This window comes from Cololabis saira, chromosome 19 (assembly GCF_033807715.1).
Source record: "Cololabis saira isolate AMF1-May2022 chromosome 19, fColSai1.1, whole genome shotgun sequence".
Lineage (NCBI taxonomy): Eukaryota > Metazoa > Chordata > Actinopteri > Beloniformes > Belonidae > Cololabis > Cololabis saira.
The window spans coordinates 4,121,567-4,265,745 of NC_084605.1; the positions used below are offsets into that span (position 1 = coordinate 4,121,567).

General features: G+C 42.0%; 3 protein-coding genes across 3 annotated transcripts; 1 reads left to right on the forward strand and 2 right to left on the reverse strand.

Annotated features, from left to right (window-relative positions):
* The first annotated feature begins 7,153 nt into the window (after window positions 1-7,153).
* LOC133419733 (NACHT, LRR and PYD domains-containing protein 3-like) lies at window positions 7,154-66,430 on the forward strand. The gene is made up of 17 exons (XM_061709137.1): window positions 7,154-7,262; window positions 7,931-8,063; window positions 8,146-8,289; window positions 8,398-8,514; window positions 8,984-9,062; window positions 9,343-9,547; window positions 11,629-13,411; window positions 13,719-13,892; window positions 14,501-14,674; window positions 16,999-17,172; window positions 31,630-31,803; window positions 34,216-34,389; window positions 40,044-40,217; window positions 42,439-42,612; window positions 61,300-61,473; window positions 64,204-64,250; window positions 64,381-66,430. The coding sequence occupies exons 2-17, from the start codon at window positions 7,975-7,977 to the stop codon at window positions 64,905-64,907; spliced, it is 4,383 nt and encodes a 1,460-aa protein (XP_061565121.1). The 5' UTR covers window positions 7,154-7,262; window positions 7,931-7,974; the 3' UTR covers window positions 64,908-66,430.
* Window positions 66,431-77,601: 11,171 nt separating this feature from the next.
* Window positions 77,602-92,216, reverse strand: LOC133419745 (NACHT, LRR and PYD domains-containing protein 3-like). Its single transcript, XM_061709149.1, has 14 exons — window positions 91,449-92,216; window positions 91,217-91,366; window positions 90,971-91,087; window positions 90,725-90,841; window positions 90,437-90,512; window positions 90,172-90,273; window positions 89,739-89,949; window positions 86,185-87,940; window positions 85,787-85,960; window positions 84,589-84,762; window positions 81,176-81,349; window positions 79,988-80,161; window positions 79,551-79,597; window positions 77,602-79,419 (listed from the first exon to the last, which is right to left on the reverse strand). Exons 1-14 carry the CDS (start codon window positions 91,535-91,537, stop codon window positions 78,884-78,886), a joined length of 3,897 nt encoding a protein of 1,298 aa, XP_061565133.1. The 5' UTR covers window positions 91,538-92,216; the 3' UTR covers window positions 77,602-78,883.
* A 25,413-nt stretch (window positions 92,217-117,629) lies between these two features.
* On the reverse strand, window positions 117,630-127,452 carry LOC133419730 (NLR family CARD domain-containing protein 3-like). Its single transcript, XM_061709133.1, has 11 exons — window positions 127,262-127,452; window positions 126,452-126,584; window positions 126,202-126,369; window positions 125,935-126,072; window positions 124,755-124,833; window positions 124,008-124,218; window positions 121,550-123,332; window positions 121,072-121,245; window positions 119,822-119,995; window positions 119,298-119,344; window positions 117,630-119,170 (listed from the first exon to the last, which is right to left on the reverse strand). The coding sequence occupies exons 2-11, from the start codon at window positions 126,538-126,540 to the stop codon at window positions 118,638-118,640; spliced, it is 3,396 nt and encodes a 1,131-aa protein (XP_061565117.1). The 5' UTR covers window positions 126,541-126,584; window positions 127,262-127,452; the 3' UTR covers window positions 117,630-118,637.
* Window positions 127,453-144,179: the final 16,727 nt, after the last annotated feature.

Consider the following 144,179-nt stretch of genomic DNA (forward strand, 5'->3'; position numbering starts at 1 on the left):
GGAGAAAACCCAGATATCCAAACAGAAATCCTGTAATGGAGACGGCACTAATTCAAAAACCTCCAGAATATCCAATAAATCTTTTTACACTTCCTGGAGGTGGTTTTTCAGCTAATAATTCAGTTTAGTATCAAAGTGGAAAACAGATATGGGTAGAAACACCGATCCTATGGAAGTAAATCTGTTCCAATCAGATTTTGAACTTTACAAGTCTTTGAATTTCCCCCAGCAAGATGTTAACGCAGCAAATTAATTGATATACATTTTTCTGTATCTGAATTAAACTCCTCAATTTTTCACACTTTATTGTTACCACTATTTTTCCAGTGTTTTAAAATTCAATAGTTGAAGATGAGAAATTGAAAGTAAAATAATTCAGATTCTCCAAGTTAAACAGGCCAATATTCAGAGGTTTAAAGTTCACTGTCAGAAAATCCCTTTTAACATCCGGGCCACTAGGATAACTAGTCAACCATGATGACACCAAACCGGCATCCAGCCAATCAAATCATGGTCCGTCGGTCACATGACACTGACCGGCGTTGCTTCGGTCTCAGGCAGCCAAGGACGGCGGCACATCTGGAACATCCTCCTTCTGTGAGTGTTTAACGTTTTATATCTCCAGATTATCTTCTTCATTGACACCGTTTAATAGATCAAACCAACTTGTAACTTGTCTTGTGATTTTATTTTTTTTCTTTTCATGTGGTGTTCATCAATTAAAAAGTTAGTTTTTCAAGCAACACTCAGACTTCTTTATTGTCATTCTACCCATTTACAGGATAAACAAAAAGCAGATTCATGTTTTGGTACAGATTATAATTGGACTAAGTAATAACAGAAATAAAATAACATAATAAAATACTAAAGTAACCATAACACAAACTAATCTTTACAGCAGACTGTTATCCAGTTATATATTCTGCAACCTTGTTAAAACTGAGGCAGCAGGAATAATAACATGACAAAAAAGATTAAATGAAACAAAACAGAAACCATTTTGTAGCGTTTGTTTATTTTTCTACAGACAGTTTGATGACTGGTGTGATGATGAGAACAGACTGCCCTCTTGTGGTGCCACTAGAAACTACACGTTTGTTCCATTTAACTACATTATCGTGTGTAATTCATCTTAATTACAGAAGTATTCATCAATTACAGACTGCAATTACATTCATTCATGTCCGAGAACAGATGAAGATTGTTTTTGCACTAGTTCCTCTAGAAAAAGACTCGTTAACGTGGTGATCTTTTTTTTGGTTTTATTTTGAAAGAAATAACAGGAAGTAATTTTTTGATGTAATTCTTCTAACTTTACACTTTGTGCAGTTACTACATATCACCACCAGATGGCAGAATGGACACTCACCTCCATAGACGTAAACGGAGGTAGTTTACAAGCGGCCATAAAACGAAAATGATAAAACACAGCCATTATATATATATATATATATATATATATATATATATATATATATATATATATATATATATATATATATATATATATTATAGTTATTTATATTGCAACTTATTGATGTAATTCTTCTAACTTTACACTTTGTGCAGTTATCTTTTATTAGAAATGTCTCAAACCTCTTTTGTGTCTTCACCTCTTTTTGAGCACTGCTGACCACAACTGCAGGATGCCAGTCAGGCGCGTTTCCATTACCTTGAGATTCAGGGAAAAACCCAGATATCCAAACAGAAATCCTGTAATGGAGACGGCACTAATTCAAAAACCTCCAGAATATCCAATAAATCTTTTTACACTTCCTGGAGGTGGTTTTTCAGCTAATAATTCAGTTTAGTATCAAAGTGGAAAACAGATATGGGTAGAAACACCGATCCTATGGAAGTAAATCTGTTCCAATCAGATTTTGAACTTTACAAGTCTTTGAATTTCCCCCAGCAAGATGTTAACGCAGCAAATTAATTGATATACATTTTTCTGTATCTGAATTAAACTCCTCAATTTTTCACACTTTATTGTTACCACTATTTTTCCAGTGTTTTAAAATTCAATAGTTGAAGATGAGAAATTGAAAGTAAAATAATAGACGTAAACGGAGGTAGTTTACAAGCGGCCATAAAACGAAAATGATAAAACACAGCCATTATATATATATATATATATATATATATATATACATATATATATATATATATATATATATATATATATATATATATATATATATTGCAACTTATTGATGTAATTCTTCTAACTTTACACTTTGTGCAGTTACTACATATCACCACCAGATGGCAGAATGGACACTCACCTCCATAGACGTAAACGGAGACGGCTCATTGAGCGAGAGGGACCTGCAGGCAAGATGGCCGACAAGGAAGTATAACGGAGGTAGTTTACAAGCGGCCATAAAACGAAAATGATAAAACACAGCCATTATATATATATATATATATATATATATATATATATATATATATATATATATATATATATATATATATATATATATATATATATATATATATATATATATATATATATATATATTATAGTTATTTATATTGCAACTTATTTATATGCAAATATAACAAAATAAAAAACATGTACACACACGTACATATATATATATATATATATATATATATATATATATATATATATATATATATATATATATATATATATATATATATATATAAATTATTATAGTTATTTATATTGCAACTTATTAAAATGCAAATATAACAAAATAAAAAACATACACACACGTAGCTACTAAAGATGCAAAAAAATAAAAAAATAATTTATATATATATATATATATATATATATATATATATATATATATATATATATATATGGATCTTCAGGGTTGAGGGGCATCATAAGCAACACAGTGGCCCCAGACATGTGTTACTGCAACAGCACATACAGTTTCCTGGTGTGGAGATGTGTTCATTATCAGGTTTAACTATTAAATTCATGCAATGATTATATTTTTCTACTGTCAGTTTTCTATTAATTCTATCTTTGTGGCAGGGTGCAGGATTGGGGCGTGGTCTGCAGGGGAGAGAGGGAGTGCGGGAGAGTGGCGCACAGGTGGCGCGGCTGGAACAGCTGATGGTACACAGGTGTGTCTAATCACTCTCTGTGTATTTTAGTAGTGTGCGGGCTCTGGAGACGGGAGAGGACGGAAGCAGAGCGGAGCGGAGGTGCAGCTCTGCTGGCAATGCGGATGCACAGAGATCCTCTGGAAAGAAAACGTTGTAGAAATAAATATAAATTTCTACAAAGATCCCGGTGTCTGCTGTCTGTGTGACCCCGTAGCAACGAACCGTGCTACAATCTTATTTCTGGAATCCAGTTAAACACAACATTAGGGGCGGCAGTAGCTCAGGTGGTAGAGCGGGTCGTCCAATGATCCAAAGGTCGGCGGTTCGAATCCCGCTCCATCCCAGTTACTGTCGTAGTGTCCTTGGGCAAGACACCTTACCCAGCTTGCCCCGTGTGAATGTGTATGAATGTGTATGAATGTTTGGTGGTGGTCGGAGGGGCCGTTTGGCGCGGAATGGCAGCCACGCTTCTGTCAGTCTGCCCCAGGGCAGCTGTGGCTACAAACGTAGCTTACCACCACCAGTGAGAATGTGTATGAATGAATAATGATCTAAGTGTAGCACTTTGAGATTCATTGAATGGAAATTGCGTTACAAGTTAAATGCATTATTATTATTAACATTACACTATCATGCTGGCAACAGTAACAACTTTACTTGTAGTTCTTTCTTTGAAATCAACTTTTTATTCTCCATATAGAAAATAGAAAAACAAACATACAAAGAAAAAAGATCAAAAACAAGGGAAAGGCATGAACAACAATGAGGAGGAATAAATGAAACTGAACATAAAACAATAAACATAAAACAATGACTGTGAGGTCAGCGTCAGACTCCCACTGGCCATAATGATCTCAGCCTTCAGTCTGGTCATGCATGCTTCCAGGATTTTGATCAATATTTAAAAAACAGTTAAATGATCCAATTATACTCTAAAGTGTGCACTGTTTTGGTTTTATTTTTTCCAAAGGAATAAAATATTGACCACCTAATAATTTCCTTCCATTTCTCAAGGAAGCTTTATTGACCATCTTACCTCTGGGAGCATCACATCAAAGACAATCCAGGAGGTAAATATGTAGCCTAGTGGTTCCAGAGGGGGGATGGGGGCTGGAGTCTGGAGGACCCAGGTTCAAGCCCCTGGATCCCAACCGAGCTCAACCACCTTGGGCCCCTGAGCAAGGCCCTTAACCCTTACTTCTCCCGGGAGCCTGCAAATACCTGGTTTCATTGTTGACATTAAGTTATTATTTTCAATACATTCTATTGTGTCATTCAAAAAAATGACGTGTGATTTATCAACGATATTGTTGCACTGTCATCATAAGTATTATAAGTTAAAGTTCTGAACACTGTTCTTCATCAGCAGTGTTTGGACGTTGAAGGATTTCACACTGTGTTATGTGAAGCAGAGGACACTAAACGATTGTCCTATTACAAAGTTGTCTGATGATCCAAATGACCTCGAGCCATTAACACCAAGTCACCTTGTCTTGATGAGAGGAAAACCTGTTTCACCACCTGGACTCCTTGAAAAAAAGGATCTGTACATAAAAAGGGGATGGAGACAGACTCAGTATTTAGCTGTATATTTACCATTGCTACAGGAGAGACAAAAGTGGAATAAAGAAAAAAGAAGTTTCTCACCTGGAGATAGGAAAGGACTGGTTCGTTCTGTTCTTCTTCAGACCAAAAGTAGCATAATTGAAAGACCAGTAACGAAGATTTGTCTTCTTTGTGAAGCAACTGACTAATAAGGGATAATGGAAACCATATTCATGGTCATAAAGCAAAAAAAAGGTTTAAGCATTATAAGAGTTCTTAAGTTAAGCGTATCAATTGGTAGAATTTTCTATCAAAATAATGACTTTTTTTGTAAAACTAAAAAAAAAAAATGTTTTGTCTTTTGTCAGAAACTATTAGGGGCCATCTGTTTTGGGTTTGAATGATTTATGTTTGGATATGTTTTGTTTTGGTTTAGCCTCCTACCACTTGGTTGAGTGGTGTCAACGCAGAACTGGACAATGTGGACACAACAAAGTTTGAGTAGAATAATGTTACTCAATGGAAACAGCATTGCACACTTTTTTTGCACGCATCATAACAAGTAAAACCGGCAACCGGGGGTGACTTTTTTTTGGTCTGCAAAAGGGACACTACATATATTTTTTTCTCTTTGCAGGTATGAAAGGAGAGTTATAATTGTGTAATTGATGGGTGAATGTTTAATGTGTGAGTTTATGGTAAGATTTTATGTCGTATTGTTAATAAACGTAAACCTGACGGTCCAAAAATAGGCTAGTGGCTGGTAACATCCATTGCCTAACAACGTGAGCAAGCGTAAGGCTTGAGAGAGAGCTATGAACTCGTTTAAAGAGCCTGGACCACTGGCGTAAATTTAATAGATAAATAAATAAGTTAAGATAGATACATATTTGATTTTGTTAATGTGATTATTTCGGTAGAGTTTGGATTTTATGTTGAATTCCTAAACGTTACTGGTTCATAAAACCTAACGGTTCGGAAACAGCTGGTAGAACTCGTTACCTAGCAACGGTGGCTGAGAAAGCTATTAGATGTAGCAAAAGAAATAAACACAAATGGGCTGAACTAAGGGCGTCCGAGATTTAATTCAGTACAAATACTTTGTTACTGTACTGAATTACATTTTCTTTTTGTATTATCCATTCATCTATGGTTTTCGAAAATGTTGTCTGAGGGCAGGTGAATCTCTCCAGGTTTCAGGATAGAAGTTTTGTTTTGTTTTTTTATTACATTTATGTCATTGATTGGATTGGACAATATGACAAAATTACGATTACACAACAACTTAAAATGTCTAGGTACCTGATGCTCGAGCTGCCCATTTCAGGCTAGTGTGAAGTCACTAACTCACAGATGAGCATTTCAGACAGAGCTGTAGGGAAGTTAAGACTCTGTATTTGGATGTTTCTCATCAAAAAACCCACATATTAAGAACTTACTAGTCAATAAATGTTAATTTTTGTTGCAGAGATTATGAAAATTTGGGGGGGGGGGGGTAAATCACTGAATAGCCAGCTCTACTTTAAAGTCATTTTGTATGCTACATGTACTAGTTGACTGGATTAAATATGTGCCATTAGTCTAAATAAGGTGACTTTTTATTTCTTCATCTATCCAGTCTTAGAAACACTGAAGTCCTGAGGACTTCATAGTGAAGATGTCTGCAGGACAATTGGACGCTTCAACACCTTTCTGGGCCTTTTGGAGCCCCTTTTAGGTCCATTTGAAATTCCAGATTCCACTTTAAATTCTTTTCAAAAATCCTCCTTTTCCCCTTTTTGGATGTATCACGATGTCAGCCTTTCACTTCACTTCAGTTTTTTTGCAGTTTATACATTTATTTTATGTATTACTTCCCCAGGTAATGTTGCATCATCAGCAGGGTAACCCATACCTTTGATCAATTATTATTTGAATATCCTCACTCACAAACAAACATAGATACATCAAATACAGATATAACATGATTTAATGACTTAAATAATTTCTCTAACGGTGTGTTGCTGAGTTCATAGGTTCATGGGAAACGTAGTTTTAGTATAAAGGGTCTTGTTAGCAGACATGGAGTCAGGACAGAAGACGGTCCAAGAGGAGGCCGTGGTTGAGATCAGACTCTGCTGATGTGCCTTGTGTCCTCACAGGTGGTAAACGTACAGACGCTCAACACACACATGTGCATTCTTGTCAGAACATGCCAGTGAAGCCGAGGTTAGGCTGGAATTTCACTGCTTACATCTTACATCTCAGAAGTTTCCTGCTTTTTGTTTCACACCCACCACATCTTGAGCTAAAATTAGGATCAAAAGTTTACGCCACAGTGACCGAGTCAGATTCCATCTCAGTGATTAAACCTGTTTTCCTCCCGTCCTTCCTCAAACAAGTTTTCACTCGTAACCGTCACTCCTGATCGCACTGAACCGGGAAACGCTCACAAGGCAGCTGGGTGTGGACGTAACTGAACTCTCGGTCAAAATAAAAATAAATCTGACATAACACATCTGAAAGAACAGCCGTTAAACACGGCCGGTGAGGTAATCTGAGGAAGAAGAACAGCTGCTGATAACCGGATCAATACTTCAAAGTTTATTTCACTCCTGAACTTTGTCTTTTGACTCAAACAGGTGAAGGTAGGAACTCGTTCTCACTTCTGATTTACCTGCAAACTTTGATCATTCTTGTGTCTGAAGACAAATCTACATGATTGTTAATGACATTTTTATTGGTTTATCATTATTGATCAAAAACACAGCGATGATGGTTCGTTTTCTTCATCAATCAAACTTTGGTGTTTTTATTTCCTGGAATGAAGCTGTCGTCTGCAGCATTAAAGTCAGACTGCTGTTTCCTGTAGGGCCTTTCAAAATAAAGCGTGGTTCCTGGAGGAAGTGGTTTGCTGCTTGTGTAACTGTTGTGTGATGAGGCTGTGAAGGAGGAGGACACGTGTCTCTGCAGGACAGTTTCACCTCTGAGCTTCTTCACATTTACAGGAACCAGACACACGTAGAGGCCCAGTCTCTTTCTGCTTGGTCAAGATTTTCAACTTCCTGTTTCTGCAGTAAAACTCTGTTGTTCACAGAATTTAATGTTTTAATCTTAGAAACAGAAAATGAGAAAAGGCGCTGAGAGAAAGCTTCATAGCAGCTCGGATCAGCAGATACGGCTGTATCAGTAACTTCCTCCACCTCCCACTGGTTTCTGACTGCATTCAAGTGACATAAACCCTAAAGAGAGGATCAAACCAGTGCAGGATCAGCTGATCTCTGTCCAGCACCAGTGATGTGTGTTTCCTCTGCAGATGAAGGTGTGTGTGTGAGCTGATGTGGACGTGAATTCAGCAGAATGGACCAGTGTGAGGACAGAGAGGAGGGAGTCCCTCCCTCTAAAACCTCTCTGTGTGGAGAACATGAGAGTCGGAGCAAAGCTCAGAGGTGAGATGAGCATCTCTAACTGTCCATGACTCTTCTGCATGTCAGAGCTCAAGACTCACATCACCAAACCTCATTATTACAGGAATCAACCTGGACCTGGACCTGGACCTGGCCCTGGTTCTGGACCTGGACCTGGACCTGGACCCAGCTGTGTGTCCTTGAAGAGTGACAACTCAAAGGACGAGTTTATTGACTTCAAAGGAGAGCAACATTCTGCTGTGAAGAGGTAAGTGTATACAAAAGCTGCCAAAGAATGCTTTTTAAATAGACTGAATATTTTTATCTGTATAACTTCATTAAAATATTTACATTTTAAACATTTATTTTCTATCAGGGTCCATCAGAAAAGAGACTCCCTTGAACATGAGCCCAGCTGTTTGTCCTTGAAGAGTGACCACTCAAAGGGCTGGTTATTTGACTTTAAAGGAGACCAACAGTCTTCTTCAGAGAGGTGAGATGTATTTAAACACATTAAATGTATTTAAATCAGTCCTCATGTTAGGAAATGTCAACATGTTTCTTCCTGAGTCATTGTAGTCCTGGACCCCTGTGGTCCTCCATCACCTGATGGTGATCTGAGCTTCCTCCTCATAGATCTTCATCTCCTGTCAGGAGATTTTTCCTCTGGTTGACACATCTGGGGGTCTCACCTTCCAGAGGACTGATCCTGATGATGATCCAGAGTTCCTCAGCTGCTTCATGTCTCCATCAGTTGTCCATGTTCCTGATCTTGTTGTAACTTTTCACTGAGGTCACATGTACGTTCTCAGTGGATCAGCAGGACTAGTAAACCTTCAGCACCACAGCCAGTCCTCTGATGGACTGTCCTCATCCAAACAGGACTTCATGGACCTTCAGCTGGTGTTTGTCTCTGTGAGGATAGACATGATGTGAGCTAATTCTTCCTGGTTCCTCCACAGAGTGGACCAGCAAAGCTCAGAGCCTCCCAGCGGTCCGTCTGTCCAGCAGCATCAGACACAGCTGGACTCCATCTTTCTGGTCTGTACATGAACAACAACTGCTTCCCCATCTGTTCTGTTGATGTTTGTCTCCATGCTGGTCTCTGGAGACCAGTGGACTGTCAGTCCGTCCAACATGGGTCTGATGTTTGTCTCCATGCTGGTCTCTGGAGACCAGTGTACTGTCAGTCTGTCCAACATGGTCTGATGTTTGTCTCCATGCTGGTCTCTGGAGACCAGTGGACTGTCAGTCTGTGGGTCTGATGTTCGTCTCTGTGGTTTCAGTCTGATTGTGTCCTTCATGTGGACTTCTCTTCCAGCTGCTGGAGGACAACATTGTCATGTTTGTGAAGAACGAGCTGAAGAAGATCCAGAGGGGTCTGAGTCCAGATTACCCAGAATCCCTAGAGCATCTGTTGCAGGGTGAGGAAGAAGAGCAGAGGAGCAGCGATGCGTTTGTGAAGATCACAGTGAACTTCCTGAGGAGAATGAAGCAGGAGGAGCTGGCCGAGCATCTGCAGAGCAGTAAGATGATTTCTCTGAACATTTAAGCTGCTGGATAAATGACCCAGAATGCCTCAGGAGATTAACAACATTCACAGATCAGCCACACCATTAAACCCACTGAAAGATGAAGGGGGGGAACTCTGCTCATCTTGTTCCAACAATGTTCTGCTGGAATCAGATCTGCATTCTTAATCCACATGAAGGTTATTTTGACCGTTGACCACTAGCTAAACATTTCTGCAGACCAGTCGACCCCACATGGTCTTAGCACCCCCTACAGTAGCACCGTCCCTGTACAGGACAGCAGTGGACCTCAATAAACATGTTTAACCGACCAACACCACAAGATAACTGGAAGATTTTAGTCCTGGTTTTCCTCTTTCTGGAATCCTGCTGAACCCCAGATTGTCTTGATGGTTCTACAGATTATTGGATCAGATCATCTTCCGGTGTTTTCAAATCTTAAACCTGGAAAATCCACGTCACAGACACCGCAACAATAACAAGAACACAAAAACCCACAAACCCACAACCCACCAGGGGCCTCATTTATAAAAGAGTGCGTAGGATTCATACTAAAAGTGCACGTAAAGCCAAAAGCCGAAAATGGCGGCCACAAAAAAAATGTTGGATTTATAAAACCGCGTGCACGCACACTTGCACGCAATGTTCGCTTTATAAATCATAGTCCAGCTGGAAGGTTGCGCAGCTGAATTTGCCTCATACCCCGCCCTCTACACGCCCACTTTTTACCATGAAGGGGCAATACAAAGTAGTATTTGCATATGAATGAGCCTGCTGAGCATGCGCAGTGGCTTCCTGCAGCCTGTTTGTGCGTCCGGATGAATGAGACGCATGATGAGATGTGTCGAGCCACCGTGCCACTAAATTTCACGGAGACTGAGAACGAGATGTTGTGGATGAGGTGGAGGACAGGAAAACAACATTATTTGGTGGTCACAGTAAAATTAGAAAAAGTATATAAATAGTATAAAATAAAGCGAGTGAATGGCAGCACGCCGTTGCTGCGCTAAACGCCGTGAGTGCCCCGGCGCAACAGGGAGGACATGTCCCCCCCACTTTTCAAAATCATGTTTTTGTCCCCCCACTTTTCACAGTTTAAAAACTAACGGTAGGCTCAGCCTGTAATTGCAAATCATCAAGACACCCTGTGCGAAGGCGATGCGAGAACGGCCCGGCAGCCCCGCTCCCCCTCCCCTCTCCTCCTCTCCCCTCAGTGCTCAAGGCTGATTTATGGTTCCGCGTCACACCAACGCAGAGCCTACGGCGTAGGTGCGTGTAGCCGCGTACCCTACGGCGTAGGCTCTGCGTCGTTTTAACGCGGAACCATAATTTAGGCTTACACCCGCACGTAAAGGTTTCACGGGTGCGTAAAACTCATTATATAAATAAAGAAATCTGTGTCCCTTTACGCTCTACGGAGCCCCTCATTTGTTCTGTCCTCAGTCACTCTACGGTTGTCGCGGTGGGTGAAGAGGAGGTTCCCGGCGTGTCCTGCACCGCGGCTGCAGCAGCAGCAGAGAGTCCTGACTGACGCTGTGCTTCAAACACAGAGGGACACGATCAGCACTATTATATTATAAGTCTGATATATGTTGTGATATGTGATGACATTATTAAGAGTATGACATGAATCTGGCTTCATTTCACCACCTCACAGCCTGCGTTGCCAGTTCCCCATATCTTAAGTAAGTTCCTACGGGAGGGTCGGGGTTGGCGTAGAGATACGCATATTTTTCAGTTAGTTTTTTTTTTTTAAATCCCAACCTTTGCGTAGAAGGTGGCTTGCGCATCTTTCAAGCCCTGTTTTCTGCGCAAGCAAGCTTTATAAATGAGGCCCCAGGGCTGTACTGCTAACATCCTGGTACTAGAAACTCCAGGACCTCCAGATGTTCTTGTCACTTCCACGTCCTGAATGTTCACAGGTGTTTTGGTGGTAAAAGTGATTCTACTCAATAATGGACAGATCATCGTAACGTTAGAGTCGATCAGTGTCGGTTCACATTCTGATTCTTTAGGAGAATTTATTTGAACTTTATAAAACACTAATTTGTTTCTTTTTTCCACTTTTTATTAAGGTTCTGTAGCTGCAGTTTGTAAAAAGCGGCTGAAGTCTAAGCTGAAGAAGAAGTGCCAGTGTGTGTTTGAGGGGATTGTTAAAGCAGGAAACCCAACCCTTCTGAAGCAGATCTACACAGAGCTCTACATCACAGAGGGAGGGACTGGAGAGGTCAACGATGAACATGAAGTCAGACAGATTGAAGCAGCATCCAGGAAACCAGACAGAGCAGAAACAACCATCAGACAGGAAGACATCTTTAAACTCCCACCTGGAAGAGATGAACCAATCAGAACGGTGATGACGAAGGGAGTGGCCGGCATCGGGAAAACAGTCCTAACACAGAAGTTCACTCTGGACTGGGCTGAAGGCAGAACCAACCAGGACATCCAGTTCCTGCTTCCATTCACCTTCAGAGAGCTGAATGTGCTGAAAGAGAGAAAGTTCAGCTTGGTGGAACTTGTTCATCACTTCTTTACTGAAATCAGAGAAATGTGCAGCTTTGAAGAGTTCCAGGTCGTGTTCATCTTTGACGGTTTGGATGAGAGTCGACTTCCTCTGGACTTCCACAGCAATGGGGTCCTGACTGATGTTACAGAGTCCACCTCAGTGGATGTGCTGCTGACAAACCTCATCAGAGGAAACCTGCTTCCTTCTGCTCATCTCTGGATCACCACACGACCTGCAGCAGCCAATCAGATACCTCCTGAGTGTGTCTCCATGGTGACAGAGGTCAGAGGGTTCACTAACCCACAGAAGGAGGATTACTTCAGGAAGAGGTTCAGAGAAGAGGAGCAGACCAGCAGGATCATCTCCCACATCAAGACATCACGGAGCCTCCACATCATGTGCCACATCCCAGTGTTCTGCTGGATCACTGCTACGGTTCTGGAGAAAGTCCTGGAAACCAGAGAGGGAGGGGAGCTGCCCAAGACTCTGACTGAGATGTACATCCACTTCCTGGTGGTCCAGGCCAAACTGAAGAAGGTCAAGTATGATGGAGGAGCTGAGACGGATCCTCACTGGAGTCCAGAGAGCAGGAAGATGGTGGAGTCTCTGGGAAAACTGGCTTTTGAGCAGCTGCAGAAAGGAAACCTGATCTTCTATGAACCAGACCTGAGAGAGTGTGGCATCGATGTCAGAGAGGCTTCAGTGTACTCAGGAGTGTTCACCCAGATCTTTAGAGAGGAGAGCAGTCTGTACCAGGACCAGGTCTTCTGCTTCATCCATCTGAGTGTTCAGGAGTTTCTGGCTGCTCTTCATGTCCATCGTACCTTCATGAAGTCTGGAGTCAACATGTTGGAGGAACAAAGAAACACCTCCAGGTGGTTTAAAAAAAGAGCAGAAACTGACCTGTATCAGAGTGCTGTGGACAAGGCCTTACAGAGTACAAACGGACACCTGGACTTGTTCCTCCGCTTCCTCCTGGGTCTCAAACTGGAGACCAATCAGACTCTCCTACGAGGTCTGCTGAAACCAAAACAAAGAAGATCACAGAACAACCAGGAAACAGTTAAATACATCAAGGAGAAGATCAGTGAGGATCTGTCTGCAGAGAAAAGCATCAACCTGTTCCACTGTCTGAATGAACTGAACGATGGTTCTCTGGTGGAGGAGATCCAACGGTCCCTGAGGTCAGGACGTCTCTCCACAGATGAACTGTCTCCTGCTCAGTGGTCGGCTCTGGTCTTCATCTTACTGTCATCAGAAGATCTGGAGGTGTTTGACCTGAAGAAATACTCAGCTTCAGAGGAGGTTCTACGGAGGCTGCTGCCGGTGGTCAAATCCTCCAAGAAAGTTGTGTAAGGACGAACACGGACACATCTGTTTTAGTTACAATCACATGTGTTCTTGGAGGAAACCAGTCAAATTCACTGTTCAACTTAGTTCAGGTTCATGAGGGACCAGTTCTCCTCAATGATTCATCTCAGGAAACTTTACATGCAGAGAAGAGAAATGCAGCTTTGATCAAGGCTGTAGTGCAGCAATCTATATTGATCAATAGTTGAATTGATCGATATTCATTTACATTCTATGATTCAATCATTTGTTGAATTAAATAATCAATGTTTAAATTACATGATTATTTCTCTTTAATCTCCTCTGCAGGTTGAGTGACTGTAACCTCTCAGAGGACATCTGTGCAGATCTGTCCTCAGTTCTCAGCTCTCAGTCCTCCAGTCTGACAGAACTGGACCTGAGTAACAACCACCTGCAGGATTCAGGACTGAAGAAGCTGTGTCCTGGACTGGAGAGTCCACACTGTCACCTGGAGTCTCTCAGGTCAGAATCCACCAAGTGTTCAACTGTGGGCCGTTGGAACTGTTTGTTTGGTTGTTTTGTTAGATCCCCATTAGCTGCTGACCTTTCACAGCAGTTTCTCTGGGGTTTCATCAGAATCATCGGCTGAACTACAACATTATCATTAATTAAAATAGATAAACATAATGCTCACATCTAAGAGGCAACAGACACTAGAACACCTGCTCAAAGTACAAAAATAACATTATAATCAGCACAATGGCATTAGGACTCTACATTCCCTCTGTTTAAACTCAGGAATTACATTTTCTCATCACACTCTCAAACAATATATTAAGAAAAAAACAATCAATAGCTCACTTCTCAATGGTGCATTTTATTCTCCCTGAGTAAACAGAAATTACTTGAGCTTCTTCTTAAAGTTTACCATATTATAATCTCCAATCCAAACGTCTGGTAATTAATCCTCGGCTCCATCACTCTGGGATTCATTGTCTTCTGTTTAAAGTTACTTCTACATGGAGGCAACAGAAAAGCAACTGCAGAGTTTGTGTTTTCTTGTTCATGAAATGTTAAACAAATAAACTTTCCTAAATAACCTCATGATCTCTCTTTAATCTCCTCTGCAGGTTGAGTGACTGTAACCTCTCAGAGTACATCTGTCCAGATCTGTCCTCAGTTCTCAGCTCTCAGTCCTCCAGTCTGACAGAACTGGACCTGAGTAACAACGACCTGCAGGATTCAGGACTGAAGAAGCTGTGTTCTGGACTGGAGAGTCCACACTGTCACCTGGAGTCTCTCGGGTCAGAATCCACCAAGTGTTCAACTGTTGACCGTTAGAAATGTTTGGTTGTTTTGTTAGATCCCCGTTAGCTGCTGACCTTTCACCGCAGTTTCTCTCTGGTCTCATCAGAATCATCAGCTGAATTACAACATTATCACTAATTAAAATACATAAACATAATACTCACAGCTCAGAGACAACAGACACCTGCTCAAAGTACAAAAATAACAACATTATAATCAGCACAATGGCATTGTTGTGCCACACAGGTTAGCTTGGCTGTCCAGTTATCGAAGGGTTATTAATAATTTTATTCAAGAATTATTAATAATTAATAAAGTCGACTATTTATCAAATTGAATGACCAATATGATAAATAAAATCCTCGGGGCACCACCCTGGGCCTTAATCCAGGAAAATTATAACTTTTAACAGCAGAAAATCAGTCTCAAAATAGGGATTATCCACCAGAACACAGTAAGAGCTGTTATTACTGGTGAATAATGTTGAAGGCGTGCAGTTCGAGCACTGGCTCTGTTCAAACAATCAGTTGTGACCAAAATTGTATGAAACAACACACAAACTCATTAAAAATCAATCAGAATTTATTTACATACGGGTATCAAAGCATAAATACCCGAATAAATCCTGATGGCGCACTACATTATTGTAAAACCATTAACCAGAAAACATCAATAGAAATAAAACGAAACTTAAATGCATGGAATAAAAAAGAAATCAAAGCAATAATAAAGATGATAAAGAACATCTACAGTTCAAACATTTAAGGATGGCGGGGCTTCTGTGGTATTTAAAGATGGCGGAGTCCTCTTTGGGCCACGTGTGATCAGACCAGATGGCAGACGCAGCATTTAAAATGTGCCTACGGCAGAAAACAACGACTACCAAATAATCAACACGATAATGATAACAATGATGATGGTGTATGCAGTAATCTCAGTTCAGAACACAGATTTAGCTCTGAAACGCTCCAAGTTACTGATAACTAGGGATCACGACTTCACACTCAGTTCTGAACCGCTCTTAAGTCCTACTGATCACTGCTCACGACTTCACGTCTCCTCGGGATCCGGATCAGGTGCCTGCGGGCTTTGTCGACTGCGGGTCGCAGTCCTGCTGGGGAATTTCCCAGTTAATCTCTCGCGTCCCGTCCCTTCCCCTGAAACGGATTAGACAGCGGCGGGCCGCCTTGTGCCGGGCCGTGCTTCCGGACCAACGGAGGCTCTCACGCATTCCTAGGCGCGGCGGGGGAGCCGGTCATTCGTTACCGTGCGTCCCTGCTCGCCGGTCGCCGACGCGGGGCCGTCCGGGCCCCGGGAAAGCTCACAACCGGGCGAGACGCCGGCCGTCCGCCCAGGAAACCGTCCGATTCCTGCGCGGTCAGCAGACAGGGGCTCGGACGGGGAAGGGGGCTTCAGTCGGAGCGTTCAGTCGCAGCGGTGTCCCAATCTGATGGCCGGGAGCGCGTGGGCGTCGTGAACTCGGATCTGTAAAACTCAAACAACACAGAGTTTAGTGGGAGCCGGAGGAATCCTCCGGGGATCGCGGCTCCGTGGACCATAGGTCCAACGGGCGGGCCCGATCCGATGCGGGCCTTACGCCCCCCCCCAGCCGGGGGGGGGAGAAAAGGAGATGGGATCTTGGCCCGGAGCCAAAGATCCAGCTCCGATGAAAGGTGGTGTGGAAGAGAGAGAAAAAGGAGCAGCGGTGGCGTTTTGATCCTACGCGCCCTGCGGTGACTTCATCAGTGCCTCGTTTGCGATTGGATGCGCGCCGCTTGTAGGCGCCACCCCCCCCACGCAAGGCATGCTGGGGGTTGTAGTTCATTGCAAGGCGGCCATTTTAGGAGGCACATTACAGCCAATTTTCGGCTGAGCAGTTTCAAAGTTGAATATACACATTCACCAAATGTTCATACATTTATAAGTTCAGAGTTCACATGAGCATATGGGCGTGGCCCAACAGCATTATGACTCTACATTCCATCTTCTTAAACTCAGGAATTACATTTTCTCATCACACTCTCAAACAAGATATTTAGAAAGAACTAATCAATATCTCACGTCTCAACGGTGCATTTTATTCCCCCTGAGTAAACAGAAATTACTTGAGCTTCTCCTTAAAGTTTACCATATTATAATCTCCAATCCAAACGTCTGGTAATTAATTCCTCGCCTCCATCACTCTGGGATTCATTGTCTTCTGTTTAAAGTTACTTCTACATGGAGGCAACAGAAAAGCAACTGCCGAGTTTGAGTTTTCTTGTTCAACAAAAAAACTTTCCTGAATAACCTCATGATCTCTCTTTAATCTCCTCTACAGGTTGAGTGACTGTAACCTCTCAGAGGACATCTGTGTAGATCTGTCCTCAGTTCTCAGCTCTCAGTCCTCCAGGCTGACAGAACTGGACCTGAGTAACAATGACCTGCAGGATTCAGGACTGAAGAAGCTGTGTCCTGGACTGGAGAGTCCACACTGCCACCTGGAGTCTCTCAGGTGAGAATCCATCAAGTGTTCAACTGTTGACCGTTAGAACTGTTTGGTTGTTTTGTTAGATCCTCGTTAGCTGCTGACCTTTCACAGCAGTTTCTCTCTGGTCTCATCAGAATCATCAGCTGAATTACAACATTATCATTAATTAAAATACATAAACATGCAACCCAGTCTCACAGGAAAACGTGGTAGAGGCTACGTTGGTCCACATTGCAAAACGTGGCAATGTTACGATTTGCCCTCCTAAAATGTGAGATGTGAACGCGTTCCGTGGTCCATTCATTTTAATAGGTTTCGTTAGGTTTCGTTTCTGTCACGTGACTTTCAAGTTTTCGGCTGTGGAGGAAAAATAAAATTGCTGCCATTTCTTTGATTCTCGGTTTAAATTGCAATATTTTAAGATAGTTTCGCCATGAAAAGCAGATTTTATCATATTCATAGCCAGAAATATATATTGAAATTTCATAATATTTGTGTGTCTGTTTACCTCACGTCGAGACCGGCAACTTTTTTTTTTTTTTTTTAACTTACTCCTCTTCCGTGGTTCTCTCGCGGTAAAAACTTCTTCTTATAATTACGCGCGGCCCATTCTGACACCATGTGTTGTCTGTCTTAATATATATGTATATAGCAGACGAGGCGTGTATCTGGTCTCATCAAGACGTTTATTCCCAGGCCGTTATAATCAACGACTGGCTGTCATGGCAACAACAACAACTGACGCTTTCAGCTGGCGCTCTGCAGAAGCTACTGCGCATGTGCTAAGCACCTAGGGCATGCTGGGTAATGGAGTTCCTACACAGTAATCCATACAACACAGAAACCAAGTGGCTTATATGCTATTTTAATTACTTTTAATATTAGGTAGTTGTGTGAACTGTTAAGATATTTGTGTAATTTTGTGTAACTGTAGATGATATTATTTCAACATAGAACAACATAAAACTGCTTTTAGTGTCCCCAGCGTCACACATTTCTTCTTTGAATTTCAGCACCCCCGTGTTTTTGTGAGACAACCTGGAAATTATTGCTCGCTCCAAAAAAAAGCATGTTGTTTTTTTATTATTCCTTTTATTTGACAAGGCAATAACTAAATTAATTAATTTTATGCTGCGTAAATGCAACCTATAAATAATTATCCATACATTTATGTTCCTTAGAATATATTGGACACTGGACAATGTAAACCTTTTTTTTGGTAATGAATTATCTCTGGCTTGACAGCTCGCCAGATCGTTTAGTGTATGTGGTGGTTTTATTTTGGAGGGGTGCAGCGTAAGCAATAATATTAAGACATTTTTTTTAAATTAATTGTCATCATTTCACTTATGTTTACAGAGTAATTAATTGGGCAGCGAAGCCTCTGTTTTTATATAGGTTTATCGAGTTGTTAATAAAGTAAAAAAAAAAAAAACAGATTTAAAAGGCCCAGCCCCCAGCTTGAAAAGCTGCCAAGCACCCTGATCTCACAAAGATCCGTGAAATGCCCACGACCTCTCACCACTATTTTCCGTGGTATATACACGGAAAATGGTATAATTCCCTGTGAGCACCACGGATATTGTACCATGCAAAGTCAATGGGATCCGTTGTCGTGATAAACACGAATTATGACATTATTATTTATATATTATTCTTTGTTATAGTGGCTAAATTATGAGTTTTTGTCGCGCAAGGTACTGTTTGTTACTGTCAGTTTGTAAAAGCATGTTTTTAACGCTGTAGGCACAGGAGGTTTGTTATGTATAGGTTTGCCTATGAAGCCTATTTCGTGTCTATTTTTGCAAAGTTCACTAACGCTTTGAGCTAGGAGGCTGAAATTCTAGACTCTGTATCAAGAGGTGACTCCCATCCACTGTGCCGAGTTTCAGATCTGTGTGACCTTCGGAAGTGTCAAAGGTCACCACGTGTTTTGCTTTTCGGGCCTGCAAAGCCTATTTCGTGTCTATTTTTGCACACTTCACTAACGCTTTGAGCTAGGAGGCCGAAATTCTAGACTCTGTATCAGGAGGTGACTCTCATCCACTCTGCCGAGGTCCAGACCCGTGCGACCTTCGGAAGTGCCAAAGGTCACCGTGTGTGGTGCCTTTTTCTGGCCTTTTTTGTGTGTTTTTTGAATAATTCACTAATGCTTTGAGCTGGGAGGCTGATTTTTGACTATGTTGCAATGCAGAAGGCCCTTTGCTAGGATCTTTTGGTCCCGTGGCTGTACGACTTCCACAGAGCTAGTTGGCATTGCAGAGGGTTCACAGAGTTGAGACTTGGCAAGCCCAATCAAGGCCCCATATGGAGGCCAAACAAAATATGAAAAATTCAGACTTGTTACAACCCGGCTCGCAGGGGAAAGGGAAGCAACACAAAAACCCAGTTGGTAAAAGGTAAGGTAGTTTATTGTTACCCAAAATTACCGGGAACACCGGTTAACAAAATAAAAAAAAAGAAGAAAACAAACCAAGGAAGAGGGCCGGTGGGTGCTGTTTAAATCAAAAACCAAATATAACAAAAGGAGGACTCTTTTAGAGCTAAAACGGATACCCAGACTAACTCAAAACAAAAAAGGAAAACAAAGGCTGTCTACACTTACTAAAAACCAAAGTACAACAAAACAGCACCCCTGCACCTAGTGTGTCTAAACATAAAAGTTACTAGGTGTGGAAACTTTAACGGAATTAGTCACAGTTAAAACACAATCTAAATCCTGGCCACACTTCATAGACAGGGTCAATTTTCACAAAATCAGAACCCCGAAGGCATTTTGCGAATATTTATAACTGACAACATTTCTAGGGGTATTAAGGGGTGCTGAATCCAAATCTGCTGTATATGAAGCTCAAAAATTACCCAAAATGCCTCAAAATCGAGATCCAACATGGCCGCCACCGCCAGGCTGAAATCTATTTTTCAGTATATCTTTTTTACTAAACAAGGTACAAACATGAATTAAATGTACTTTTGTAAGTTTTCCTACATGGGCAATTTGATGCCATATTCAGATTTGAGCTGTAATGTGAAAAAACCGCTTAGATATTGCAAAAATAGTTGTTTTTAACTATGAATAATTACTCAGTTATTATTATTATTATTATTATTATTATTATTATTATTATTATTATTATTATTATTATTATTCATATACAGCAGATTTGGATTCAGCACCCTTTAATACCCCTAGAAATGTTGTATATTATAAATATTCACAAAATGCCTTCAGCACTTTAAATAAGCACATTTTCAGAAATTGTGCCTAGACTATCAAGGGTTAAACAAAAAAAACAGCCACAAAGGACCACACAGTAGCTGCTAGACAAAGTTTAGCTTTACAAACAAAGTTCTGCACAACACACAGAGGCGAGCTGTTCCACAATCAGCCGCCCGGACTGACAGACTGGCAGGGGTTTATCAGGTGTTCACTCCTGATTGGATGGCTGGCCAGCCCCAGACACGGCGCACCAATCAGGGAGACCAGGTGATCGGAGGGATGGACTGCCAGGAGCCGGGAGGCCACCCCAATCAGGCCAACGAGGGAGGAGCTGTGCAGCTTGGCAGAGGCAGGGGGAGAAAACAAGATTAAAACAAAACATAAAGGAGGAAAGGGCAGCGGCCGTAACAAGACTCCTAGCTAAAAGCGTTAGTGAACTATGCAAAAAATACACAAAATAGGCACCATTCCATTAATCAGGAGGCTCTCAGACCTATACGATTCTACAGCCTCCTAACCGGCCAGGACGTTTTGGAGGAAACACTTTTGCAGAAGTCATAGAAGTCTGAATTTTTTATTTGTTGTTTGGGGGCATCCCCTGAACAGACATACGTTAGTTTGGTGCAGATCGGACCTGTACTTTTCGATGGGCGGGGCTTTGAAACTTCACCTTTTCCAACATTTGAACGGACGCCGTTGCCACAACATTTGACCAAACCAAGTAAAACTTGACCTGTGGCCTCCATATGGGGCGTTGATTGGGCTTGCCAAGTCTCAACTCTGTGAACCCTCTGCAACGCCAACTAGCTCTGTGGAAGTCGTACAGCCACAGGAACAAAATATCCTAGCAAAGGGCCTTCTGCATTGCAACATAGTCAAAAATCAGCCTCCCAGCTCAAAGCGTTAGTGAATTATTCAAAAAACACACAAAAAAGGCCCGAAAAAGGGACCACACACGGTGACCTTTGGCACTTCCGAAGGTCGCACGGGTCTGGACCTCGGCACAGTGGATGAGAGTCACCTCCTGATACAGAGTCTAGAATTTCAGCCTCCTAGCTCAAAGCGTTAGTGAAGTGTGCAAAAATAGACACGAAATAGGCTTTGCAGGCCCGAAAAGCAACACACGTGGTGACCTTTGACACTTCCGAAGGTCACACAGATCTGAAACTCGGCACAGTGGATGAGAGTCACCTCCTGATACAGAGTCTAGAATTTCAGCCTCCTAGCTCAAAGCGTTAGTGAACTTTGCAAAAATAGACACGAAATAGGCCTCATAGGCAAACCTATACATAACAAACCTCCTGTGCCTACAGCATTAAAAACATGCTTTTACAAACTGACAGTAACAAACAGTACCTTGCGCGACAAAAACTCATGATTTAGCCACTATAACAAAGAATAATATATAAATAATAATAATGTCATAATCCGTGTATATATCACGACAACGGATCCCATTGACTTTGCATGGTACAATATCCGTGGTGCTCACAGGGAATTATACCATTTTCCGTGTATATACCACGGAAAATAGTGGTGAGAGGTCGTGGGCATTTCACGGATCTTTGTGAGATCAGGGTGCCTGGCAGCTTTTCAAGCTGGGGGCTGGGCCTTTTAAATCTTTTTTTTTTTTTTACTTTATTAACAACTCGACAAACCTATATAAAATCACAGAGGCTTCGCTGCCCAATTAATTACTCTACATGTTGTAAACATAAATGAAATGATGACAATTAATTAAAAAAAATGTCTTAATATTATTGCTTACGCTGCACCCCTCCAAAATAAAACCACCACATACACTAAACGATCTGGCGAGCTGTCAAGCCAGAGATAATTCATTACCAAAAAAAAGGTTTACATTGTCCAGTGTCCAATATATTCTAAGGAACATATATGTATGGATAATTATTTATAGGTTGCATTTACGCAGCATAAAATTAATTAATTTAGTGATTGCCTTGTCAAATAAAAGGTATAATAAAAAAACAACATGCTCTTTTTTGGAGCGAGCAATAATTTCCAGGTTGTCTCACAAAAACACAGGGGTGCTGAAATTCAAAGAAGAAATGTGTGACCCTGGGGACACTAAAAGCCGTTTCATGTTGTTCTATGTTGAAATAATATCATCTACAGTTATACAAAATTACACACATATCTTAACAGTTCACACAACTACCTAATATTAAAAGTAATTCAAATAGCTTATAAGCCACTTGGTTTCTGTGTTGTATGGATTACTTTTTTTTTTTTTTTTTTTTTTTTTTTACCTTGTCTGCACACATATTATTGATTGATACCATGACGGTAGAAACCAAAAGTGTATATATGTGCATTATTACTATATGTGATATATACATATATATACGCACACATATGCGTACACATACATAAATATACACATACAAACCCAGTGTTTTTTTTTTTTTTTTTTTTTTTTTTTTTTTTTTTTTTTTTTTGGGGGGGGAGGGGGTGGGGGGGGGGTGGTGACGACATCCACTGCCAATCCAGGAAGCAGGAACACACGGAGACACACGTCAAGCACTGGAAATCTGCAACAAAAAAACCACAAACAAAGCACGAAACCGGCACGGAGCCATCCAAAACACGAACAGCAATCGACCTAAATCTTGAGATCTGATCGCAGTCTGAGCTAAGCTATCGCTACCGCTACCTAAACCCAAAAACTAGAGAGCCAGCATGCAGGTGAACAAGCCAGTGTGTATGTCTATGTGTGTGTGTGTGTATGTATATGATCATGCATGTGTGTGTGTGTGTGTGTGTGTGTGTGTGTGTGTGTGTGTGTGTGTGTGTGTGTATGCATGTGACTAAATGACTGTATGTGTGTGTGTGTGTGTGTGTGTGTGTGTGTGTGTGTGTGTGTGTGTGTGTGTGTGTGTGTAATAAACCAAACAAAGCTCCACCTGAAGTGTATCTATAGTGGGGGAGGGGGGGGAGCAACCCCGCCACCCGTGAGACCAGAGGCCGACAAGGAAGAGCCCGGAACCCAGGCCACCGGCAACCCCACAGAGGGGAGAAGTAGGAGGGAGGCAACCCACCGCCTGCGAGGCCCCCCCCCCCCACCCGGCGGCGGCCGAGGGGGCCCGCGGGCGGGGCCCCCACGGCGCGGAAAGAAGCAGCCAGGGACCCCGCGGCGGCGGACCGCGACCCAGGCAATCCCCGGCCACCCGGTCCGGGCCGGACACGCGGCCAGGAGGCCCTCACCCTTCAGGCCAACGACCCCCACCCGGCAGGGGGCCAGCCTGCCCGGAGAGACAGAGCCGCCCCGGCCGCCGACGCGGGCAGGCGCACCCGTCCCCCACGAAAGTGGCCCTCCAAGACCAGAGGGGCGCCCCGCCGTAGAGGCAGCGGGGGGGACCGGAGACGGGCCCGGAGAGAGGGAACCCCCCAACAAGGCGACACCCGCGCAGGCCCGACAACGGAGGGCGCCAGACCCAGGCATCCCATTCATTCATCCATTCACCTATCCGATACCTATACTAATAATAATATAATATACTATACATAATAATAATAATAATAATACTAATAATAATACTAATAATAATAATAATAATAACCATCTTTGTATAATATAATATTGATAAATTATTAAGTTTTTGATGTCCTGCCAATGGAGGCTCAAATCCTCCATGGCAGGACCCTTCCATACCGCATTCTCACCGACACAGACATACGATCACGCACCGTTTCCCCCTCCCCGGGGGGATCCAGCACCGCCGGAAGGCACCCCAGGCTGCACGGCGGGCCCCGCCAGGCCCGGGTAACCCGACCCACCCGTCCCAGGCCCAGGCCGGTGAGGGAACGCGGGTGATGTGGGACCCCCTCCCGCCCCTTGTGTTGAGTGCATGTGATTAATGCCATAAAAACAGGGAGGAGGGAGGGCCAAGTATCGATTGACACAGACCCCCCCCCCTCCCGAACTACGTGTCCTTGTCAAATGTATTTATTAAGTGTTGAATGTGCAGTGTCTATTTTGCTGTTAAAACCGTGAGGCGGGGAGTGCCAGGCCCCGCGGGACAGTGCCCCCCACGACCCGGACCCCCCGCCTTTCGCCTATGTGCGTATGAATCGTGTAGGGGGGGCAAGAGGGGGAGCGGAGGCCGAAGCCAGGAAGCAGGACCAGCAAAGCCGGCCCTGATAAGACACCCGCGTCCCCCCACCGGCCGTCCAGTGGACGGGGGCCGGCCCCCCCGAGCCGGGCAAGGGCCCCACCGCACCCCCAAGGGCGCCCCCGGCGCCGCCGGAGCCCCCAGACGGAGGGGGAAACGGTCCAACATCCTCCCATTCATACTGACAACATAAGACATAGATACCTGGGAATGGCGCCACCCCGCCGCCGTGCCCGCCCGTGCACCCCCCGGTCAGGGGAGGCCCGCTCCCCGGACCCGGCCCCACCCCCCCCCCGAGGCCACCCCGGCGGACACCCCAAGGGTCCCGGAGTCCCCACATCCGCAGGGGCACTTGGCCCCCGCCCAGCGACGGAGGACCAAGGCAGCAATGCCCCCCCAGCGCAGACAGCCACCCCCCACCCAGGCAGGGCCGGGCCCTCCGGGTGGGACCCCCACGTCCACGGCCCCGCCCCCCCCGGGAGGCCCGGAGACGCCCCAGCCACAGCCCCCCGCCCGAGCCCTCCCCAGCCACCCCCCCCCACCGCCATGAGGTAACCCCCCCCACAGGCCCCCAAGGCCCCCACCGGCTAGGGACAGGGCCCCGCGGCCCCCCCCACCGCCCCCCAGGGGCCACCAGAGGCCCGCGCCCCAGACCCCCCAAGCCGACCCCCAACCCCAAGGGCTACGAGATCACCACCCCCCCGCCCCCACTAGGTAACGAAGCCAATAAACGGGGACCACAGAGAGTGCAATTCAGCCGAATGTTGTTCAGTGGAGGCAGACATTATCTCACTACTAATATGATCTGATAAAAGATTCCTAAAATGGTTGATACATAAACTGGATTTTTGTTTCCAATTTACTAAAATGGTTTTCTTTGCGATACATAAGGCAGTGAGAACCCGGTGTGTCCAATTAGGATCTATTTGAGTGTCTCCCAGGTGACCTAATATACATACCGTGGGGCACACTGGGATTCTGTGGTTGATCCATGTGGATAAATCCTCACAAATCTCCTTCCAGAACCTCTGTACCGGTGTACAGAACCATAAAGCATGCATATAATTATCTGGGGTGTTCTCTGTGCACTGTGAACAGATATTAGAGGTGACAAAGCCCATCTGGAACATCCTTTGTCCAGTATAATGTATTCTATGAAGAACTTTGTACTGTATAAGTTGTAGGTTTGGGTTTTTAGTCATAGTAAACGTATTTAAGCATATTTGTGACCAAGAAAACTGGTCGGTATTAAGAGAGAGATCCGCCTCCCACTTAGAGATCGGGAGAGAGACTGAATCGTCCAGTTTAGACACTAACCTGTAGAGTTTTGATAACAACTTTAAAGTGATTAGATTCAATAAATCTATTATCTTAGCGGGAAGTTGTAAATCTAATTGGCTAATTTTGTATGTTTTATTTATTATTGCCTTAAGTTGTTGATACTCTAAAAATGTATTCCTGCTAACTCCGTATTGAACAATAAGTGTATTGAAAGGTACAAACTGTCCTCTTACAATTACGTGCTGTAAGTACCGTATTCCTTGATCTCTCCATTGAACGAAGTTAACCATCTTTTTATCATTTTTCACGATGTCTGGGTTGTTCCATATGGGTGTACGGTCACATGGAAAAAGTGAAATTTTAGCTATTTTAAGAAATTCCCACCAAGCTGATAAAGTTGTGCTAATATTAATGCTTTTGAAACATTGATGACGTTTGATACTTTGACTAATAAATGGTAACTCTGAGATTTCTAGTTCATTACAAAACACTTGCTCTGAGTCCAGCCATTGACTATCTAAAGGATGATCTTTTGACCATTTTACAATATACTGTAACTTACTGGCTATGAAGTAATACTGAAAATTAGGTAATTCTAAACCTCCATATTCTTTGGATTTTTGCAATGTCTTTAAACTAATACGTGGAGTTTTATTTTTCCACAGAAATTTTGATACATATGAGTCCAACGATTTAAACCAGGAAAGAGGGGGTTTGCATGGTATCATTGAGAAAAAATAATTTACTTTTGGTAAAACCATCATTTTAATGGTGGCTATTCTACCCATGAGCGAAATGGGGAGAGAGCTCCATCTGGAAAGATCATCTTCTATTTTCTTTATAAGCTGAACATGATTTAATTTTATTAACTCTGACAGCCTAGGGGAGATGTTTATGCCTAAATATCTAATGTTCCCTGATTGTAATTGAGTATTGGTTATATTCCTAAAATTGCAGTTAACACACAAAACAGTGGATTTAGACCAATTAATAGAATAATCAGACAGAGATGAAAATCCCTCTATAAGTGCAATTGTCTGTGATAGTGAAGATCGTGAGTTCTGGAGGAAGAGGAGTACGTCATCCGCATAAAGACTAATTTTGTGCTCTAATATTTTACATTGTATACCTTTAATATTTTGATTTTGTCTAATAGCTGCTGCTAAAGGTTCAATAAATATTGCAAATAATGAGGGAGAGAGAGGGCAACCCTGTCTAGTGCCTCTTTGCAAGGTAAAACTTGTAGAGATTTGATCATTTGTCCTTACACGTGCCTTGGGAGAGCTGTATAATATTTTTATCCAGTCAATGAAAGATTCGCCAAATCCAAATTTATGCAAAGTTGCCAATAGAAACTTCCAATTTACCTTATCAAATGCTTTTTCCGCGTCTAAGGATATAATAGTAGTCTCCTGTTTATTGATACTCGAATAGTCTATAATATTTAATAATCTGCGAATATTAGTAGACGAATGTCTACCTTTAATGAAGCCTGTTTGATCCGGATGTATAATAGAAGGGGTGACTCTTTTCAGACGTTCAGTAATGGCCTTGCTAATTATTTTAAGGTCTACATTTATCAATGAAATTGGGCGGTAGCTCGATGGGAGCAAGGGATCCTTGTCCGGTTTTAATAAAAGACTAATATTAGCAGAGTTCATATTTAAGGGTAAGCTTTTATTCTCCCTAGCATTTAGAATCATTTTATAAAATGTTGGTGCTAATATACTCCAGAATTCCTTGTAAAATTCAGCTGGGAAACCATCTGGGCCCGGAGCTTTATTATTGGGCATATGTTGAAGAGCTTCATGGAGTTCTCCTATTGAGAGCGGTGAGTCTAAATTCATAACCTGTTCCTGATGTAACTTCGGCAGATTAATGTCTCCAAGAAACTCATTAATGGATTGATCAGATGGTTCAATTTGTGACGAGTATAATTTATAGTAAAAGTCTCTAAAGACTGAATTTATTAAACAGGGGTCATGTGTAACTCCCCCTGACTGGTCCTTAATGGATGTTATGGTTGTTTTTTCTTTGTTTATTTTTAATTGATTGGCTAAGTATTTTCCCGATCTGTTAGCATGTGCAAAGTTTTCCAGGCGAAGCCTTTGTACTAGAAACTGCGTTTTTGCGTCAATTATTTTATTTAATTCTATTTTAGTTTTCCTTATTCTGTTAAGGATACGTTCGTCTGCAGAGGTCTGGAAGGCCTCCTCTAGCGTCTTTATTTCACACTCTAATTCTTTTGTTTTTAAGTTGTCTTTTTTTTTCTTATTTGAAGAAAAGGAAATTATTTTTCCTCGCATTACTGCTTTTCCTGCTTCCCATAGAACGCTCGCTGATATTTCCGGCTGGTCGTTATTTTGTAAAAATATATCCCATTCTTTCTTAAAAAAATTAATAAAGTCAGGGTCTTTGAGCAATGATGTATTAAATCTCCAAACTTTGGAGGATGATACGCTCCCCCTCTTCCCCAGAGTGAAAGAAACAGGTGCGTGATCGCTAATAATGATTGGGTGAATTTGTGATTCTGAGATATCTCTCATCAGAGAGCTACTGACTAAAAAATAATCTAACCTAGAATATGAGTGATGAACGGCTGAGAAAAAAGTGTAGTTCCTAAGGGTTGGGTGTAGAGAGCGCCATGTATCGCAAAGACCCAGATCATTCATGTATTGCTTAACAATACTTGCTGACTGCCAACTCCTGTGTCCGCCTGCATTACTGAGCCTGTCCACTCCAGGGTCCAGAACCATGTTGAAGTCTCCTCCGATGATGACTGTGTTGTCTAGGTGAGCAGAAAGTGAGGTGAAAAAAGAGTGAAAAAACGAGGAGTCATCAACATTTGGACCATATACATTAGAAATACATAAATTCAAGCTTTGAATTTGCAAGACTAAAATTAAATATCTACCCTCTGAGTCAATGTGAGTGTCCTTTACGGTGAAATTTACTCTTTTATTAATGAGAATTGCTACCCCTCTTTGTCTGGAGTTGTAACAGGCGCAGAAAACATGCGGAAATTGTGCCGTGGCCAATGCATCTACCGAAGCTTTAACTAAATGAGTTTCCTGCAGTAGGACAATGTCCGCCTGCAGAGTTTGTATATGGTTAAGAAGTTTTAATCTCTTTGCCGTGTTCCCGGCTCCGTTTACGTTCCAGGTGACAAACTTTAATTTATCCATAATCCAATCATTGAAAGTAACATTATATGTAAGTGGTAATGTTGCATGAAAAGCTGTTGTATGTGTGTGTGCCATGTTATTCTAGATGTGTGAAATGTGTGTTTGTACCAATTTACCAAACCGAGAAAGAAAGTGCAGCAGAGTGGGACATAGAGGGAAAAAAGAAAAAAAAAGGGGAAAGGGAGTGAGGTGGGGGGGGTGGGGAGGGAGATAATTCTAAACATGATAGAAAAAGAAATAGAGAAAGTAAAAAAAAGAGAGAGAAAGGCAATCACCAGTGTGAGCCTATAACTTACCGAGACTAGCAGAGCAAGAATTATTAATACATTAATATATGCCGAGAATATTTTATGAAACTATATCTAATCTAATCACCAAGTGTTTATGTAACTATATCTAACCTAATCACCAGTTAGTAAGAAAGAAAGAGAGGAAAAGAAAGTAAATTTTGTACTCATCCTTTTTAGAAGAGCCAGGGCGTGATGTTGGAGTCGCGGTACAGTTGTCCGTTCACGTACAGCTTGTCCACGGTGATGACAGCACGAGATCCCTCCGTCATGAACCTCCTCCGGACCGGGAAGAGGACTCGGCGACGGTCCAGGATCTCCCGGGGGAACTGGTCGTTCACGGAGAACGGCAATCCGCGTAGCTGTGGCCCCCTTCTTCTCACAAGCTCTTTGTCTTTATAGTGTTCGAATTTAGCAACAATGGGCCTGGGTCTCTGGGCTTCGGGTCTTCTTCCTCCTAGGCGATGGACGCGGTGAAACGTGATGGAGTTCGCCAGGTCTTCTGGAAGCTTCAGGTGGTTCCGGATGAAATCCTGGACGGATTGTTCAGGATCTTCATCAGGTTTCTCCGGGATCCCCGAGAACACCAAGTTGTCCCTCATGGAACAAGCTTGAAGGTCTAAAACGGCCTCCTTTAAAGATTTATTTTCATTTTGGAGTCGGCTAAAACCCTCTGACATGGATTTCATCGACTTCTTCAGATTGGTGTTTTCAGCCATCAATTTTTCCACCTGCTGGTTACCGTATTCCACAGCTTCTCTTAATGACTGGAATTCCTTGTGCAGGACTTCCACCAGGGATAAACGGGAGTCATGGGAGGCCAAGCGGGTGTCAATGGACCTCAGAATGTCCTCGGTGGTATTTCCTGGAGGAGAAATTGCTCCAGGGGAATCCTCAGGACGGGAACGCTTCGGCGTGGAGGACGCGCCGGAGGACGCGCCCCCAGACTTCTTCACCATGACAAATCTCTCAAAATACTCGTCTATAGATGCGTCTAAAGATTCGCTTTGCTCCAGGTTGGGTTCGGAATTATATAATCTAACTATAAACTACCCTTTCGTTATTTTAAACTGAGAATATAATCGTTTTTAAAGCATTTATTGAAAACGAAAGTATTACCTCGCCATGTTGGATTCTGCTGCCTCGTTCTCGCGATACTACCACATCTCGTGGTGCGTTCGCTGCTGCTCGGTGCGTTCGCTGCTGCTCTCGGTGCGTTCGCTGCTGCTCTCGGTGCGTTCGCTGCTGCTCCGGTGCGTTCGCTGCTGCGAATGGATTACTGGATTACTGGATTACTGTGTAGGAACTCCATTACCCAGCATGCCCTAGGTGCTTAGCACATGCGCAGTAGCTTCTGCAGAGCGCCAGCTGAAAGCGTCAGTTGTTGTTGTTGCCATGACAGCCAGTCGTTGATTATATCGGTCTGGGAATAAACGTCTTGATGAGACCAGATACACGCCTCCTCTGCTACATATATGTTAAGACAGACAACACATGGTGTCAGAATGGGCCGCGCGTAATTATAAGAAGAGGTTTTTACCGCGAGAAAGCCACGGAAGAGGAGTAAGTTAAAAAAAAAAAAAAGTTGCCGGTCTCGACGAGAGGTAAACAGACACATAAATATTGTGAAATTTCAATATATATTTCTGGCTATGAATATGATAAAATCTGCTTTTCATGGCAAAACTATCTTAAAATATTGCAATTTAGACCGAGAATCAAAGAAATGGCAGCAATTTTATTTTTCCTCCACAGCCGAAAGCTTGAAAGTCACGTGACAGAAACGAAACCTAACGAAACCTATTAAAATGAATGGGCCACGGAACGCGTTCACATCTCACGTTTTAGGAGGGCAAATCGTAACATTGCCACGTTTTGCAATGTGGACCAACGTAGCCTCTACCACGTTTTCCTGTGAGACTGGGTTGAAACATAATACTCACAGCTCAGAGACAACAGACACCTGCTCAAAGTACAAAAATAACAACATTATAATCAGCACAATGGTATTATGACTCTACATTCCCTCTTCTTAAACTCAGGAATTAAATTTTCTCATCACACTCTCAAACAAGATATTTAGAAAAAACTAATCAATATCTCACTTCTCAACGGTGCATTTTATTCCCCCTGAGTAAACAGAAATTACTTGAGCTTCTTCTTAAAGTTTACCATATTATAATCTCCAATCCAAACGTCTGGTAATTAATTCCTCGCCTCCATCACTCTGGGATTCATTGTCTTCTGTTTAAAGTTACTTCTACATGGAGGCAACAGAAAAGCAACTGCCGAGTTTGAGTTTTCTTGTTCATGAAATGTTAAACAAATAAACTTTCCTGAATAACCTCATGATCTCTCTTTAATCTCCTCTGCAGGTTGAGTGACTGTAACCTCTCAGAGGACATCTGTGCAGATCTGTCCTCAGTTCTCAGCTCTCAGTCCTCCAGTCTGACAGAACTGGACCTGAGTAACAATGACCTGCAGGATTCAGGACTGAAGAAACTGTGTCCTGGACTGGAGAGTCCACACTGTCACCTGGAGTCTCTGAGGTCAGAATCCACCAAATGTTCAACTGTTGACCATTAGAACTGTCTGGTTGTTTTATTAGATCCCCGTTAGCTGCTGACCTTTCACAGCAGTTTCTCTCTGGTCTCATCAGAATCATCAGCTGAATTACAACATTATCATTAATTAAAATACATAAACATAATACTCACAGCTCAGAGACAACAGACACCTGCTCAAAGTACAAAAATAACAACATTATAATCAGCACAATGGCATTATGACTCTACATTTCCTCTTCTTAAACTCAGGAATTAAATTTTCTCATCACACTCTCAAACAAGATATTTAGAAAGAACTAATCAATATCTCACTTCTCAACGGTGCATTTTATTCCCCCTGAGTAAACAGAAATTACTTGAGCTTCTTCTTAAAGTTTACCATATTATTATGTCCAATCCAAACGTCTGGTAATTCATTCCTCGCCTCCATCACTCTGGCATTCATTGTCTTCTGTTTAAAGTTACTTCTACATGGAGGCAACAGAAAAGCAAATGCCGAGTTTGAGTTTTCTTGTTCATGAAATGTTAAACAAATAAACTTTCCTAAATATTGTCATGATCTCTCTTTAATCTCCTCTGCAGGTTGAGTGGTTGTAACCTTTCAGAGGACATCTGTGCAGATCTGTCCTCAGTTCTCAGCTCTCAGTCCTCCAGTCTGACAGAACTGGACCTGAGTAACAACCACCTGCATGATTCAGGACTGAAGAAGCTGTGTCCTGGACTGGAGAGTCCACACTGTCACCTGGAGTCTCTGAGGTCAGAATCCACCAAGTGTTCAACTGTTGACCGTTAGAACTGTTTGGTTGTTTTGTTAGATCCCCGTTAGCTGCTGACCTTTCACAGCAGTTTCTCTCTGGTCTCATCAGAATCATCAGCTGAACTACAACATTATCATTAATTACAATAGATAAACATAATGCTCACAACTAAGAGACAACAAACAAAAGGACACCTGCTCAAAGTACAAAAATAACATTATAATCAGCACAATGGCATTATGACTCTACATTCCCTCTGTTTAAACTCAGGAATTAAATTATCTCATCACACTCTCAAACAAGATATTTAGAAAGAACTATTCAATATCTCACTTCTCAATGGTGCATTTTATTCTCCCTGAATAAACATAAATTTGATTTGATTTGATTTGATCTTTATTCATCTTGAACAAAACAATAAAATAAACACCATGCATCAACAACAATAATAAAAAACAACCAGTTTTGTTCAAGAAGGGACAGGAAGAAGCAAATGCTTATCTAGTCCGGCCCCTTCTTGCAATATAAGAATATCCAATATATAAAAGAATAAAAATAGCAATAACAATAATAATACTAATAACAACAATAATAATAATAATAATACGTATATACAGTATATACCCTTCTTGACATATAAAAGTATATCAATATAAAAGTAATTAAAAGACAAGTGAGTCAATAATAAAAGTAGCTAAAAAGAAAGAAAAGCATCATGCACAGAAGAAAAAAAGACAATGAAAAAAATTAAATAAAAAAATCCTGGTCATTATAACATCAACTTTTGGTAGTTCAGTATGAGAATCTGCTTATAGCAGCGTTTAAATAGCCTGATGTTCTTGCAGACCTTCACACTTTCATCAAGGTTGTTCCAGAGTGTTATACCATACACTGAAATGCACATCTTTTTCAATGTAGTATGAGCCATTGTCTGTTTAAAAGTGTGTTTATTCCGTATATCATGAATACCATGTCTTTTTCTAAATAACATTTGGATGTTTCCAGGTAAACTATTATTCCAGGCTTTAAACATGGTCTGTGCCGTTTTGAATTTCACCAAATCTGGAAACTTGAGCAAATAAGAATTTAAAAACAAATTATTCGTATGATCTAGGTATCCCGCTCCGTTTATTAACCTCACTGCTCGTTTTTGTAAAGTGCAAATCTTTTTTAAAGTGCTTTTATAATTATTACCCCACACTTCTACACAATATGATAAATAAGGTTCAATAAGTGCATAGTACAGAGTGTGCAACGGCTTCTTATCCAGTATATGTCTGGCTTTACCCAGTATCCCTATTGTCCTTGCTAGTTTGGAACACACAAGTTTAGTATGGGATTTCCAGCAAAGTCTGTGATCAATTAATACACCCAGAAACTTAACTTCATATACTTACTTACTTAAATTACTTGAGCTTCTTTTTAAATTTTGCCATATTATTATCTCCAATCAAAACGTCTGGTAATTCATTCATCGCCACCATCGCTCTGGGATTCATTGTGTTCTGTTTTAAGTTACTTCTACATGGAGGCAACAGAAAACCACCTGCCGAGTTTGAGTTTTCTTGTTCATGAAATGTTAAACAAATAAACTTTCCTAAATAACGTCATGATCTCTCTTTAATCTCCTCTGCAGGTTGAGTGAGTGTAACCTCTCAGAGGACATCTGTGCAGATCTGTCCTCAGTTCTCAGCTCTCAGTCCTCCAGTCTGACAGAACTGGACCTGAGTAACAACCACCTGCAGGATTCAGGACTGAAGAAGCTGTGTCCTGGACTGGAGAGTCCACACTGTCACCTGGAGTCTCTCAGGTCAGAATCCACCAAGTGTTCAACTGTTGACCATTAGAACTGTCTGGTTGTTTTATTAGATCCCCGTTAGCTGCTGATTTTTCACCGCAGTTTCTCTGGAGTCTCATCAGAATCATAATGGTGGACCAGATTTCATCTCATCCAGTGAAAACAAAGAACTCGGAGGCTATGGAGCTAGAAAAGTTTCAATAATAACAAATGCACAGGAGAATTCACACCTGCGTAGGACAAGATACACGAATGTATTTCTTTTTTTTTTACTTTATTTTTGTTGTAGAAAAAAAGGGACATTCCTTGACAACATCACAGAATATATATGAAGCCATTAAAGACAATAACAAAATGGGGCCAGTGGGGTCTAGAAAGTTGACTAAAACTTATAAATGAAAAATAATAAATAATTAAATAAATGGACAGTTGAGACATTCCGCGTACCCCGGACTCTCCTCAGTTGGAAAGGTACCTTGCAATAGGTAGCCATCTCCTCACAAAAAACATCAGACCTTAATTGTAATCGAGCAGTTAAAGGCTTCATTCCATACACCTCCCTTAGCTTCTGTTTCCACTGTGCCACTGTAGCTGGCTGTGTATTCAACCACTTTATTGTCACCATTTTCCTAGCAGTCATTGTAGGGAAGCCTGACCAGAGTAGATGGATTAAAGAAGGCAGACTCAGAAACAATGCCAAAGTGTCCAAAAGAGTGTTTAAAAAAAAAATGCTACCATGTCATAGGTGTTGCAAAAATATATGCAAAACAAAAAAAAACAAAAACAAATAAAGAATTAACTCAGATTAACTGAACAAAACTCAACTCATGAGAACTTAAAGTTATGCAACATGTGCAGGTGGCTGCACACTGATCCCCCCCATCACTAATGATGTCGCCAGGGTATAAATACAGGAAATGTTTGCACTTTTCCCTCCTTTTGAGACTGGAACCTGGTGGTTGTGGTAAATAACAGAATTAACTTATGATCAATGACAAAACTGAACAAATAAACCAATTTAAACTTAACAATACTTGTCTGTATTATTTTAAGTGAAATAATTGTGAACACGAACAAACCCGGGGTACTACAGTATGTGCCTGCATGGTATGAAACAATGGTAAACCTATGACTAAAACAAACAAGCATGGTTGAATCTGGATAGACTAAGAGACAGTAGACTGAAATGGGGACAATGGTGTACTCTCATCCACTTTGTCACGCACCCCTCCCCTTAAGACCGTTAGTCATCAGAGTCACGGGAAAGGTTGTCGGCGATGAGGTTCTTATGACCTGGCCCATACCGGACCTGAAAACGATAAGGCTGTAGAGACAGGTACCATCTGGTGATTCTAGCATTAGTGTCTTTCATGTTATGAATCCACTGCAATGCACAATGGTCAGTCTCAAGAACAAACTCTTTGCCAAAGAGGTAATATTTCATGGTATCTAAAGCCCATTTAATGGCTAGCGCTTCCTTTTCAACTGTTGAATACCTCGTTTCCCTTGAAAAACGTTTTCGGCCGATGTACTACATGGGTAATTGGTTTCCATTCTCTCCTTGTAGTAATACGGCTCAGAGCTCAACTCCAGAGGCATCTGTCTGAACAGTGAAGGGGAGAGTGACATCTGGACAATGCAGAACAGGTTCTTGACACAGACAGTTTCTCAAATCGTGAAAAGCATTCTTAGTTTCTTGCGTCCACTTAACCTTCACTGGGCTAGATTTGCGAGTCATATCAGTCAGTATTGCAGACCTTGATGAAAAGTTGGGGATAAGTCTGCAATACCAGCCTACTAACCCCCAGAATGACCGTAGCCTCCTCTTGTTGTTGGGTAGTGGGGAAGCTGCAATCGCCACTACCTTTCCCACCTGAGGATGGATACCTCCCCCTCCAATCACATAGCCAAGGTACTGCCCTCAGGTTTGGCAATGTGACACTTCTTGGCATTAATGACCAGACAAGCTCTCTGAATGAGTTGAAAGACATCAGCAAGATGTTGAACGTGCTCCTCCCAGGTTCGACTGAAGATCACAACGTCATCAATGTAGGCCGCTGCTCCTCTCAAAACTTCATCCACCAAACTCTGAAATGTTGCCGGTGCTCCGTGCAAACCAAACGGCATCATCCTGAATCTGAACAGGCCACTTGGAACTCTGAAAGTTGTTAAGTCCTTTGAATAATCTGGTAAGGGTACTTGCCATTACCATTTGCAGAGGTCAAGGGTCGTCAGGAAGTTGGCATGTCCCAAGCGCTCAATCAGTTCATCCACCCTTGGCATCGGGTAGGGGTCAACGGCTGACACAGCATTCAGTTTTGAAAAATTAACACAGAATCTGAGTTTATGGTCCTCCTTTTTCGGAACCAATACCCCAGGGCTACACCATGCACTGTGAGAAGGCTCGATGATTCCTGTAGCCAGCATCTCCTCCACTTCTTGCTTCAGTTCAGGGACAAGTCTGGCTGGAATGTGGCAAGTGGTGTCCCTAATGGGCGGCTGTTAAGGTAAATGGAGACGGATCCGATGTTCAGTGAGGTGTGTACAACCTGGTTTCAGACTGAAGAGCTCCTTTGACATGTGGATGTGTAGCTCCTGGAGTTGATCTACTGTTTGGTCTCCCAATTGCGATAGTTTTCCCAGGTGATGCTCTGGTTGCTGGTGCACCATGAGTGAGATGGGTGTAGCAGCTAATGATATCTCTCTGTGTTGGTGTTGCTTGAATAGTTAATAAAAATCTGACTTGAAGAATTTAAGTGAAGTTTTCTGATCCAAAAACGGGGAAACAGGCTGGATATCAGGCAAGCAGTATCAGTAGGCTGGGAAATGCTGGAGAGCTGGGCAAACACACTAGACAATCTGGCAGAGGACATGTGGACCTGGGCTGGTATCTGAAGGAGGACTGATGACAATGAAAACCAGGGGTGGAGATGGGCGGGAAGCTCGTGTGAGTGGAATGAGATAATTACCTGGATGATGAGGGGGGCAGGATCTGAAATGACAGGAGACTCAGTGACCTGATGAAGACATTCACAACAGAGATCATCCCATGACCTGCAGTCAGTCCACAACCCTGCTGCCAAGTCCTCACTAAGACCAGGAGACCCAAGTCCTCACTAAGACCAGGAGACCCGAGTCCTCACTAAGACCAGGAGACCCCAGTCCTCGCTAAGACCAGGAGACCCGAGTCCTTACTAAGACCAGGAGACCCGAGTCCTTACTAAGACCAGGAGACCTGAGTCCTCACTAAGACCAGGAGACCCCAGTCCTCACTAAGACCAGGAGACCGCAGTCCTCACTAAGACCAGGAGACCCGAGTCCTCACTAAGACCAGGAGACCCCAGTCCTCACTAAGACCAGGAGACCCGAGTCCTCGCTGCCCCCAATCTTCCTTCGTGATACGCAATCTGCCTCATTTACGCTCTATTAGACAGTTTCTACCTTAAATTCAAACCTAAACAGACCCTTACATCTATGACCTCATTGATGTATTTGTACAATTTAGCACATAAATATGACTTTTTCTGTTCCTATCTGTTGACATTTGGCCCTGCATCTATAACTAACTTTACCTCTCTGTTACTACCTGACGCTTAATACGCTCCGTCTAACACATCTTGATCAGATAGCGTATTTCTTCCTTTAGCTCACAATGGTTGCACTGTCAAACACCAGTTACACTTATTCTGCAGCCTATAGTCACTCATCTGTCCTCATCTGTTATCAGTGATAAAGCTGCTGGGCCCCCTGCGTGCGTGCGCGTATGTGTGTGTTTGTACCCTTCTGAGGTAATCTGCCCTGCGAGAAAAACACCCACACACACATATATATCCAAATCTGTCTTTCCCTTTTCTTACTCAGTTTTCAAAGTTCCTTATACAGATCCCTCTGGAATGAACAGCATCCCATGTTAGATTCTAACCAAATGATTACATATAAAAGCACCAAATCCTCTACAACCCCGAGTCCTCACTAAGACCAAGAGACTCGAGTCCTCACTTAGACCAGGAGACCCGAGTCCTCACTAAGACCAGGAGACTCGAGTCCTCACTTAGACCAGGAGACCCGAGTCCTCACTAAGACCAGGAGACCCCAGTCCTCACTAAGACCGGGAGACCCGAGTCCTCACTAAGACCGGGAGACCCGAGTCCTCACTAAGACCGGGAGACCCTATTTTCAACTTATCTATCTGTCTTTAATTTCTGCTACTAAACTCTTTTACTTTTTAATGTATTTTAATTTTTTTTTTTTTTATGTAAAGCACTTTGAGTTTTCTTGTTCATGAAATGTTAAACAAATAAATAGGGATGCCCCGATACCGATACTGGTATCGGTATCGGGGCCGATACTGCCCTCATATACTCGTACTCGTACTCGGAAAAATTCTCCGATACCACGCACCGATACTTGTAGTTACTGGTTCGCACCACTAGGGGGAGTGTAGAGCCGCCCCGCGGCTCCCTGGGTCAGTCTGCAGCCACAGAGCAGCAGCTCTGTGGCTGCATCCAGCTGTTCCATGTTTCAGTAAATTCTATCTTCCTTAATTATACAAACTGGACGGTTGAGTATTTCCCTTAGTCACAGGGAACTTTATTTAACACTCCACGTAACTCGCATAAACAACATAAACAATCCAATTGTTACATTCTGGTTAGCCGCGTTAGCCGCAGTCTGTCTTGATTCTGTCGTCGTCCCTTATTTTGAAATATGTCCACACTGCTGATGTCCCGCTTGCATTAATTGTCACTATCTTGCCTGAAACGGTGCTGCCAGTCTCACCCACGGTTATCAACCTCTATAACCGGACTGTAACAATGGAATTGTTTCTTCTTCTTCTTCTCTGTTTTATTGGCGGATCGCAAGCAACTTTAAGGTGCATACCGCCACCTACTGTACAAGAGTGTGTAAAATCATTTAATTTAGCCTGTTTTTTTTTGTGATCAAATGTTTTTATTTATTTTTTATGATTTTCTTATCAAAGGTGGCATCCACAATGATTTTAAACAAGCATTGACACATTCTCAGCCCCTTCCAAACCCACCCCTTGGACCTAAAAAGAAGAAAATAAATAAAATAAATAAATTGGTAATGCAAAAAAACAGATACTACAAAGATAATAGAACAAAGGACAAAATAAAACAAAGGCAAAACATAATAATATCAAAAACTGGACGAGGATAGCTGCAACAAGGTAATCTATGTCAATTTTAAATACATCTTTCGAGTTTGGACTTAATTTTATCTGCTGCCATAAACCAAAATAAAATATTTTGTTGTTTTGCATTATGGAGAGTGTGTAACATAATTTCATTCAGCCTGTTTTTTAAATTCTATTTGATTGTTTATGTTGTTTCACATGGATGGCTTCAGGTGAAGCACTGCACATGTGAAGTTGATTTACCTGCAAGCGCGGAGGAAAGCCGAATTGAAAAGAAAATTGAATTGCTGTTCCAAACAAAACCTGTCTTCCAATTCATTGCATTTTTCATTGCATTTTTAGCCTAGTTATTTTTGTGGTAGAAGTATCGGATCGGTACTCGGTATCGGCGAGTACACAAATTAAAATACTCATACTTGTACTCGGTGTGAAAAAAATGGTATCGGGACATCCCTACAAATAAACTTTCCTAAATAACCTCATGATCTCTCTTTAATCTCCTCTGCAGGTTGAGTGGTTGTAACCTCTCAGAGGACATCTGTGCTGATCTGTCCTCAGTTCTCAGCTCTCAGTCCTCCAGTCTGACAGAACTGGACCTGAGTAACAACCACCTGCAGGATTCAGGACTGAAGAAGCTGTGTCCTGGACTGGAGAGTCCACACTGTCACCTAGAGTCTCTCAGGTCAGAATCCACCAAGTGTTCAACTGTTGACCGTTAGAACTGTGGCTGATATTGAAGGATTGTTTATGGGAGTTTTAATAACTGTAACTGGGTCCAGATCAGTTGAAGCGCTACAGACAGTCGGTCAGAACTGTGTGAGGATGATGAACGAGGAGAAGGGCTCCCCCAAGTCCATATAAATGTCTGTTTGTAGTTTAGTCAGTTTCAGGTTATTTCAGGGATCCGGGTGTTTTTTTAGGACTCGAGCAATTACAGTGCGAAGGCATTATTGTATATGTAGGAATTTTTTTTCTTGTTTTTTTTCTTTTTTTTTTTCCTCTTTCTTCTGACGAAGTGAGGGCCTTTTTTCTCCCCTAAACGTACCCCAAAAGTCACCAAATTTTTCAGGCAAGCCAGGCCAGGAGAAAAATTATATTTAATGGTTTGCATTAATGGGCATGGCAGAATGGCTCAACAGCGCCCCCTAGAAAACTTTGTGCCTCAAGCCCCACCGTACGGTTTGGTGCCATGGCCGAAACCGAACAGGAAGTCGGCCATTTTGAATTAATCGTGTAATTTTGGCGCAATTTATGCAATTTCTTCGGCTGTTAATGCGGCCCGAACTGTAACGTGCACCCAGGTGTGTTATACCTCAAAATGTGCGTCTCGATCCTGTGACGATGCGCATTACTTTTCTCAGTCAAAAGCGTTACCGTGGTGACGATAGACGCCAATAAGCGCGCCCCCCATTCATCTAATCGGTCCATATGTGATAGTTCCCCAAAAGTCACCAAATTTTGCATGCAAGCCAGGCCTGGCGATAAATTTGATATTTCATGATTTGCATTAATGGGTGTGGCCTAATGGCTCAACAGCACCCCCTAGAAAACTTCAAGCCTCAAACTACCTCAAGCCCCACAATTTGGTTTGACGTACATGCACGAAAATCGGTACACACCTGTATCATGTCGCAACTAAAAGAAAAGTCTCTTGGCGCCATGGCCGAAACCGAACAGGAAGGCGGACATTTTTAATTAATCGTGTAATTTTGGCGCAATTTATGCCATTACTTCAGCCGCTTCTTCGCCTGAACCGTAATGTACACCCAGGTGTGTTATACATCAAAATGTAGGTCTCGATCCTGCGACGATGGGCATTACTTTTCTCAGTCAAAAGCGTTACCGTGGCGACGATAGATGCCAAAAAGTGCACCCCCCCATTCATCTGATTGGTCCATATTTGATAGTTCCTACTGTCTCCCATAACTTTTGAATGGTTTGAAATAGAGAGTCATGGGTGGTGTTCATCCGCTAAATGTCCAGGCCTGAAGACATCTACATGCAAGTCATACAAGCGCTTCCACTGCAGCATGCCTGAACGTCCACAAGGGTGTGAGGGCCTGTTCATCGCTGCTTGCAGCTTTAATTTCTTCCTTTAATTGAAGAGTATAAACAAGTTTGTCCACTTGTGAACATTTCTAAACTCCCCTCTATAATCTGACTTCTTCTTTATGACTAAAAGTTCTCAAATAAGACGTGTATGTCAGACTTTGAAATGTTTCCTATTTAATATTGAATTAGTTTCCATAAAATGATCAAACTGGAGCACCAATAACTGTCAAATGGTGACGACCTCAGCAGCAGAAGTGTCTGTTCTTCTAACCTCGATTTAGTCTGTGTCTGGATGTCCACAAGGTGCTGGACTGATCAAAATTTTGTCATTGATCCATTTCTGATCATCTGACCTTGAATAAAAACCAGCAGATTGTTTCTGGAGACTTCAGAACATTTCAGACCAAACAACGTCCCTGGAAACACGAACACTGTTTGGTTGAGAAAAGAGTCAGAAAGTCAGCTCAAATGAAGCTCATTAAAGTGATCTTGAAACGCAACTGACTTATCTGGTTGTAAAACTCGCTGAAGTGTTGAGGACAGACACGTTAGTCATGGAGTGTGATGTCACATGTTCAGGTCACATGATGTTCTTCACACGTCTCTCTCCACATCTGCTGTCGGCCTCAGCACCAGTAACTCTTTGGATGTTGATGTTCATCCACAAATTTAGTTCAGGCTGAAACGTCTCAGCAACATTTGTTGGATTCAGGGTCAATTCCAGTGTTTCTGTTGACACTATGACTTTTCCTTCAGTACCATCATCAGGTGAACACAAGGACAGAGTCAGCTTTAGTCTCAGACCAGTTCTCTCAGAGTCTCTGCATGTGTGTTGGTTTGTGTGTCTGCAGGCTGTCAGGCTGTCTGATCTCAGAAGAAGGCTGTGCTTCTCTGGTCTCAGCTCTGAGCTCCAACCCCTCCCATCTGAGAGAGCTGGACCTGAGCTACAACCATCCAGGAGAGTCAGCAGGGAAGCTTTTGTCTGCTGGACTGGAGGATCCCCGCTGGAGACTCGACACTCTCAGGTATGAAGACAGAAGGACATCAGTGTGCTGGACTCTTCATGATGTTGTGGACGTCATCTTTGTGGCTCTCTGGCTTTGAACAGAGATCTTTGAGCAGATGGAGCTGCCGCAGCTCATCTGGTGCTGCAGCAAAGCTGATAGATGCAGTTTACAACTCTGAGCCGTTCTTGACCCACTAAACATCCCAGAACCACAGCAGTGTGGTTTTCAGGCCCATCATAGCACAATAACAGCTGCACCTTCACTCATCCATGACATGGTCTCATCCTGCTGCTGATTCAGCAAAGATGAAATCAGATGAAAAGAATGTGTTCAAACTGTTCTGCAACGTGACGACCACAGGACAGAACTTCAGAGATGCTGCATTCAAGTGCATCTGTCCAAGTGTTGGACTGTTCCTTCATCAGTGTGTGAGAGCCATGTAATGTCCATGTTTGCTGAAAGAGACTGTACTGGTCTGACCCCCCCTCCTCCTTTCAGGGTGGAGCCTGCTGGACAACGATGGTTGACACCAGGTCTGAGGAAGTGTAAGTGTGTTTTTATTTCTTGTCTTCACACTGACACATCACTCATTCATGAGTCCATCAATGATCAATGACAGATCAACAATAACTGCAGCTGGGTTGTTTGTTCTCTCCATCAGATTCCTATCAACTCACCATCGACACAAACACAGTCCACAAACACATCAAACTGTCTGACAACAACAGGAAGATGAGACGTTCGTACGGCTATCAGTCATATCCTGATCATGCAGACAGGTTTGATTTCTGGGAACAGCTGCTGTGTAGAGAAGTTCTGACGGGTCGCTGTTACTGGGAGGTCCAGAGGAGAGGAAGAGTTTCTATATCAGTGAGTTACAGAAGAATCAGAAGGAAAGGAGACTCTGATGACTGTGTGTTTGGATTGAACGATCATTCCTGGAGTCTGGAATGTTTTGATGATGGTCGGTACCGTGTCTGTCACAATAAGAGAGAAATATCTTCCTCCTCCTCTTTCTCAGTCTCTGACAGAGTAGCAGTGTATGTGGACGTTCCTGCTGGAACTCTGTCCTTCTACAGCGTCTCCTCTGACAGACTGATCCACCTCCACACCATCAACACCACATTCACTGAACCTCTCTATGCTGGGTTCTGGTTCTGGTCAGGTTCTTCCGTGTCTCTGTGTTGAGGTCAGTCTCAAGAGTCTCCTCCTGTCAGGGAAACTGTCTCTGTTGGACAGATAGTTGAGTCTTTCTCTGTTTCCACCAGAACACCTGAATCCCATGTTGCTGAAACTGTTCTGAATGATTCCTTGGAAATTTCTTCCTCTTCCGGTCCTTTAAAGGTGGAAGCTGCCATTATTCCAGGATCCACATGTTGTTCTTCCGTCTGTTTCCAGTCAGAGCTTCACAGTGAATAGCAGCATGTTGTTTCTCTGGAGCTCAGTTCAGCTGACATCATTCACTTCATGTCAGCTGCAGGTAGTTTGCTGCACATGTGACCAACTGTGATGTCAGAGAGGAATCACTGAACTACAATCAGCCAGATGAAGTCAAAGTCAAAGTCAAATTTAATTTATATAGCACATAAACGGCTGAGCCGCAAACAAAGTGCTTCACAGAAAGTGCTTTAAAAAGCTAAGACATAAAAAAGGGGACTAGAAAAGGGCTAAGAGACACAATCTGAATAAGAGAATATAAAGACACTAATTAAAAGCAAGGGAAAAAAGGTGGGTCTTTAAGTGAGATTTAAAAATATGTAAAGACTGGGCCGCCCGGATGTGTAGGGGAAGGGAGTTCCAGAGTCTGGGGGCTGCCACAGCCAAGGCTCTGCCCCCCCTGGTTTTAAGCCTGATCCTGGGCACTTCCAACAACAGTTGGTCGGCTGACCAGAGTGCTCTAGATGGGATGTGGTGGTGGAGAATCTCAGACAGGTATGTGGGGGCCAGGCCATGGAGAGATTTGTAAGCGGTCAGGAGAAGTTTGAAATGAATACGGTAGCAGATGGGCAGCCAGTGGAGTGATGCAAGGACCGGGGTGATGTGATCTTGCTTCTTTGTGCAAGTAAGGAGTCGAGCGGCTGAGTTTTGAACTAACTGCAGGCGTCGGAGTTGAGATTGGTCGATGCCGGTGTATAGGGCGTTGCAGTAGTCCAGTTGTGAAGTGACAAAAGGATGGATGACTCTCTCCAGATTGCTCTGAGGCAGGTAGGCTTTGGCCTTGGCAATAGTTCTCAGGTGGAAGAAGCTTTTACGAACTACTGCACTGACCTGCTGCTCAAACTTAAAAGGTACTGTCCAGATTTCTGACAGAGGGCCTGATGTTAGAGGCGAGAGGGCCCAGGGCATTGATAGAGTAGGCTGGATAGGTTTTTCCAAAAACAATGGTCTCGGTCTTGCTCTCGTTGAGGTTGAGGACGTTTCTGCCCATCCATGCTTTGATGTCAGCCAGACAGTCAAGCAGTGGATGTAGTGCAGCCTGCCCATCAACCTTGAGGGGTAGATACAGCTGGACATCATCTGCATAACAGTGGAAGGAGATGTTATGGTTGGTTATGATTTCCCCTAGGGGTAGAACGTACAGCAGGAAGAGGATGGGGCCTATTATGGAGCCTTGTGGGACCCTGCAGGTGAGGGGGGCAGGAGACGAGATGGAATCACCAAGCTGTACAGCAAAGCTTCTGTTGGCCAGGTAGTACTGAAAAAACTTCAGGGCTGTGCCTTTGATGCCTACGTGATGTTCTAGCCGAGACAGCAGGATCCTGTGATCCACCGTGTCAAAGGCTGCTGTGAGGTCTAAAAGCACCAGGACCACAGGGCTACCTGAGCCAGCGGCTAGGAGCAGGGCATTAAGCACTCTCAGAAGGGCCGTCTCAGTGCTGTGGGCTGTTCTAAAGCCAGACTGGAATTTCTCATAGAGGTTGTTATTATTTAAAAAGGATTGCAGCTGGACAAAAACTTCTCGCTCAAGGACTTTAGACAGGAAGGGTAACATGGAAATGGGCCTGAAGTTGGAGAGAATAGAATGTTCAAGGTTTGGCTTCTGTTTTGGGAGAAATTCCAATAGGTTCTAGGAGTGGTCGGCTGTACCAAAATGAATCACACACACACACCTCTTCTTTTCTATGAGATATGAATACATTTATTAGCAAAAAGCAAGCATTTACATAGAAGACATCCACAAAACTACCCGTTTGCTAGGATAACGGGCCAAGTCACCCCCCGCAAAACAGCAGTACACACAAGATTACTCGTTTGCTAGGATAACTTGTCGGGTTACCCCCCGCAAAACAGCAGTACACACAAGATTACTCGTTTGTTAGGATAACTTGTCGGGTTACCCCCCGCAAAACAGCAGTATTCATCACAGACAACTACAAAGGTTTTTAAGGCCTATCTTACCTCGACAAAGGGACTGGAGAGCCAGCAGTCCGGTTTGAGTAAGCCAAGGAAAAAAAACCTGCGCCGGGCGTTATCAGCACCAACCCACGGCAGACTCTGAAATCTACTTCCGGCCACCGGGTCTTTATACCTTTCCCTCAGCACCTTGCAGAGGGGGGGGGAAAGGCCTATTCGCCCCCCGTCCGCAAGCTCCCAAACTAAGTTTCGGCTCCCACAGGACCAAAATCCCGTGCGAACCAGGCTCTTTCTCACAGAAAAACAGGCATTTGCTATGATAAACAGCAGGTGCGTGGCTGACTAAAACTAAAGCTGTGTTTTGGGAACCCAGGGCATCTTCAGGACACAAAATGTATTTTCTCTCACTTCAGCTTCTTTAATAGTGGCTGCACCACGGCATGCTTGAAGGCAGCCGGGACGCACCCAGAGGAAAGGATGAGATTTGTCAGCAGTAAAAGGAAGGGGGCAACTGAGTCGAAGACTGCAGAGTCCTTGAATAGACAGGAGGGAAGGCAGTCAGAGGGGCAGTTGGAGGGCCGAAGGTGTCTAAGTGCATTAGAGAGGGAGGATAGGGTACTCAAACTGTTCGAGGACAGCTGGCTGGGGGAAGGCGAGTGGGTCAGGGAGTGGGGTGGCAGAGATATCCGTAGGCTTGAGTGCTGCAATCTTATCAATGAAGAATTTTAAAAAGCTATCACAGAGAGCAGGTGAGGGCACAACAGAGGATTCATTTTGTGGATTTATAAGAGAATTTAGTGTGTTGAAAAGAACCTGGGGTTTGTGACTGTTTCTGGAGAGGGAGGAAATGTACTGGGATTTGGCAGTTTTAACGGCTCGATGGTAATCCGCCAAGCAACTAGGAAGAATCTGGAGGGACACGTGGAGGCGGTCCTTCTGCCACTTGCGCTCAGCCCGCCTACAGGCACGTCTGAGGTAGCGCGTTGCATCGTCGAGCCATGGAGATGTCTGTGCTTTCATGCGTCTGGGTTTAAGAGGAGCAACGGAGTCCAGTTACGGGTATTACCTGAGCATGGGGCTGATACAGAAAACAGAATAGGGGAGTGGTCGGAGAAAGACATGGCACAGATTTCGTTCACAGATACCGAAACACCATAGGATAACACAAGATCAAGTGTGTGGCCTTTTTCATGAGTTGAACCGGTGACGGCTTGTATAAAACTGAATGAGTGAATGAGGTTCAGAAAGGTTTTGTGGATTACTGATCAATATTAAAGTGTTTATGATGTCATCACATGAGTGTTGGTTTGTCTTTAGGCCGCTTAGAAAAAATGTCATTCTGGTTGCTGCCATCTTGTCCGTACAAATCAACCATCAACATTGATGCCAACTACTGTCCATAGATGCAAAAGGGGAACAAGTCCTGGTGTCGGCCTCCGTACAACTTGACTGGAACATATTTATGACCAAATAAATGTTGGAAACAGCCAGATCCAGACCTGCAGTTATTCTGTTGACCACTAGGGTCCAGATCCAGACCTACAGTTCCTCTGTTGACCATTAGGGTCTAGATCCAGACCTGCAGTTAACAGATCATAATAGTACAATTTTAAAGCTTAAATAACAAAATAATAAGTCTCTGTGCAGTTATCTTTTATTAGTGATTTCTGAAACCACTTTAGTGTTTTCACCTCTTTTTGAGCGCTGCTGACCACAACTGCAGGATGCCAGTCAGCCGCGTTTCCGTTACCTTGAGATTCGGGAGAAAACCCAGATATCCAAACAGAAATCCTGTACTGGAGACGGCACTAATTTAAAAACCTCCAGAATATCCAATAAACCTTTTTACACTTCCAGGAGGTGGTTTTTCAGCTAATAATCCAGTTTAGTGTCAAAGTGAAAAAAAAGATATCAGTAGAAACACCGATCCTATAGAAGTAAATCTGTTCCATCAGATTTTTAACTTTACAAGTCTTTGAATTTCATCAGCAAGATCTTACACAGCAAATTAATTGATATACATTTTTCTGTATCTGAATTAAACTACTCAATTTTTCAACACTTTATTTTCTCTCACTTTTTTTTTTTAGTATTTTAAATTTCAAGAGTTGAAGATGAGAAATTCAAAGTAAAATAATTCAGATTGTCCAAGTTAAACAGGCCGAATTCAGAGGTTAAAGTTCACTGTCAGAAAATCCCTTTTAACATCCGGGCCACTAGGATAACTAGTCAACCAGGATGACATCAAACCGGCATCCAGCCAATCAAATCATGGTCCGTCGGTCACATGACACTGACCGGCGTTGCTTTGGCCTCAGGCAGCCAAGGACGGCGGCACATCTGGAACATCCTCCTTCCGTGAGTGTTTAACGTTTTATATCTCCCGATTATCTTCTTCATTGATGCCGTTTAATAGATCAAACCAACTTGTAACTTTGCTTGCGATTTTTATTTTTAACTTTTCACGTGGTGTTCAGCCATTAAAACGTTGTTAATTAGTTTTTCAAGCTAAACTCAGACTCAGACTTCTTTACTGTCATTCTTACCATTTACAGGATAAACGAAAGGCAGATTCAGGTCTTGGTGCAGCTTATAAGTGGACTGAGTAATAATAATAACAGAAGTAAAATAACATAATAAAATACTAAAGTAACCATAATACAAACTAATCTTTACAGTAGACTTTTATCCAGTTATATATTCTGCAACCTTGTTCAAACTGAGGCAGCAGGAATAATAACATGACACAAAAGATTAAATAAAACAAAACATAAACCATTTTGTAGCTTTTGTTTATTTTTCTACAGACAGTTTGATGACTGGTGTGATGATGAGAACAGACTGCCCTCTTGTGGTGACACTAGAAACTACACGTTTGTTCCATTTAACAACATTATCGTGTGTAATTCACTTTAATTACAGAAGTATTCATCGATTACAGACTGCAATTACATTCATTAATGTCCGAGGACAGATGAATATTGTTTTTTGCACTAGTTCCTCTAGAAAAAGACTCGTTAACGTCGTTATCTTTTTTTTGTTTTATTTTGAAAGAAATAACAGGAAGTAATTTTTTTGATGTAATTATTCTAGATTTACACTTTGTGCAGTTACTACATATCACCACCAGATGGCAGAATGGACCCTCACCTCCATAGACATGTAAACGTAGACGCCTCATTGAGCGAGAGGGACCTGCAGGCAAGATGGCCGACAAGGAAATAGTATAGGTAGTTTACAAGCGGCCATAAAACGAAAATTATAAAACACACCCACTATATATATATATATATATATATATATATATATATATATATATATATATATATATATATATATATATATATATATATATATATATATATATATATATATATATATATATATATATATATATACGTATATAACGTTATTTATATTGCAACTTATTTATATGCAAATATAACAAATTAAAAAACATGTACACACACGTATAATATAAATGTACTTACTAAAGATGCAAAAAAAATTAAAAATAATATATATATATATATAATGCTACATGTCTTCTTTAAAACTTATTTATATACACATATAACAAAATCTAAAACATGTATATGTATAATATAAATGTACTTACTAAAGATGCAAAAAAATTCAAAATAATGTATTAATATAATATGCATATATTATATATATATATATATATATATATATATATATATATATATATATATATATATATATATATATATATATATATATATATATATATATATATGTATATACATATTTATTCTCTTTTCTATAGAAAATAGAAAAACAAACATACAAAGAAAAAAGATTAAAAACAAGGGAAAAGCACGAACAACAATGAGGAGGAATAAATGAAACTGAACATAAAACAATAAAAAATGAACAATGACTGTGGGGTCAGCATCAGACTCCCACTGGCCATCATGATCTCAGCCTTCAGTCTGGTCCTGCCCTCTCCTTCCAGGATTTTGATCTGCACTGTTTTGGTTTTATGTTTTCCAAAGGAATAAAATATTGACCACCTAATAATTTCCTTCCATTTCCCAAGGAAGATCTATTGACCATCTCACCTCTGGGAGCATCACATCAAAGATAAAATCCAGCAGTCTAATCTCCCCTCTCTTTATTCTTGCTCCTATACCTGTGACCTCCTCAATCACCCTCAGTAGCTCAAAGCTCTATTGAAAATAAAAGTACAAATCAATAAATTCATCTTTTATATGTTATATATCTGTGAACACACGTATACATGACTGATGGCATTTTCATGCTCCTCATCCCTGAAGATCCCTGGTGGGTTAGGAAACTACCGGCAGGATTCTACCATAAAACCAAAATAAAGTTAAAAAAACGTGTGTATGTATGTGTAAATATATCACTGATTCTTGAGAGTTGGGACAAAACATGTCCTACATAGAAATGTCTAATTTATATTGGAAATCAAGAAATTCATCATGGTTAACATACTTATAAAGTTAAATCTAAAGGAACTGTGTATACCTATGTTCTTTTTATAACGCATTTTACACTTTATCTGTGTGAATTTGTTTAAATGTATGGCCTGTAGTTAAGAGGTCCATGTTACTATACCTGTCCTCAGCAAGAGGTCACAGTATTGACCCACCCAAAAAACCTTTAAAAAACTCTGAGGGTGTAAATATTAAATAACAAAGAGTGGTAATATGCTAACATAATATAATTTGTGAACATAGTCAAGAATTAAAATAGTATTTCAGGGTTTTCTTTATACATAAATGTACACATATAGCATTAATTAAATCATTCCATGTTACATTATTTGACCTTGTACTGTATACCCTACACTTCTGACTTGTAGAGCATGGATAGGCTGTGGTCTGCTTAGTATTGTGTAACTTTCCCAGCGCTTATATTATCATTATACTGTATATTACATTAAAGTACCAGTTTGTAGATTTTGACTACATATCGTGGTGAAACTGAATATTACATTGAATGGTTATCTCTATGGAGGGATCCGATTCTATGTTCATATAAAGGTCTGTTTCATTATTTCAATTTGTATTGTAGGAAAGCATGGCTAGACAGAAATTGTCAGTCGAGGAGCAAAAGAGAAGAAATAGAGAGTACCAACGGAAGAGAAGAGAGAAATTAAACAGTGACCCAGAAGGAAAACATGAGATGCACGAGAAGGAAAGACAAAGGTAGAAGAAGAGAGTTCAAGACAAAAAGGTAATACAAATAGGTGACATGGGAGACTGGGCAAAGAGGCACCAGAGAAAGTATTGGAAAGATGCACAGAAAAGGTCCAGACAGCAAAGGTCCAGTGAAAGTGCAGTGCTGCAAGCAGACGACCCCCCAGATATGGAAGAGGAGATGGAGATGGAAGATGTGATGGAGGGGGAGTTGGATGAGGAGCCTCTGAAAGGTCCTGAGGGTACTTTGACAGTAACTGCTGTTTGCAGTCTCAATAATGGAGACTGGCTAGCAGTAGTGTACGATGACCACTGGTGGCCAAAACCATTGCTGTGGATACCGAGCACCGGGACGTGGAAGTGGAGTTTCTGCATCTCCATGGTCCAACAGCAAAGGTTGCTCATTTGAAGACATCATAGTGAAAGTAATGGGAAATGCATCACCAGTCCAATGAAGAACAAGAGAGATCTACAGCAAAGCCCTGATGTGATGGACTTCATAGAGTGTGAGCATGTCCGACGCCTGTTGCTCAAGGCAAGGCACAAATGAAATCTTGAGCTAATTGATCCTGTTCCTAGGCAAATTGTTGTATGTGTTGCAAGCATTTTGAGCAGCATTGTTGTTAAGGAATATCAATTTAACACACACACACACACACACACACACACACACACACACACACACACACACACACACACACACACACACACACACACACACACACACACACACACACACACACACACACACACATACACACACACACACACACACACACACACACACACACACCACTTAAAAAACGGAATTTACAGTATGTTTATTATTATCTGATTTATGTTCAATATAAGACAAAGAGTAGTTAGTTCTTCATCTTTTGTCTCTTCCATCTGTTTGTTCATTAATCAGTGATACACATCAGTTTTTTGTCAACACGGTCAGTTCATCGTCAACACCGTCAGATGTATGTTTTTGTTCATTTTTGAAAAGAATTGTTTATTCTTTGTTCAGTCTATCTAATGAAGGACCATCTGATCTACATCCTCGTATGTCCTATTTATCTAAACAATTTTTTTTTTTTTTTCATTTTAAAATTAAAAACAAAGATTGAAGATGCAGACATTTAGAAATCTGGGTTTTCAGAATAGTGTGAAATCACAACTTAAGTTTCTACATTCTCAAGTCTTGTAGTTGTTCCTTGAGGGAGAGACTGAACTGTTAGTATCCTGAAACATTATACTGATTACTTTGATCAACTTTTCACCAAAATACTGGAAGAACTTTGTTATAAACCAATGCTCAACAGAATCAAAGGCTTTGTAGGAATCAAAAAACAAAACAAAGCCTTTATCTTCTATTAAACCATTCTAGTCCATCACATCAAGAAGCAGCCTCATATTATGATGTATAAACCCATCTCTGATCAGTCCTGACTGCGTCTCACTTACTATCCGTCCTCCATCTGTCTTCAACCCATCAGCAAAAATAAGACGAATCAATTTGTAGTCAACATTTAACAAAGTTATTGTTCTCAGGTCATCGAATTATCTTTGTCTTTATTAGGTTTAGTTAAAAGAGTGAAGACTCCTTGTTTCATTGTTGGCATTAAATCATTATTTTAATGCATTAAAACATTAAATAACAATAATTTTAAGTCTTCCCAGAAAAACATTTGCTTTACTGCTGCATCCACGCAATGAATGCAGTTATGTGTGCGGGAGTAAATCTGGAAAGAAGGAATAAAGGTGTGTATTGATTGCTGCACACAAGCCAACAGTCTACAGAATATGATGTTTACTGCCTGAATCTAATTCACTCAGCAGTAACATGAAACGACCACTAGATGAAGCCAAAAGAAACAAATGAAAGGAACCTCTTCATACAAATCAGCTGGTTACAACAAAACAGTGAACTTAACATTCAAACATAACTACAGAGATATACAGTAAATATAAATATTTTAAAAAATAGATATTTATATACAATTATTATGTAAATGTCTGAAATATTGATGATGATGACATACGTTACCTTTGGGCCTCGGTCCCATCAGGTATTCAGAGAACACTCTCCACTTTGAATAATACTATAGAGGGAATGCACATGACATCACAGATGCGGGTTTCGCCCACTGAGTGGGAGAAAGACTGAGTGGGAGAAAGACTGAGTGTCAGAAAGACTGAGTGGGAGAAAGACTGAGTGGCAGAAAGACTGAGTGTCAGAAAGACTGAGTGGCAGAAAGACTGAGTGTCAGCGTAAACTGTCAGTTTGAGCAAATGGAAAACATCTAAAATGGGAAAGAGCTGTTGTGCGATCGACTGTACTCATAGATTAAGCAAGAAATCGGAGTTATCGTTTTACAGACTGTCGAAAAATAAGCTCAAGAGAGACAAAAGGATTGCTGCAATTCTCAGAAACAACTGGATTCCAGGCACCGAAACGTGGATTTGTGGTTCCCATTTTGTATCAGGTAATGTTGGATTTTTGGGTAGCTAACGTTAAACGGTCAAATCATAAAGTTCGGTGTCCTCATCACTTTAATTTCACCAACAAATCCTGCCTTGAAGTCGGACCAAGCGTCAACACTTTTGTATGCCTTCAAGCTTTGCTTCGTGTATTTCCCCGGCGTAGAAATTAAGTACATATTAATATCAGGAAACCCGATTCATGGCCAAATTTTAATGTCATGGACTACTGGTTCTTGGTAACTGTACCAAATATTAAGGGGACAGACTTCGTGACATCACAGCCGTATCCGTGTTCTTTGGCCGTTATTGGAATAAATGTTGTTAAAACCTCACCATGTAGAAGAAGGAGCTTTCAATAACCGATGACACAGAAATAAGGTGGTTTTTAATCCAAGATTCATTTCTTCTGATATATAATACTATGGTTATTCCAGATTCAATGATTTATAAATCAGACGACAGCACAGTTATGTCTGTTTATGAACATTTGATAACTGGATGGTTTATTAACCGCTAAACCACATTTTAGGAGAAAATACTACAATTTGTCGAAAAACTACATCTGGAATCAAGTGTCATAATTGAATTTTAGTTAGATTTTATTTTATTTAGTTCAGATAATAAGTAACATTTGAAGTTTTTAAACCAGTAACATTTAATGCTCCTTGATTGTAGGAGTTACTCAGGATGTTTTTGTTGAGATAATGACACTTGTTTTTCCAGATAAAATGAAATAAAACCGTATGGATTTGTTTAATGACTGATGCAGGAGTCTCCAGTAGTTTGGGGGATAAACTAAACCAGAGACTGAAACGGAGCTGCAACACTTCTGCTTCATTTATTAACACGTATTTATAATAACTAACTATACTAAAATTATACTCACACACTTACCTATACATACAGTACATACATACACATAGTTGAGTATTGCTGTATATTTGTACACACATGCCCATATAAATAAATATACTTATTTACACCATACTATCTCTATATTAACTCCATCTGCTCTATTTCTATATAAATATACCTAGATACACACGTTAAACACATTTGTTTTTAATCTGGTTAATGTTTGGACATTGTTTTAATTCTGAATCCATTCTGTTCCATAGTTTAACTCCACTGACTGATATAGAAAATCTTGTCATAGTTGTTCGTGTTCTGCGAGTCCTAAAATTTAGACTACCCCTTAAATTATACCTCCCCTCTCTGTCATAAAACATTTCCTGTAAGTGAGATGGTAATACGTTGTTCCTAGCTTTATACATGAATTGTGCGGTTTGGAATTCCACTATGTCAAAAAAATTGATTATTTTAGAATTGAAGAATAATGAATTGGTGTGTTCACAAAAACCAGCCTTATGAATTATCCTTATGGCTCTTTTCTGCAGAATGAATAGTGGTTGCAGTGAACTTGTATACGTATTTCCCAAACCTGTAAACAGTAACTTAAATAAGGCAAAACCAGGGAACAAAACAGAATGCAGAGTGATTTATTATCCAGGAATTGCTTTGCTCTGGCCAGAACTGAGATGCCCCTAGATACTTTGTTGTGGATGTGTTTAATATGAGATTTCTACAGTATAATTACCCCAACAAATTTATTTCCATGTACTCTTTCAATGTTTACACCCTCAATATGCACCTGTGCTTGACTGTTTTTATTTATTTTATTTTTCTTGAACAATGTAGCCTAGTTGGTGTTCTAGTTTTCCTTTACTCAGTAGTTTCCAGCAGTTCTCTCCTTGTTGTATTTTGTCCGTTAAACCGAGTTTACACTCCGCCCCCTAGTGGTGGCGGCCGGTATGACACGTACCGGCCGCGACGCACTGGCCGCTCGCGACAGAAACACTGTGATGATCAGCCGATGATTAGTTTTCTTCATCGATCAAACTTTGGTGTTTTTTTTTCCTGGAATGAAGCTGTCGTCTCCAGCATTAAAGACAGACTGCTGTTTCCTGTGGAGCCTTTCAAAATAAAGCGTGGTTCCTGGAGGAAGTTGTTTGCTGCTTGTGTAACTGTTGTGTGATGAGGCTGTGAAGGAGGAGGACACGTGTCTCTGCAGGACAGTTTCACCTCTGAGCTTCTTCACATTTACAGGAACCAGACTCACGTAGAAACCGAGTCTCTTTCTGTTTGTTCAAGATTTTCAACTTCCTGTTCGTGCAGTAGTCACAGAATTTAATGTTTTAATCTTAGAAACAGAAAAGGAGAAAACAGAAAAGGAGAAAATAGAATATATTGCCTTTTATTGCCATTTACACATGTACAGTGTAAAAAACATATTACTATCTTGTAATAGTACAAAAAATATGTAGAAAGAAATATGTATAAATAATAAATACAAAGGTGCTGAGAGAAAGCTTCAGAGCAGTTCGGATCAGCAGATACGGCTGTATCAGTGACTTCCTCCACCTCCCACTGGTTTCTGACTGCATTCAAGTGACATAAACACTAAAGAGAGGAGCAAACCAGTGCCGGATCAGCTGATCTCTGTCCAACACCAATGATTCAATTCAATTCAATTCAATTTTATTTGTATAGCGTCTAATACAACAGATGATGTCTCTAGACGCTTTCCAGAGACCCAGAACATGACCCCCGAGCACTTATTGCATAAACAATGGCAGGTAAAAACTCCCCTAGTGGGAGAAAAGCCTTAAGCCAAAAGTGATGTGTGTTTCCTCTGCAGATGAAGGTGTGTGTGTGAGCTGATGTGGACGTGAATTCAGCAGAATGGACCAGTGTGAGGACAGAGAGGAGGGAGTCCCTCCCTCTAAAACCTCTCTGTGTGGGGAACATGAGAGTCGGAGCAAAGCTCAGAGGTGAGATGAGCATCTCTAACTGTCCCTGACTCTTCTGCATGTCAGAGCTCAATACTCACCAAACCTCATTATTACAGGAATCAACCTGGACCTGGACCTGGACCTGGACCTGGACCTGGACCTGGACCTGGACCTGGACCTGGACCTGAACCTGGACCTGGACCTGGACCTGGACCTGGACCTGGACCCAGCTGTGTGTCCTTGAAGAGCGACCAGTCAAAGGAATATGTTATTAACTTTAAAGGAGAGCAACGTTCGGCTGTAAATAGGTGAGTGTATCCAAACGCTGCCAATGATTTGTATTTAATACTTTTTAAATAGAGTAAATATTTGTATCTGTATATCTTGTTTTTCATATGAATAGAATATTTACATTTTGAACTTTTGTCTTCTATCAGGGTCCATCAGAAAAGAGAATCTCTTGAACATGAACCCAGCTGTTTGTCCTTGAAGAGCGACCACTCAAATGATAGATATATTAACTTTAAAGGAGACCAAAAGTCTTCTTCAGAGAGGTGAGATGAATTTAAATGTATTTAAACCGGTCCTCATGTTAGGAAATGTCCACATGTTTCTTCCTGAGTAGATCCATGTAGTCCTGGAGCTTCCTCCTCATAGATCTTTATCTCCTGTCAGGAGCTTTTTCCTCTGGTTGACACATCTGGAGGTCTCACCTTCCAGAGGACTGATCCTGATGATGATCCAGAGTTCCTCAGCTGCTTCATGTCTCCATCAGTTGTTCATGTTCCTGATCTTGTTGTAACTTTTCAATGAGGTCACATGTACGTTCTCAGTGGATCAGCAGGACTAGTAAACCTTCAGCACAACCAGTCCTCTGATGGACTGTCCTCATCCAAACAGGACTTCATGGACCTTCAGCTGGTGTTTGTCTCTGTGAGGACAGACATGATGTGAGCTAATTCTTCCTGGTTCCCCCACAGAGTGGACCAGCAGATCTCAGAGTCCCCCAGCGGTCCGTCTGTCCAGCAGCATCAGACACAGCTGGACTCCATCTTTCTGGTCTGTACATGAACAACAACTGCTTCTCCGTCTGTTCTGTTGATGTTTGTCTCCATGCTGGTCTCTGGAGACCAGTGGACTGTCAGTCCGTCCAACATGGGTCTGATGTTTGTCTCCATGCTGGTCTCTGGAGACCAGTCGACTGTCAGTCTGTCCAACATGGGTCTGATGTTTGTCTCCGTGGTTTCAGTCTGATTGTGTCCTTCATGTGGTCTTCTGTTCCAGCTGCTGGAGGACAACATTGTCCTGTTTGTGAAGAACGAGCTGAAGAAGATCCAGAGGGGTCTGAGTCCAGATTACCCAGAATCCCTAGAGCATCTGTTTCAAGGTGAGGATGAAGAGCAGAGGAGCAGCAGAGAGGCGTTTGTGAAGATCACAGTGAACTTCCTGAGGAGATTGAAGCAGGAGGACCTGGCTAAGCATCTGCAGAGCAGTAAGAGGATTTTGCTGAACATTTAAGCTGCTGTTTAAATTACCCAAAATGTGGTGTCGGTTCACATCCTGATTCTTTAGGAGAATTAGGTGGAACTTTATAAAACACTATTTTTTTTCCAATGTGTATTCAGATGTTTCTGCTGCAGTTTGTAAAAAGCGGCTGAAGTCTAAGCTGAAGAAGAAGTCCCAGTGTGTGTTTGAGGGGATTGTTAAAGCAGGAAACCCAACCCTTCTGAAGCAGATCTACACAGAGCTCTACATCACAGAGGGAGGGACCGGAGAGGTCAACGATGAACATGAAGTCAGACAGATTGAAGCAGCATCCAGGAAACCACATAGAGCAGAAATAACCATCAGACAGGAAGACATCTTTAAACTCCCACCTGGAAGAGATGAACCAATCAGAACAGTGATGACGAAGGGAGTGGCCGGCATCGGGAAAACAGTCCTAACACAGAAGTTCACTCTGGACTGGGCTGAAGGCAGAACCAACCAGGACATCCAGTTACTGCTTCCATTCACCTTCAGAGAGCTGAATGTGCTGAAAGAGAGAATGTTCAGCTTGGTGGAACTTGTTCATCACTTCTTCACTGAAACCAGAGAAATGTGCAGCTTTGAAGAGTTTCAGGTTGTGTTCATCTTTGACGGTCTGGATGAGAGTCGACTTCCTCTGGACTTCCACAACAATGAGATCCTGACTGATGTTACAGAGTCCACCTCAGTGGATGTGCTGCTGACAAACCTCATCAGGGGGAACCTGCTTCCTTCTGCTCGTCTCTGGATCACCACACGACCTGCAGCAGCCAATCAGATCCCTCCTGAGTGTGTCTCCATGGTGACAGAGGTCAGAGGGTTCACTAACCCACAGAAGGAGGAGTATTTCAGGAAGAGGTTCAGAGAAGAGGAGCAGACCAGCAGGATCATCTCCCACATCAAGAAATCCCGGAGCCTCCACATCATGTGCCACATCCCAGTCTTCTGTTGGATCACTGCTACGGTCCTGGAGAAAGTCCTGGAAACCAGAGAGGGAGGGGGGCTGCCCAAGACCCTGACTGAGATGTACATCCACTTCCTGGTGGTCCAGGCCAAACTGAAGAAGGTCAAGTATGATGGAGGAGCTGAGACGGATCCACACTGGAGTCCAGAAAGCAGGAAAATGGTGGAGTCTCTGGGAAAACTGGCTTTTGAGCAGCTGCAGAAAGGAAACCTGATCTTCTATGAACCAGACCTGAGGGAGTGTGGCATCAATGTCAGAGAGGCTTCAGTGTACTCAGGAGTGTTCACCCAGATCTTTAGAGAGGAGAGCAGCCTGTACCAGGACCAGGTCTTCTGCTTCATCCATCTGAGTGTTCAGGAGTTTCTGTCTGCTCTTCATGTCCATCTGACCTTCATCAAGTCTGGAGTCAACCTGCTGGAGGAACAAAGAAACACAGAGACCGACCTCTATCAGAGTGCTGTGGACAAGGCCTTACAAAGTCCAAATGGACACCTGGACTTGTTCCTCCGCTTCCTCCTGGGTCTCAAACTGGAGACCAACCAGACTCTCCTACGAGGTCTGCTAGAACCAAAACCAAGAAGATCACAGAACAATCAGGAAACAGTTAAATACATCAAGAAGATGATTAGTGAGGATCAGTCTGCAGAGAAAAGCATCAACCTGTTCCACTGTCTGAATGAACTGAACGATGGTTCTCTGGTGGAGGAGGTCCAACGGTCCCTGAGGTCAGGACGTCTCTCCACAGATGAACTTTCTCCTGCTCAGTGGTCGGCTCTGGCCTTCATCTTACTGTCATCAGAAGATCTTGAGGTGTTTGACCTGAAGGAATACTCAGCTTCAGATAAGGTTCTACGGAGGCTGCTGCCGGTGGTCAAAGCCTCCAAGAAAGTTGTGTAAGGATGAATATGGACACATCTGTTTTAGTTACAATCACTTGTTGTGTTCTTGCAGGAAACCAGTTAAATTCACTGTTCAACTAAGTTCAGGTTCATGTGGGACCAGTTCTCCTCAATGATTCATCTCAGGAAACTATACATGCAGAGAAGAGAAATGCAGCTTTGATCAAGACTGTAGTGCAGCAACACTTATTGATTAATAGTTGAATTGATCAGTATTCATTTTAATTCTATGATTGATTCATTTGTTGAATTAAATAATCAATGTTTAAATTATATAATTATTTCTCTTTAATCTCCTCTGCAGGTTGAGTGGTTGTCACCTCTCAGAGGACATCTGTGCAGATCTGTCCTCAGTTCTCAGCTCTCAGTCCTCCAGTCTGACAGAACTGGACCTGAGTAACAACCACCTGCAGGATTCAGGACTGAAGAAGCTGTGTCCTGGACTGGAGAGTCCACACTGTCACCTGGAGTCTCTCAGGTCAGAATCCACCAAGTGTTCAACTGTTGACCGTTAGAACTGTGGCTGATATTGAAGGATTGTTGATGGGAGTTTTAATAACTGTAACTGTGTCCGGATCGGGTTGAAGCACTACAGACAGTCGGTCATAACTGTGTGAGGATGATGAACAAGGAGAAGGGCTCCACCAAGTCCACATAAACGTCTGTTTGTAGTTTAGTCAGTTTCAAGGTTATTTCAGTGATTGGGGGTGTTTCTTTCTTCCTTTAATTGAAGAGTATCAACAAGTTTGTCCACACATGAACATCTCTAACCTCCCCTCTCTAATCTGATCTCTTCTTTATCACTAAAAGTTCTCAAATAAGATGTTTATAACAGACTTTGAAATGTTTCCTATTTAATATTGAATTGGTTTCCATAAAATGATCAAACTGGAGCACCAATAACTTTCAAATGGTGACGACCTCAGCAGCAGAAGTGTCTCTTCTTCTAACCTCGACTCAGTCTTTGTCTGGATGTCCACAAGGTGGTGGACTGATCAATATTCTGTCATTGATCCATTTATGACCATCTGACCTTGAATAAAAACCAGCAAATTGTTTCCTTGAGACTTCAGAATATTCCAGACCAAACAATGTCCCTGTAAACACGAACACTTTTTGGTTGAGAAAAGAGTCAGAAAATCAAATGTTTATTCAGCTCAAATGAAGCTCATTAAAGTGATCTTTAAACACAGCTGACTTATCTGGTTGTAAAACTCACTAAAGTGTTGAGGACAGACATGATGCTCTTCACATGTCTGTCTCCACATTTGGATGCTGTCGGCCTCAGCAGCAGTGGGACTCTTTGGATCTTGATGTTCATCCACAAGTTTAGTTCAGGCTGAAACGTCTCAGCAACATTTGTTGGATTCAGGGTGAATTCCAGTGTTTCTGCTGATCCTCTGACTTTTCCTTCAGCGCCATCATCAGTTGAACATGAGGACAGATTCAGCTTTAGTCTCAGAGCAGCTCTCTCAGAGTCTCTGCGTGTGTGTTGTGTTGTGTGTCTGCAGGCTGTCAGGCTGTCTGATATCAGAGGAAGGCTGTGCTTCTCTGGTCTCAGCTCTGAGCTGCAATCCCTCCCACCTGAGAGAGCTGGACCTGAGCTACAACCATCCAGGAGAATCAGCAGTGAAGCTTTTGTCTGCTGGACTGGAGGATCCCCGCTGGAGACTGGACACTCTCAGGTATGAAGACAGAAGGACATCAGCATAGGCGCCGAATTATGTTTTTGCTGGTGGGTGCTGAATGTCATGTAGTGTAGTGTAGCAATTCAGCAACGTAGATTTAACAGCGGTAACGGACATGAACGCCGCACGCACACACACAGACACACACAAATAATAATCAAATTCTAAACAAATTTGGGTGTTCGTCTGAGGAAAAAGGAGGCTATTTTTCTATAGTTCATAACCAAGATCATTCTTTCTTCCATCTTGATCGTTTCTAATCTACAACAGTAGAATTGAATTTTTTTAATTTCACCGTGCGCCCTGTGACGGCATCTGGGCGGTGTCCAATAGGAGAGAAGGTGGAGGGAGAAAAAAAAGTTGCAGCTTGTAGATCAGAGACGATCAACATGGAAGAAAGAATGATCTTGGCTGTGAGTCTGTGAGGACCTGTGGGATGAGACTGCAGGACTATCGGGACATCAATAAAAAGGGACAAAAGTGGAGAGAAATCTCCCAGAATTTGGACACACCTGGTGTGTTTAAAAGTGGTAGAAATGTGATATACTTTTGCTCTTTTAACAATAAAATGTTAATTTAAAATAAAATATAGCATTTCCATGCCTCATCTGGGGATCAATTGAATCATTGATCAAATACTTTTGCAAACTGAAGCACTACAGGTCCGCTAAAATGACTGACATGAGCTAAAAAAAACATAGTTCAGAAAGGTTTTTTAATAAAATATGATTCAGCCTGACCTGGCCATCATGGAGCTCCCGAACGAGCCTTTATTCCCCCAAATCCTGTCTTCATGAGGATTTCATGGACCCATCCCCTCCTTGCTGCTGCTGCTCGTCTCCTCCTCCTCAGAAGAAGAACTAACGCCAGGGCTTTTCTTTGAATCAGGGACACATGCATTTTGCAAACCGAGCTGTAGCTACTGTAGGCTACGTCCAAATGAGTGGGAAAACGGCGCCAGACCGGAAAAACTTTTTTTCGGTCGCCAAGCAACTTGCAACAAATGTGTACACAGGTGTATGCGCGCAGGCTCTGCGTCACTCAGACCCTGCGCTCTTGCGCAGCGGCAGTACATACACTTGAATGGGAAAGCCGGCGGCGGCTGTGCGCCCTTTATTTGAAAACCGCTTTAGCCAATCAGTGATTGTTGACATGGGGGCTCCCCTACTCGGCTCTCCCCGTGGGTGCTCGGCCATCTCCGTGGGTGCTCGGGCCCCGAAGCACCCACGGTTCTGGCGCCTATGGACATCAGTGTGCTGGACTCTTCATGGTGTAGCGCCCCTTCAACCGTCCTCAGTTCTAAAGGCGCTCCCCAGGTTCACTAACCTCTTTAAACACACTTTTTCAATACCTAAAATAATAAACGCTTTCAGATGCTTCCGTTTTCACACATTTATTATTCACACTTGCATAAATAAATAAAACAAACCCAACAAATAATATGTTCTTCTAGAAACAAAAAACAGAAATAAACCAAGGGTTCAGTGCACTTCAACCCTGTGAGCAGATTACCCTAATGGCTCACTTAATGGTATCAACCTAGAGCCGGCACTCTAGCTTTGATAAATAAAACCCTTAATGCAAAAGAAAAACACAGTCACCAGTATTGGGTACCCAATTGCGCAACATTGCAGGCCTGTTTCAGTCCTTAACTGAGCTGGAAGTCAGGAGCTCAAAATGGTGGTGCGCCTTAGCACCAAAGCTTAAGATGGCGGTGCGCCTCGCACCTCGCACTGCCGGCCGTAGACATGTCCTCGGTCCCCGGTGGTGTATTCGACCAACACTCACCCAGGGCCCGTCAGACGGGTTGACTTGTACAGCTGGGCGACGGTTTCACCTCGTTGAATGGCTGTTCGCTACTCACGGTGATGGCCGTCCTTTAATTGGCACGGGCTGCACCAACTTCCAACCGCACTTTGCTGGGACACTTATCCAGAGTCCGTGTTGACGTAGGTCCGACGCTGCATTGGAGGGCGATAAAAGACTCACTGTCCGTTCACCTCTGTTACACTCTCCAACCAACGTGTCTGTTAACCCTAGTGCTTTTCTCTTTTCTTTCTTTTCCCCATCTCGGTTTATACTCCCGGCTGCCTCGGCGTCACTCCGACACCTCCTCCTGGCTCCGCCCCCCTGCTTGCTGATTGGATCCCCAAAGGTAAGTTAAACTTAAACTTATTTATATTTTTACATTTACACATACACTTTTCTTCGTTCTAACAGTCATCTTTAACAGACACAAAAATAAACAAATGACATTTAAATAAACAATTATTTCGTTCATGGGATTTTACCATAGGGTTACATCGGTGTTGTGAACATCATCTTTGTGGCTCTCTGGCTTTGAACAGAGATCTTTGAGCAGACGGAGCTGCTGCAGCTCATCTGGTGCTGCAGCAGAGCTGATAGATGCACTTCACAACTCTGAGCCGTTCTTGACCCAGTAAACATCCCAGAACCACAGCAGTGTGGTTTTCAGGCCCATCGCAACACAATAACAGCTGCACCTTCACTCCTCCTGCTGCTGATTCAGCAAAGAGGAAATCAGATGAAAAGAATGTGTTAAAACTGTGCTGCAATGTGACAACCACAGGACAGGACTTCAGAGATGCTGCATTCAAGTGCATCTGTCCAAGTGTTGGACTGTTCCTTCATCACTGTGTGAGAGCCATGTAATGTCCATGTTTGCTGAAAGAGACTGTGCTGGTCTGACCCCCCTCCTCCTTTCAGGGTGGAGCCTGCTGGACAACCATGGTTGATACCAGGTCTGAGGAAGTGTAAGTGTGTTTTTATTTCATTCACACATTCAACCATCTTCACACTGACACATCACTCATTCATGAGTCCATCAATGATCAATGACAGATCAATAATAACTGAAGCTGGGTTGTTCGTTCTCTCCATCAGATTCCTGTCAACTCACCATTGACACAAACACAGTCAACAAACGCATCAAACTGTCTGACAACAACAGGAAGATGATGTTTGTGAAGGAGGATCAGTCATATCCTGATCATCCAGACAGGTTTGATTACTGGCGTCAGCTGCTGTGTAAAGAAGTTCTGACGGATCGCTGTTACTGGGAGGTCCAGACGAGAGGCGGAGTTTCTGTATCAGTGAGTTACAGAAGAATCAGCAGGAAAGGAGGCTCTAATGACTGTGTGTTTGGATGGAACGATCATTCCTGGAGTCTGGAATGTTCTGATGATGGTCGGTACTCTGTCTGTCACAATAACAGAGGAACATCTTCCTCCTCCTCTTCCTCAGTCTCTGACAGAGTAGCAGTGTATGTGGACGTTCCTGCTGGAACTCTGTCCTTCTACAGCGTCTCCCCTGACAGACTGATCCACATCCACACCTTCAACACCACATTCACTGAACCTCTCTCTCCTGGGTTTGGGTTTGGGTTTGGTTCTTCAGTGTCTCTGTGTTGAGTTAAGTCTCAAGAGTCTCCTCCTGTCAGAGAAACTGTCTCTGTTGGACAGATAGTTGAGTCTGTACATGTCATCCATCCATCCATCCATCCATCCATCCATCCATCCATCCATCCATCCATCCATCCATCCATCCATCCATCCATCCATCCATCCATCCATCCATCCATCCATCCATCCATCCATCCATCCATCCATCTTCTGATCCAGGTCCAGGTTGTGGGGTAGCAGCCTCATCAGACTGGTCCAGACCTCCCTCTCCTTGGTCCCAGACCAACAGATAAAAACTCTCAGTGAGTCCTTCTTCTACCGCGGGGCCTCGTCCCGGTTGGACTTGCCTTAAACACCTCTCGATGGAGGTGTCCAGGGGACATCCTCAGCAGTTGTCGAAACCATCTCTGTTCCTCTAGAGGTGGACGACCAGTGACTCTACTCTGAGTCTCCCCTCAATGATTGCACTTCTCTTGTTTCATCTCATTTCTTGACAGACCAAATTTCACCTCAGAACTCCCAAAATACAAGCAGCATAAAAAATCTGTTACCAGAGGAACAAACCCTCTGGACCACTGCTGCACAGTCATGAAGGACGTTTCTCGCTCTGTCCCCCGTGCAGCTTCAGGACTCCGAGTTATTTCCTGCTTTTGAAATAAAGTTGAAATCAGACGCCATTTCAGATCAGTAACTGCTGATAGAGACTCTGTTTTCATCCCTAAACTGTGTTAATTCGACATCTTACTGTTGCTGTCTTTTGTCCTTTGAGTAGAAAATGTCTTTCCACTGATTTGCTGCAGTTTTCCAGTTGTATTTGTCCATTAAGGTGGGTTATAGTAACCCACTGAAACCCTTAAAAGACTGTCTCAGGGACTTTAAAACCTGGATGAAGATTAACTGTCTTAACCTCCAGAACCATCATCCTTTGTGACGTCACTGATGACATCACCTGTTTCTGATTATGTGGTATGGGGTGTGGGGGGGACCGCAGCTCCTGAAGCTCCGGCCTGAAAACATGCACAAAAGAGAAAAAAGCGCAAACCTGTAAGATGGCATCACTGCCAAATTATAAAAAAATACAATCTATTAAAGCAGCACAATGTAACTTTCAGCTTTTGTTGAGTTTGGCGGCTCCTTTGGACAAAAGCAGTAATGCTTTACCAGAAAGAACACTACATTTCCCATGAACACCAGGGTGTACTGCCGGAAAGATCCTGTCCCCGTCGCGTGCATTTGTTTTGAGAGAAGACGGGACGGACTTTCAAAACTACTTTTCTGTTTCACCAAGTGAACAGACGGAACGCAAAAAAAAGATGTTAAACTGCTGGAAAGGAACTGTAATTTACCGGGATACCTTAAACAAGTAAGCCAGGGAGCGGTATATGGAGAAAATAATGATTATTAACGGTTTGGATCCATATGAAATCCCTACTAAAGAATGGAGCTCCTCGTCGGAGCTAGAAGGATTTACTGCCGCAGTTCTGCACAACCGACGTCTTAGGCTACCTTGTTTAGGATGGTTTGGCAGCTGCTTTGGTAAATGTTTGACTCGCCATGTGTTTCAATAAATTAGTATAATAGCACAACATACAGTACATGTTTTGTATTACTCTTACTTTTTTCTTTTTTGACTGCTATATTATGTGGAAGAGGCTCCGAAGCGTGAGCAATAGTTTTGTTTTCCTCGTGAGATTTTTTTTTTCCTCTGCAGATACAAATGGAGTTAATATTTTTTCCTCAACAAACTAGTTTTATCTGAAGATTGGGGTTAATCGCACCGCAGAGAGCTGGCCAGCAACTGCGTTTAGCTGGAGAAGTGGGGAATAAAACCTGTGTGAATGATCCGACCATGGTCTGTGTGAGTGACTCTTTCACTCTTTTACTCTGTTATCTCAGATACTCGGCCTCCGTGGTTCTGCCTCCGAGCAGGAAAGCGGTTAAAAGTTAAACCATTAGCGATCTTTTCCCCACGTTTGTTATGTGTGGAGCTGCTGCAGCTGCAACACAGCAACGGGTTATCATGGTTACAGAATAACGGAAAGTAACGATTACAAGTACCGGTAGGCTAAGACAAAATGAAGAGGGAGCACGTCTGTACACAACCCAGTCTCACATAAAAACGTACCTTGCCTACGTTGGTCCAAAGTGCAAAAACGTAGAGGGGTTACAATAATAGCCCTTGAATTGTATAAAATACATTTTTCTGACTATTCGTTTTGCGTCCAAGTCACGTGCCTTTCAAGATTCTGGCCGTGACACCAAAAACATGGCGGACTTTTCTCATTTTTTAGTGAAAAAAATAAATATTTTGAGCTAGTTTCTGCAAAAAAATGCGTTTTGATTACATTTCTAGAGAGAAATATTTTACTTTCATAATATTCACTCTGATTGTACATAATCACTCGCTTGCTCGTTGTTGCAAAGTTTTTTCAGATCTCGCCAGAATAATGGGAAACTGCAACATTTTCAACCTGATCGATCAAGTTGGGGAATTCCCCTCTACGTCATAGAGTGACGAGCGGAGATCCTGATCACGTGACTAGTGCCCCGACGTGGACGTGGAAGTAAACGGTTAAATATGTTGTGCTTTTGAATCTGAACTCCTTGTACTAAAAAAAGAACTTGATCAATATATAAGGACAATTTACTCATCAAAAAATACAAAGACACATGCTTGCAAAGACACATGAAACCTACTCTCGCACATTATGTTGTTTTTATTTTTATTTATCCTTTTAATTTACATTCAACTGTCTTGTCCTATATATTCTTTTGTTTATTTCTTTTCAATATGGTGTTCGAATCTCTGTATTTGATGTTACCCTTGTTCTTGATTTTTCATTGTATTTAAAGATTTAAATAAAGATTATTAATTAAAAAAAAAAAAATGAAAAATCTTTTAAAAATTAAAAAAAAATGTGCTTTTGAACGGTAAATATTAAAATAAACCGTACACAGGTACATTTACAACTTATATTGAATCACTGTGAATACATCAATTCATTTACAGGGCGTTAAATAAAGTATTGTGGAGGACACAATGACGGACCTCGCACCCATCGGGACTGGTTGCTTAGCAACGCGTGTTCTGTGTCAGTTGTCAGCTGTTAGTTGTTTAATGTGACTACAAATATGGCGCTGATTAGAATAACGCTGTATAGCATGACTCTAGGGAAATGTAGTTCTTAGCCATTTTTATTTTTTTCACAGAAATTGAGGTTGTTAATACTAAAATAAGAGTGCACATAGTAGTTTAAGGGCATGATACACACATTTGTGTAAATATATTTTAAATATATAATTGTTAAATGTGTGAAAATTAATTTCCATATAGTCACATTAGACAACTAACAGCTGACAACTGACACAGAACACGCATTGCTAAGCAACCATAAAACGCCCCGTGACCACGTCCCTTTCCATACATGTACAATCTTTAAATAAAATGAAAAATTAAGAACAAGGGTAACATACAAATACAGATATTCGAACACCATATTGAAAAGAAATAAACAAAAGAATATATAAAGGACAAGACAGTTGAATGTAAATTAAAAGGATAAATAAAAACAACATAATGTGCGAGAGTAGGTTTCATGTAGTCAAATTGAGCGATTTACACATGCTGATGGTCTTTTGTGCCTTTGTAGTTTTTGATGAGTAAATTGTCCTTATATATTGATCAAGTTCTTTTTTTAGTACAAGGAGTTCAGATTCAAAAGCACAACATATTTAACTGTTGACTTCCACGTCCACGTCGGGGCACTAGTCACTTGATCAGGATCTCCGCTCGTCACTCTATGACGTAGAGGGGACGCCCAGAGAATTCCCCAACATGATCGATCAGGTTGAAAATGTTGCAGTTTCCCATTATTCTGGCGAGATCTGAAAAAAACTTTGCAATAACGAGCAAGCGAGTGATTATGTACATTCACTGAGTGAATATTATGAAAGTAAAATATATATTTCTCGCTAGAAATGTAATCAAAATGCATTTTTATGCAAAAACTAGCTCAAAATATTGATTTTTTTCATTAAAAAATTAGAAATGTCCGCCATGTTTTTTGGTGTCACGGCCAGAATCTTGAAAGTCACATGACTTGGATGCAAAAGGAATAGTCAGAAAAATGTAACAGTTATACAATTCAAGGGCTATTATTGTAACCCTTCTATGTTTTTGCACTTTGAACCAACGTAGGCAGGGTACGTTTTTATGTGAGACTGGGTGGCTCTACTCGCTTCCTTGGAATCAAATGAGTAATTAATTGATTGATTGATTTCTTTTTTAACTACAATCACAATCAAAAACACACAATAGCTTTGCCTATGGTAACAGATACATTTTCAACCATGCTGAAAATAATCAAAATCAGTAAGAAAACAAATCACAAAATGTACCTCCCCCTATCCATGGTTCAACCCGGTGACATCACTAATGATGTCACCAGGGTATAAATACAGGAAATGTTTGCACTTTTCCCTCCTTTTGAGATTGGAAACTGGTGAGTATGGCAAGTCATGGCGTTTTTACACTAGTATCTACTCGTCTCGACTCGCCTTGCCCTCGTTTCTTTTCAATACCCAGATGAGAAGTAGGCAGGTTGGAGCGAAGCTGCTGTGACGTATTTGATTGTGTGATCTAAACGAAGAAAACAACACTAAAGATGTAGAACCTGAAGGAGATGATATATGTGCTGCTGGGTCTGTGGCTTGTGTTCGATATCAAGTTAAAAAAGTAAAGTGAGAGAAGCTTCAAGCGGCAACGCTTTTAAGTTAATCAAAGTTAATCAATAACAAAAATCACTATGTCATCCAATGCAGTTCCTTTTAACAGCTATACATCATTTGAATATCATGCTTTTGTTTTTAGCAACCCCCCAATTCTTTGCATAACAGTCTACAGACCCCCCCAGTACTCCACCTGTTTTATCAGCCAATTCTCTGAACTTTTATCAATTATTCACACCTCCTACAACAGGATCTTAATAACTGGTGATTTTAATCTGCACTTAGACAACATCTCAGACCCAGTATCTAGAGAATTTTTAAACCTTTTAAACTGTCTAGATTTTAAGCAACATGTCACACAGCCGACCCACAGCAGAGGGCGCACCCTGGACCTGGTCATAACCTACGGCCTGTCCCTGGGTGCGTGCTCTGTTGTGGACCTGGCTGTGTCTGACCATTTCTGCGTGTTTTTTAACATCACCAGTTTTAACCAGCGGGAGGCCCCGGTGAGAACGGTGAGGAAACGTAACCTAACTCCTGAAGTGGCTGCAAATTTTATCCAGATTTTACAGAACACTCCTGCAGAGATTTTACCAGCACCCTGTGATTTTATCGTTGAAAATTTTAACAAAATACTCAAAACAACGCTGGACTCAGTGGCTCCGATTTTAACCAAAAGAATTAGCAGAAAACCTACACCCCCATGGAGAACTGAGGAAATAAAGAAACTAAAAAGAAACTGCAGGAGTGCTGAAAGGAGATGGAGGAAATCAAAATTAACCATACACTATGAAATTTTATGCCAACTCCTTAAAAACTACAATAATACTATTTAAAAAAGCAAGAACTTCACATTTCAAAAACTTAATTTTAAATAACAAAAACAATTCCAAATTCCTATTCTCCACAATAGATTTTTTAACAAATGGAAACCCTGACAGATCCCATAAAACAGCAACAGACCGTTACTGTGAGGATTTTGCAGACCACTTCAGGGGTAAAATTGATGACATTAGATCCAGTCTTTTATCTCAACAGATTTTAACTCTTAACACACCTGGATCAGTGCTTTTACCTGAGGAAACACTGGAGACTTTTGCCTTGGTTGATGCGGGGACACTTTGTAGAGTTTTCTCCAAGGTAAAACCCACAACCTGCCTTTTAGACCCCATTCCCACACCGTTTTTTAAAACACTCTATGGATTCTTTGAGGAACAGCTTTTGTACTTTGTCAACTGTTCTCTTCAGACGGGTGTCTTCCCCACCGCCTTTAAAATGGCGGTGGTGAAGCCCCTTCTGAAGAAGAGTGGGTTGGACCCCAATGTTTTAAATAACTACCGGCCTGTATCCAACTTACCGTTTTTAAGTAAAATTTTAGAAAAACTTGTTTTTAACCAAGTGAATGAATTTTTAAACTCAACACAGATTTTAGAGGCTCATCAGTCCGGTTTTAGGATGAACCACAGTACAGAGACAGCACTTTTAAAGATTTTAAATGACATCAGGTGCAATTTAGATAACCAAAAACTCACAGTCTTGGTTCTGCTGGATCTAACCGCCGCCTTCGATACAGTAGACCATCACATTTTATTAAACAGACTGAAGCACCTGGTCGGCCTCTCTGGTACTGTTCTTAAATGGTTCACGTCCTACCTCACTGATCGAAGTTTCTTTGTAAGTTTGGATACATGTTCCTCAGGAATCTATAAGATAAGGTGTGGGGTTCCCCAAGGGTCAATTTTAGGTCCAACTCTTTTTAATCTGTACATGCTGCCCCTTGGGGACGTCATCAGGAGACACGGCATCAGCTTCCATAGTTACGCTGACGATACGCAACTGTACATCGCCGTGTCTCCTGATGACACTGGGCCAATTGATGCCCTTTTTAACTGTATTTTAGACATCAAGTCATGGATGGCAGCAAACTTCCTACAGCTCAACCAGGGCAAAACAGAGATTTTACTCATCGGTCCTGAAGGCCAGAGAGAGAAACTTTTACCAAAGTTACAGGATTTTAAACCCTCAAAATCAGTTAAAAATCTGGGCGTGATTTTTGACTCTGAGCTCACTTTTATTCCACATATTAAAAACATAACAAAGATAGGTTTTTACCATCTTAAGAACATAGCCAGAGTCCGCCCGTTTCTCTCTCAGGCTAGTACGGAGGTGCTAATGCATGCTTTTATCTCATGTCGTTTAGATTACTGTAACGCCCTGCTCTCTGGTCTTCCCAAAAAGAACATGTACAATCTACAATTATTACAGAACTCAGCCGCACGCGTGCTGACGAGGACCAGAGGGCGGGAGCACATTACACCTGTTTTAAAATCGCTGCATTGGCTCCCCGTGCGCTTCAGGGTTGATTTTAAGGTTATTTTACTAGTTTTTAAGTGTCTTAATGGTCTTGGGCCTTCTTATTTGTCTGCACTACTTTTACCCTATCGACCCTCACGGACCCTGAGGTCCTCCGGTGCCGGCCTTTTAACCATACCAAAAGTTAGAACCAGGACACACGGGGAGGCGGCATTCAGTTTTTATGGTCCCCGATTGTGGAACAGCCTCCCGGAGAACCTCAGGGCCGCAGAGACTGTTGATGTTTTTAAAAAGAGGCTCAAGACCCATCTCTTTAATCAGGCTTTTAACTGACTCATTTAACTCTTTTACATTTCTTATGCTCACCCTTATTTTTATTGGATCTTACTGCTCTGTTTTATATTTAGTTTATCCTTTTTTATCATATTTTATTTTCATTGTTTTATCTTAATGTTTTATCTAAATATTTTAGTCATTATTTATGGTCTATTTCATACATTTTACTGTCTTATTCCTTTAGTTTTTAATGTCTTGCTTTTTAGACATACTTTTAGGATTTTATGTTATGTTATACTTTTTAAACTCTTTTAGTGTATTTTATCCTGCTTTCTTAGCTTTTAGCTCCAGTGTTTCCTCATGGGGAGCCTCCATGCTGGGAGTGACTCTAGCCTGCAGGGGGTCGTCCTGGGGGTGGTTCTGGCCTGGATGGTTGTGGAGCTCTGCACCACGGCTTCACCGCTGTGGTGTGGACTCCTCTATCCGTCCGGGCCGGGATGGTCTCTGTGGGCCCCCCCCCCTTGTAGCTGCGGGCTATGAGACCTCCTGGCGTGGACGGCTCCCCGTTACCGTTTCCTCACCTGGATCCTCTGTGCCTAGCCATGTCTGCACCGTGTGTCTGTGTGTGTCTGTCTGTGTGTGTGCGGGGAGGGGGGAGGGGGAGGGCGGGGGGGAGCATTAATACATTTTATGTTTATGTTTTATGGAAAGCACTTTGTGTTACATTTTTTTGTATGAAAGGTGCTTTATAAATAAAGTTTGATTTGATTTGAAGTTCTTTTTAATTTGTCTCGCCGCTGCTGAAAAGTCCCTTGTTAGCCGTGAGAAGCTATGAAGTGACAGAGCTTGTGGTGGATCTGGTCATTCCTTATCGCCTGTCTAGATCCTTTTTTAATTCTCTCCTCAGCCACCAGGTTTAGGAACATCTGCACCTCAGAGTTGGATCATGAAACAGACTTTTGCGCTGCCATTGCCTGTCGATTAAAATGAACAAGAAGCCGCGAGTTGCTCTTTCGCTGATTTCCTCCTCCTGACTCAAACGTCTGACGGCCCTGCCCCCCGACCAATCAGTGGCCTGTAGTGTGATGACGTCAGATGCAGCCCGACTCAGCCGCTTAGAACCTCGGCAGAGTAGATACAGAAAAAGTATCTACTCGGCACGTTAGACCCCTAGTGGAGGAGTGCAAAACCAGTGCGAGTCGAGTCGGGCTGAGTAGGTGCCAGTGGAAAAGCGCCATAACAGAATTAACTTATGATGAATGACAAAACTGAACAAATAAACGAATTTAAACTTAACAATACTTGTCTGTATTATTTTAAGTGAAATAATCGTGAACACGAACAAATCCGGGGTACTATGTGCCTGCATGGTATGAAACAATGGTAAACCTATGAATATCAGAATACTTTTATTGTCAGTGTACCTGGGTACAGTGAGATTTGAAGCAGCATCACCGCTCCAGTGCAAGACAAGACAAATAACAGTAGTGCAAACAATAAGAAATATGAGAAATAAAAACAATATAAAAAATATAAAAAAGGTTAAGGTGCATTTGAATCGTTTTTTTTTTTTTTTACAGATGACAGCATATACATAAGTAGGAATATTGCACAGAGTCCGGGAGAAGTATTGCACAGTTAGAAAAGACAGTAACGAGGATAATTTACATGTTGTTCAGGGTGTTTATGGCTTTGGGGAAAAAACTGTTTTTGAGTCTGTTTGTTTTTGACCTGATGACTCTGTAGCGTCTTCCTGAAGGCAGCAGGTCAAACAGGTCAGAGCCGGGGTGGGAGCTGTCTTTAATGATGTTAGTGGCTCTGCTGAGGCAGCGGGAGGTGTAAATGTCCGTCAGGGGGGGGAGAGGGCAGCCGATGATCCTCTGCGCTGCTTTCACCACCCTCTGGAGCCTTCCTCTGTCCGCAGCAGTGCACCTGCCGTACCAGACTGTAATGCAGTACGTCAGCAGGCTCTGGATGGATGAGCGGTAAAAGGTCAGCAGCAGGTTGGAGTCCATCTTGTATCTCCTGAGAACTCTCAGGAAGTGCAGCCGCTGCTGAGCCTTTTTGGTGATGGCGGTGTTGTTCTCAGACCAGGAGATGCTGTCGGAGATGAGGAGGCCAAGAAACCGGAAGGAGTGGACCCTTTCCACTCTCTGGCCGTTGATTTAGAGGGGGGCCGGGTCAGTGTTCTGTTTCCTGAAGTTGACGATGATCTCCTTGGTTTTCCTGGTGTTCAGAGTGAGGTTGTTCTCTGAGCTCCAGGCTGTCGACTTCAGGACCTCCTCTCTGCAGGCTCCTCGTCCCCTTTTGAGATGAGTCCGACCACCGTAGTGTCGTCCGCAAACTTCACTATCAGGTTGTTGTTGTGGGTCGGACTGCAGTCATTGTCATATTGACAGTTATTGTCATTTGTCATATTTCAGATTTTCAGATTTATGCTGTTGTACTTAAACTCAACATCGTTCTTCTGTTTTCAAAATGGGTTCCTTATGCCCTCTAGTGGTGATATGTGGTAACTTCACTTAGTGGAAAGTTGGAAGAGTTACATCAATTTGCATATCCTGTTTGGTCTTTCAAAATAAAAGACACGTAAACAAACAGCCCCACGTGAGTGAGTCTGACTCGATGACAGTCGTGACTGGATGGGTGGATTAAACACATTAAGTTAGAGTCTGTTTGGGTGGTCTAATCGAGGAGTAATATATATATTTGTTCTTATTTTGTCTTTATTAATGTAAAGTTCAAGTGCGAACAGAAATCAAGGTGACTGATATTGTCATGCTAATTTTGTTTTATGAACTCTTACTAATAATAGTTGTAATAATAATAATAATAATAATGATAATAATAAAATCGTGATAAGAATAATATTCTTTTCACGATTTTATTATTATTATTATTTTTATCAGATAGTTTTTATCAGATAGTTTTATCTGTAATCTACTAAAATCTAAATCACATACCAAAAGGAAATCAAGTCCAGCTCAATGGCAATATTTTTCTATCTGAACTGTTAAGACAAAGATTCAATCTGAACAATAACAGCTGAACCTTCTGTGATGATAATATTGAAACAACAGACCATCTATTAATTCACTGCACGTACTCTGGAAGCTTCTGGGACGACTTACAAAACTGGATCTCAACAAATATTCTTCTAACTAACAAGAGAGGTTATTATATCTGGGACCACCCTCGAAGATAAAATAGGTGACTTTGTCCTCAATAACCTGTTGATCCATGCCAAGTTCTTTATTCAAACGTGCAAATGGAGAAACAGAAAACCAAACTTTTCAGCTTTTAAAAGATAACTGATAAACAACCATCTCAGTGCCTTAAGACTGATTAAAAACAAACATGGTAAACAACTCCTTAACGCTTATATAGATTGGAAGATACTTGAAGATGACCGATGCCTATGATTCTTACTATTTTTCTCATATTTTATTATAGTTTTTTTTTTTATGTATTCATTTATCTTTAGTTGTTTTTTACTTTTGACCCAGTTTATGTCCTTGCTTTACATCTTATCTGATACATTTACTGCTGCACTCTACAAAATCCACATGCTGTTTTATATGTTTTATATGTATATATATATATATATATATATATATATATATATATATATATATATATTGTTTTCTTATAATCTTTAAGTTAAAGTCGTTTATTTTCTGTAATGCAATTAAAAAAACAAAAATGTCATACATTCTGGATTCATTACAAATCAACTGAAATATTGTAAGCCTTTTGTTATTCTAATATTGCTGATTATGGTTTACAGTTTAAGATTAAGATTCACAGAATATTCAAATTTTTTGAGATAGAATATTTGAGTTTTCTTAAGCTGTAAGCCATGATCAGCAATATTAAAATAATAAAACGCTGCAATATTTCAGTTGATTTTCAATGAATCCAGAATGTATTACATTTTTGCATTACAGAAAGTAAAGGACTTTATCACAATATTACGATTTTCTGAGACAGTCCTGTATAGTACATAATTATATATTTACATGCTGATGTATCACAGTAACAGGCCTCTCCGCTCAACAAGGCGTCTATGTGTATATGTCTATGGAGTTGAGGGTCCATTCTGCCATCTGGTGGTGATATGTTGTAACTGCACAAAGTGTAATGTTAGAAGAACTACATTACAAAATTACTTCCTGTTATTTCTTTCAAAATAAAAACAAAAAAAAGATCACGCTAACGAGTCTCTTTCTAGAGGAACTAGTGCAAAAACAATCTTCATCTGTCCTCGGACATTAATTAATGTAATTGTAGTTATTAATTGATGAATACTTCTGTATTGAAGATGAATTACACACGATAATGTGGTTAAATGGAACAAACGTGTAGTTTACAGTGTCACCACAAGAGGACAGTCTGTTCTCATCATCACACCAGTCATCAAACTGTCTGCAGAAAGATAAACAAAAGTTAGAAGATGGTTTCTGTTTTATTTTATTTTAATCTTATTTGCAATGTTATTATTACTGTTGCCTCTCGCGGGTGGCGGGGTTGCTCCCCCCCCCCACTATAGATAGACTTCAGGTAGAGCTTTGTTTGGTTTATTACACACACACACACACACACACACACACACACACACACACACACATATAGCCACTTAGTCACATGCATATACACAAACATATACATACACACACACACACACACACACACACACACGCATGATCATATACATACACACACACACGCACATAGACATACAAACTGGCTTGTTCACCTGCATGCTGACTCTCTAGTTTTTGGGGTTAGGTAGCGGTAGCGGTAGCTTAGCTCAGACTGCGATCAGATCTCAAGATTTAGGTCGATTGCTGTTGTTGTTTTGGTTGGCTCCGTGCCGGTTTCATGTTTTATTTGTGGTTTTTTGTTGCAGATTTCCAGGGCCTGTGTTTCCATGTGTTCCTGCTTCCTGGATTGGCAGTGGATGTCGTCACCGCCCCCCCCCCCCCCCCAAAAATAAATAAAAAAATATGTATGCGTATATATATGTATATATATTAAATATAGTAATAATGCACATGTGTATGCTTTTTGGTTTCTAAAAAAAAAAAAAAAAAAAAAAAAATCTGATTCAACAGATTTACTTCCATAGGATCGTTGTTTCTACTGATATCTGTTTTCCACTTTGACACTAAACTGGATTATTAGCTGAAAAACCGCCTCGATGGAAGTGTAAAAAGGTTTATTGGATATTCTGGAGGTTTTTGAATTAGTGCCGTCTCCATTACAGGATTTTTGTTTGGATATCTGGGTTTTCTCCCGAATCTCAAGGTAATGGAAACGCGCCTGACTGGCATCCTGCAGTTGTGGTCAGCAGTGCTCAAAAAGAGGTGAAGACACAAAAGAGGTTTCAGAAATATTTAATAACAGATAAACTGCACAAAGAGACATATTCATTTGTTATTTAAGCTTTAAAATTGTACGATTATGATCTGTTAACTGCAGGTCTGGATCTGGACCCTAGTGATCAACAGAGGAACTGCAGGTCTGGATCTGGCTGTTTCTGACATTTATTTGGTCATGAATATGTTCCAGTCAAGTTGTACGGAGGCTGACACCAGGACTTGTTCCCCTTTTGCATCTATGGACAATAGTTGGCATCGATGTTGATGGTTGATTTGTACGGACAAGATGGCAGCAACCAGAATGACATTTATCTAAGCGGCTTAAAGACAAACCAACACTCATGTGATGACATCATAAACACTTTAATATTGATCAGTAATCCACAAAACCACCTCCCTGAGCTGCAGTCTGCACTCTAGATGCTGAAACAGCTTTTGCTGGAGGAAAACAGCTGATTATATTTGGTAACTACAGAAATATAGATTTGGTAGAAATGTGATCCAGTGGACGATGGACCATAAAATCTGAGGTTGCAATTAAAACATCTTATTTCCAAACAGTTTTCTTGACTCACTGAATCATTAAGTGAGAAAATAAGAGCTGAAAACAACGTTACAGATGATCATGGAGGGATTTTCCAGTTCTTGTTCTACAGTGAACAATAGAAGCACATTATTGTTGTTGATTTCTCCTTCAAGTTTCTCCTGAACATGAAGAAGCAGTTCTAGATAATGGATGGATCATCTTATTCATCTTGGTGAGAGCTCACACACAAACAAACACTTTACCATGACAGAGACCTGACAGTCCAGCAGTGATGTCATGGCTGGAACAGGAAGTGGTGTGAATAAAGGCCAGAATGAACCCTGGCTGCACAGCAACCTTGTGCTCAGATCTGTCAGCAGGTTGTAACTTCATCTGAGCTGATTGCAGCTCAGTGATTCCTCTCTGACATCACAGTTGGTCACATGTGCAGCAGACTACCTGCAGCTGACATGAAGTGGATGATCACAGCTCAACTGAGCTACAGAGAAACAACATGCTGCTGTTCACTGTGAAGCTCTAACTGGAAACAGACGGAAGAACAACATGTGGATCCTGGAATAACGGCAGCTTCCACCTTTAAAGGACTGGAAGAGGAAGAAGTTTCCAAGGAATCATTCAGAACAGTTTCAGCAACATGTGATTCAGGTGTTCTGATGGAAACAGAGACAGACATGTAGAGACTCAACTATCTGTCCAACAGAGACAGTTTCTCTGACAGGTGGAGACTCTGGAGACTGAACTCAACACAGATACACTGAAGAACCAGAACCAGAACCAAACAAGAACCCAGGATAGAGAGGTTCAGTGAATGTGGTGTTGAAGGTGTGGAGGTGGATCAGTCTGTCAGATGAGACACTGTAGAAGGACAGAGTTCCAGCAGGAACGTCCACGTACACTGCTACTCTGTCAGAGACTGAGGAAGAGGAGGAGCAAGATGTTACTCTGTTATTGTGCCAGACACAGTACTGACCACCATGATCATAACAGTCCAGCCTCCAGGAATGATTGTTCCCTCCAAACCAACAGTCATCAGAGTCTCCTTTCCTTCTGATTCTTCTGTAACTCACTGATACAGAAACTCTTCCTCTCCTCTGGACCTCCCAGTAACAGCGACCCGTCAGAACTTCTCTACATAGCAGCTGATGACAGGAATCAAACCTGTCTGGATGATCAGGATATGACTGATCCACCTCCACAAACATCATCTTCCTGTTGTTGTTAGACAGTTTGATGTTGTTGTTGACTGTGTTTGTGTCAATGGTGAGTTGACAGGAATCTGATGGAGAGAACCAACAACCCAGCTGCAGTTATTATTGATCTATCATTGATCATTGATGGACTCATGAATGAGTGATGTGTCAGTGTGAAGATGGTTGAATGTGTGAATGAAATAAAAAACACACTTACACTTCCTCAGACCTGGTGTCAACCATGGTTGTCCAGCAGGCTCCACCCTGAAAGGAGGAGGGGGGTCAGACCAGCACAGTCTCTTTCAGCAAACATGGACATTACATGGCTCTCACACACTGGTGAAGGGACAGTCCAACACTTGGACAGATGCACTTGAATGCAGCATCTCTGAAGTCCTGTCCTGTGGTCGTCACGTTGCAGCTCAGTTTCAACATATTATTTTCATCTGATTTCATCTCTGCTGAATCAGCAGCAGGAGGAGACCATGTCATGGATGAGTGAAGGTGCAGCTGTTATTGTGCTGTGATGGGCCTGGAAACCACACTGTTGTGGTTCTGGGATGTTTAATGGGTCAAGAACGGCTCAGAGCCACAAAGATGATGTCCACAACACCATGAAGAGTCCAGCACACTGATGTCTTTCTGTCTTCATACCTGAGAGTGTCCAGTCTCCAGCGGGGGTCCTCCAGTCCAGCAGACAAAAGTTTCACTGCTGACTCTCCTGGATGGTTGTAGCTCAGGTCCAGCTCTCTCAGGTGGGAGGGGTTGGAGCTCAGAGCTGAGACCAGAGAAGCACAGCTTTCCTCTGAGATCAGACAGGCTGACAGCCTGCAGACACAACGCAACACACATGCAAAGACTCAGAGAAAACTGCTTTGAGACTGAAGCTGACTCTGTCCTTGTGTTCACCTGATCATGGCGCTGAAGGAGAAGTCAGAGGATCAGCAGAAACACTAGAATTCACCCTAAATCCAACAAATGTTGCTGAGACGCTTCAGCCTGAACTAAACTTGTGGATGAACATCAACATACAAAGAGTCCCGTTGCTGCTGATGCCGACAGCATCCAGATGTGGGGAGAGACGTGTGAAGAGCGTCATGTGACCTGGACATGTGACATCACACTCCATGACTGACGTGTCTGTCCTCAACACCTTAGTGAGTTTTATAACCAGATAAGTCAGCTGTGTTTAAAGATCACTTTAATGAGCTTCATTTGAGCTGCATAAACATTTGACTTTCTGACTCTTTTCTCAACCAAACAGCGTTCGTGTTTCCAGGGAGGTCGTTTGGTCTGAAATGTTCTGAAGTCTCCAGAAACAATCTGCTGCTTTCTATTCAAGGTCAGATGATCAGAAATTGATCAATGACCGAATATTGATCAGTCCAGCACCTTGTGGACATCCAGACACAGACTGAGTTGAGGTTAGAAGAACAGACACTTCTGCTGCTGAGGTCGTCATCATTTACAGTTATTGGTGCTCCAGTTTGACATTAGCATTTTATGGAAACTAATTCAATATTAAATAGGAAACATTTCAAAGTCTGACATAAACGTCTTATTTGAAAACGTTTAGTGGTAAAGAAGAGATCAGATTAGAGAGGGGAGCTAGAGGCAGAGAGGGGGAAATAACCTGAAACTGACTAAACTCCAAACAGACGTTTATGTGGACTTAGGGGAGCCCTTGTCCTCGTTCATCATCCTCACACAGTTCTGACCGACTGTCTGTAGCGCTTCAACCCGATCTGGACCCAGTTACAGTTATTAAAACTCTCATCAACAATCCTTCAATATCAACCACAGTTCTAACGGTCCACAGTTGAAAACTTGGTGGATTCTCACCTGAGAGACTCCAGGTGACAGTGTGGACTCTCCAGTCCAGGACACAGCTTCTTCAGTCCTGAATCCTGCAAGTGGTTGTTACTCAGGTCCAGTTCTGTCAGACTGGAGGACTCAGAGCTGAGAACTGAGGACAGATCTGCACAGATGTCCTCTGAGAGGTGACAACCACTTAACCTGCAGAGGAGATTAAAGAGAGATCATGAGGTTATTTAGGAAAGTTTATTCATTTAACATTTCATGAAAACAAGACAACTCAAAGTGCTTTATGTTGCGTGTGGCCATGACTCTCTCTACCAACACACAGCATTCCCAATCATGTAATTAATCTTGTCTCCTCCCATCTCAGAATACCACACCTGGACTGGCACACCTGAACTGATTCCCATCAGCCTTTAAAGCTCCTCTCTGCTCAGTGTGCCAGAAGACACAGACCAAGCAACACCAAACTGGATGCTCTTTTGTTAGCTTTTGTTTAATTTGGTCCTTAGTTTAGTTTGGGCCTGGAGATGGCCGGTAGTCTTTATTTTAGGTCGTTTGCTCATTTGTTTATAGTTAGTTGGGTTTTGAGTTAGGGAGGGGGGTCCAGCTTCAACGTCCCTTTAGAGGGGTGGGCTGTGCCCCCCCCCCCATCCTCCTTAGTTCAGCCGGCATCTCCAGGTCCCTTTTTTCCTTAGTGAGTATTATGATTTCTGCTCAGTGTATTTATTTTGGGGAGGTTGCTTAAATAAAAGCTGTTAAACTTGCTCTTTTGTTGGTGTCCTTCCTGATGTTGTGGTTTCCATTTTCGAGCCATATTCCAATGTTATTTGTGTGGAGACCGCAACATGATGGGGGCTCGTCAAATTAATTGAAGTTGTTGGTGTCACATTTGCATATTTTTTTTTTTTAAGGTTTGGATTTATTTTGTCCACCTTAATTGACTGTAGGCCTTTTGTTTGCAACATATATTCATTGATTTCAGTAGTATTGATTGACTTAATTATATTGAGTTTCTGGAATTGGTGGTTTGCTTTTGTAGGCCTACGTTTGTGTACACCCCTGATTAGGACATCACCTTGTTGAGCAGTTGTTTTGAGCAGGGTTTGGCTTGCATGGCTGTGTCTCATCGGCTGGCTATTTTGCTTTAAATTGTATATTGTTTGTGAGCGTTTTGTGGTGGTCTTTGTGGCCTTAAGCCTATATTGCTTTTGCATTGCTTTTGCAATTTATTTTTGCGCACTTTTGTCGCTTTGCGGTGATTTCTTTATACAATTGGTAAAGCCCTAGTTCTAAATGGAGTTTAATTTAGACGAGTTTGTTAAGTTGATGTTTTTGTTAAATGCACAAAGGATAGTTTAATTGATATTGCTGATCACTACAATATCAAAGTCTCAGGTACTAAAGCTAAAAAGACAGTTAAATTTGAGTTGTGGGCAGCATTGTTTGACGAAGGTATTTTGCCTGACCCCAGTATGGCCGCTTCTGGTACTTCACCTGATGCTGATCAGAGCGTTAGGAAGTTGGAGCTAGAGCTGCGACGCATAGAGTTGCAGGATAAGGAGAGGGCAGCTAAACTTAAAGAGCAGGAGCTTCAAGTTAAAATGAGAGAGATGGCAGTTAGCAGAGTTGAGAGAGCAGACTAACCGGGAAATACGTTTGAAGGAGTTAGAACTAAATCAGCCCGCTCCTCATGTCAGTGGTGCATGACCTGATTTTGATATTAATAGATGTATCCGTATGGTTCCTCCCTTAATGTTAAAGATGTGGATAAATACTTTACTCTGTTCGAACGTACTGCTGACACTTTGAAATGGCCCAGAAATGTTTGGACATTATTGTTGCAGTGTGTGCTTACTGGGAAAGCCCAGGAGGCATATGCCACATTATCAGCAGATGAATGTCTTGATTACGATAAAGTTAAAGCTGCGGTACTCGGGTCTTTCGAATTGGTGCCTGAAGCCTACAGGCAGAGGTTCCGCAAGTTTAGAAAATCTGACAATCACACATTTGCAGAGTTTGGTCGGGAGAAGGAAGCTTTATTTGTCATCAAAAGTCACTGAGTTTGACCAGTTGCGTGAGCTCATTTTACTGGAGGAGTTTAAAAACTGCCTATCAGATAGGCTTGCAACCTATGTTAATGAGCAAAAGGCTAGTACTCTTTCAGCTGCAACTGTCCTCGCGGATGAGTATGTGCTCACCCACAAGGACAGTTTTGATAAATCTAATGTGTCCTCCGAGCGTGGTTCTAATCCTCCATGGCGTAAACCTATGGGCTGTGCACCCCCCCATCCTCCTTAGTTCAGCCGGCATCTCCAGGTCCCTTTTTTCCTTAGTGAGTATTATGATTTCCGCTCAGTGTATTTATTTTGGGGAGGTTGCTTAAATAAAAGCTGTTAAACTTGTGCTCTTTTGTTGGTGTCCTTCCTGATGTTGTGGTTTCCATTTTCGAGCCATATTCCAATGTTATTTGTGTGGATACCGCAACACTTTACATAAAACATTTAAAAAAAATACATTACAAAGTAAAAGAGTTTAATAGCAGAAATTAAAGACAGACAGACAAGTTGAAAATAGAATAAAACAAATGAGAACTGGGAACTATCGCAACTGGGAGACCAAACAATAAAAACTTATAAACAGAGTAAAACCACACATATAAAACACACAAAACCAGTTAGTGAAGGAAACCTCCAAAGGAATATGGCATCCCATGAGTCCCTGCACCGTCCCAGCTGACAGAGCCCTGCATGGACAGTTGCCACTACAATAATATATGGATTGTATCATGAGTTGCACAATTAAAGTAGTTGAGATTAATAACTAAACATTTTTCATAGCAAACAAGGAGATTAAGTAGCCTAACATGTTAAATTAGATGTTTGACTTATCGCTCCACTGTCCCTGCTGGAAGCCATGTTGAACTGACTTAATTGCAAATGCATATTGTGGTTTGAAAGGCTTAATGTGATTGGCTTATGAGTATATTGTCCCCCATGTGGGGTAAGTTCTTATGATTGGCTGAAACAAGGAAGATATCTAATTGGTTGCAGATCATTCCGTGTTTAAAAAATGATATTTGTGGATTGAGGCAAGTCAGGGGAGTCTCAAAATCACACACAAATGCAGCGAAGTCCACAGACCAAAAACCATTTGTAAATTAGGTTATATCTGTGTGCATCAGCAATACATTTGTGTATCTTGTCCTACGCAGGTGTGGATTGTCCTGTGCATTTGTTACTATTGAAATTGTTCGAGCTCCATAGCCTCCAAGTTCTTTTGTTTTCACTGGATGAGACAAAATCTCGTCACCATTGTGATTCTGATGAGATCCCGGAGAAACTGCTGTGAAAGGTCAGCAGCTAACGGGGATCTAACAAAACAACAAAAACACACGGCTCTAACGGTCCACAGCTGAACACTTGGTGGATTCTGACCTGAGAGACTCCAGGTGACAGTGTGGACTCTCCAGTCCAGGACACAGCTTCTTCAGTCCTGAATCCTGCAGGTGGTTGTTACTCAGGTCCAGTTCTGTCAAACTGGAGGACTGAGAGCTGAGAACTGAGGACAGATCTGCACAGATGTTCTCTGAGAGGTTACAGACACCCAACCTGTAGAGGAGATTAAAGAGAGATCATGAGGTTATTTAGGAAGGTTTATTATTTGTTTAACATTTCATGAACAAGACAACTCAAAATTGGCAGGTGGTTTTCTGTTGGCTCCATGTAGAAGTAACTTAAAACAGAAGACAATGAATCCCAGAGCGATGATGGCGAGGAATGAATTACCAGACGTTTGGATTGGAGATAATAATATGGCAAATTTTAAGAAGGAGCTCAAGTAATTTCTGTTTACTCAGGGAGAATAAAATGCACCGTTGTGAGTGGGCTATTGATTAGTTTTTTCTTAATATCTTGTTTGACAGCGTGATGAGAAAAAGTAGCAACCCCTGTGGTGGTGTTATAGCATTGCTCTACTTTGAGGTAGACAACTCTTACCATACCAGCAGAGTGGTAATCAGTGCCAACTAGTGACACCTGCGTCCGGTGTCCACCAGTCTTTAAATCCAAGCCTGTTATTCATTCTGTCTTTCTCTCTTCACCTGCAGGCACCTGTTCGGTGATGTGGCAGCCCTAGTTTCCTGTGTGATCCTTTTGTTTAGTTTATGCATTTTACAACACACATCTACACTCACACAACATGCACCTGATGCTTACTTTACTGACATCCACATCCTATGTTTTGTAATCTTTTGTTTAACATATTTGAGTTCAGTCATTTCTGTTGATAAAAGCACTTTTGTTATTCCTTGTCATGGCTGTAAGAGCCAGGCCTTGACAGAATGTAGACTCATAATGCCATTGTGCTGATGTTATTTTTATACTTTGAGCAGGTGTCCTAGTGTCTCTTGTCTCTGAGTTGTGAGCATTATTTTTACCTATTTTAATTAATGATAATGTTGTAGTTCAGCTTATAATTCTGATGAAACCCCATATAAAAGCTGCTGTGAAAGGTCAACAGTTAATGGGGATCTAACAAAAACCAAACAAACAGTTCTAACAGTCAACTTCAACTTCCTTTTATTGCCACACGGCTACGCCGGTGGAATTAGTTGAATACTTGGTGGATTCTCACCTGAGAGACTCCAGGTGACAGTGTGGACTCTCCAGTCCAGGACACAGCTTCTTCAGTCCTGAATCCTGCAGGTGGTTGTTACTCAGGTCCAGTTCTGTCAGACTGGAGGACGGAGAGCTGAGAACTGAGGACAGATCTGCACAGATGTCCTCTGAGAGGTTACAACCACTCAACCTGCAGAGGATATTAAAGAGAAATGATCCAGTAATTTAAACATTGATTAATTAATTCAAAGCTGTGTTTCTCTTCTCTGCATGTAAAGTTTCCTGAGATGAATCATTGAGGAGAACTGGTCCCACATGAACCTGAACTTAGTTGAACAGTGAATTTAACTGGTTTCCTCCAAGATCACAACATGTGATTGTAACTAAAACAGATTTGTCCGTGTTCGTCCTTACACAACTTTCTTGGAGGCTTTGACCACCGGCAGCAGCCTCCGTAGAGCCTTCTCTGAAGCTGAGTATTTCTTCAGGTCAAACACCTCCAGATGTTCTGATGACAGTAAGATGAAGACCAGAGCCGACCACTGAGCAGGAGAAAGTTCATCTGTGGAGAGACGTCCTGACCTCATTGACCGTTGGACCTCCTCCACCAGAGAACCATCGTTCAATTCATTCAGACAGTGGAACAGGTTGATGCTTTTCTCTGCAGACAGATCCTTTCTGATCTTCTTCTTGATGCATTTAACTGTTTCCTGATTGTTCTGTGATCTTCTTTGTTCTGGTTCCAGCAGACCTCGTAGGAGAGTCTGATTGGTTTCCAGTGAAAGACCCAGGAGGAAGCGGAGGAACAAGTCCAGGTGTCCGTTTGGACTCTGTAAGGCCTTGTCCACAGCACTCTGATAGAAGTCAGTCTCTGTGTTTCTTTGTGGCTCCAGCAGGTTGACTCCAGACTTGATGAAGGTCAGATGGACATGAAGAGCGGCCAGAAACTCCTGAACACTCAGATGGATGAAGCAGAAGACCTGGTCCTGGTACAGGCTGCTCTCCTCTCTAAAGATCTGGGTGAACACTCCTGAGTACACTGAAGCCTCTCTGACATCGATGCCACACTCCCTCAGGTCTGGTTCATAGAAGATCAGGTTTCCTTTCTGCAGCTGCTCAAAAGCCAGTTTTCCCAGAGACTCCACCATCTTCCTGCTCTCTGGACTCCAGTGAGGATCCATACGAGCTCCTCCATCATACTTGACCTTCTTCAGTTTGGCCTGGACCACCAGGAAGTGGATGTACATCTCAGTCAGGGTCTTGGGCAGCCCCCTTCCCTCTCTGGTTTCCAGGACTTTCTCCAGGACCGTAGCAGTAATCCAGCAGAAGACTGGGATGTGGCACATGATGTGGAGGCTCCGTGATGTCTTGATGTGGGAGATGATCCTGCTGGTCTGCTTCTTATCTCTGAACCTCTTCCTGAAGTATTCCTCCTTCTGTGGGTTAGTGAACCCTCTGACCTCCGTCACCATGGAGACACACTCAGGAGGGATCTGATTGGCTGCTGCGGGTCGTGTGGTGATCCAGAGACGAGCAGAAGGAAGCAGGTTCCCCCTGATGAGGTTTGTCAGCAGCACATCCACTGAGGTGGACTCTGTAACATCAGTCAGGAACTCATTGTTGTGGAAGTTCAGAGGAAGTCGACTCTCATCCAGACCATCAAAGATGAACACGACCTGGAACTCTTCAAAGCTGCACATTCCTCTGGTTTCAGTGAAGAAGTGATGAACAAGTTCCACCAAGCTGAACTTTCTCTCTTTCAGCACATTCAGCTCTTTGAAGGTGAATGGAAGCAGTAACTGGATGTCCTGGTTGGCTCCTTCAGCCCAGTCCAGAGTGAACTTCTGTGTTAGGACTGTTTTCCCGATGCCGGCCACTCCCTTCGTCATCACTGTTCTGATTGGTTCATCTCTTCCAGGTGGGAGTTTAAAGATGTCTTCCTGTCTGATGGTTGTTTCTGCTCTGTCTGGTTTCCTGGATGCTGCTTCAATCTGTCTGACTTCATGTTCATCGTTGATCTCTCCAGTCCCTCCCTCTGTGATGTAGAGCTCTGTGTAGATCTGCTTCAGAAGGGTTGGGTTTCCTGCTTTAAAAATCCCCTCAAAGACACACTGGCACTTCTTCTTCAGCTTAGACTTCAGCCGCTTTCTACAAACTTCAGCAAAAGTACCTTAATAAAAGTGGAAAAAGAAACCAGTTAGTGTTTTTTGAAGTTCAAGTTCAACATGTGGGGGCGACTGGTCTGCAGAAAAGTTTAGCTGGGTGTCAACGGTCAAAATAACCTTCATATGGATCAATAATGCAGATCTGATTCCAGCAGAACATTGTTGGAACCCGCCCACCCCCCCACCAGGATTCTCCATCACTCCACTCACTGTACAGGAGCATGATGTCAGACGGGTGCTCCTGACAGTGAACACCAAGAAAGCTGCCGGCCCAGACGGAGTTCCAGGCAAGGTGCTCAGAGCGTGCGGCCACCAGCTCACCCCCACCTTCACCAGGATCTTCAACACCTCCCTGGCCCAGGCAGTCGTCCCGTCCTGCCTGAAAGCAGCTACCATAATCCCGGTGCAGAAAAAGTCTCCCGCCACCAGCCTGAACGATTACCGCCCAGTGGCCCTCACCCTGGTAATCACCAAGTGCCTCGAGAGACTAGTTCTTCACCATATTAAGAACCACCTCCCCTAATAGATCCACTGAGGATGCCATCGCCATAGCTCTACACTCTGCTCTGACCCCCATGGAGCAACAGCAGAGCTACGTCCGGATGCTCTTCGTGGATTACAGCTCTGCATTTAACACCATAATTCCAGACATTCTCATCAAAAAACTGACCACCATCGGCCTTCCCCCTCTCACATGTGCCTGGATAAAAAACTTTCTTACTAACCGACCCCAGACTGTGAGACTCGGCCCCCACCTGTCCTCCATCCGCTCTCCACAGGGCTGTGTGCTGAGCCCACCCCTGTACAGCCTCTACACCAATGACTGCAGTCCGACCCATAACAACCTGATAGTGAAGTTTGCTGACGACACTACGGTGGTCGGACTCATATCAAAGGGGGACGAGGAGCCTACAGAGAGGAGGTCCTGAAGTTGACAACCTGGAGCTCAGAGAACAACCTCACTCTGAACACCAAGAAAACCAAGGACATCATCGTCAACTTCAGGAAACAGAACACCGACCCAGCCCCCCTCTACATCAACGGCCAGAGAGGGGAAAGGGTCCACTCCTTCCTGTTTCTTGGCCTCCTCATCTCCGACAGCATCTCCTGGTCTGAGAACATCACCGCCATCACCAAAAAGGCTCAGCAGCGGCTGCACTTCCTGAGAGTTCTCAGAAGATACAAGCTGGACTCCAACCTGCTGCTGACCTTCTACCGCTCATCCATCCAGAGCCTGCTGATGTACTGTATCACAGTCTGGTACGGCAGCTGCACTGCTGCGGACAGAGAAAGGCTCCAGAGGGTGGTGAAAGCAGCGCAGAGGATCATCGGCTCTTTTTCCCCAAAGCCATGATCGCCCTGAACAACATGTGAATGTCTTCGCTACTGTTTTTACCGTGCAATACTTCTCCCGGACTATCTGTGTAATATTCCACTACATGTGTGTATACTGTCATCTGTAAATAGAATCTCAGGTCTTCACTTTTTAAATGCACCTTAACCTTTTTTATATTATTCATATTTCTTATATTTTTATATGTCTTATTGTTTGCACTATTGTTTCTTATTTGTCTGCACTGGAGAGGTGGTGCTGCTTTCAATCTCACTGTACCCAGGTAGATTGACAATAAAGTATTCTGTTCTATTCTATTCTATTCAATTCTATTCTATTCTGTGAGCAGAGTTCCTCCCTTCAGCTCCCAGTGGGTTTAATGTTGTGGCTGATCTGTGAATGTTGTTCATCTCCTGAGGCATTCTGGGTGATTTATCCAGCAGCTAAAATGTTCAGAGAAATCCTCTTACTGCTCTGCAGACGCTCAGCCAGCTCCTCCTGCTTCAATCTCCTCAGGAAGTTCACTGTGATCTTCACAAACGCCTCTCTGCTGCTCCTCCTCTGCTCTTCATCCTCACGCTGCAACACATGCTCTAGGGATTCTGGGTAATCTGGACTCAGACCCCTCTGGATCTTCTTCAGCTCGTTCTTCACAAACAGGACAATGTTGTCCTCCAGCAGCTGCAACAGAAGACCACATGAAGGACACAATCAGACTGGAACCACGGAGAGAAACATCAGACCCATGTTGGACAGACTGACAGTCCACTGGTCTCCAGAGACCAGCATGGAGACAAACATCAGACCCGTGTTGCACACACTCACAGTCCACTGGTCTCCAGAGACCAGCATGGAGACAAACATCAACAGAACAGGAGAAGCAGTTGTTGTTCATGTACAGACCAGAAATATGGAGTCCAGCTGTGTCTGATGCTGCTGGACAGACGGACCGAGAGGGAGGCTCTGAGCTCTGCTGGTCCACTCTGTGGAGGAACCAGGAAGAATTATCTCACATCATGTCTGTCCTCACAGAGACAAACACCAGCTGAAGGTCCATGAAGTCCTGTTTGGATGAGGACAGTCCATCAGAGGACTGGTTGTGGTGCTGAAGGTTTACTAGTCCTGCTGATCCACTGAGAACATACATGTGACCTCAGTGAAAAGTTACAACAAGATCAGGAACATGAACAACTGATGGAGACATGAAGCAGCTGAGGAACTCTGGATCATCATCAGGATCAGTCCTGTGGAAGGTGAGACCTCCAGATGTGTCAACCAGAGGAAAAAGCTCCTGACAGGAGATGAAGATCTACGAGGAGGAAGCTCAGATCACCATCAGGTGATGGAGGACCACAGGGGTCCAGGACTACATGGATCTACTCAGGAAGAAAGATGTGGACATTTCCCAACATGAGTACTGATTTAAATACATTTAATGTGTTTAAATAAATCCCACCTCTCTGAAAAACACTGTTGGTCTCCTTTAAAGTTAATAACATATTCCTTTGACTGGTTGCTCTTCAAGGACAAACAGCTGGGTTCATGTTCAAGAGATTCTCTTTTCTGATGGACCCTGATAGAAGACAAAAGTTCAAAATATAAATATTCTATTTATATGAAAAACAGGTTATACAGATACAAATATTTAGTCTATTTAAGAAGCATTAAACTGAAATCATTGGCAGCGTTTGGATACACTCACCTCTTTACAGCAGAACGTTGGTGTCCTTTAAAGTCAATTAACCTTCTCTTTGACTGGTTGCTTTTCAAGGACAAACAGCTGGGTTCATGTTCAAGAGAGTCTCTTTTCTGATGGACCCTGATAGAAGACAAAAGTTAAAAATGTACATATTCTATTTATATGATAAATAAGTTATACAGATACAAATATTTAATCTACATAGAAAGCATTAAACATCTATCATTGGCAGCGTTTTGATACACTCACCTTTTTACAGCAGAACGTTGCTCTCCTTTAAAGTCAAGAACATATTCCATTGACTTGGTGCTCTTCAAGGACACACAGCTGGGTCCAGGTCCAGGTCCGGGTCCGGGTCCAGGTCCAGGTCCAGGTCCAGGTCCAGGTCCAGGTCGATTCCTGTAATAATGAGGTTTGGTGATGTGAGTCTTGAGCTCTGACATGCAGAAGAGTCAGGGACAGTTAGAGATGCTCATCTCACCTCTGAGCTTTGCTCCGACTCTCATGTTCCCCACACAGAGAGGTTTTAGAGGGAGGGACTCCCTCCTCTCTGTCCTCACACTGGTCCATTCTGCTGAATTCACGTCCACATCAGCTCACACACACACCTTCATCTACAGTCAGAGGAAACACACACCACTGGTGTTGGACAGAGATCAGCTGATCCTGCACTGGTTTGCTCCTCTCTTTAGTGTTTATGTCACTTGAATGCAGTCAGAAACCAGTGGGAGGTGGAGGAAGTCACTGATACAGCCGTATCTGCTGATCCAAGCTGCTCTGAAGATTTCTCTTAGCGCCATTTCTCATTTTCTGTTTCTAAGATTAAAACATTAAATTCTGTGACTAACAGAGTTTTACTGCAGAAACAGGAAGTTGAAAATCTTGAACAAGCAGAAAGAGACTCGGCCTCTACGTGAGTCTGGTTCCTGTAAATGTGAAGAAGCTCAGAGGTGAAACTGTCCTGCAGAGACACGTGTCCTCCTCCTTCACAGCCTCATCACACAACAGTTACACAAGCAGCAAACAACTTCCTCCAGGAACCACGCTTTATTTTGAAAGACTCCACAGGAAACAGCAGTCTGACTTTAATGCTGGAGTCGACAGCTTCATTCCAGGAAATAAAAACACCAAAGTTTGATCGATGAAGAAAACTAATCATCGGCTGATCATCACGGTGTTTCTGATCAATAATAAAACCAATAAAAATGTCATTAACAATCATTTAGATTTGTCTTCAGACACAAAATGATCAAAGTTTGCAGGTAAATCAGAAGTGAGAACGAGTTCCTACCTTCACCTGTTTGAGTCAAAAGACAAAGTTCAGGAGTGAGGGTTAGAGGCGGAGTGGGGGGTGGAGCGAAAACTCCTTTAACACGACAATACACAACAATATACAACAATATACATCAATACACAACAATATACAAGAAAGACAGAACTGTTGGAAACTACTAGCAAAACTAGGAAACTAATATGGAGGAAAATGTTAACGTCTTATTCAGCTTTAGTGAGGTGTGATTTTATTCGTTTTAACTTTAGTAATGTGTTACTTGAATTGTTTTATTCGTCTTGTATTTTTATGTTCTTTATCCATGTACAGTAATCTATGTCCAAGGTTACAAGAAACTTTTGTTCTTTCTTAACAGACCAAAACACATTCCCACAGAGAACCACACCGAATGTCTGAAAAAGGTCTGGTGTAGAACTTGATCAAGGAAACACTCCTTAATTTAATTCTCCCCCTCAGCTGAAAACATTACCTTTGTCTTCCTCCTCACCTGCTGGGACCCACTTAATATTCAAAACAAGTACAATATCTGTCTACCTCATACACATACCAGGGGCCTCATGTACTAAGAGTGCGTGGATTTCAACGTGAATCCGTGCGTGGAATTAACAAGACCGCAAAAATTCATATGTACAAAGCTGTGCGTACGCCCAAATCCACGCAGGTTTCTCTGTACATCCCAATCAGCGTGGATTTGAGCGCACATGCGGGAGCACAACACTCCGCCTTGTCTCCTCCCTCAAATATATGTTTGAATATGATATGAAGATAATTATCCATTAAAAACCGCTCATCCTAACAAGAAAATGCTCTGAGCTTGAATAAATAATTCATTTTGGGGCATTTAGGGGTGTCGGACTCCAGTCCTCAAGGGCCGGTGTCCCTGCAGGTTTTAGATGTTTCTCTGCTTCATTGCACCATGATACAAGTGACTGTGTCATCAACAGAACTATCCAGACTTTGATGACAAGTTGGTGATGATGATTAATTAGAATCAGGTGTGTTAAAGCCGGGAAACATCTAAAACATGTAGGACACCGGCCCTTCTGGGATTCAGTTTGACACCTAAATTATGGTGTTCTTTGCTTTGCGTTGCGTTCGGTGAAGAGTTGTGGTTTTATTATGATCGTACGGGTTTGTTAATGTTTATGGGCAGCGTTAGTGCATCATTACACTCTGCTTTTCTTGTTTGTATTTTAAGAACCGACACCAGAATTTTTGGTGGATGAAAAACGGCTCCTCGTTGTTTATTGTCATGCATATACTAACGGATTAAGACCAATGTACACTTTTAAATAGTCTTACACATTATGGATGTCCGCGATCACCCCTCTCATAAGTATAACAATGTGAACAAAATACATTTATATTTAAAACATGAAGCATTACGATCTGATTCCTCCGCTGCAGAAATAAAGACAATTTGTGCCGACGGGATTATCGAGGTGCAAACGTGAGAAATAAAGAGCAAAATTGCTGTAACTCGAGTGTTTCATCCGCAGGAGGAGAGACAGGTGTCGTGCCAAAAAGTGATTGAAGGCCAAATACAGTTAATGAAAGGTTGTTTCTGCCTAAATATGACTTGATCTCATTCTTGAGCTTCATAATCTGAAATCTGACTGTTTAGCGCTCTCGCTCAACGGGCTGCTGTGCGCGCTCCCGCGGCCACAAATCAGAAGAAATCAGATTCTGGCAGGCAATCACTTTTTGGCACAACGCGGTTTTTGCTTCAAAATTAATTTTAATGTATTTCTGTCCAGACACAGTTATGGGATGTTTAGGATCTGGCTTTTATCAGTAGTCCTCCCATACGGTCGTCATGACGACAGACAGATGTCCGACCTGCAGCTCCAGCTGAAGCATCATGTTGGTCTGAACCGGAGCAGCTGGTCCAGTTCAGGGCAGAGATCCAGAAGATCCTCTTGGTACCTGAACCAGCTGATGGTCCAGTCTTAGTCCTGGACCAGCAGGTCCAGACTAAACCAGCTGATGGTTCAGTTTTAGTCCTGGACCAGCAGATCAGTTTGGTCCCTGAAGACTCGCTCCTGATCCTGCCATCAGCAGGTTCCTCTAACGGAGCCAAAGCTCCATCAGGAGTTGCAGGTTCCATCGTTGAGCTCCTTTAGTTGTTTGTTCAGATCATGTGGTTGATTGTGAGATTGTTGCAGCTCCACTCTTGTGTAATTTATCTGGTGATGTGGGGACTGTCATGTCCTTCACGTGGTCGTGAATTTATTGTTGACGTCATGTTTCCTCATATTCTGCACTTCATTGCATCACCAGTGAGTGTCGCCAACGGACAAAACCTCAGAAAAGTGCGTACAACAGCCTTGGTGTGTGAGTGAAGGACCGCAGCTTTCTACGTTCACGTCATTCTTTGTACATCCGACCGTGAGCGTTGAAAGTGGCGTACGCACGTTTTTTGTGCGCCGCACTCTTAGTACATGAGGCCCCTGCTTTTTTGTACTGTTTTTTCCTTTCTTTCCCGTACTGCACTTATTTTTATTTTTCATTCCAATGTATATACTGTTTATATTTTGTAATTATATATTTTTCCTTTTTTTACCCGTTCCTTGCATGTGTGTGTTGAGTGTACTGCTGTCGAACAAAGTGAATTTCCCCATTGAGGGAGAAATAAAGGACAATCTTATCTTATCTTAAAGCCTGTATACGGAATAAACATCTTGTTTCCTGGTACAAAAGGGCAGCGGTTAATAAACCATCCAGTAAATGTTCATAGACAGACATAACTGTGCTGGCGTCTGATTTATAAACATCATCATTTAATCTGGAATAGTATCAAATATCAGAATAATTGAATCTTGGATTAAAAACCAGGCCCCACAGGAAACAGCAGTCTGACTTTAATACTGGAGACGACAGCTTCAATACAGGAATTAAAAACACCAAAGTTTGATCGATGAAGAAAACTAATCATCGGCTGATCATCACTGTGTTTCTGATCAATAATAAAACCAATACAAATATTGTCATTAACAATCATGTACATTTGTCTTCAGACACAAAATGATCAAAGTTTGCAGGTAAATCAGAAGTGAGAACGAGTTCCTACCTTCACCTGTTTGAGCCAAAAGACAAAGTTCAGGAGTGACAGTTAGAGGCGGAGTGGGGGGTGGAGCGAAAACTCCTTTAACACGACAATACACAACAATATACAACAATATACATCAATACACAACAATACACAACAATATACATCAATATACAACAATATACAACAATATACATCAATACACATCAATACACAACAATACACAACAATATACAACAATATACAACAATACACAACAATATACAACAATACACAACAATATACAACAATATACAACAATACACAACAATATACAACAATACACAACAATATACAACAATATACATCAATACACAACAATATACAACAATATACAACAATATACATCAATACACAACAATATACAACAACATACAACAATATACAACAATATACCACAATATACAACAATATACAACAATACACAACAATATACAACAATATACAAGAAAGACTGAACTGGTGGAAACTACTAAGTAAAAGAAAACTAGAAAACTAATGTGGAGGAACTTTTTCATGTCTTATTCAGCTTTAGTGGGTGTGATTTTATTCATTTTTACTTTAGTAATGTGTTACTTGAATTAATTTATTCATCTTATATTTTTATTTTCTTTATTCATGTACAGTAATCTATGTCCAAGGTTATAATCCAAGATGGCGGCGCGTGCAGATGCAGTGGCTCACAGCTCTCCCTTACTGCATTGGGAATGTCACGGTTAAAAAGACCATCTGTGTATTCCCAAATCAGAAGCCTTGGATGACGGGCCAGGTCCGCAGGCTCCTCCGAGCCCGTGACTCAGCCTTCAGGTCAGGTGACAGAGCCCTGTACAACGCGGCTCGCGGTGACCTGAGAGGCATCAAGGCTGCCAAAGCGGACTACAAGAGAAAGTTAGAGGACCACCTCAACAACCCCAGGGCAGGGCATACAGGCCATCACCAACTACAAAGGCTGTGCTGTGTCACCCGGGGACTCAGATGCGGCCTTGGCAGAGGAGCTGAACAGCTTCTTTGCCCGCTTTGAGTCCCAAACACAGCCCTCAACCACATCATCATCACCACAACCACCACTACAGCCCCCACCAGCCACCAGCAACCCCCCACTCACTCTTGAGGAGCAGGACGTGAGACGGGTGCTCCGTGCAGTGAACCCCAGGAAAGCTGCAGGTCCAGATGGAGTACCTGGGAAGGTGCTCAGGGCTTGTGCCAACCAACTCTCTGAGGTTCTCACGGACATTTTCAACCTGTCTCTGGCCCAAGCTGTTATCCCACCCTGCCTGAAATCAGCTACAATTATCCCGATCCCCAAAAAATCACCCACTACAACCCTCAATGACTGCCGCCCTGTAGCACTCACCCCAGTCATCACCAAGTGCTTTGAGAAACTGGTCTTAAAGCACATCAAAGCCTGTCTCCCCCCCACCCTGGACTCACACCAGTTTGCATACCGGGCAAACAGATCGACGGAAGACGCCATAAACGCCGCACTCCACTCCGCACTGAGTCACCTGGAGAAACAGGGGAGCTACGTGAGGATGCTCTTTGTCGACTTCAGCTCAGCCTTCAATACCATAAAACCGGACATTCTAATCCCCAAACTATGCACCCTGGGGCTCCCACCATCCACCTGCTCCTGGATTAAGGACTTTTTGGTGAACCGACCCCAGCGTGTGAAGCTCGGTCCTCACCTCTCCTCCTCCCGCACTCTCAGCACTGGCTCTCCTCAGGGCTGTGTGCTGGGCCCACTACTCCCTCTATACATCGGATTGCAGCCCCGCCCACCTGGAGAACATCATTGTCAAGTTTGCTGATGACACAACGGTGGTGGGGCTGATCACAGGGGGAAACGAGGCGGCCTACAGAGATGAGGTCCTTAAACTTGGTGAGTGGTGCGCACTGAACAACCTGGCACTGAACACCACCAAAACCAAGGAGCTCATCCTGGATTTCAGGTGGAACCGAGCCACCCCCGCCCCCCTGCACATCAACGGTGAATGTGTGGAGCAAGTGCAGTCCTTCAAGTTCCTGGGCGTCCACATCACTGCAGACCTCTCCTGGTCTGTCAACACCACTGCACTGGTCAAGAAGGCTCAGCAGTGGCTGCACTTCCTGAGGGTGCTCAGGAAGGAGAACCTGAACACACAGCTGCTGCTGGTGGCCTTCTACCGGTCCACCATAGAGAGCCTGCTGACCCATGGCGTGACAGTGTGGCACTCCAGCTGCACAGAAGCAGACAGGAAGAGACTGCAGAGAGTGGTAAACACAGCACGGAAGATCATCGGCTGCCCTCTGCCCTCCCTGCCCTCCCTGTTTGACATCTACAGCTCCCGCTGCCTCAACAGGGCAAGGGACATTTTAAAGGACAACACCCACCCCGGTTTCCACCTTTTCGACGTGTTGCCCTCTGCGAGGCGCTTCAGGTCCTTACGAACCCGCACAAAAAGATTCAGGGACAGCTTCTTCCCCAAAGCTGTGAACTTTCTCAACCAATAAGCTACCTCATATTTTCTGTGCAATATTTTCTACCTTCTATCCACAATGTCCCAATATTCTGCTATCTATGTGCAATACTCCCATCCTTTCAAGGGCAATACTATAATAATAAGTAACTTTTGTTCTTTCTTAAGAGACCAAAACACATTCCCACAGAGAACCACACCGAATGTCTGAAAAAGGTCTGGTGTAGAACATGATCAAGGAAACACTCCTTAATTTAATTTCCCCCCTCAGCTGAGAAAATGACCTTTGCCTTTCTCCTCACCTGATGGGACCCACTTTATATTCAAAACATGTGCACTATCTGTCTACCTCATACACATCCTACCTGCTTTTTTGTACTGTTTTTCCTTTCTTTCCCGTACTGCACTTATTTTTCATCCAATGTATATACTGTTTGTATTTCGTAATTATATAGTTTTTACTTTTTTTTTTACCCTTTTAAGATAAGACAATCTTATCTTAAAGCCTGTATGAGGAATAAACATCTTGTTTCCTGGTACAAAAGGGCAGCCCCCCCATAAAACCAGAGTCCTCATTCAGCAAATTTAAAGTTGACTCTCTCATCGGGATCAGATCCTTTTTTTTCCCACCACACTAACAACATTTTTTAAACAAAAATAACACAAATATAAATGTTTTATAGATTTAACCGTGTGAATGTGTCTGGATTGAACCGGTTTGAGCTGGACTCTGTATCGACCTCATGAAGCAGAAGTGTTGCAGCTCCGTTTCAGTCGACTGGTTTAGTTTATCCCCCAAACTACTGGAGACTCCTACATCAGTCATTAAACAAATCCATACGGTTTTATTTCATTTTATATGGAAAAACAAATTTCATTATCTCAACAAAAACATCCTGAGTAACTCCCACAACCAAGGAGGATTAAATGTTCTTGGTTTTAAAACGTCAAATGTTATTTATTATCTGAACTAAATAAGATAAAATCTAAGTAAAATTTGACTATGACACTTGAACAAATTGTAGTATTTTCTACTTAATAAACCATCCAGTTATCAAACGTTAATAAAGAGACATAACGGTGCTGGCGTCTGTTTTATAAACATCATCATTTAATCTGGAATAACCAGAGTATTAAATATCAGAAGAAATTAATCTTGGATTAAAACATTCTTTCCGTGTCATCGGTTATTGAAAGCTCCTTCTTACACATGGTGAGGTTTTAACAACATTTATTCCAATAACGGCCAAAGAACACGGCTACGGCTGTGACGTCACGGAGTCTGGCCCCGCCTCCTCTCAAATGCGTCCAATCAGCAGCAGATGTCGCTGTTTGACTGAATCACGTGATCCGAAGCAGCGAGTCCATGGAACGGATGGATGTTTGGTTTCCAGATGTTTCTAAACTTTGTTATAAACATGAGATGTGGTTCTGACACTGCAAACCTATGAATAATTATCATCAGAGATTCTACAGCAGAATTACAACCAGGGACTTTCTTAAAATAAACAGTTAGGTGCAATGAACACACACGCACCAGGTATTTATGTTAAATCAATGTTTAGGCTACTAAAACTCAGTTTACAGAATAAACATACATATTTAAAATATTGGAATATCATTCATATAATAGTTTAAACATGTAATAATTCAAATTATGTTATTATATTAGTAATATTTATATGATTACTTCATAATTATTCTCATTATTGTCTTCAATGTGTGTAACATCTTGGACATAAAAGTGACATTTATTTGCAAAGGAGGAAATGGAGGACAGAGATGAAAAAAAGATGTCAGTGAAACAGTGGAATTAAAGAAGACACTGAAAAAGCCTCTGAGTTACATTAATATACAGTTAAATGACCCAACTGAAGACTTCACTAGACAACAGGGCATCACAGAGTGGGAGAGAACTTCAGACCAACACAAACTACACCTAAGTAATAAAAGTACACGCTCTGGTGAAACTACATGAAAAGAAAGGAACAAAAAACAACAACCCAAATACATTGCTTGGGGTAAAACCCTTAGAAAAGGATGTTGAAGATGAGCTGAAAGGTTGAAAATGGTTTGTAACAACAGCATGTTTAAAGCAGACAGTCTGTCCCGTCCTGTCAAAGTCCTCATTCCTGAAGAGTTCGTCCTGTCAGAGACAAACCCAGCCCTTCTTAGGGCAAGTTCCCTCTTCCTCCTCCTCTCTCTGGTTCACAAACCTTAAACATGGTAGAAACCTACCCACATTTATAGAATATTGACTACATTTTCAAGCCTTCCTCCCTTTTACATTCAGGGTAGGACAAAAACACACCTGAATTATCATATTTTGGGGTAATTGTTTGTTCAAATCTTTACAAGACCGACTGACTTGAGTGATGTAGTAAGTGTAAAACATTGAATCAAATGTTGCACATTATTTTCACTCTCACATTTAACAGGTCTGGTCCCACTGCAGACCGCCGTGATGAAAACCTCCTCTGGGATGTTTCTGACTGAGTCGGCCTGTAGTACTTCATGTTGGTGAACATGTGGCCGCTGTGCCACTTCTACTAAACTTTACAGCTGCTGATGCAGAAACTGAGCTGAAATAGTTCAAGCTGGTGTCAAAATGATGCCATCGCCATCCGTGGTGATGAACTGCTTTGACTTTGTGTTGTTTTATTATTAGTGACCATGTAACCTCATGTTTTTAATGTTCTCTCGGTTTGTTATACTTCATGTCTGATTGGTGACATCGTCGCTCTCCATGGCTACATAGTTGCTCTCCTTAATGACGTAGTCGCTGTTAATGCTGACAAAGTTGCTGTCCATGGTGCTGAAGCTCTCAATGGTTACATATGGAGCTTTTACACCAGTACCTACTCAGCACAACTTGACTCGCCCCGGTTTTGTGTTTTCCCCCTGGTGGGGGCGTGCCGAGTAGATACTTTTTCTGTAACTATTCTGCCGAGGTTCTAAGCGGCTGAGTCGGGCTGCCTCTGATGTCATCACACTACAGGTCACCGATTGGTCGGGGGGCGGGGCCGTCAGACGTTTGAAGCAGGAAGCGGGAATCAGCTAAAAAGCGGCTCGCGGCTTCTTCAATTTATTCAACAGGCAATGGCAGCGCAAAGGTCTGTTTGGTGATCCAACTCTGAGGTGCAGATGTTCATAAACCTGGTGCTGAGGAGAGAATTAAAAAGGGATCTAGAGGCGATAAGGAACGACCAGATCTACCAGGAGCTCTGTCACTTCTCAGCAGCTCGCGGCTCCAGCTGACTTTTCAGCTGCCGAGACAATCAAACAAAAAAAAAAGCGTCACCGCTTGAACCTTCTTTCACTCTCATTTTTTAACTTGATATCAACACAAGCCACACACTGTAAGAAAAAAAACTGTTGTTTTTACGGAAAAAAACAGTCAGCTGTGGTTGCCAGAATAATACTGTAAAAGATACAGCGGATTATAAAACACATTACAGAACAACCTGTGAATTTTACAATTTTAAACTGTAATCCTTTATAAAAAAAAAACATCATACAATTTACGTACAAAACTGGTCAATTCAACATCCATTTTCAGCCAAATTAGCATGACTATACCTTCATTAAAGCTATTTTCTCCTGTACAATTTATGTGCAGCCATTGCTTATTTTACATCTAATTCCATTAAATTTCACTGGAAAACATCAAAATAGAGGCATTATTAATCGGTAAAAGCCTCATTATAAGACAGTAATTTGACTGAATGTTTCCGCTTATTTTATTAAAAGATTGCGTGTTGTGTAATATATTTTGTAGTATTAATAGCGGTGTTTTGTACCGCGGTTGTTGTGAAATAAACATCTACATACAGGACTGTCTTAAAAAAATAGAATATTGTGATAAAGTCTTTTATTTTCTGTAATGCAAAAATGTCATACATTCTGGATTCATTACAAATCAACTGAAATATTGCAAGCCTTTTATTATTTTAATATTGCTGATCATGCTTTACAGCTTAAGAAAACTCAAATATCCTATCTCAAAAAATTAGAATATTCTGGGAATCTTAATCTTAAACTAAAATAAAAGGCTTGCAATATTTCAGATGATTTGTAATGAATCCAGAATGTATGACATTTTTGTTTTTTTAATTGCATTACAGAAAATAAAGAACTTTATCACAATATTCTAATTTTCTGAGACAGTCCTGTACTATCATAGAATTCTTTGAGTAATGTCTTCATTAAATGAGTTATTACCAGTTAGACAGACAAACTCTGACACAACGTCAACAAAGATTTTCATCTGTAACATTTACGGTCCTTCACCGTTGCTATTTCACAGGTTTTTACGGTAATTTCCACGGGCTTTTCTTACAGTGTAGTCAGCCAGTGACTGGAGTAGCTCGTGCTGAAACATCCCTCCTGCTCACGGCTGAAACTCTCACGTGGGACAATCTGGAAAAGTCCCCGTGTCCTGAAGACGAGACGACCGCCTGCCTGCCGACTGCCTTCATAGAGTCCATAGAGGACGCCAGGCAGCAGCAGACACTTACTTTAAGGTTTAAATCCCAGTTGATAATTCAGTCTAAGAACAAGTAACTGTGCTATCGTTGGTTTGTGGCCTCCGGGCTACAGTGAGAGTGAAAATAAAGTGCAACATTTGATTCAATATTTTACACCTACTACATCACTCAAGTCAGTCGGTCTTGTAAAGATTTGAACAAACTATTACAGTAATGTTCCCTATTTGTCTTACTGTGTGGAATGGTGGGGATCCACCTTTAAAACCACCTTAAATTCAATAATAAAACTTCAAAAACGAGCCCTACGTATCATCAATAAGGCTGATTACTACACTCACACAGATCCACTTTTTCTAAATTCTCATGTTATTAAATTTTATGATTTGTTTTATTATAAAATCATGTTCAGAGCAAAATCAAAAATGCTCCCTGACACAATACAGAGGTTTTTTCAATTCAGGAAACTCTGTATAATCTTAGACGTGTCTGCAATTTCACTGTACAAGAAGCTAAAAAAGGTATGAAAAGGAGACGTGTCTCCATTACTGGAGTTAAATTCTGGAATGATGCCAATACATTTAAAAACATGTCATTTACTTTTGGTTTTTAAGAAAATGGTTTGTAAAGCTATTTTTGAAGCTTATAAGTGCAATTGACTATCTGTTAATGTTTCTTTGCTTTTCTGTTGTTTCTTTGCTTTTCTGTTGTGTCTTTGCTTTTCTATTTTCTTTTTGCTTTTCTGGAGGTCGGTAGCCACAAAAAGACAGTTGGTAATATAGGATAGGCTTTTATAAGCATTTTGCTTCAGCCTATGCCTTTTCAGTCATTGTTCAACACATGATTATTGTTTTTGTATGAAATGTTAATGCTGTGCACAATGTTTTTGTTTTTTTTGGTGTTGTGTTTTGTGTTGTCATGACTGAATAAACTTCATTCATTCATTCATTCATAATTCCCCGATCTGGAATAATATATATATGTATATTGGGTAGAGAGAGATATTTGGTCTATTTGAAATCCTATGGATTCAAATGTTCCTCCGATATAATGAATTTAAGGAGAAATATAACATACAGGGCCCGATTTACTAGGTCTGCGTGTGTTAAAACGTGTGCAAACTTGACATCACCCGCAAACCAAAGTGCAAGCTGATCTACTAACAGCGTGCAAAGACGACTGTGTCTCTCAAATGCGCAAAATTGCACACGCAATTCAGTTAGTACTTCAATAATAAGAATAATCAATATGGGGCGTACCCGGCAGAAATCCTAAATACTGGGAGGGGAAGATGCAAATTGCTCCATTTACCACGCGCAATGAGATTTACCAAGCCTGAAAGTAATTGCGCGTATTGTGATTGCGTCTGTATTTAATACGTTTGAAAGGAAGGTGCTAATCTGCTGCTGCTGTTATTGTGGCAAGGAGGCGACATCCAAAATCAAAGAATACGCAGAGAGACAGTCTTTATTCTGCTGCATGCTATTTTAAAAATGGTTGCACAAGTTTTATTAAAGGCCACTTTTTCTTTAGTTCTTCGCCTTATATCTTGCCACCTTCTCTTATTGTGCCCCCCTCCACTCGCCCACAAGCAGGCCAAGCCTTTGTGCCAAAACTGTGTATTTTATTGATTACTTATCTTATTGAACGTGAAATCATCCTTCGTAAATTACATTTAATTAAAACCCGTGCTTATTAATCACAAAACACAGGTTAAACATCATGTCCAAATCCGCTCCGACCCGCTGTCAGTGATCAGCGCAGAGACTGCAGCTTCGCCTGAATTATGGTTCCGCGTTAAATCGACGGCGTAGCCGACGGCGTAGGGTCGCAGTGGGGTGTGCGTCGCCGCGTAGCCTACGCCGTCGGTTCTGCGTTGGTGTGACGCGGAACCATAAATCAGCCTTTAGTGTGCGCTCTGTGCTGTTCTGAACACTTCTCTTCTCTTCTTACCATATGATGGTCCCGTCTGTCACACATTTACTGTCAGTGTTTGCTATATAATATATAATATTTGCAATATACTGTGGACATCTGAATAAAAACTTAACTCATAAATAGATTGAATCAAAGCGCTCTCCAGCTCTGTGTCTGATTGTCTTTTTTTCCTCAGATCATGCCGAGCACCGCCGGGTCACGTAAACCCGACCAATTCAATATTAAAATCAAATTCGGTCCTGTGGCCCGTTTTTCTATTTCGTATTTTTGATCTGTGCCTAAAATTGAAATATGAAAAACCAGACGTTTTTCCGTTTTTTGTGTTACCAACTGCATTTATTCTATCGCAGGTTTTCTCCGATATTGCGTTTCTTTTGGTAATGTTTAAATTTCTTTGCTGTAGTTCATGAATGTGTTTATTTGCCTCTTCCACTAATATCTCTAACTCCAACTCGTTCAATTTCATTTTGCGCTTGTGACTTGTGACTGTGCATTCCATCCACTCTCCATGGCGCAGAGTTTGCGCTCGCAAACCTTAAGACACGCAACACCTCATTTAAATACTGCTGTTTGCACCTGTTATCAATTGCGCACGCAATCTTAGTTGATCACCTGCAAACCACACGCAAACAGCAGGCGCAAACTTTTTCAGTGCACACGCAATTTAGTACTCTTTATTTACGATCTTAGTAAATTGGGCCCACAGTGTTCTAAAAAACAGTTTTCTGTAGTGATTAAAGCTAAACTGCAGCAATGGTGAACACGATGAGAGGCCCGTTACCTTACATGGATTTAACAGTTGCTTCACTTTACTTTAATGACATGAACTTCAAGGAGAAAGATCTGCTCCCACCTCTGTGATGTTTCCTTTAGGCTGAAGAGAAAATATTAGTTAAAATAGTATCCTGATGATGTCATAGTTCGTACCTCCTCTCCCGGTCGCTCCAAAGGCTAAAGACACTCATTTTAATATTTTTAATGATATCTACCCTTGCAATGCTTTTCTTAGACAAAGATCTAATTCAGATTGTAATAATTGTTAATTCTGTGACCCAGATATTGAAACTATTGAACAGGTATTTGTTGATTGTCATTATATCAGAACTTTTTGGGGATGTTTTCAAACCTGGACCTCAGAGAAAGACACTCAAGCACCAATCTTAAACTTCCACAATATTAAAATAGAGGTTTTGTTGCAGTAAAAAAAGAGGGATATGTTATATAATACTTTCATTATTTTAGCTAAATATTTAATCCACAGATGTTTTCAGATAGCTCTCTACTGGTTTACATTTTTGTAATGAAATTATTTTAAAAAATCCTTAAAACGTATAAAAACTAAACAAGTCATATGTGTATATGAAGGGTTAATTACTTTAATTCCAGATTAATTCTTTGACTTTTTTAACTATAGTTTATCACCTTAATCTGGGTGATTTTGTTGCTGTTGTTTATATGTAATATATGCTCGGTCATGTTTGTTAAAAAAAGAAAAGGTACAGATGATGTAAAGCGCGTTACTGTCCTAAAATCCACTTCTTTCCGTCTGCGTTCGACTAGTCGTGCCTGACCCGAGGGCCCGGATGTGTGACACAGATATTTGAAGAGAAAAACTGAATTTGAATAAAGAGAAGTGAAAGTGAAAAGTGAGAATGAATTAGTGAAGGAAATACATTCAAACCAATAGATTAAATTTCAAATGAGTCCTTTGGGATTCAGATTTAAAAGCAATTATTCAAATCAATCAATTCAGTTTCAAATTGAATGATTCACATTCAGATATATATTTTTTAATTTATTTAAAAAGAACAACAACAAACTCAGGTGTAAACATAAGTACATCAGATTGAGAACAATCACATCTCCTAATAAATTGAGATTGAATAAAAGGGAAGAAAATGTATAAATAAATATAAAAATAAATAAAGAATAATGAGGGAAAAATAAACAAATGAATGAATTAAAAATAACTCCTTAAATAATAAATTAGGAAGGAAAATCATATTGACAAGTACAAGGGGTTCAGGATAAATTGACAGTTTACAATTTGATTGCAAGGGGAGTATATATGTGTTTTAGACACTGTTAAAATAAGGAGATTTCATTTTTAAGAGCAGTAGGGGGGAATTTAGCGGAGTGACATTTGTGAATGTAGTATTTTGTGAGAATGAACAAATTATTCACTAAAAATTATTATTATTTTTTCTAATTCTTAAGAATTAGACCAACGTTTTTGTTTTGAAAAGTCCAGAAATCTATGTTGATGGAGCTGGACAATATTAAATCATGGAGAGACTTCCATATATCTGGAATCATCTCACATCCAAAAAACAGCTGCTCTATCGTTTCTACAATCGTTTTGAAATTATAACATTTATCTACAACTAATTTAAGTCTTTTGTTAATTAATTCATTTGATGGATACATGTTGATGGTCTTAAAATGTATTTCTTTACATTTGGGAGGAACTGGGAATTTTACATATTTTATACGAACTGCTGATATATCAGATTTTCAGATTTATGCTGTTGTGCTTAAACTCAACATCGTTCTTCTGTTTTCAAAATGGGTTCCTTCTGCCCTCTGGTGGTGATATGTGGTAACTTCACTTAGCGTAAAGTTGGAAGAGTTACATCAATTCGCATATCCTGTTTGGTCTTTCAAAATAAAAGACACGTAAACAAACAGCCCGACGTGAGTGAGTCTGACTCGATGACAGTCGTGACTGGATGGGTGGATTGAACACATTAAGTTACAGAGTCTGTTTGGGAGGTCTAATCGAGGAGTAAAATATATATATTTGTTCTTATTTTGTCTTTATTAATGTAAAGTTCAAGTGCAAACAGAAATCAAGGTGACTGATATTGTCATGCTAATATTATTGATCATTTCTTAAATAAATAAATAATAATAATAATAATAATAATAATAATAATAATAATAATAATAATAATAATAATAAAATCGTGAAAATAATATGTCATATATCCCCAGCATTTCATTAATGTGATTACAGACAGACAGAAACCCTTTTTACTTTGAGTTTCAGCTGCTTCCCTACAGATTTAGAAGTTGTAAAATTAAACATTTTAATAACCATTTTGCTCCAGCTGCTATTACACTCATGAACAAACTAACATCTGCACATTCATTCATGAAGCTTGTTTTATCATTATTTAAATTGCTTTTAACTTACTCACCGCTGTTGTAAATATAAACATACAATGGATATTAGATTTGCAGCATCGCATCATCTGGCAATTGAAAAAATAAGTTTTCAAACATCATTAAGAGAGCGCTCAAAAATAAAAGCAGTTTACGGTTCCATTATACCTACTTGGACATTGATGCTGTGGAAACTTTTCCTGTTAACAAAGCCAGCCTCATTTTGGGATGGTGCTGTAATTGGCACATGTTCTTCTGCTCCTTGCCCTCCTTGCCCTCCTCCATCACCGTCTAATAACGTTTGGAAAGCATGCAATATAGCCAATGCTCATTAAATGTAATCTCACCAGCAAAGATTTCTGTGCATATTGGAGAAACCTAAGCGATGCTGACCTGCCAGTTGGTGGAACTCCGTCTTTATGACCCTCGTAGGTTTGTGGCCAGGGAAACGATTAAAGTTGTGCATGAATCGCTTTAGCGCAAAGCACACTTTACGCACCAACCGACAGGCAGTTGCTTTCCCGATATGTTCAGCGTCTCCAATACTGTACAGAAACTCCCAGATGCAAAAAAAAATGGAGAGCGATGCACATTGTTTGCAGCGAAGAGAGGGCAGACCCACGATGGGTAACGTTTGCAATGTATACATTGTATACATTGCAAACGTTAAACGTTAAAAATGGTTGAATTGTAATAGTGGTGTCGCTTTCATTTTTTCTAACATTATTAGCTGATTATATGTGTAGTGGGCTGGCATCAGTATTTGATTTTAGAATTAATTTTGAGTGTATTTCCCACAGACTAACCTTTATTGATGTAGGTTGATGTAGGTTGGCTGCTGATTGGGTAACGTATTGCGTCACGCATCGCGTCACTTCCTGGTGTTTGCGGTCTGTGCTGCTGCTGCGTGCAGGCTCAGATCTCTCCCGACTTTTTATCTAAAACTGTTTTCTGGTAAAATAGCACTATATCTGGTACATTACTGTCTTTATTTCAACACTCGCTCATTTTCTCTTCCGTAACTTTCACTGTCACCAATCACCGATACATTTTCTGTCCGTTAGCCTCCGTTAGCATCTTAGCATGGCCTCTCCGGCTCCCACCGCTTCACCTCTTTCCTGCTCAGTGTGTGAAATGTTTAGTTATTCCTCTGCCTCCTTTAGTGAAGACGGTAAGTGCTTAAAGTGTAGCTTATTTGCAGGGCTGGAGGCGAGGCTCAGTCAGTTAGAGGTCCGGTTCGGCCAACTAGACCATAGTCCGATAGAATCCTCTGCGGACCGGCCCGTAGCAGCTGAGCGTAGCCGCTCCCCTGCAGCTCCCCGGCAGCCGGCCAGGCAGGGCAGCTGGGTGACGGTTCGGAGGAAGGGTAGTCTTAAAGGGCTCACGGAACACCACCACCCGCTTCATGTGTCTAACCGTTTTTCCCCACTCAGCGACACATCTGTTGAGAAACCGACCCTGGTAATTGGAGACTCTATTGTGAGACATGTGAGGCCGACTCCAGAGACCATAGTTAGGTGTATCCCGGGGGCCAGAGCGGGCGACATAGAAGCAAATTTGAAGCTACTGGCAAAGGGTAATCGTAAATATGGTAAAGTTATCATCAATGTCGGAGCTAATGACTCCCGTCTTCGCCAGTCGGAAGTAACCAGAATGAATATTGTCTCGGTGTGTAACTACGCCAAAACCATGTCGGACTCCGTAGGTTTTTCTGGCCCCCTCCCCAATCTGACCAGCGATGACATGTTTAGTCGCATGCTCTTGCTCCGCCGCTGGTTGTCTCAGTGGTGTTCAGAAAACGACGTGGACTTTATTGACAACTGGGAGACATTCTGGGGAAAGCCCGGTCTGATTAGAAGGGACGGCATTCATCCCACCCGGGATGGTGCAGCTCTTATGTCTAGAAATCTGGCCAATGTTATTAGACACTCCCCCTGACAATGCAGGGTCCAGGCCAGGATGCAGAGCTGTAGTTTAACACACTTCTCTGCTGCTTCTCGAAGACCAACGCCTGCCAATCAAACTGTAAGATTGCATTATGTAATTAGCGACTCTAAAACTGTAGGATTACATGATATTGGCGACTCTGGCCAGGTGCCTAGCAAAATAGAAGTGGTTGCAGTTCCCCGCCCTCCAAAAGTTCACCAGGTGCGGCGTTTTGGAGGCGTTAACCAAAATAACCTTGTAAAAATTAAAACCAATGTACATTTGGTACCAACTACAGACCGAAAAATTAGATGCGGATTACTAAATATACGATCATTAAGCTCTAAGTCTCTGTTAGTAAATGATATAATTACAGAGAGCAGGAGTGATATTTTCTGCTTAACAGAAACATGGTTACAGGAGGAAGAGTATGTTAGTTTGAATGAATCAACTCCGCCCGGCTACTTTAATCATCACATTCCTAGAAGCACGGGCCGAGGCGGAGGAGTCGCAGCAATTTATAACTCCAGTCTCCAAACAAAAATTGAACCTAAGTGCAATTATAATACATTTGAAAGCCTCATGCTTGGTCTGAAATTTCCGAGCTGGAAATCAGAAAAGCCAGTTGTGTTAGTGGTAGTGTACCGGCCCCCTGCTGGTGCGTATCTAGAGTTTTTGTCTGAATTTTCAGATTTCCTTTCTGGATTATTGATCAGCACAGATAAATTCATCATAGTGGGTGATTTTAATATTCATATGGATGTTGAAAGCGATAATCTTAAATTAGCCTTCCATTCTCTTCTAGAATCAATGGGTATCTCACAAAAAGTGAATAAACCGACGCACTGTTTTAATCATACTCTCGATCTCGTTCTCACCTACGGTGTTGAAACTGATGGTCTGTTGGTGTCACCTGTAAACTCCCTTTTATCCGACCATTACTTAATAACGTTTGAATTTAATTTTGTTGATGTTGAAGTGCAAAATAGGAGGTATTATTTTAGCAGATGTTTGTCTGATGAAGTTATTGTTAAATTTAGGGAGGCCATTGCTTATCTTACGACAGTGCGAAATAGTGATGTAGTCGAGGCCAGTGACCTGGGTTCTACCTCTGCAGATGTTGATTTCCTTGCTAGTAACACAGCTGATTTGTTGCATTCAGCTTTAGATGAAGTTGCTCCTTTAGAAAGGAGGGTTTCTAGCCACAGGAGCTTAACTCCCTGGTATAATTCAGATATCCGCATGTTGAAACAAAACGTGCGTAAGATGGAAAGGAAGTGGTACTCTTGTAGGTCTGTAGACTCTTATCGTGAATGGAAAGATATTCTAATAGTATATAAAAAAGCCATTCGCAAAGCCAGAACAGCTTATTATTCAACGTTGATAGAGGATAATAAAAGTAACCCACGTTTTCTGTTCAGCACTGTAGCCAGGCTGACAAAGAGTCACAACTCTGTTGAGCCGTGCATTCCTGCAGCTCTCAGTAGTGAAGACTTTATGAACTTCTTTAACAGTAAAATCACGAGAATTAGAGAAGAAATCAACCAGCCGGTTGTAGGTGTTTCTTCAGCTTTAGCGACTTCCCTAGGCTCTGACTTGTCTCTAGACTATTTTGATCCTATAGACCTCCCTGAGCTGACTTCACTCGTTAATAGAGCTAAGTCAACCACATGTATGTTAGACCCCATCCCGACTCGACTATTCAAACATATTTTTTCTCTTATTGGTACGACAATACCGGACCAAATTAACCTATCCCTAAGTTTAGGATATATACCACAGGTTTTCAAAGTCGCAGTAATTAAACCTTTACTTAAAAAACCTTCTCTTGACCCAGACACCTAAGCTAATTATAGACCAATTTCCAACCTTCCATTTGTATCTAAAATTCTGGAAAAGGCAGTTTCAAGCCAGTTATGTGACTATTTGTATAGAAATGATCTGTTTGAAGTCTTTCAGTCAGGGTTCAGAATGCATCATAGCACAGAGACAGCACTGGTTCGAGTCACGAATGACCTCCTTATGGCCTCAGATAAGGGATTAGTTTCCATACTGGTTCTACTGGACCTCAGTGCTGCTTTTGACACTATAGATCATGGCATTTTACTGCACAGGTTAGAGCATGTTGTTGGGATTAAAGGGACAGCTCTATGTTGGTTTAAATCATATCTATCTGACAGGTTCCAGTTTGTTCATGTACATGAGGTTTCTTCAGAACAGTCAAGGGTCTGTTATGGTGTTCCGCAGGGTTCAGTGCTAGGGCCAATCTTGTTCAGTTTATACATGCAGCCATTGGGAAGTATAATCCAGAATCACGGCATACACTTTCATTGTTATGCTGATGATACGCAGCTCTACTTGTCTATGAAGCCGGATGAAACAGAACCATTAGTTAAACTTCAGGCATGTCTTAGGGACATCAAGGACTGGATGTCCAGAAATTTCTTGCTTCTAAATTCAGATAAAACAGAGGTTATCATTCTTGGTCCAGAGCATCTTAGGAAGGGATTAGATGGTGTTGCGATGGCTTCCAGTGCAACTGTGAGAAACCTTGGTGTTATTTTCGATCAGGATTTGTCGTTTAAACCATATGTCAATCAGGTTTGTAAAATAGCCTTTTTCCATCTCCGTAATATTGCAAAGATTAGGAAAATCCTCTCGCAGAGTGATGCAGAAAAACTAGTTCATGCGTTTGTATCTTCTAGACTAGATTACTGTAATGTGTTGTTAGCAGGATGTCCAAGTAATTTGCTGAATAGGCTCCAGCTGATCCAGAATGCAGCAGCACGAGTGCTGACAGGAATCAGCAGGAGAGACCACGTCTCTCCAGTGTTAGCGTCGCTCCATTGGTTACCCGTAAAATTCAGAATCCAATTTAAAATTTTATTACTTGCGTATAAAGCCCAAAACGGCTTAGCTCCGCATTATTTGCAAGACCTGATAGTGCCTTATGTTCCTGTCAGAGCTCTCCGTTCTCAGAGTGCAGGTTTACTCGTAGTTCCTAGAGTATCTAAATGTAGATTTGGAGGGCGGGCGTTCTGCTATCACGCACCACTACTATGGAACCAACTTCCAATCTGGGTTAAGGGGGCTGACACCACCTCCACCTTTAAAACTAAACTTAAAACATTTCTGTTTAGTAAAGCCTATAGTTAGTGTTTAGTAAACCTCTAGCTGGTGTTGGTAAATCTCTAGGTAGTGTAAACTTTAGTGTGTCAGAGTCGCTCCTGTAGTTTCTTGTGCTGGCCCCCCCTTCTCCTCCCTTTTCTCTCTTTTGTCCATGTTGCAGCATCCTTTGCCGGACACCGGAACCTGCAGGTGGTCGTGGGTGGCTTGTAGCTTGCATTACGGAGCACAAGTCTTTCCCCGACCCTGCACCCCAACCTGGGACTTGCTGATTGGGCCGGAGCTTCGGGAGCTGCGTTCTGGCCTGCGGTCCCCACCCCTGGTCATCCCGTTGCTGGCCCCCCCTTCTCCTCCCTTTTCTCTCTTTTGTCCTGCAGGTGGTCGTGGGTGGCTGTAGCTTGCATTACGGAGCACAAGTCTTTTCCTGACCCTGCACCCCAACCTGGGACTTGCTGATTGGGCCGGAGCTTCGGGAGCTGCGTGCTGGCCTGCGGTCCCCACCCCCAGTCATCCCGTTGCTGCTTCCACCTGCCTGCTGTGCTGTTGCCGTCCCTGACCCACCAGTCTGGCCCTCGGCAGGAGGGTCCCCCCTGATGAGCCTGGTCCTGCTCAAGGTTTCTTCCCTCCTAAAGGGGAGTTTTTCCTTGCCACTGTTTGGCTTAAGGTTTTTCTCCCACCAGGGGAGTTTTTACCTGCCATTGTTTATGTAATAACTGCTCGGGGGTCATGTTCTGGGTATGGGTCTCTGTAAAGCGTCTAGAGACAACTCTGTTGTATTAGACGCTATATAAATAAAATTGAATTGAATTGAATTGAATTGACTATGAGCTGAGGAATATTGAAAATTTTGAGTGTATTTCTCCCAAACTATAAGTTGTGGAATATTACTTTTTTAAAGATAATATTAAGATAATTTAAGGCAACTGTAAGTGTAATTTTTATTTTATATAAACTTAAAACATTTAAAAATATTTTATAAAATATTTTTTCCTCGCAAATACTCATCGAGGAAAGATAAAATGTCATATCGTGGTCTTATCACCCTCTCATGGGACACGGACAATTTGGGCTTCTATGTGTAACAAGTTGCAGCAGCCCTCCTGAACTTGCGCTTAAAAACCCAAACATAACTGGGTTATCTGAACAAAACCGGCAAAAAACCTACCCCCTACCAGGTTTGGTTCAGAGCCTATGTTACCATGGTGACTTACTGAACCTGACCATTTTGGAACGGAAAACCCAGGTTTACCATTTACCCTGGGTTAACATACCCAGTTTAGCCAGTAAACCTCTTTCTTCGAATACCGTGTGTTGTGTGGAGTTAAATTGTGTGTGAAGATGACCTTCAATACAAAAGAGCCTGTTGGTGGAAATCAGATAGTTTTATCTGTAATCTTCTAAGATCTAAATCACATCCCAAAAGGAAATCAAGTCCAGCTCAATGGCAATATTTTTCCGTCGGAACTATTTTGACAAAGATTCCATCTGGACAAAAACAGCTGAACTTTCTGTGATGATAATATTGAAACAACAGACCATCTATTCGTTTACTGCGTGTACTCTGGAAGCTTCTGGGACGACTTACAAGACTGGATCTCAACAAAGATTCTTCTAACTATCGAGAGAGGATATTATATCTGGGACCAGCCTCGAAAATAAAACAGGTGACTTTGTCCTCAATAACCCGTTCATCCTTGCCAAGTTCTTTATTCATACGTGAAAATGGAGAAACAGAAAACCAAGCTTTTAAAAGATACCTGATAAACAACCATCTCAGTGCCTTAAGACTGATTAAAAACAAACATGGTAAACAACTCCTTAAAGGAGCTTGAGGCCGGATTGTGGCAGGATTTATGAAAAAAATCCGTATACATTTTAAGTTTTTTAGTAATAATGTCAGATGAAGCGTTCCAAACCCAAAAGAATGAGTCCTCTAGTGTATCTCTCCGTTGCCTTGAACAGGCTGTGTGCTGCAAAATGTGCTGCAATTCGGTCCCGAATTTCCCGCGCTGTCCTGCGGATGTGACGTCACATGACGCTGCATGTGCGTTCTCCCCGTTCTCCCGTGCCGGCTTCACTGTTGGCTGCAGTACCCCCAACGGCCGTCGTGGTGAAGGGTGGCGCTAGAGAGTCTCATTTCTTAAAAGGAGCCTCAAGCTCCTTTAACGCTTATATAGATCTGAAGATACTGGAAGATGACCGATGCCTCTGCTTCTTACTATTTTTCTCATATTTTATTATTATAATTGTATTTATTTATATATTAATTTATCTTTAGTTGTTTTTTACTTTTGACTCTGTTTATGTCCTTGCTTTACATCTTATCTGATACATTTACTGCTGCACTCTACAAAATCCACATGCTGTTTTATATGTTTTATATGCCTCAAGGATTTGTACAATATTCAAGTGTTCAATAAAAGATTATGAGAGAAAAGACATTTTATATATATATATAAATATATGTATAAATATATATATATAAATATATGTATAAATATATATATATATATATATATATATATATATAATGCATTTTTTTCTTATAATATTTAAGTTAAAGTCCTTTATTTTCTGTAATGCAATTAAAAAGACAAAAATGTCATACATTCTGGATTCATTACAAACCAACTGAAATATTGCAAGCCTTTTATTATTTTAATATTGCTGATTATTGTTTACAGTTTAAGATTAAGTTTCCCAGAATATTCAAATTTTTTGAGATACGATATTTGACTTTTCTTAAGCTGTAAACCATGATCAGCAATATTAAAATAATTAAAGGCTTACAATATTTCATTTGATTTTAAAGAATCCAGAATGTATGACATTTTTGCATTACAGAAAATAAAGGAATATTCAAATTTTCTGAGACAGTCCTGTATAGTATAGAAATAAAAAACACGTAACATGTCAAATATGTATATATATATATATATATATATATATATATATATATATATATATATATATATATATATATTCCTATGTATTCCTATAAAATTAAGAAACATAGTTATATATATTGACATGCTGATTTATCACAGTAACAGGCCTCTCTGCTCAATGAGGCGTCTACGTCTATGGAGGTGAGGGTCCATTCTGCCATCTGGTGGTCATATGTAGTAACTGCACAAAGTGTAATGTTAGAAGAATTAGATAAATACATTGTATTTATTTATGTATTAATTTATCTTTCGTTGTTTTTTACTCTTGACCCTGTTTATGTCCTCGCTTTACATCTTTTCTGATACATTTACTGCTGCACTCTACAAAATCCATATATATATATATATATATATATATATATATATATATATATATATATATATATATATATATATATATATGCAGGACTGTCTCAGAAAATTAGAATATTGTGATAAAGTCCTTTATTTTCTGTAATGCAATTAAAAAAAAAATGTATACATTCTGGATTCAATACAAATCAACTGAAATATTGCAAGCCTTTTATTATTTTAATATTGCTGATTATGGTTTACAGTTTCAGATTAAGATTCCCAGAATATTGTGTGTATATGTAAAGTTAGAAGAATTACATTACAAAATTACTTCCTGTTATTTCTTTCAAAATAAAAACAAAAACAAGATCACAACGCTAACGAGTCTCTTTCTAGAGGAACTAGTGCAAAAACAATATTCATCTGTCCTCGGACATTAATTAATGTAATTGTAGTCTGTAATCGATGAATACTTCTGTAATTAAGATGAATTACAAACGATAATGTGGTTAAATGGAACAAAAGTGTAGTATCTAGTGTCACCACAAGAGGGCGGTCTGTTCTCATTTGTTGATGTTTTTCCAGGATTCTGATTGGCTGGCATGATCCGGGTCCCTACCTACTAACAACCAGCCCCGTGATTGGCTGAGACTTACCAAGCGTACAAATCATTACTGGGCTACTCAAACAATTTGTTTCAGTTATCCATAACTGAAACAAATGGCCGGTAACTACTAGCAGGTTAATAGCCCCCCACTAGCCTACTTATGGGACTAAATAATGCCTCATTCCATGGGCTGATACCAGTCAACGGCACACGATCTGTCACGTGTCCAGGATCCCCCTCGTCCCTATGACGTAGAGGGAATTCCCAGAGGGGGTTCCCGAAACTTCAAAGTCCGTGACTTGGTCGCAAAAGGAATAGTCAGAAAAATGTATTTATACAATTCAAGGGCTATTATTGTAATCCCTCTACGTTTTTGTACTTTGGAACAAGTAGGCAGGGTACGTTTTTATGTGAGAGGAGTCGGGAGTGTAGTGTTTGGTTGTCATGGTGATTTGGTGATTACTTGCCCTGGGCGTCAAGTAGTGCCGCAGCGTAAGCGTCCTGGTTGGACGCATCGGGGGTAGCGGAAAGGTGGGGGGAGGATATAAAGCGAGACGACGGCTACTAGTCCCCTATTTAAGTTTTTAAAATATATATACATCTCCCAAAAATGTCAGACAACTAGTAGGCTACAGCCACAGAATATATGGGAATTATAAACGCATGCATGCAATGCATTAAACTAAAAATATACTTTTCAAAAAGGCTGCTGTCGTTTGTTGGTGCCCAATTCCATCCGCATTTCACTCTGGTCAAAGTGGAAAAATGCTTCTTAATAACTGATAAACCATGCATGATACTCACTGAACAGAGATTGTGGGATAAACATTTTTAAATTGAAGTATTTGCATTTTAAAAGAGGAATGAGGACGCGGTGATCAGCTGCTCTGAGCGTCAGATATAGCCGCAGACGGGATTACATTGGAGTCAATTGGAGCCTACTTGCGTCTGAAAGAGACGCAGAAGGGTACCTTTTGCGTCAGTAGATGGCGCCAATGGCTATTGACCGTTCGTCGGAATCCGACGCCTCCGGAGTGAGACTGTGTTGGTTATTTTGTTATTTAAGCCTTAAAATTGTACGATTATGATCTGTTAACTGCAGGTCTGGATCTGGACCCTAGTGCTCAATAGGAGAACTGCAGGTCTGGATGTGGCTGTTTCCAACATTTATTTGGTCATAAATATGTTCCAGTCAGGTTGTACGGAGGCCGACACCAGGACTTGTTCCCCTTTTGCATCTATGGACAGTAGTTGGCATCAATGTTGATTTGTACGGACAAGATGGCAGCAACCAGAATGACATTTATCTAAGCGGCTTAAAGACAAACCGACACTCATGTGATTACATCATAAACACTTTAATATTGTTCAGTAATCCACAAAACTACCTCCCTGAGCTGCAGTCTGCACTCTAGATGCTGAAACAGCTTTTGATGGAGGAAAACAGCTGATTATATTTGGTATCTACAGAAATATAGATTTGGTAGAAAAAATCTGATTCAGTGGACGATGGACCATAAAATCTGTGGTTGCAATAAAAAAAAATCTTATTTCCAAACAGTTTTCTTGACTCACAGAATCATAAGGTGAGAAAATGAGAGCTGAAAACAATGTTACAGATGACATTATGGAGGGGTTGTCCACTATTTCTTCTACAGTCTAGGAACCATAGAAGCACATTATTGATGTTGATTTCTCCTTCTGACAAATGTACATAAAAATCATCGTAGTACATTTAAAATCAACAAGGCCGACCCACGGGACGCTGAACATGAAGAAGCAGTTCTAGATGATGGATGGATCATCTTATTCATCTTGGTGAGAGCTCACACACAAACAAACACTTTACCATGACACAGACCTGACAGTCCAGTAGTGATGTCATGACTGGAACAGGAAGTGGTGTGAATAAAGACCAGGATGAACCCTGGCTGCACACCAACCTTGTGCTCAGATCTGTCAGCAGGTTGTAACTTCATCGTGGCTGATTGCAGCTCAGTGATTCCTCTCTGACATCACAGTTGGTCACATGTGCAGCAAACTAACTGCAGCTGTCATGAAGTGAATGATCTCAGCTGAACTGAGCTGCAGAGAAACAACATGCTGCTGTTCACTGTGAAGCTCTGACTGGAAACAGACAGAAGAACAACATGTGGATCCTGGAATAACGGCAGCTTCCACCTTTAAAGGACTGGGAAAGGAAGAAGTTTCCAAGGAATCATTCAGAACAGTTTCAACAACATGTGATTCAGGTGTTCTGATGGAAACAGAGACAGACATGTAAAGACTCAACTATCTGTCCAACAGAGACAGTTTCTCTGACAGGAGGAGACACTTGAGACTGAACTTAACACAGAGACACTGAACAACCAGAACCAATCCAGAACCTGAACCCAGGATATAGAGGTTCAGTGAATGTGGTGTTGAAGGTGTGGAGGTGGATCAGTTTGTCAGAGGAGACGCTGTAGAAGGACAGAGTTCCAGCAGGAACATCCACATACACTGCTACTCTGTCAGAGACTGAGGAAGAGGAGGGGGAAGGTGTTTCTATTTTATTGTGACGGACAGAGTACCCACCATCACCATAACATTCCAGACTCCAGGAATGATCGTTCCCTCCAAACCCACAGTCATCAGATTTTCCTTTCCTGCTGATTCTTCTGTAACTCACTGATACAGAAACTCTTCCGCTCCACTGGACCTCCCAGTAACAGCGACCCGTCAGAACTTCTCTACACAGCAGGTGACGATAGTAATCAAACCTGTCTGGATGATCAGGATATGACTGATCCTCCTCCACATTCATCATCTTCCTGTTGTTGTCAGACAGTTTGATTCGTTTGTTGACTGTGTTTCTGTCAATGGTGAGTTGACAGGAATCTGATGGAGAGAACAAACAACCCAGCTGCAGTTATTATTGATCTGTCATTTAGCATTCATGGACTCCTGAATGACTGATGTGTTAGCGTGAAGATGGTTGAATGTGTGAATGAAAAAAAACACTTACATTTCCATGGACCTGGTGTCAACCATCGTTGTCCAGCAGGCTCCACCCTGAAAGGAGGAGGGGGGTCAGACCAGAACAGTCTCTTTCAGCAAACATGGACATTACATGGCTCTCACACTAATGAAGGAACAGTCCAACACTTGGACAGATGCACTTGAATGCAGCCTCTCTGATGTCCTGTCCTGTGGCCGTCACGTTGCAGCACAGTTTGAACACATTCTTTTCATCTGATTTCATCTCTGCTGAATCAGCAGCAGGAGGAGACCGTGTCATGGATGAGTGAAGGTGCAGCTGTTACTGGGCTGTGATGGGCCTGAAAACCACACTGCTGTGGTTCTGGGATGTTTACTGGGTCAAGAAGGGCTCAGAGTTGTGAACTGCATCTATCAGCTGTGCTGCAGCACCAGATGAGCTGCAGCAGCTCCATCTGCTCAAATATCTCTGCTCAAAGCCAGAGAGCAACAAAGAGGATGTCCACAACACCATGAAGAGTCCAGCACACTGATGTCCTTCTGTCTTCATACCTGAGAGTGTCCAGTCTCCAGCGGGGATCCTCCAGTCCAGCAGACAAAAGCTTCCCTGCTGACTCCCCTGGATGGTTGTAGCTCAGGTCCAGCTCTCTCAGATGGGAGGGGTTGGAGCTCAGAGCTGAGACCAGAGAAGCACAGCCTTCCTCTGTGATCAGACAGGCTGACAGCCTGCAGACACACAACACAACACACACGCAGAGACTCTGAGAGAACTGCTCTGAGACTGAAGCTGACTCTGTCCTCGTGTTCACCTGATGATGGGCCTGAAGGAAAAGTCAGAGGATCAGCAGAAACACTGGAATTCACCCTGAATCCAACAAATGTTGCTGAGATGTTTCAGCCTGAACCAAACTTGTGGATGAACATCAACATACAGAGAGTCCCACTGCTGCTGAGGCCGACAGCATCCAGATGTGGAGAGAGAGAGAGACGTGTGAAGAGCATCATGTGACCTGAACATGTGACATCATAATCCATGACTGACGTGTCTGTCCTCAACACTTTAGTGAGTTTTACAACCAGATTAGTCGGCTGTGTTTAAAGATCACTTTAATGAGCTTCATTTGAGCTGAATAAACATTTTACTTTCTGACTCTTTTCTCAACCAAACAGCGTTCGTGTTTCCGGGGACGTCGTTTGGTCTGAAATGTTCTGAAGTCTCCAGAAAAAATCTGCTGGTTTTTATTCAAGGTCAGATGATGAGAAATGGATCAATGACAGACTATCGATCAGTCCTGCACCTTGTGGACTTCCAGACACAGACTGAGTCGAGAATAGAAGAACAGACACTTCTGCTGCTGATGTCGTCACCATTGGACAGTTATTGGTGCTCCAGTTTGATAATTTTAAGGAAACTAATTCAATATTAAATAGGAAACATTTCAAAGTCTGACATAAACATCTTATTTGAGAACTTTTTTTGATAAAGAAGAGATCAGATTAGAGAGGGGAGCTTAGAGATGATCACATGTGGACAAACTTGTTGATACTCTTCAATTAAAGGAAGAAAAAAACACCCCCTATCACTGAATTAACCTGAAACTGACTAAACTCCAAACAGACATTTATGTGACCTTGGTGGAGCCCTTCTCCTCGTTCATCATCTACGCACAGTTCTGAACAACTGTCTGTAGCGCTCCAACCCGATCTGGACCCAGTTACAGTTATTAAAACTCCCATCAACAATCCTTCAATATCAACCACAGTTCTAATGGTCAACAGTTGAACACTTGGTGGATTCTGACCTGAGAGACTCCAGGTGACAGTGTGGACTCTCCAGTCCAGGACACAGCTTCTTCAGTCCTGAATCCTGCAGGTCGTTGTTACTCAGGTCCAGTTTTGTCAGACTGGAGGACTGAGAGCTGAGAACTGAGGACAGATCTGCACAGATGTGCTCTGAGAGGTTACACTCACTCAACCTGCAGAGGAGATTAAAGAGAAATGATCATGTAATTTAAACATTGATTATTTAATTTAACAAATGAATTAATCATATAATTTAAATGAATACTGATCAATTCAACTATTAATCAATAAGTGTTGCTGCACTACTTGATCAAAGCTGCATTTCTCTTCTCTGCATGTAAACTTTCCTGAGATTAATTTGAGGAGAACTGGTCCCACATGAACCTGAACTTAGTTGAACAGTGAATTTAACTGGTTTCCTCCAAGAACACAACATGTGATTGTAACTAAAACAGATGTGTCCGTGTTTGTCCTTACACAACTTTCTTGGAGGCTTTGACCACCGGCAGCAGTCTCCGTAGAACTTCCTCTGAAGCTGAGTATTTCTTCAGGTCAAACACCTCCAGATCTTCTGATGAAAGTAAGATGAAGCCCAGAGCCGACCACTGAGCAAGAGACAGTTTATCTGTGGAGAGACGTCCTGACCTCAGGGACCGTTGGACCTCCTTCACCAGAGAACCATCGTTCAGTTCATTCAAACAGTGGAACAGGTTGATGCTTTTCTCTGCAGACAGATCCTTACTGATCTTCTTCTTGATGTATTTAACTGTTACCGGATTGTTCTGTGATCTTCTTTGATCTGGTTCCAGCAGACCTCGTAGGAGAGTCTGATTGGTTTCCAGTTTGAGACCCAGGAGGAAGCGGAGGAACAAGTCCAGGTGTCCGTTTGGACTCTGTAAGGCCTTGTCCACAGCACTCTGATAGAGGTCAGTCTCTGCTCCTTTTTTAAACCACCTGGAGGTTTTTCTTTGTTCCTCCAGCAGGTTGACTCCATACCTGATGAAGGTCAGATGGACATGAAGAGCAGCCAGAAACTCCTGAACACTCAGATGGATGAAGCAGAAGACCTGGTCCTGGTACAGGCTGCTTTCCTCTCTAAAGATCTGGGTGAACACTCCTGAGTACACTGAAGCCTCTCTGACATTGATGCCACACTCTCTCAGGTCTGGTTCATAGAAGATCAGGTTTCCTTTCTGCAGCTGCTCAAAAGCAAGTTTTCCCAGAGACTCCACCATCTTCCTGCTCTCTGGACTCCAGTGAGGATCCGTCCCAGCTCCTCCATCATACTTGACCTTCTTCAGTTTGGCCTGGACCACCAGGAAGTGGATGTACATCTCAGTCAGGGTCTTGGGCAGCCCCCCTCCCTCTCTGGTTTCCAGGACTTTCTCCAGGACCGTAGCAGTGATCCAGCAGAAGACTGGGATGTGGCACATAATGTGGAGGCTCCGTGATGTCTTGATGTGGGAGATGATCCTGCTGGTCTGCTTCTTATCTCTGAACCTCTTCCTGAAGTATTCCTCCTTCTGTGGGTTAGTGAACCCTCTGACCTCTGTCACCATGGAGACACACTCAGGAGGGATCTGATTGGCTGCTGCGGGTCGTGTGGTGATCCAGAGACGAGCAGAAGGAAGCAGGTTCCCCCTGATTAGGTTTGTCAGCAGCACATCCACTGAGGTGGACTCTGTAACATCAGTCAGGACCTCATTGTTGTGGAAGTTCAGAGGAAGTCGACTCTCATCCAGACCGTCAAAGATGAACACGACCTGGAACTCTTCAAAGCTGCACATTTCTCTGGTTTCAGTGAAGAAGAGATGAACAAGTTCCACCAAACTGAACTTTCTCTCTTTCAGCACATTCAGCTCTCTGAAGGTGAATGGAAGCAGGAACTGGATGTCCTGGTTGGTTCTGCCTTCAGCCCAGTCCAGAGTGAACTTCTGTGTTAGGACTGTTTTCCCGATGCCGGCCACTCCCTTCGTCATCACTGTTCTGATTGGTTCATCTCTTCCAGGTGGGAGTTTAAAGATGTCTTCCTGTCTGATTGTTGTTTCTGCTCTCTCTGGTTTCCTGGATGCTGCTTCAATCTGTCTGACTTCATGTTCATTGTTGACCTCTCCAGTCCCTCCCTCTGTGATGTAGAGCTCTGTGTAGATCTGCTTTAGAAGGGTTGGGTTTCCTGCTTTAACAATCCCTTCAAACACACACTGGCACTTCTTCTTCAGCTTAGACTTCAGCCGCTTTTTACAATATGCAGCAAAAGAACCTTAATGAAAGTGGAAAAAAGGAAAATTAGTGTTTTATAAAGTTCAACTTAATTCTAATTAAAGAATCAGGATGTAAACCAACAATGATCGACTGTAGCGTTACGATGAGCTGTCCAATATTGAGTAGAATCACTTTTACCACCAAAGCACCTCTAAACATTCAGGACAGGAGTTTCTAGTACCAGGATGTTAGCAACACAGCCCAGATGGGTTTTGGGTTCGTGGGTTGTCGTGTTCTTGTTATTGTTGTGGTGTATGTGAAGTGTATTGGTGAAAGTTTAGGATTTGAAAACACCAGAAGATGATTTGATCTCATAATCTGCAGAACCATCAAGACAATCTGGAATCCAGTAGGATTCCTGGAAGAGGAAAATCCAGGAATAAAAATCCTCCAGTTATCTTGTGGTGTTGGTCGGTTAAACATGTTTATTGAGGTCCACTGCTGTCCTGTACAGGGAGGGTGCTACTGTAGGGGGCTGCTGGGACCATGTGGGGGCGACTGGTCTTCAGAAATGTTTAGCTGGGTGTCAACGGTCAAAATAACCTTCATGTGGATCAAGAATGCAGATCTGATTCCAGCAGAACATTGTTGAAACAAGATGAGCAGAGTTCCTCCCTTCATCTTTCAGTGAGTTTAATGTTGTGAGCTTAAATGTTCAGAGAAATCCTCTTACTGCTCTGCAGACGCTCAGCCAGCTCCTCCTGCTTCAATCTCCTCAGGAAGTTCACTGTGATCTTCACAAACGCCTCTCTGCTGCTCCTCCTCTGCTCTTCATCCTCACCCTGCAACAGATGCTCTAGGGATTCTGGGTAATCTGGACTCAGACCCCGTTGGATCTTCTTCAGCTCGTTCTTCACAAACAGGACAATGTTGTCCTCCAGCAGCTGGAACAGAAGACCACATGAAGGACACAATCAAACTGAAACCACAGAGAGAGACATCAGACCCATGTTGGACAGACTGACAGTCCACTGGTCTCCAGAGACCAGCATGGAGACAAACATCAGACCATGTTGGACAGACTGACAGTCCACTGGTCTCCAGAGACCAGCATGGAGACAAACATCAGACCATGTTGGACAGACTGACAGTCCACTGGTCTCCAGAGACCAGCATGGAGACAAACATTAGACCCATGTTGGACAGACTGACAGTCCACTGGTCTCCAGAGACCAGCATGGAGACAAACATCAGACCATGTTGGACAGACTGACAGTCCACTGGTCTCCAGAGACCAGCATGGAGACAAACATTAGACCCATGTTGGACAGACTGACAGTCCACTGGTCTCCAGAGACCAGCATGGAGACAAACATCAGACCATGTTGGACAGACTGACAGTCCACTGGTCTCCAGAGACCAGCATGGAGACAAACATCAACAGAACAGATGGAGAAGCAGTTGTTGTTCATGTACAGACCAGAAATATGGAGTCCAGCTGTGTCTGATGCTGCTGGACAGACGGACCGCTGGGAGGCTCTGAGCTCTGCTGGTCCACTCTGTGGAGGAACCAGGAAGAATTAGCTCACATCATGTCTGTCCTTACAGAGACAAACACCAGCCCCACACATGGCTAAAGTTCCGGGGGCCGTCCTCGGGACTGGGCAGACCGGCGAGACAGTTCCGGGGGTCGCCCACGAGGCCGGGCAGACCGGCCAGAAAGCTTGGGGGGGTCGCCCATGAGGCCTAAGCTTGGGCCTTGGCGTGGGGCCTGGACGACTTGTCGTGGGGCCTAGACGACTTGGTGTGGTGCCTGGACGGCTTGGCGTGGGGCCTGGGCGGCTTGACGGGGAACCTTGACTTGGCGGGGGACCTTGACTTGGCTGGGAACTCAGGATACGAGGAGCCGACTGAGGGGGAACCCGGGTCCGTGGCACTGGCTGCAGGGGGAACCCAGGGGGGGACACAGGCGGGGCAAAACAGAAACTCAAAGACTGGGGGGAAGTATCAAACCCTGACATAAAAACATGTAAAAGAGTTAAATGGGTCAGTTAAAAGCCTGATTAAAGAGATGAGTCTTTTTAAAAACATCAACAGTCTCTGCGGCCCTAAGGTTCTCCGGGAGGCTGTTCCTCAATCGGGGACCATAATAACTGAATGCCGCCTCCCCGTGTGTCCTGGTTCTGACTCTTGGTATCGTTAAAAGGCCGGAGGACCTCAGGGTCCACGAGGGTCGATAGGGTAAAAGTAGTGCAGACAAATAAGAAGGCCCAAGACCATTAAGACACTTAAAAACTAGTAAAATAACCTTAAAATCGATCCTGAAGTGCACGCGAAGCCAATGCAGCGATTTTAAAACAGGTGTAAGGTGATCAGGAACATGGACAACTGATGGAGACATGAAGCAGCTGAGGAACTCTGGATCATCATCAGGATCAGTCCTCTGGAAGGTGAGACCTCCAGATGTGTCAACCAGAGGAAAAAGCTCCTGACAGGAGATGAAGATCTATGAGGAGGAAGCTCAGATCCCCATCAGGTGATGGAGGACCACAGGGGTCCAGGACTACATGGATCTACTCAGGAAGAAACATGTGGATTGTGGACATTTCCTAACATGAGGACTGATTTAAATACATTTAATGCGTTTAAATACGTCTCACCTATCTGAAGAAGACTGTTGGTCTCCTTTAAAGTTGATGAACCAGTTCTTAAAGTCAAATAACCTGCCCTTTGACCTGTCGCTCTTCAAGGACAAACAGCTGGGTTCATGTTTAAGAGACTCTCTTTTCTGATGGACCCTGATAGAAGACAAAAGTTCAAAATGTAAATATTCTATTTATATGAAAAAGAAGGTACACAGATGAAAATATTTTGTCTTTTTAAAAAGTATTAAACAAAAATCATTGGCAGCGTTTGGATAGACTGACCGCTTTACAGCAGAACGTTGGTCTCCTTTGAAGTTAATATAAAATTCCTTTGAGTGGTCGCTCTTCAAGGACACACAGCTGGGTCCAGGTCCAGGTCCAGGTCCAGGTCCAGATCCAGGTCCAGATCCAGGTCCAGGTCCAGGTCCAGGTCCAGGTCCAGGTTGATTCCTGTAATAATGAGGTTTGGTGATGTGAGTCTTGAGCTCTGACATGCAGAAGAGTCATGGACAGTTAGAGATGCTCATCTCACCTCTGAGCTTTGCTCCGACTCTCATGTTCCCCACACAGAGAGGTTTTAGAGGGAGGGACTCCCTCCTCTCTGTCCTCACACTGGTCCATTCTGCTGAATTCACGTCCACATCAGCTCACACACACACCTTCATCTGCAGAGGAAACACACATCACTGGTGTTGGACAGAGATCAGCTGATCCTGCTCTGGTTTGCTCCTCTCTTTAGTGTTTATGTCACTTGAATGCAGTTAGAAACCAGTGGGAGGTGGATGAAGTCACTTATACAGCCGTATCTGCTGATCCGAGCTGCTCTGAAGCTTTCCCTCAGCTCCTTTTCTTATTTTCTGTTTCTAAGATTAAAAACATTAAATTCTGTGAACAACAGAGTTTTAATGCACAAACAGGAAGTTGAAAATCTTGAACAAGCAGAAAGAGACTCGGCCTCTACGTGAGTCTGGTTCCTGTAAATGTGAAGAAGCTCAGAGGTGAAACTGTCCTGCAGAGACACGTGTCCTCCTCCTTCACAGCCTCATCACACAACAGTTACACAAGCAGCAAACAACTTCCTCCAGGAACCACGCTTTATTTTGAAAGGCTTGACAGGAAACAGCAGTCTGACTTTAATGCTGGAGAGACAGCTTCATTCCAGGAAATAAAAACACCAAAGTTTGATCGATGAAGAAAACTAATCATCAGCTGATCATCACTGTGTTTCTGATCAATAATAAAACGAATAAAACTGTTTTCATTAACAATCATATAGATTTGTCTTCTGACACAGGAATGATCAAAGTTTGCAGGTAAATCAGAAGTGAGAACGAGTTCCTACCTTCACCTGTTTGAGTCAAAAGACAAAGTTCAGGAGTGAAATAAACAAGTATTGATCCGGTTACCAGCAGGTGTTCTCCGTCCTCGGATCACCTCACCTGACGCTTTAACGGCTGTTCTTTCACATGTGTTAAGGCAGATTTACTTTTACTTCAACCGAGAGTTCGGTTGCATCCACACCCAGCTGCCTTGTGAGAGTTTCCTGGTTCAGTGCGATCAGGTATGAGGGTTGGGGGTGGAGTGAAAACTCGTTTAACAGGATGAGGGAGAAAAGAAGGTTAGAGGAAGGACGGGAGGAAAACACACAAATTTAAGCACTGAGATGGAATCTGACTCGAACACTGTGGTGTAAAACTTTGATCCTAATTTTAGCTCAAGGTGTGGTGGGTGTGAAACAAAAAGCAGGAATCTTCTGAGATGTAAGACATAAGCAGTGAAAATCCAGCCTAACCTCGGCTTTACTGGCATGTTCTCACAAGAATGCACATGTGTTGAGCGTCGGTACGTTTACCACCTATGAGGACACAAGGTCATCAGCAGAGTCTGATCTCAACCACGGCCTCCTCTTGGGCCGTCTTCTGTCCTGCCTCCATGTTTGCTAACGAGACCCTTTATACTAAAACTACGTTTCCCATGAACCCATGAACTCAGCAACACACCTTTAGAGAAACGCTTTAAGTCATTAAATCACGTTATATCTGTATTTGATGTATCTCTGTTTGTATGTGAGTGAGAATATTAAAATAATAAGTTATCAAAGGTATGGGTTACCCTGCTGATGATGTAACATTACCTGAGGAAGTAATACATAAAATAAATGTATAAACTGGAATAAAACACAACAGTCAAATTAAAGTGAACAGCTGACATCGGGATATCTCCAAGAAAGGGAAAAGGAGGCTTTTTGAAAAGAAGTTTAAAATAACCTCATGTGGATGTTCAAATGGGCCTAAAAGGGCCTCCATACGGCCCAGAAAGTCCCGAAAGAATTTCCCGCAGACATCTTCACATTAAGTCCTCGGGATTTCAGTGTTTCTAAGACTGGATAGGTGAAGAAATGAAAAGTCACCTTATTTACACTAGTACATGTATCTTACAAAATTACTTTAAAGTAGAGCTGGCTATTCAGTGACTTATCTTCCCCCAATTTTCGTAATCTCTGGAACTAAAATTCACATTTATCGACTAGTACTAAGATACATTCATTTTCAATGGCTTTTGTCCTTAATGTCTTTTTTCCCCTTACATTACTTTTACTTTTATACTTTAAGTAGTTTTGAAACCAGTACTTTTATACTTTTACTTGAGTAAAAAACTCGAGTTGATACTTCAACTTCTAGAGGAGTATTTTTAAACTCTAGTATCTATACTTCCACCTGAGTAATGAATGTGAATACTTTGGACACCTCTGCAGTCTGCACACACGCACGTTCTGAAGGGGTTTCTCAACCTGACGCTGTAGTTCATGTCTCCGCCAGCAGAGGGCGGCATCCGCTCAGCCTTCAGCAGCCCGCCGTGTGCAGGAAGTGCATGTTCTGACTCTCTTCTGCAGCTGTTACATAAACCTGAGTGGATGTTGTCTGGGGCTACAGATGGAGCTTGGTGTTTACTCCGCTCTCAGCATCCCCGGGTCCAAGCACACGGCAGCCGGCGCTCTTTAACATGCCGTGATGCATTAAGTCATTCGGTTTTAACCGTGTGTCTCGCCCGCTGGGTAGCGATAAAAGTTACAACTGACAAACGACAGGCTCGCCTTTCGCACGACGCCCTCGCGAGACTGTTTACCCAGATCCAACGAGGCGTAAAGCCTTGACAGCGGGTTAAAGTCTGGGCGGCTCGCAGCTGCGGTGGCGTTGCGTGCATCACACATCGGTGTGGAATCTTCGGAGTTTTCGGAGATGTTCTTCGGCGAATTCCCTTGCCATCGCTGCGGGACGTAGCGCCCAGCAGGAGCATCTGATCCAGACCAAACCTGAGTCATGTTTGAGATGCCGTCTGCAACTACCAATAGCCGGAAGCCCAGACGAGGAAATTACATCATTGGCTTGTGCAAACATTGTGCCAATATCAGACTAACGAGGTTTATGAGATCAAGTCATTCATTAATTGTAATACCATGTTTGTTGTCTACCGATTGTCTTGTACCTGTGGTTGTTTTTATATCGGCCGCACTAAGCGTCGTTTGAAAGACAGAGTTTCTGAGCATAAGTATGCTATTAGAAAAGCCAATTTTGATTTCCTAATGGCTAAACACTTTTTTGAAGCACATGACAGCAACTCAGGTTCACTTATGGTTGAAGGCCTAGAAAGTATTCAAAAAAAACATTAGAGGTGGTGACAGACTCAAATTACTTCTGCAGAGAGAGACCTTTTACATTTACCAAGTGAAAGCCACTATCCATCCAGGTTTAAATGAGGTTATTGATTTCAGTCCTTTTTTGTAACTTTTCTTTTCCTATCTCCAGTATTTCATTGTTTAACAATTGGTGGAGCCATTTATTGGACATTATCTGTTATTTCTTTTGTTTTGTATTTGTCCTCCCACCTGCCCAGGTGATTTCAATCATCCTATTTAAGGAGAATCAATGCATTGAGTGTTGCACCCTGAGGAAGGCTGAGGCCGAATCGCGTGGGCTGTAACCCACTTTTTAATCTTTCCACATGAAATAGCCAATTTAAATAAAGGCTTTTTATATTTGCAGAAGAGTGCCTTGGATTTTTCTCCCTTTTTGATATCCTTTTTCCCACCAAAGAGCACCTTCATCTCACGACTTGGATGAACCTTCTGAGCACTCTGGACTTTCTTTCTTGTTTCGAGAAAAAAGTCGAAATGTCGAGAAAAAAGTAAAAATTTCAAGAAAAAAGTCGAAATGTCGAGAAAAAAGTAAAAATTTCGAGAAAAAAGTAAAAATGTCGAGAAAAAAGTTGAAATGTTGAGAAAAAAATCAAAATGTCGAGAAAAAAGTTGAAATGTTGAGAAAAAAATCAAAATGCCGAGAAAAAAGTCGAAATGTCGAGAAAAAAGTCAAAATTTCGAGGAAAAAGTCAAAATGGTGAGAAAAAAGTAAAAATAACGAGAAAAAAGTTGAAATGTTGAGAAAAAAGTCAAAATTTCGAGTCGAAATGTTGAGATTTTTCTCAACATTTCGACTCAAAATTTCGTGAAAAAAGTCGAAATGTTGAGGAAAAAGTCAAAATTTCGAGAAAAAAGTCGAAATGTCGAGATTAAAAAAGGAAAAAGGAAGAAAAAAAGAGAAAAAGGAAAAAAAGAAGAAAAAAGGAAAAAAAGAAGAAAAAAAGAAAAAAAGAGAAAAAAGTAAAAAAAAAGAAAAAGAAGAAAAAAAGGAAAAAATAAAAAAAGGTCAAACATTCTTAAAAAAGCTCCAGGAGCCACTAGGGCGGCACTAATGAGCCGCATGCGGCTCTAGAGCCGCGGGTTGCCGACCGCTGGTCTTGGACCAAAATACATGGTTGATCTGTTAGTTCCTATGAATCTCCCAGACAAAACATTACTGTTTCATTAAATACTGACCTGCTGGACTCTACTGCCCTTACTGCGTAACAATTGGTGCTTTTTATCATTTTACCTCTTTTCTTATCATTTTATTTCATTTTATTTGTTATTTAAGCGTACACTTAAATTGGTTTTGAAAAGCACGCAAAGTTATGGATAAGCCCTGAATGCAGGCATTGTGACGTACAATTGTCAAATTGGTTTGATTCACCGCACGAATCGGCACAGATTACTTTTATAAAACTGTATTTGACCCGGTCTTTGTACGTTTTGACCGTGTAGAAACGTAATTCTTGCCATTGTGAGAATGAAATGCGCACGGAAGAGTATTAGGGCCAGGCAGGAAAAAATAAAAATAATATTTTAGAGGAGGAAGATTTTTTTTTTCAATATGCACTTCGAGAAAAAAAGTCGAGTTTAATGTTGAAGTACAATTTCGAGAAAAAAGTTGAAATGTTGAGAAAAAAGTCGAAATGTCGTGAAAAAAGTCAAAATGTTGAGAAAAAAGGCAAAATTTCAACTTTATTCACAAAATTTTGACTTTATTAACAAAATTTCGACTTTATTCTTGAAATTCTATTTCAACATTATTCTCAACATTTCGACTTTTTTCTCGAAATTGTATTTCAACATAAATCTCGACATTTCGACTTTTTCCTCAACATTTTCGACTTTTTTCTCGAAGTGCACAATAAAAAAAAATCTTCCCCTCTCAAATATTTTTCTCCTGCATGGCCCTAATACTCTTCCGTAGCCCTTGCTTTTTAACAACTTGTGCTTTTTATTATTTTACCTCTTTTCTTATCATTTTACTTCATTTTATTTGTTATTTACTGTTTAATTGTGTGTTGCTGCTTTAAAGGTTGATTTAAAGCACTTTGAATTACCGTGCTGTACAAATAAACTTCCCTTGCCTTTAATGTGGAGGAATCACTTGTGCATGTGTGTGCTAAGCAGCATCAGGTGGAAAGAACAAACACCATCGACTGCATCTCCTCCGTAAACGGGGTGATGACATCACAGACGGCGGAGAGAGGAGGTCGGGTTCTACTCTCCAACCTGCAGGAAGCTGTTAGGACTAATCACCGGAGCATGAAAACATGAACAACCAGGGCAAGAGTCGCGTGCTTCCTGTAAGCCAAAGCCGACGCAACACGATTCCCTCATTTAGCACGACTCCAACCCCGTCGTGTCAACACTTGCGAAGGAGGTGGATTTAGAAGCGCTGACCTCAAAACATCTGCTCTTTTCAGCACGGCACTCAGCTCGTGATAAAAACCTCAAGACCAAAACTCCGACTTCGTTTGGGAGCACTCACTCACACACTGTACATATTCGCCCGCCCGGAACTTCCACACTTTATAAATAGCGTGCACTTTGTGGATAACGTCAGCGCTTTGGGAGAGAGGCTCAAGGAGTGTTTCATTATAAACCTGTACCATTAAAAGCTGCTGGCTGGGCCCGGGTCTTGGCTCTCGCGTCGCATCTCAGGCTTTTATGAGGCCAGTTATGATCCTAAATTGATGCAGGAAACTCTGGAGGAGTCGGGCCGGGGAGGCAGTGCCATGACCTCACAAATAAAAGCTGGTGTTGGTGATTGGACACCTATCTGCGCCATCGAGGTTGGTGTTCTCCAGGGTCCATGATTCACTTGGACCAGGCGGACGCTTCGTTTAGGCCAGGGGGCTTCAACCTTTTTCAGCCCAAGGCAAGAAAGGTTGATTTGTATAGACCAGGGGTCGGCAACCCAAAATGTTTTAGAGCCATATTGGACCAAAAACACAAAAAACAAATATGTCTGGAGCCGCAAAAAATGAAAAGTCTTGTATAAGCCTTAGAATGAAGGTAACAAATGCTGCATGTATCTATATTAGTTATAACTTGGGGAAGATTTATTTTTTCATTATGCATTTCGAGAAAAAAGTTAAAATGTCGAGAAAAAATTGAAATGTCGAGAAAAAAGTTGAATTGTCGAGAAAAGAGTCGAAATGTCGAGAAAAAAGTCAGTATTTCGAGAAAAAAGTCGAAATGTGGTGAAAAAAGTCGAAATGTCAAGGAAATAGTCAAAATTTCATGAAAAAAGTCAAAATGTCGAGAAAAAAAGTCAAAATCTCGAGAAAAAAGTCGAAATGTCGAGAAAAGAGTCGAAATGTCGAGAAAAAAGTCAGTATTTCGAGAAAAAGGTCAAAACTTCGAATAAAAAAGTCGCGATCAATGTTGAAGAACAATCTTGAGAAAAAAGTCAAAATGTCAAGGAAATAGTCAAAATTTTGTGAAAAAAGTCAAAATGTCCAGAAAAAAAGTCAAAATGTCGAGAAAAAAAGTCAAAATCTCGAGAGAAAAGTTGAAATGTCGAAATGAATGTTGAAGTACAATCTCGAGAAAAAAGTCGAAATGTCGAGAAAAGAGTGGAAATGTCAAGAAGAAGTCGAAATGTCGAGAAAAAAGTCAGTATTTCGAGAAAAAAGTCAAAATTTAGAGAAAAAAGTTGAAATGTCGAGATTAATGTTGAAGTACAATCTTGAGAAAAAAGTCGAAATGTCGAGAAAAGAGTAGAAATGTCGAGAAAAAAGTCGAAATGTCGAGAAAAAAGTCAGTATTTCGAGAAAAAAGCCAAAATTATTATTCTCGCGTCGCATCTCAGGCTTTTATGAGGCCAGTTATGATCCTAAATTGATGCAGGAAACTCAGATGGAGGAGTCGGGGCCGGGGAGGCAGTGCCATGACCTCACAAATAAAAGCTGGTGTTGGTGATTGGACACCTATCTGCGCCATCGAGGTTGGTGTTCTCCAGGGTCCATGATTCACTTGGACCAGGCGGACGCTTCGTTTAGGCCAGGGGGCTTCAACCTTTTTCAGCCCAAGGCAAGAAAGGTTGATTTGTATAGCACAATTCAACACAAGGTAATTCAAAGTGCTTTCCATCAACATTAAAAGCGGAAAGACACAGTTAAAACATAAATAACAAATAAAATGATAAGAAAAGAGGTAAAATAATAAAAAGCACAAGTTTTTATAAAGTAAGGGCAGTAGAGTGCAGTGCAGGTACACGTCTCATTCTTACAATGGCAAGAATTACGTTTCTATACGGTCAAAACGTACAAAGACCGGTGTTCTGCCAATTTCTGCTACCTGCCGAAAAATGCTACTTTGTGGTTTTGCGCATGCGCACAGTCGATTTTGCACAGGTTAGACCATGTTGTTGGGATTAAAGGGACAGCTCTATGTTGGTTAAAATCATATCTATCTGACAGGTTCCAGTTTGTTCATGTACATGAGGTTTCTTCAGAACAGTCAAGGGTCTGTTATGGTGTTCCGCAGGGTTCAGTGCTAGGGCCAATCTTGTTCAGTTTATACATGCAGCCGTTGGGAAGTATAATCCAGAATCACGGCATACACTTTCATTGTTATGCTGATGATACGCAGCTCTACTTGTCTATGAAGCCGGATGAAACAGAACCGTTAGTTAAACTTCAGGCATGTCTTAGGGACATCAAGGACTGGATGTCCAGAAACTTCTTGCTTCTAAATTCAGATAAAACAGAGGTTATCATTCTTGGTCCAGAGCATTTTAGGAAGGGATTAGATGGTGTTGCGATGGCTTCCAGTGCAACTGTGAGAAACCTTGGTGTTGTTTTCGATCAGGATTTGTCGTTTAAACCATATGTTAATCAGGTTTGTAAAATAGCGTTTTTCCATCTCCGTAATATTGCAAAAATTAGGAAAATCCTCTCGCAGAGTGATGCAGAAAAACTAGTTCATGCGTTTGTATCTTCTAGACTGGATTACTGTAATGTGTTATTAGCAGGATGTCCAAGTAATTTGCTGAATAGGCTCCAGCTGATCCAGAATGCAGCAGCACGAGTGCTGACAGGAATCAGCAGGAGAGACCACGTCTCTCCAGTGTTAGCGTCGCTCCATTGGCTACCTGTAAAATTCAGAATCCAATTTAAAATTGTATTACTTGCATATAAAACTTTTACCAAAACTACAAGATTTTAAACCTTCGAAATGTGTAAAGAACCTGGGTGTTATTTTTGACTCTGAGCTCACTTTTATTCCACACATAAAGAATATTACGAAGATAGGTTTTTACCATCTTAAGAATATAGCCAGAGTCCGCCCGTTTCTCTCTCAGGCCAGCACGGAGGTGCTGATGCATGCTTTTATCTCATGTCGTTTAGATTATTGTAATGCCCTGCTCTCTGGTCTTCCTAAAAAGAGTATTAAGAATCTACAACTATTACAGAATTCAGCCGCTCGCGTGCTGACGAGGACCAGAGGGCGGGAGCACATTACCCCTGTTTTAAAATCGCTGCATTGGCTCCCCGTCCGCTTCAGGATCGATTTTAAGGTTCTTTTACTGGTTTTTAAATGTCTTAACGGTCTTGGGCCATCTTATTTATCTGACCTGCTTTTACCGTATCACCCCTCGCGCTGAGGTCCTCTGGCACCGGCCTTTTAACCATTCCTCGAACCGGGACTAAAGCCCACGGTGAGGCTGCATTCAGCCATTATGGCCCCTCTTTATGGAACAGCCTGCCAGAGAACCTCAGGACCGCAGAGAACGTTTATATTTTTAAAAGGAGGCTCAAGACACACCTTTTTAGCTTGGCTTTTATCTGATCTCATTTATCTAGTCTTTTCAGCTATTTATTGTATCTATTGTATTTACTTTACTGAATTTACTGTATTTTTTTTATTTATTTTTTTTATCTTTTTTATTATCTTTAAACCTTTAATCCATTTTAGTGACTTTGTATTTTATGTTATTTATTATTCATCTTAAGTTTTGTATAGATTGTTCTAAAATTTTACACTTTTTAGGCATTTTTTTACTTTCTTTTAATCCTTTAGTTTTTAGCTCCAGTGTTTCCTCAGGGGGGTCGTCCACACTGAGAGGTGTGTCTGCTCCACCCATGGGGGTGTCGTCATGGGGATCCCTCAGGCCTGGGTAGCTGGGGGTGGACTCCACCTTCTGTGTGGGGTCTGTCCTGGTCTGTCCGGGTTGGGGGGGTCTCTGTGGCGATGCTCCTTGTGGTCATGGCCGGTGGAGCCTCTCGGTGTGGACGGCCACCCATAGGTAGTGTTTTCCTCACCTGGATCGTTAGTGCTAAGCCATGTCACCAGTCCACTTACTGTGTGTGTGTGTGTGTGGGTGTGGGCGTGTGAGTGTATGCACATGTGTATTAATGTGAGTGAGGGTGTGTGTATGTGTGGGGGGTGGGGGGTGGGGTCGTATGGGATGTTTTAAATTGTACTTTTGATTGTTATTTTATTTTTGTATGTAAAGCACCATGAGTTGCACTTACACTGCATGAGTTGGTGCTATACAAATAAATAAAGTTTAAGTTTAAGTTTAAGTTTATAAAACCCAAAACGGCTCAGCTCTGCAGTATTTACAAGACCTGATAGTGCCTTATGTTCCTGGCAGAGCTCTCCGCTCTCAGAGTGCAGGTTTACTCGTAGTTCCTAGAGTATCTTAATGTAGATTTGGAGGGCGAGCGTTCTGCTATCAGGCACCATTACTATGGAACCAACTTCCAATCTGGGTTAAGGAGGCTGACACCACCTCCACCTTTAAAACTAAACTTAAAATCTTTCTGTTTAGTAAAGCCTATAGTTAGTGTTTAGTAAACCTCTAGCTGGTGTTGGTAAATCTCTAGTTAGTGTAAACTCTAGTGTGTTAGAGTCAGTAGTCATAGTTGCAGCTATAGAACAAGACTATAATAGTTAGTCTCAAATATAGCTTTGCGGTAGATATGCTGCTATAGGCCTTTGCTGCAGGGGGGCACCGACATGATCCGCTGGGCGGTGCCTCTCACCTCTCTTCTCTCTTCTCCTCTTCCTTTCCCTTCCTCTCTTCTCCATTTCCATTTTTATTTATTATAAATATCTCATAGCTATCGTTTTTGTCCATCGCTCCTGTAGTTTCTTGTGGTGGCCCCCCTTTTCTCTTTTTTGTGCATGTTTGCAGGCCGGAGCCTCGGGAGCTGCGTTCTGGCCTGCGGTCCTTTAATTATTTATTAAAAATGTAATAATTTTAAATTATTTATATATTTTTAATTTTTTTTTCCAACTCTCACAAACTATTTTGGTTAAAATTGTCTTTATTTCTTTTGAAGTTGGAGGACCCCCTGCAATTCAATTCAATTCAATTGTATTTATATAGCGTCTAATACATCAGATTTTGTCTCTAGACGTTTTCCAGAGATCCAGAACAAGAACATAAACATAAACATAAACATAAACATAAACATGAACCCCGAGCAATTATTACATAAACAATGGCAGGTAAAAACTCCCATAGTGGGAGAAAAGCCTTAAGCCAAACAGTGGCAAGGAAAAACTGCAGTAACTCCGTGGCCCCCCTAGGGGTCGCGGGCCCCTGGTTGAAGACCCCTGGTTTAGGCGAATGCCAGGAAATTATATATCATTTTTCGTAAGCCTGAGAAGTGAGTGTAGTACCACAGATCAGCTTTATTTGAGTTATGGAGGGAAGATTTGGTGTAGAAATAATGAAAAAGCTGATCAATGAATGATGTTTGAAGAGAAAGATTTAAAAAAGCTCTAGTTTTCTGTGCTTTTCCTGATTTATGTAGCTTTTACCAACTTTTTCTCCTCGAGCATTGGTTTTTCAGTGGTAGAATTCTCGCCTGCCACGCGGGAGTCCCGGGTTCGATTCCTGGCCAATGCAGCTCTAGTTTTATGGAGGTCTGGAGGTTCAAGTCCGCGGGACGGTGATTGAGGTGAACCACGATGACTAAGGGCCTTTAACCCTAATTGCTCCCCGGCGGGATGGGAAAAGGGCAGCTGACTAGTGACGACGAGTCAAAAGCAGAGGACTCGTTACAGTATGAGATACATAAAGGCCCTGTCCCAAAACTCCCACTACCCCTACTTTTCAGCCCTACCTCTAAATTTTGTGCGTTCCCGTGAGGGTAGTGGTGTCCCAATTCCTCTTTTCACTTAGGGGGAGTGGAGAAAACTAGTGTAGTGGCTATGAATCTGTCCCTAGGGATCGAGGGTTTTCGGATGCTCACTAGGTGAACTAGGGACAGAAAAATTTCCCAGAATGCCTTTCGTCGTCATTTGCGGACTGAATCAAAAAAAAGAAACATTATTTTTTAGTGAATAAAATCAATATTTTGAGTTAGTTTCTGCATAAAAATGCGTTTTGATTACATTTCTAGCGAGAAATATATATTTTACTTTCATAATATTCACTCAGTGAATGTACATAATCACTCTTTTGCCCATTGTTGCGAAGGGTCACCCTCTACACTTCAGACTGCACCCCCATCCACGCCAGCAACACCTTCATTAAGTATGTGGATGACACCACAGTGGTAGGTTGCATCACTGGAGGGGACGAACCCGCATACCGCGATGAGGTGCAACAGCTGACTGTGTGGTGTAAAGAAAATAACTTGCTCCTGAACACATCCAAAACAAAGGAGCTAATCATAGACTTTAGGCGAAACAAAACGGACATTCAGCCCATTCACATTGGTGAGACCTGTGTGGAAAGGGTCAGTGACTTCCGCTTCCTCTGGGTCCACATAGAGGATAAACTGACCTGTAACAGGAACACCACACAGGTGGTAAAAAAGGCACAACAGAGACTCCACTTCCTGAGAATCCTCAGGAAGAACAACATCAGCCAGAGACTGCCCGTGTCTTTTTACCGCTCCACCATGGAGAACATCCTCACCTACTGCCTCTGCACATGGTTTAGCTGCACAGTGGCAAACAGGAAAGAGCTCCAGAGGGTCACCAGAATGGCTGGGAAGGTCATAGGGTGCTAACCCTCTACCCACACTTGTGGACCTTCACGGCTCTTACTGCCTCAGAAGAGCCAACACCATCAGGAAGGATCATCCCACCCGGGCCACTATCTGTTTTAGCCACTGCCGCCAGGAAGATGCTACAGGGCCATCAAATCCAGGACAAACAGACTGAAAAACAGTTTTTTTCCAACCGCTGTCAGAGCCATAAATGCCTCAAACATTCTTTAAGTCTGTATATTGTTTTTATAAGGGGTGGGTATTGCCAAGGACCTCACGATACAATACACATCACGATACCTGAGTCACGATACGATACGATATTGCGATATCCAAATTTTGCGATATATTGCGATATTGCGATATATAAAGTTGCTGAAAACTGTAAAAAGCTTTATGGATCTTAAAATCCGAGTTGCACGTTCATCAAATTATAGTGACAATTCATGGGACAAACTGAGTCAAAACAATGTTTTATTATAACTATACAAGCTAAAGTTACAACATATTTGTATATGTTTTTCATATTATTTACATCATATGAAATTAACATTAAATTTAGTATGAGGTTGTTTTAATTATGTGGCAAATGAAATAAACACAAGAAAGATGGGTACTTCAATGAAAAATAGATATTTTATTCAACTTTGCCGCTGTTCATACAAAAAGTAAATAAAATGTCCTATCTAAAACCAAGGACAGGCACAGTGATCAGTCAGTATAGATATAAATCCATGAATAAATAAACCTCTGTCCATTATTTTTCATTTTTTAAGGACAGGCAATTGTGTTATATAAAAAATAAATTATAAAATGAAATAAAACGTGAAATAAAACCTGAGCTCAGTGCAGGGCCCTCCAAGGGTTGGTAGAGAGTGGCAATGCCCAGGACTGTCACTTAGGTAGGAGCACTGGGTGATAGAATGGGAAAAAATCGGGGATAAAAAATATTTTAAAAAAAATAAATAAAAAGATAAATAAAAAAAATCGATATTCAAATTTTTAATATCGATATTGAATCAGCTGGAAAAGTATTGCGATATATTGCCATATCGATATTTTTGCCCACCCCTAGTTTTTATATTGTTTTATATATGTATTGTTGATATTGCACTGTTTTTTGTTGTACTGAAGGCCTGCACCCTACCTTTCGTTGCACTTGTTACAATGACAATAAATAGAATCTTGAATCTTGAATCTTGAATCTTGATCACGCCAGAATAAAGGCTGATTTATGGTTCCGCGTTACACCAACGCAGAGCCTACGGCGTACGTTACGCGGCGACGCGTGCCGTACGCTGTACCCTACGCCGTATGCTCTGCGTCGATTTAACGGACCCATAAATCAGCTCTGGAGCCGGCAGGCAGAAATCTCGAAATTTTCGGAGCAAATTTCTTAACAGGCAACAGTAGCTACAACTGTTAGATTTCATCTATTAAACCAACATTTATCTTCCTAAATGATTTATTTCGGCCAGCGGTAATTCTCCACAGAGCTGCAGGTTTCTCCCCCGGGACGACGGCGCAGGTTGACCCAGCGATCACGTCTGTACTCCGGCTGCTGCTGCTCCGAGCCGGCGGCTCTTCTCATCTCCAAAAACATCGGGTCAAATTTCTTAACAGGTGTTATTTGGATAAACTGAGCCCAGGTTAGGGATCTTAACGGTTACTTTTACGCCTGAAAAAATAATAAAACTTGTGTGGCATATTAACAGCGCTACAGCTGAAATTAAAACAAATTTTGGCTCTCAGCTTCCTGATTTTAGGGGTGGTGCTGAAAGTAGGAGTAGTGGAAGTATTGGGACAGACCTGGGAAGATTTCAAGTGTCCTAAAATCTGTGCCTTCTTTTTTAGGGGTAGTGGTAGAAAGTGGGGGGTGTATTGGGATTGGGCCAAAATTAAGGCCCCGTTTACACATAGCCGGGTATTTACAAAAAACTGATATTTCCCCTCTACGTTTTGAAAAATTCCATCGTTTACACGAGATCGTTTTCAAAATCTCTTCGTTTACACGGATCCGCATAAATACGCTGTTAACGTCATGCCAGCCAATCAGAATCCTGGAAAAAATATCAACAAATGACACGTGTAACTTCCAGTTAAGGCTGATTTATGGTTCCGCGTTACACCAACGCAGAGCCTACGGCGTAGGGTACGCGGCGACGCGCACCATAATTCAGGCTTTACTTCCAAGACGGAACGAGAGTCTTTGGTTTGGAGTGACAGAGAAGTGGAGTTACTTTTAAGTGTGACTTTAGAATATAAAACAGGTAAAATACAAGAAAATATTGACGGTGGCCAAACTAATTGTAAACACAGGTCGCACACATGACGCTGGTGACGTTTCTGTTGCATAATGTGACGTTCTGAAGCCTAAATCCCCGTTTTCCTCTGTTTAGACGCAAACGTGAAAACAGAGTTTTTGAAAATCTCCACTTTAGCCGGAGTTTTCAGAAATGATCGTTTTTGGTGACTTTGAGCTCCGTTTTCGTGTAAACGAACGGCCAAAACGCATGAAAACGCCTCCGTTTTTGCTATGTGGAAACGGGGCCTAAGATTATTTACATGTCAACTCAGATGTGTGTTTTTGTGATAAACCTGCAGAAAGGCCCCAGCTTGGCTAGGAACCAGGAACCTTCTAGACGTGAGGCTACAGTTTCCTGGTGTTTATTGTAGCTGCGTCCAGAAAAACCAGCCGAGGGAACGATTGTCGCATCGCATCGTCATCTCAATGCCCTGTTCTTAACACGAGGAACAGCTTCCCTCTTTTATTTATGCATCTCCTGCAAGACCAGGGGCCGGACTCACAAAACATTCTTAAGAAAAATCTTCTTAAGTGTCATTTTTTTCTTAAGTTCAGTCTTTATCTCCAAAAAAGTTCTTAAGTATTTTCTCAACTGTCTTCTTAAGTTTCTTCTTAAGAAAAAACTTAAGAATAAATGGTATTCTTGAAAAAAAAGTTCTCAAATTTGTTCTTGACTTTTTTCTTAACTTTAAGACTTAAAGTTAAGATGTCTTCTGTGAAAAGGTAAGACTCTAATATCACCTTTTTCAACACATTTTAGACAAGTTTAGACTAGTAGGTCATAGTTTGATGATATACTTTGTAATTAATTACACAAAGAGCCTGTTAACTGTTTGTTAGCATGTTAGTTAGCGTGGTAGTTAATTATTATTAATTTACCCAATTTTTTTTCGCACATTAATCTCATCCACCATAACCTTGAAAAGTTCCTGCATCTCTTTTTCTCCTTCTCCATGTTTAGTGAGTGACTGACGGTTAAGACACAAACTACCTGTATATGTAATATATTTATATATAAATGTTGTTTGTTGGCGTGTGCAATACAATGACATATTTTAAGAAGTTCTTAAGTAGGAAAAATAAGAATAAAAATAAGAAATTCGTAAGAAATGACAGTTCTTGAGAAAATATTGAGGAATTTCACTTAAGAACTTTGTTATGAACTTCTTAATTTTAGATCTTAAGACATTTCTTAAGATTGTTCTTAAGAACATATTGGTGAATCCGGCCCCGGGTTCTTGTTCAGGGGTCGTGTGTGATCGGTTCCAGTCGACGTGATCCGTGTTTGTGATTCAGGAGACGTACAAAATGAGAGGAAAATGTGACATCATGAGGCGCGCCATAACTCAGTTTGCGGTGGGACATGTTTTTCGGTAGTCGGGGTCGCGTGTGCCTGCCTCCTTTGTGAATCATCTTTTATTTGACAGTGCTCATTTTTCTGTCCAACGGTTTTTGTTTTGGTGGATGCTTTTAGTTGTTTTGTTGCAAGCGTTTCTTAATTTTGTTTTGTTTTTGTTTTATTTTGTTTTTCCTGTTGTGGCGGATCATGTGGTCGTCGCATGACGAAAGCCCTGCAGAGTTAGAGAGACTTTTTTCCGGAACGGGGGTGAACGTGCCCTCGGCCAATAGGTCCTTGAGTTTCCACCGCATAACAACAATGTTTCAATTTGTCTAATCGGAGCTATTTAGGCTAAGTAAACTATCACTCTCCAGGATTTCATCTTGCAGCCACAGCCCAGTCATGCAGAGCTCTTATTCAAACCATTTGTGTGCGGTTGCGAGTGGGAGTGGGGGAGGCCAGCCAGTGGAGATGACGGGGGAATTGGATAACTCGGGGAGAAAGTCTGGGATGCAGAGAGTGAGAGGTCTTGGCAGGAAACTGGAAACCACACGCAGCTTTGCGTGATTGTGGTTCTTACACAGACTTTTTCCCTCCTTACTTTCTCCTCTCGGCTCTCCCAAGCACCTGCAGGCTTTGACTTTCCGACCTCCTGAACTTGGAGAGGCACCGCGCCTCTCGTGTGAAGTCGTCTAACCGGAGCGGTGTGGTCTCGCAGTGACTGGACCGACAGGGATGTGTTTTTGCATCGACTCCAACACTTTATTTCTGCAGCGGACGAACTCCGAGGACTGAAACAAAACACTGCTGGAGTTTACATACGTCTGTAACCCGACGCAATGACGCAGGAAGTGGAAAAAATATGCAGTTCGTTGGGACGGTTCCCTTTAGGTCTCGGAGGCAACGTTGGGACGGTTCCCTTTAGGTCTCTGAGGTGACGTTGGGACGGTTCCCTTTAGGTCTAGGAGGTGACGTTGGGACGGTTCCCTTTAGGTCTCTGAGGTGACGTTGGGACGGTTCCCTTTAGGTCTAGGAGGTGACGTTGGGACGGTTCCCTTTAGGCCTCGGAGGTTACGTTGGGACGGTTCCCTTTAGGTCTCTGAGGTGACGTTGGGACGGTTCCAGAGGAGGATTAAGGTAGTCATGGGCCCCTAGGCTATTTTTTCTCTGGGGCCCCCCTTATGCATCATGTTCTCCCAGAAAAAAAGTAATTTTGTGCCATGTGTAACAGTGCACATGGCAGTAGCACTCATTTACTATAACAGCCTTTAGTTGTAACAAAAATACTACAAAAAACCATTTAAAGTACATCTGCAAGCTTAATGAATTCTCTGAATTGTCCAATTTCATCCACAAAATCTTCTTCTAGATCACCTGGATATTTACTCTGGAGATCAGCTGCTCCTGAATGGAGGTCTTGTATGGAGATAGATGAAATCCAAATGTGTGCTGAACATGTGTGTATGAGTGATACCTCCGATCCATTTCAGCAAGGTGACGCTCTATGGCAGCAACGAACACTGCTGCTCTGAACCTGTCACGGCCCGAATCAACGCAGAGCCTACGGCGTAGGGTACGCGGCGACACGCACCGTACGTGGCGCGTCGTCGCGTACCCTACGCCGTAGCGCGGAACCATAAATCAGAATTTAGATTGACAGGTGACAGCATTGTGACGGAACAAATCAAATCAATGAGCTGATTGGATAGAAGTGACCCATGTTTGACCAATCCAAGGGGCCCCTCCACACGTGAGGCCCCTAGGCTGCAGCCTGGGGTGGCCTGTGCATTAATCCGCGCAGGGCCGCCGCAAGGGGTGTGCGAACCGTGCGACCGCACGGGGCCTCGCGCTATAGGCCGTTTTTTATTTCTTTTTTTTTTTCAAATTTTTTTTTTTCAATTTTTTTTTTCGTTTTCTCCCTTATAAATATCAACAGTCACGTTCCATTAAAGACCTAAATGTGTACTAGTCTGT

What these genes read in the sequence shown, in the direction of transcription:
- LOC133419730 (XM_061709133.1), bottom strand. Translation starts at nt 126,540, where the DNA reads ATGGACCAGTGTGAGGACAGAGAGGAGGGAGTCCCTCCCTCTAAAACC. An exon ending in CAACGTTCTGCTGTAAAGCG is followed by an intron (nt 126,073 to 126,201) that starts GTCAGTCTATCC and finishes GTCTTCTATCAG; the next exon opens with GGTCCATCAGAAAAGAGAGT. An exon ending in CAACAGTCTTCTTCAGATAG is followed by an intron (nt 124,834 to 125,934) that starts GTGAGACGTATT and finishes GTTCCTCCACAG; the next exon opens with AGTGGACCAGCAGAGCTCAG.
- LOC133419733 (XM_061709137.1), top strand. Translation starts at nt 7,975, where the DNA reads ATGGACCAGTGTGAGGACAGAGAGGAGGGAGTCCCTCCCTCTAAAACC. An exon ending in TGCCACCTGGAGTCTCTCAG is followed by an intron (nt 17,173 to 31,629) that starts GTGAGAATCCAT and finishes TCTCCTCTGCAG; the next exon opens with GTTGAGTGACTGTAACCTCT. An exon ending in TGTCACCTGGAGTCTCTGAG is followed by an intron (nt 31,804 to 34,215) that starts GTCAGAATCCAC and finishes TCTCCTCTGCAG; the next exon opens with GTTGAGTGAGTGTAACCTCT.
- LOC133419745 (XM_061709149.1), bottom strand. Translation starts at nt 91,537, where the DNA reads ATGGACCAGTGTGAGGACAGAGAGGAGGGAGTCCCTCCCTCTAAAACC. An exon ending in TGTCACCTGGAGTCTCTCAG is followed by an intron (nt 84,763 to 85,786) that starts GTGAGAATCCAC and finishes TCTCCTCTACAG; the next exon opens with GTTGGGTGTCTGTAACCTCT. An exon ending in GACACCAGGTCTGAGGAAGT is followed by an intron (nt 79,420 to 79,550) that starts GTAAGTGTGTTT and finishes TCTCTCCATCAG; the next exon opens with ATTCCTGTCAACTCACCATT.